General features: G+C 34.8%; 10 protein-coding genes, 1 long non-coding RNA gene and 4 pseudogenes across 15 annotated transcripts; 9 read left to right on the top strand and 6 right to left on the bottom strand.

Annotated features, from left to right (window-relative positions):
- Nucleotides 1-2,688: 2,688 nt before the first annotated feature.
- Nucleotides 2,689-7,034, top strand: LOC143571622 (protein NRT1/ PTR FAMILY 6.4-like). The gene is made up of 4 exons (XM_077057003.1): nt 2,689-3,246; nt 3,341-3,558; nt 4,410-4,951; nt 5,833-7,034. The coding sequence occupies exons 2-4, from the start codon at nt 3,370-3,372 to the stop codon at nt 6,725-6,727; spliced, it is 1,626 nt and encodes a 541-aa protein (XP_076913118.1). The 5' UTR covers nt 2,689-3,246; nt 3,341-3,369; the 3' UTR covers nt 6,728-7,034.
- A 357-nt stretch (nt 7,035-7,391) lies between these two features.
- LOC143571609 (uncharacterized) lies at nt 7,392-9,047 on the bottom strand. 2 transcript variants are annotated; one of them, XR_013142121.1, is made up of 3 exons: nt 8,953-9,047; nt 8,019-8,218; nt 7,392-7,926 (listed from the first exon to the last, which is right to left on the bottom strand). It is a non-coding gene; the product is annotated as an uncharacterized LOC143571609 (long non-coding RNA). The 2 variants fall into 2 exon arrangements; XR_013142120.1 differs by having other exon boundaries at nt 8,019-8,230; nt 8,963-9,042.
- Nucleotides 9,048-10,459: 1,412 nt separating this feature from the next.
- On the bottom strand, nt 10,460-11,137 carry LOC143571630 (uncharacterized). The gene is made up of 2 exons (XM_077057007.1): nt 11,024-11,137; nt 10,460-10,957 (listed from the first exon to the last, which is right to left on the bottom strand). Exons 1-2 carry the CDS (start codon nt 11,135-11,137, stop codon nt 10,460-10,462), a joined length of 612 nt encoding a protein of 203 aa, XP_076913122.1.
- A 3,513-nt stretch (nt 11,138-14,650) lies between these two features.
- Nucleotides 14,651-18,075, bottom strand: LOC143571621 (plant UBX domain-containing protein 4-like; annotated as a pseudogene). The gene is made up of 4 exons (XR_013142126.1): nt 17,484-18,075; nt 16,302-16,595; nt 16,127-16,222; nt 14,651-15,163 (listed from the first exon to the last, which is right to left on the bottom strand). The product of XR_013142126.1 is annotated as a plant UBX domain-containing protein 4-like (transcript).
- A 27,638-nt stretch (nt 18,076-45,713) lies between these two features.
- Nucleotides 45,714-48,021, top strand: LOC143571629 (chromatin remodeling protein EBS-like). The gene is made up of 4 exons (XM_077057006.1): nt 45,714-45,768; nt 46,697-47,024; nt 47,115-47,183; nt 47,913-48,021. Exons 1-4 carry the CDS (start codon nt 45,714-45,716, stop codon nt 48,019-48,021), a joined length of 561 nt encoding a protein of 186 aa, XP_076913121.1.
- A 12,336-nt stretch (nt 48,022-60,357) lies between these two features.
- On the top strand, nt 60,358-63,915 carry LOC143571619 (serine/threonine protein phosphatase 2A 59 kDa regulatory subunit B' gamma isoform-like). Its single transcript, XM_077057001.1, has 2 exons — nt 60,358-61,755; nt 63,432-63,915. Exons 1-2 carry the CDS (start codon nt 60,616-60,618, stop codon nt 63,756-63,758), a joined length of 1,467 nt encoding a protein of 488 aa, XP_076913116.1. The 5' UTR covers nt 60,358-60,615; the 3' UTR covers nt 63,759-63,915.
- Nucleotides 63,916-66,324: 2,409 nt separating this feature from the next.
- On the top strand, nt 66,325-68,668 carry LOC143571620 (ribonuclease 3-like protein 3). The gene is made up of 5 exons (XM_077057002.1): nt 66,325-66,442; nt 66,976-67,325; nt 67,409-67,554; nt 68,043; nt 68,178-68,668. The coding sequence occupies exons 1-5, from the start codon at nt 66,325-66,327 to the stop codon at nt 68,460-68,462; spliced, it is 900 nt and encodes a 299-aa protein (XP_076913117.1). The 3' UTR covers nt 68,463-68,668.
- Nucleotides 68,669-70,034: 1,366 nt separating this feature from the next.
- Nucleotides 70,035-73,395, top strand: LOC143571618 (uncharacterized; annotated as a pseudogene). The gene is made up of 3 exons (XR_013142125.1): nt 70,035-70,246; nt 71,076-72,335; nt 72,998-73,395. The product of XR_013142125.1 is annotated as an uncharacterized LOC143571618 (transcript).
- Nucleotides 73,396-74,502: 1,107 nt separating this feature from the next.
- Nucleotides 74,503-75,214, bottom strand: LOC143571628 (protein SRC2 homolog; annotated as a pseudogene).
- Nucleotides 75,215-79,775: 4,561 nt separating this feature from the next.
- Nucleotides 79,776-88,198, top strand: LOC143571617 (condensin complex subunit 2-like). Its single transcript, XM_077057000.1, has 13 exons — nt 79,776-80,160; nt 80,265-80,366; nt 81,691-81,808; nt 82,612-82,682; nt 82,773-82,833; nt 82,904-83,104; nt 84,220-84,500; nt 85,378-85,522; nt 85,920-86,170; nt 86,247-86,277; nt 86,957-87,108; nt 87,577-87,672; nt 87,766-88,198. The coding sequence occupies exons 1-13, from the start codon at nt 79,900-79,902 to the stop codon at nt 87,958-87,960; spliced, it is 1,965 nt and encodes a 654-aa protein (XP_076913115.1). The 5' UTR covers nt 79,776-79,899; the 3' UTR covers nt 87,961-88,198.
- Nucleotides 88,199-89,189: 991 nt separating this feature from the next.
- Nucleotides 89,190-92,512, top strand: LOC143571608 (fatty acid hydroperoxide lyase, chloroplastic-like; annotated as a pseudogene). Its single transcript, XR_013142119.1, has 2 exons — nt 89,190-89,663; nt 91,374-92,512. The product of XR_013142119.1 is annotated as a fatty acid hydroperoxide lyase, chloroplastic-like (transcript).
- Nucleotides 92,513-92,880: 368 nt separating this feature from the next.
- Nucleotides 92,881-95,031, bottom strand: LOC143571607 (uncharacterized). Its single transcript, XM_077056988.1, has 3 exons — nt 94,728-95,031; nt 93,787-93,810; nt 92,881-93,292 (listed from the first exon to the last, which is right to left on the bottom strand). The coding sequence occupies exons 1-3, from the start codon at nt 94,930-94,932 to the stop codon at nt 92,967-92,969; spliced, it is 555 nt and encodes a 184-aa protein (XP_076913103.1). The 5' UTR covers nt 94,933-95,031; the 3' UTR covers nt 92,881-92,966.
- A 1,089-nt stretch (nt 95,032-96,120) lies between these two features.
- LOC143571627 (uncharacterized) lies at nt 96,121-97,865 on the top strand. Its single transcript, XM_077057005.1, has 3 exons — nt 96,121-96,437; nt 97,124-97,794; nt 97,835-97,865. The coding sequence occupies exons 1-3, from the start codon at nt 96,138-96,140 to the stop codon at nt 97,863-97,865; spliced, it is 1,002 nt and encodes a 333-aa protein (XP_076913120.1). The 5' UTR covers nt 96,121-96,137.
- Nucleotides 97,827-99,219, top strand: LOC143571606 (uncharacterized). The gene is made up of 2 exons (XM_077056987.1): nt 97,827-98,526; nt 99,053-99,219. The coding sequence occupies exons 1-2, from the start codon at nt 97,889-97,891 to the stop codon at nt 99,213-99,215; spliced, it is 801 nt and encodes a 266-aa protein (XP_076913102.1). The 5' UTR covers nt 97,827-97,888; the 3' UTR covers nt 99,216-99,219.
- A 6,398-nt stretch (nt 99,220-105,617) lies between these two features.
- LOC143571626 (uncharacterized) lies at nt 105,618-108,263 on the bottom strand. The gene is made up of 7 exons (XM_077057004.1): nt 108,075-108,263; nt 107,369-107,434; nt 107,192-107,281; nt 106,946-106,988; nt 106,471-106,580; nt 106,255-106,356; nt 105,618-105,812 (listed from the first exon to the last, which is right to left on the bottom strand). The coding sequence occupies exons 1-7, from the start codon at nt 108,261-108,263 to the stop codon at nt 105,618-105,620; spliced, it is 795 nt and encodes a 264-aa protein (XP_076913119.1).
- Between the last annotated feature and the right edge of the window lie 724 nt (nt 108,264-108,987).

Below are 108,987 nucleotides of genomic sequence, written 5' to 3'. Positions count from 1 at the left end.
TTCAGATATGAATAATTAAGTTGGAGATCTGGTAATTGCCACAATAGAATCATAACAGACAATTACAGGTAGAGATATTGTTTTGAATAACTTTTAGCTAACCTTTATCAGCTCAACATTAATATATATAGTACAAATAAAATTTGGAAATACTCGATGGTAAATTACAAAAATCAATCACGTTTTATAAAACATGTAATCGAAGTATAAATAATTTTATAAATAGTCGTGATTTTCTGTAGCGGTTTCTATATCATACCGTATTAAACGATATAATAAAGCACAATGAGTTCATAAAAAAAGTTTACTCAAGTAACTTGCATTTGTTTGATATATAATGCGATAAATGAGTCATTTTCATAAAACTTGCAAATGTAAAACGCGCCTATAAAACGAAAAGCATCACATATCCTCGTTGTTTGTTGCCACACCTCCCTTCACTATCTTTGACTTATGTAAAATTTCTAATTAGTTTAAGACGAGAATAATGTGAAATGGTGTTGGAATTTGGAAAAAGGTATTGCTCTCTTTTTTATTTTATTCACAATTGTTATGAAATGACCATAAAATGTCATTTTGATTTAGGCATCCAAAATCTTTAAGCCGGCCTGATCTCTGCACGGGTTGCTATTTCCACCAGCCACCATAAAAAAAATATAGCATATGAACCAGTTTTGATAAAAAAAAATAATAATAAATTTTTTTTTCCCAAAAATCATCATTTCAAGTTTCAACCCTAGCTCACTTCTTAACCCGAACCAAACTGATACTCTTTAGATTTACCTGTTTTTAACACGACTCAACATGCGTGTAGTGTGTACTAACATGCTTAAATGCACACTGTGCTGTCATATAATACACGCAAAATGAAAATAAGATATCATATCGTGTTTGTTGATCAAGAATATCCTTTAAAGGCAGAAAATGATGGTTGCATATATTCGAATCATTCCCATGATAAGAAAGGAATAAGTTATTAAACCAATTATCTTAAAATTAAAAACAATTTTCATAGAATGGGTTGTTTGCTACTCCCTTAACAGCTTTAAAAGGTACATTTTTCCTATAAAATTTCAAATTAGTATTTTTGTTGATTAATGTATATTATTTAGAAAAAAAAAATTGTCATAAATATTTAATCAACAACTAATTATTTTATTAAAATACATTTGAAGTCACACTTGTCAAACAAATATTCCCACACGTATATATTTGTTTTATTTGAGTCCATCTTATATGCATAATGGGTTAATAATGGCCCAATGTCCAAAAGTACTATAAAGAGGATGCTTTCCATTGAGCATGAAAACGATATGAATAGCTTTTACATTATTAATGACAAAATGCCAAAAGTTGAATTCGAATAATGGAAGCGAATAATACTTTACCAAATACTCTGTGATTGCATCCGAATCCTTCAAAGGCTGTGCTACACTCCCAATTGACTAAGAACTAAAATTATATTTGCATTAAGCATGAAAACGATGGGAATAGCCTTTACAAGTTTATCTATATTATAAATGTTAAAAGTCGAATTCGAATAAGCTTTTTTGATCATCTGAATATGAAGGGGAACAATATTTACCAAATTTGAATACTTTCAAAGTTGTGCAACACGTTTCCATTTGACGGAACAAAAATAGTGGTTGTAAGCTATATTATGCAACGATAATTATCCCATTATATTTTCACTAGATACTCAATTTAAAATGATGTTTATCGCTTATATAATCTAATCATGATCAAAATTGCCAACACCAGTTAAATATAAAGGTTGTGGTTTCATATACTGTTTGAAATGCATTTTTTTTGTCATTTTCTCCAACCTGTATACGGATAAAAAAATCCCTAGTTTAGGACCTCTTGTTTCTGAAAGTCAAATACGCCATATTGAATTTAAATTATTTTTTCATCGTTTAACATAAAAATATAAGATGACGATTAAATTTGTTTGATAAATACTAAAAAAAAAACTAAATGTTGTCAAAGGGTTTATTGTGTGTTGTTGAAATTCTAATGTGAATTACAAAACATATTAGATTTTTAATACTTCTATTTTATTGTATCAATTATCGAAGAATATGAATACACCTTTTTGTCAATGTTACATTTGTTACTTTTGTAATAAACTTAAAAACAGTTCAACTTATGTCCATGATTTACCACTTATGTTGATAATGGAGCCTCTGCTTTATGTACACAAAAGGAATTAGAGAATTGGTTTTGTATTTCTATAACAAACATCTTCGTATCTCACTTTGTATATTATAACGTATATGACTATGAAAAAAATAACTAAAGGAAACGATATCCACAAAGGCATAAGTCATCAAACAATGATTTTCGATTTTACGGTTATCCTGTAACACCTGAACCTAAAATAAAACGTAAATTAAATAACTTTGGAATCAACTTGAATTAATGATAGAAATTAAGCCTTAAACGAGTCAAAATGTTAGATCTGGCACATGATAACAAATTTAAAATTGGCTAAATGTCAAAAATCCGAAGGTACACATGATTTTGGTGACTAGTCAAGCATCAAATATTGGAGGTCCATCAATGCACACCTTTTATTAGGTGTAAACCGGTATCACCATAAGCAAATTTTTATATAATCAACTTACTTTCAATTGTAAAGGAAATAAAGGAAGTAAGGATTAGCATTGGTTTTCAATTATGAACACCTTATTATACGTATACGACTCTTTAAATATAATCAAGGAAAAGATATACACGGAGGCAATAAAGTATATATAAGTAATCGAAAAACGCCTCTATTCCACTAACCATTATCCTGTAACACCTAAACCTAGAGTAACACAATAAAATACAAGTATTAACAAAACTATCTTCAAACAACAAAAATACACAACCTAAACACCTTTCACATCAAACAGGATTCTCCACCTAAGATTTGGGAGATTGATTCTAGTAAAGATCTTTTTATCATTCATCTTACTTTTCCCCTACCCACTTTTAACTTTTGTCCTACAATTTTTCTCTATATTAAAGATATTATTGCACCTTATCATACACAAAAACGCCACACACCCAAAATGGTAATTCTTCTCTTCAACAACTTCATATCATACCAACATTCATTCTATGATTGTGATTCTAAACATTCCTTATAACAGGTTTTGGCAATTTCGAAAACCGACAAAGATGACGCGGTTGATTTTAAAGGAAATCCTGTTGACCACTCGAAAACCGGAGGGTGGCTTGCAGCCGGGCTCATCTTAGGTAGTTATGACTTATGAATGTTTTTTATTTGAGTTTGTGTATAACTTTAAAAGTCTTAACTAATAACTATTAACCAATGTATGTATCTTTGTAGGAACTGAGCTCTCAGAAAGAATATGTGTGATGGGGATATCAATGAATCTAGTAACATATTTGGATAAAGAATTGCATCTTTCATCGTCAAAATCTGCAAACACGGTGACAAACTTCATGGGAGCTCTCAATATTTTAGCTTTGTTTGGGGGATTCTTGGCGGATACTAAACTTGGTCGTTATTTAACCATTGCCATCTTTGCATCTATTTGTGCTGTGGTCAGTAACCAAGTATCATGTTTTTCGTATATATTAGAATTATATACATGCTTGGTCCCTTTGGATTTGACGATTTTGATACATTATTGCTAACAATTAAGGGTGTGCATACGAAACCGAAAAACTAAAAAAAAATCCAAACCAAACTAAAACAAAACAAAAACCGACAGTTTGGTCTTATGCTTTTTAAAAACCAAACTTACGGTTCTGTTTTGGTTTTGCATGTAATAAAAAACAAAAAAACTAAACCGAATTTCTAGATTTTTATTTTTTATTTTAAGTAATCTGAAAGAAGTAAATAAATATATGTAACTTAAATATTTTTGGTCAAATGTATAATAATTATTTGAACCTAAATTCATTATTTTTTGGTCACCTTTTTGTCAGCCTAAAATTTTCAAGATCAAAGACCGAAAAACCGAAACCAAAAGGTTTCAAAAATCCAAAAACTAAAATTTCAATTTTTGGTTTGGTTTTAGCCCAAAACCAGCCGAACCGAACCATGCACACCCATATTAAAAATTACATGTTTAATCAGGTGGTTTTCAAGCGGTAATTTATTCTTTATGTCAAGACGAAATTACATTTTCTATGATTAAATAACAACGTAAACAATGGTAAAAACCTTATAAGCACTTGCTTAAAGATAATCTTAAATGTCTTATAGATCACAGTTAAAACAATAGGCCCCTAAACTAGTATAAACGACACATCCATCAAAACAAAAGAAAATTGATCGGTTAAGCCAATTTGAAGTCTATATGATTTGGTCCATAATTTATGATTTATGGGGTTAACATTAAAAGATATTACAAACTTGAAAGTAACCCAACTTTTTCATCACGAAACAGGGTGTGACACTATTGACATTAGCAACATCAATCCCGAGCATGAAACCGCCACATTGTGACAAAACGAAAACACAACAATGTATAGAAGCTAGCGGAAGTCAACTCGCGTTGCTTTATGTTGCACTTTACACCATAGCATTAGGTGGTGGCGGTATAAAGTCAAACGTTTCAGGATTAGGGTCAGACCAATTTGATGCTTCTAACCCTAAAGAGGAAAAGGCAATGGTCTACTTTTTCAACCGGTTTTACTTTTGTGTTAGCCTTGGGTCTGTTTTTGCGGTTACAGTTTTAGTTTATATACAAGATGATGTGGGTAGAGGATTGGGGTATGGGATTTCAGCCGGGACTATGATTATTGCGGTAATTGTATTGGTTTGTGGGACCCGCATGTATCGGTTCAAGAAACCACAAGGTAGTCCGTTAACGGTTATATGGAGAGTCGTGTTTTTGGCTATAAAGAATAGGAAGCACCCGTACCCTGCGAACCCGGGCTTTTTGAATGGCTACAGTAACTCGAAAGTTCCACATACTGCTAAATTCAGGTATGTAGAAATGCTTTTTCCGAAAGGATTTTGTGGGAAAAATATTTAAAAAAATGTATAAAGAATTATTGAATATCTTCCTCAAGGAACATATTAACATGACTTATAATCAATAAAGATAAAAAAAATGGTGTGTCAGCGGGTCGGGTCGGGTCGGGTAACTGGTTTAACTACATGATGAAACGGGCTGGGTCGGGGCCACAAAAGCATTTCGTGTTTTCTATACTGAATTTTTATCCAGCCTTTTTTTATATATAAAAAATCATTAAACTATTCGCTAAATTCGCACGCAAGTCCCTAAACTTTATTTAAGCATGAACGTAGAGATTTTAAACATGTCAGGTTGGCGAGTGAACTATTCAACCGAATATGATCCGTCTAATTAATTTATCTAAACATGTCAAACAGGTCAACTAGTACTAATCAAGTTGTAAACGTGATACTTGGGCTGATGGGCTGTAAAAAATAATCTAAACGGGTAAGGGTTAGCGGGCAGACCTGTTTAATTAAACAGGTTTAACAAGTCCAACCCAAACACACAACTCGTTTATTAAGCAGGTTTTAGAAAACCTAAAACATGATTCTTTTCTTGCAATGTCGTAAATTGCCACAACTAACTAAAAATGTGCTTTCAGTAAGTTTAAAATCCGATCACGAAAGAAAGATCTATTCATCAAATTTTGAAAATTCAAAAGATTTATGTAAAAAAGAACTTTCATGTTAATAATAAGCACACACATTTATCGCAGAGTTTTGAGCGATTTAACCATGCAAAAATAAAATATAGGGACTTATATGCAAATTCAATAGAAGTCTCTACCATTTTTTACCCAACATTGCCCAATATATAATGTACTAAAATTTTCTTCTATACGTTACAGGCCTCTTGACAAAGCAGCCATCCTACTTGATTATGCAAATTCAGATGAAAACAGAAACAACCCATGGATAGTTTCAACCGTAACAGAAGTCGAAGAAGTCAAAATGGTCATTAGCCTAATCCCAATATGGTCAACCTGCATACCCTTCTGGACAGTCTACTCTCAAATGAACACATTCACTATGGAGCAAGCTGCAATCATGAACCGAAAAGTTGGAACCTTTAGCATACCCGGAGGCTCTTTTTCAATTTTCCTATTCATATCAATTCTCCTATTCACATCTCTTAACGAACGGGTCATTGTCCGTTTAGCCCGAAAGATAACCCATGATCCAAAAGGGCTCAGAAGCTTACAAAGAATTGGAATCGGGCTCGTTCTTTCTGTTATAGGAATGGTTGCTTCTGCTATCGTCGAGAAAAAAAGACGAGAAACGCACATAAATGAATTAAAGAAAATTTCGGCTTTTTGGTTGGTCCCACAGTTTTTCTTGGTGGGTGCGGGTGAAGCTTTTGCCTATGTGGGCCAGCTGGAATTTTTTATTAGAGAAGCACCGGAAAGGATGAAGTCAATGAGTACGGGCCTGTTTTTGAGTAGTTTAGCCATGGGTTATTTTATGAGTAGTGTTTTGGTTTCGTTGACTGACATGGCAACAAACGGGAGCTGGTTAACGAATGATTTAGATATGGGGAAATTGGAGAATTTCTATTGGCTGCTTGCGATTCTAGGAGTTATTAATTTTTTGGGCTTTTTGGTTTTGGCATCTAGACATAGGTATAAAATGCAGAATTATATCAGTAAGAATGAAGGCGTCGAAAACTGGAATAAAACGAGTATAGAAAAGGTTGATGATATTGAGGTGAATAAGGCAGCCGTTGGTGGGAAGGAAGAAGCCTAGGAGATATATTTATTAGATATATATTTGTGGTGTTAAATGTATGATGTTATTTGTTTATGTAAAATATATAAATGATTCTATCTTTTTGTAACTTTCATTTCCCAGTGCAGCATTCACATAAACAAATGCAATGCTCTCAGTTGTTATGCTTCAATAGCATTTACAGAATCTTGTTAGTTTGTTCTTACTTGAATTTTTCTTATGTTTATTTCTGCTTATATTCAGTTAATCTAATTATCAAAGAAAAAAAAATTGTGCATAGACGGATGTGTTTAACATGCATGTATGAGCATCCTTAAAGTTCTTTCAGATTACTCTTTTTCTATATGTAGAATACAAAGCTGCCCTACTTGTGGCGTTGGCTTAGAGGGCTTCGCACGCAACTTATGCATGCAGCTAAGCACCATCTGAGATACCGCTTTTTAAAAAGATTGTAGTTCATAAGTGTTTCTAATGATTAGTTTTTTTAGGTGTCTAAATATTAGTTGGATCAACTTGTTATGTTCTAGAAATTAGTGTATGACGTTTCTAACTTGTGACCATGAATTTGTGTTAATCTTGAACATTTAGTTATCACCCATATTTGCTAAATATATACCTATATATTTGGTCGGTCCGAGACAGCTAATTGCTTCTCAACAAAATAATATATTATACAACACAATGTGAACTGGATAACCTCTTTTAGACTAGGCAAGGTGCTGTTATTGTCAAACTAGCTCATGTTTTTTAAGTTTTCGCGTTCACAAATAAGCCCACAGATTAAAAAAACAAAAGCAGTTTTTCTCCATATTGTGATTTATGCATACCTCAATTGAATTGGATGAGCTGCAAACCATATCAATACAAAATTCAGAAAAACTTGGACTGCCCTTGCCACATCAGCTCTAAATAAACCTTGAATACTCAAAGGAAAACCTGCATTGATTAATAAAACAAAAGTGTAAATCAAAAAATGTAAAACACAAGAGCGAAATAAATCATGCATATTTGAATCAATCAACTTCAACAAATGATGTCATGTAATTATTCTACTTACATAAAAAAATATAACATTAGGCAGCTTGTTGAGACAGAACACATCCAGGAGCGGGAAGATGACTCAAAACCAAAGGTGGGCGGATGGCACGATGTTTTGCTTCCTTTTCTTTACGGGCCTTAAACATTTCTTCGGTCTCAATAACAACCAACCTTTTAACCTATCGTTTGAAGTTAGACGATGAACCTTAATCTACTAAAACCAGATAAATAATTAAATAAATAAATAAATTATGCAGATTTTGAGAACAACCTGTTGAAGCATTCCTCTAACAGTAGGAGTGTTCCATCTCATGACGGTCCGATTGCACTTTCCCAAACGTAGGGCTTCTAAAGTGCGCCTGTGAAGTCTCCTGGTTCCCGGGATTCCTCTAACGAGAGTTATGTATAGATTGGGACTCCATGCTATTGGGACACATGCTTTGTAAGATTTGTAAGCGTTCATATTTATGGCTTTCTGAGCACCTTAAATCACATAAAACAAAGCTTAATAAGAAAATTTTGGTTTCTCAGTCTTTAAACCGATTAAGCCACTGGGCCTAAAAAAAGAGCAACGACAAATTCGCTAAAGTGAGATTTCAAAAAGGGATTTATGTGTATGCAATGCATAAGATCATACGAGTGAAAGTTGTGTGATTATGCATATAATGAAGTAACTAAGAGAACTCAAAGTTGGATATCATGAATAAAAAATTTAATTAGAATTCATGTACTAAAGCAACAACAATGTTTTTCAGCTATTAAGTCTTTAATTATTCCTACTAAACTAATATTCATAAACTTCAAATTATAACGAAACATATAAACCGACGAACAAACACACATTGTCGGTCCACATCACAGTCAATGTAAAAGTCCAGAAATACAAAAAAAAGGGGGGGATTTGAACTATTTGGTTATCGGCTTTTATGAGGCGATAAATAATAAGAATACGTAGTAAAAGGTGAGTGAATGAATAGAAGTGTGTAAAGCTTAGCTCCTAATGTAATACCAAAGTGCTGAAGAAGGTCTGAATTAGCATTATGATATAAATGTCATTTCACAAGATCAATTCAGTCCTAAATGATGAATTAATATGTCAATTCTTTCTTGTTTCTAAATGACCTAAAGAGAGCTGGTATTATATTAGATTGAGTAATAGTAATAGTAATTCGTAATTCAAAAACATGAGAAGAGAACATATAAACCCAAAAGTACCTGAATCACAACACAACACAAGACGACGCTAATCGGACGGAGACAACATGAAGCGGCGAGCGAGCGATGTATTGCTATTATTGTTCAACAAACTAGGGCTCTACTTTTTTCTTTCTTTCTTTTTTTTTATTATTATGACTATTTTTATATTTTAAATGTGAACATTCATTTCTTATTTTTTTTTTTAGAAATCTGCAATTTGTCTTCCTGGTTTATATCCACATTCGATGGGTTTACCTTTGAAAAGATTTTGTGAAGTTTGGGCCCCTGTGTTTCTTCGGCGGGTTCCTCTGATTCCTACCGTCAGTTGACCCGTCGTTAACCCGTTAAAAAAAAGGAAATTACTTTATTACCCCTGTCGTGTTGCTTAGGTCAATTTTAGGGTTGTTTGTTTGTTAATCTGTTAATCGATGATGATGATGATTTGGTAATATGTGAATTGTGAATCGAATTAGGGTTGTTTGTTTGTTGATATATTTAGTCCGTTACAGAAGAGGAGTTGTGGATGGCTAAAATGGCCTGATGATCCCACATGCCCTAGTTGTGAAAAGGTAATTCAAGCAATGGTTAAAATGATGAACAAGAAAGATGATTTTGCAAGAATGAAAACCAAAAAAGTAACAAGCTTGAAGATGTTGCTAGCAATTAGTTGGTTTTTGTTCTTTGTTTATGTTTGGGTTTATTGATTAGTTGTTAACATTGTATTTTTAGTATTGGATAATGTAATCTTTGTTGTTGTTATTGTAGTTTATGTTAGATGTTTAGAGTTTCTTGTTTCATATATTTACTTTAAATTTGTGTTCCACATTATCAGTCATGTTGCAGCCATGATGAAACTGAGAATGTTGAGTTAGGGAAGGTTGATGAGAATGTTGAGTTAGGGAAGGATGATCAGAATGTTCAGTTTGACAAAGACAAAAGTCAAATGGAAGACAAAGAATATCAATTGGGTGAAGATGAGTTGATGACTTATTTAGTGCAAGAAGATGACTTATTTAGAACAAGTGAAGAACATGAAATGGATCCTGGTGGTGATTACTCACCTTTGTGAAAGCAGCTTTCAAGTACACCAGTGAGCCGGAAGAAGATTACTATCATGATCCATATGAAGACGATCCAGTGTGGGACTCTGACTGGTCAAACGATGATTGTCATTGGAAGTAGCATTGTAGTTTGCTTCTAGTATTGTTTGCATTTGAATTGTACTTTAATTTGACATGATTAAATCTATTGTAATGTTTGCATTATTTGCCTATATGCTACTAGTTTTAAAAGCATTAACCAAAATACTGTCAAAATAGCATACAAACCATCATGTCCCAAATCAAACATAGCATACAAACTATCATGTCCCAAATAAAACACACATGCTACAAGTCTTAGATTGTTTCAAACACAAACCATGACATGGTACCAGAAAGTTCAAAACAAAAGTCTTAAATAGTCTCAAACACACACCATTAATCTAACTCAAACACAACTTTATGGTTGACATCATTATTGTTGAATTAGTGCCCTGCAAGTTCTGATGTTGTGTCCATAACCTCCACATCTTCCACAACTTTTTTCATGCCCCAACCTGGTAAGTCTTCCTCCTGCATAAAACACTTCCTGAACCTCTTCAATCTTCCTCTTCCTCTTCTTGCTAGCTGCCAATTTCTTCTTCTCACCTAGTGCCTTCTTCCTGCTCTTCTTCGGTCTGCCAATCTGGGTATGATGTTTTGGAGGAGTTATTATTGTTGGGCAATTTGATGGTGTCCACATATCAGGGCCTGGTATGGGCCTGATTTGGTGATTATACACCTTCTTCCAAGTATCTAACCAGTAAGCTTCATCAACCCACTTCTCCAATGGACCGACATACATGTTGTTTTCTATCATGTTATATAGGGCTGCCACAGCATGTTTGCATGGCATACCTGTCAAGTCCCATCTCCTGCACGTGCAAGTTCTATCCCCCACATTCACCACACATTGGCTTCTCGGACTTTTAACCTATGAACATATTTGCATATTAACAAAAGATTGATTGTAATATCATAGTCATGCAAATTTTCATACCTGGTAAGTCACATCATCAACCATCATAACCGTCAATTTGCTTGCATCTGTTTGGATTTCATCCCATGCTTTTGTGGCTTGCGGTGTTAATGGGCCCCTTGCAGTGGCTTGCATCTTCTTCACAGTCACAATTTCATGGTCATATACTCTCTAATATACTCCAAGCATGTAATGATCGGCTTGTCTCTTGCTCCAACAAGTTGCTTGTTGAAAAATTCACAAAGGTTGTTCAGCAACATATCACTTTTTTCCCTTCCTGAAAAATGTGATCTTGACCATCTTGCTGCCGGGATCTCACTAAGCCAGAGAAACATATCAAGATTTGTTTTCTTAATCTCCTCCATTGCCATGTTGAAGACAGAAGTGGCCGATGCTGCCCTATAAAACAAGCCTTCATACAAATCTCCCCTCCAGGTTTGCCTCAAGTTCTCATGGATGTGTCTACAACAAAATCGATGCTCTGCCCTAGGGAAAACACTCTCAACTGCTTGAATAAGTCCCTACAACAGTCAAATCACCACAATTAGTGTACATGAGTTAGCCTATTACAAATATATCCTATGTGTACATACCTTTTGTCGGTCACTTATGAAAGTAAATTTGGCATCATGAGCCAAGTCAAGATCATCTCCAAGGAGATCTAAGAACCATTTCCATAAGTCTGAGCATTCGACTTTCACTATTGCAAAGGCAATAGGATACAAGCAATTGTTACCGTCCGTCCCGACAGCAGTCAAAATCTGTCCGGGGTATTTCCCTTTCATAAAACAACCATCCAACCTAAGAAGTTCCCTACCAAGCAATTTAAATCCTTTAACCAAAGCAGCATAACACACATATATCCTTCTAAATTGCCTTGTTTTAAGGTTAGGATTAGCACATGGTTCAACATCTAATTTAATGGTACTACCTGGGTTTGCTTTAAGAAGCTCATCAATATAAGATCTGAGGTGGGTGTATTGTTTGGTGTGGTCACCATCCTTCCTTTGCAAGGCTATTTTCTTTGCTCTTCTCATCTTGGATTCAGAAAGTTGTACTTGATGCATCTGCTGAAATTTGGCCTTCAATTCTTTGGCAGATAACTTGGGGGTGGTTTGTAGCTCAACCTCAATCTCTTTGGCAATAGTAGACATTGTGTACAAACCAATTGTTCTACTTCTTAGACATTCGTGTTTTCTGGGAATGGCCTTCACACACCAATTATCCTCAACAGTTTGTCTTGAGATGTGCAGCGTCCAAGGGCAAGTGGGTTTCATTTCCCTTTTTTTTTACCTTCAACTTTTCCTGACTTGACACATTTGACCCCTCACCAGCAACCAAATTAGGATTGGTCCCCAAACAAATCACCCTAAACCTTAAAGGATCATTCTTCTTGATATACAAATCTTTTCTAGCATGAATTGCATAACTCTTAACCATTTCATTAAATGTTTCCTTTAATGGTATTAACTGACCAACATAAAATGGACACTCATCATCATTATTCATTTCCTTACCCTTGAACTTTCTTAGCATACTATTCAAGACACTCAAGCGCTCATCATCAGAGCTCTCATAGGTATCCATGCAAGGATTTAAACCATCATCATCACTAATATGATCAGCTGCTGCATCTACCACATCAAAATCTACAATAGCTTTATACAACCTCATGTCAACTTCTACATCCTCCAAGGGTGTTTGAAAGGCAGCCGTATACTCAGGATCACTTTCATTTGATCGATCACTATCATAACTGTCATCATCTTCCTCACTAGAACTATTTTCAGCACTCTCTTCATCAACACTTTCACCACCCACTTCATGGACATTTTCACCACTCACTTCATGGACACTTTGACCACTCACTTCATGAACACTTTCAAAACCAAAACCAGGTACAAATCCAGAATCATAGACCACAATTTCAGTACCACTAGTCCTGCCATGTTCTACAAAAATCTCAACAATGTGAGTACCTATACCATCACTACCTCTAATCATATCACAAACATCTTGAAAATGATAATCTTCAACCAACGGCTTTAAAACCAAGTCCAAACTAATACGCGGATGTTTGTAATGAAAACAACAAGTTGTACCACAACCATATTGTAACTTACAAAGTATTCCAAGCAACAAACCTTTACAAAATTCAGAAACTTGAACTTCATCAACGTAAGTGATCTTCCCCCCTTCGTATCTTCGCTGCCCTTCGGTAGCGAAAGACCCTCCATGGTAAAGTTTTATGGTGAACGCATTTGAATAATTTTCACCTATAACAACAGAACATTCAATCCGTTAACAACAAACAAGTAAATAAAACGAAAATTTTGAACACACAGTAACACCTTACCATATAGATCGTACGGGTCACAATACTCCTATCCGGCCTAATAGAATACGAGGTCGACATTGCGATGTGTGCAGTTGACGTTTGATTTTAACAGTGATCGGAAAAATTAGGGGTTCAATGTTCGAACGGTTGGTTTGTATTTGGGTGTTTGGGGAAAAAAAACCCTAAATCGGGGGTTTTATTGAATCAGGGGTGTGTAAATAGGGAATATACTATATTACCCTTCAATATTAACGGTCAACGACGGGTCAACTTACGGTAGGAGTCAGAGGAATCCGCCGGAGAAACACAGGGGCCCAACTTCGCAAAATCTTTTTCAGGGGTAAACCATCGAATGTGGATATAAACCAGGGAGACAAATTGCAGAATTCTCTTTTTTTTATTACTATAATTATTATCATTGCAATTTTCAGAAAGTAAAATTCTTTAAAAAATGTGTTAATAAGTTTACAATTTTTTGGTATATTTATTTAGGGTGCTACTATATATTTAATACCTCACATATCATACAATAAGGTAATATAGAACGTATAACTTTTACATAGTATTAAAACCACACATATCGAATTTGTTGGTTAAAATATATTATACGAGTCATATTATATATTTCTCTGCCTAACGAATGAGTAGTTCAACTTAAGTTGAGCATTGTGTTAAACTTCAGTATAGAGCTAGCTGGCAAGAAGTGAGCTTTAAATGTATCAGAGCATTCAGATTAGAATCTTTATATTCATTTATTACAACTTTTTTTTCTATATTAAAAAATATGAATGTATCATGTTCTTCATTTCTATTAAAAACATTTATTTTTATTAATTTTTTACTCTTAAATAATCACAATACTTCATCCATAGTGAATATCTACACACTATGTTTAGAGGATCATTGTTCATAACTCTAAATTTTGAAAATAGAAAGAGATATAGAGAATTACCGAATTGAAGATTGTGATAAAGACGTAAAATAGAGAAAATCTTTGAAAGACAAAGATTTTTTTTAAATGTTCTTCCTTAAAAAAGTGTAATAACTAACCACACAATGATTCGGCTTATGAGTTATGCGTATAACTAAAGAAAAATCAAACCATGGAGACTTTTGATAACATGACATTAAACTATAAAAAAAACCATCTCAATTCAACAAATTTAAGGGTAACAAAAACAAATTTTTTTTATAAAAACTTGGATTCTATGAGAGTTTAGAGAACTAGAAGCAAAAAAAAGTTAAAAAGAGACTTCATTCCCTTTTAACATGTTTAGGAAGTTTAGGGCATGTTAATGTAGAACATAAGAAAATGCGTTGATAACAAACACATAAATATTAAAACCACCCTAATATATAAAAATATAACCATCCAATAACAAGTATCAAGATAACCCTAACGTCCACTATTCAAACAATTCAAAAACCCAGAAGCAAATTTAGTGAAAACATAACTAGAGCTTTTGAATCACAACTGAATTGGCTAGCCCGGCCTCTTCAATCGTCAAGTCCAAATCATTAAGCTGTTTTGGCGGAAACCCCATTGTCAGCAACTGATACGCACCATAGCCACCAGGCCTCGATGTATCAATGAAAGATCGAATGTTTCTTATTGTATGATGGTTATTGAAGCGCGAAAGCATACGGGTCCCATCAGCCAATCTAAGTTGAATAGAAGTGGATGGTAAAGCGTCATCAACAACTAGACCTGCAGACGGGGTTGGGGCTGCAGTTACAGGCTGCAGAGTGACGGCTTCTGTAGTGCCGCTACTGCCTAGGGTTCTACCCACCCCCACAAAGGCCGCCTTGCGGTGTTTCTGAACCTACATTATTCAAAAATATTACTTAAATATGATAAAGGATTAAAGGTATACATGTAAAAAAACTGTACCCTTTTACTTTATTTGTAGAGAAGTCCATAAGTTTTAATTTTGCGAGACTGAAACACTTGATTTTAGAAAATTAACAATCAACGTTTAGTGGGAAGTTCCTTTATGCTCGTTTTACTTAATAAATGAACATGAAAAAAAAATTATTCAATTAAATGAATGAACAAAAGAACACGTCTCATTCTTCATTTACATTCATTTTTGTTCGTTCATTTAGGTCCGTTTATCTTCTTTTCTATAATCGTTTTTATTTATTAGTTATTAGAAACACTAACAAGTCCATCATGAATCAAGTCATCAACTCATCACCCCAATCATAGTTTAAGAACTAAGCCTTGGGTAATACAAGCAAAGGCATCGAACTTTTTAACGAACAAACAAGAACAAAAGAAAATATGTCCACTGTTCGTTCACTTGGTTAAAGTTAAAAGAACGAACATGAACAAAAAAATCATTCGTTTAAGTTATCAAGTTCGTTTAGGAAACGTTAAACGAACATACATGAATGAAAGAATCCGTTCTTCTAAGTTATCAAGCTCGTACATTTGGTGAAAGCTAAACGAACGAGCATGGACAAGCTTTGCTCGTGTTCGGTTCGTTATGTTTACATGCCTAAATTAACAACAAAGCAAAAGAATTTTGTGGTTTCAAATCCTTATTTTTCTTATCATAATATCCCTCAACTTTTTTAAAACAACAAAAAGATCATGACTAAATCCCTATTTTTTATGATTTGACAAACAACATTTTAAAAAAGACTGGATGTTAACTGTACAATAGCTGTTTTGGGTTAACCCTAAACCAAATAAAGACCCATTATCCAACCGCCCGACCCATTGAAAGATATACTGATGAAAGAATTTTTTAAAAGAGAGAATTAAATAAAAAAGGGCTTACAGGGTATTCCTCCAACTTTCTCACAACACTAACTTGACCTGGGGCACTTCCGGGTGGAGGCTTAAGTTCTTCAGGATACTCACCCTTCTTTAAGCTCTGCATCAAAAATGTTATAGGTTAAATAATTATAAGATAATTGGAGGTTAAGAATGTTGATGAAAAATAATATTATTACATCTACGAAAGCAGCATTTTGGGGATCATCCATGCTCCTCAAAGGGCCATCATTAACAGTGAAACCGTTGGTCCAGAATGTGCTGGTAACATTAGGAGGTTGAGGTTGAACTTGCTGAGGTGGAGAGTGATGTGGAGTCTCCAGATAACAGTCTTCCTCTTCCAGAAAAGCTTCTAGAGCTTGAAGATGGTTGAAACTGCTCAGGTGTTCTTTCTTCAGCTCCTGCTTGTCTTAGTTGATTAAGCAGAGCTTCCACATCATTCCTCTTTGTTGGATCTTGAACAAGCATACCACGGCAATCATTCACAAATGCCAAACATAGAGATTTAATGAACATTTTCAACATAACACATGAGCTCAACAATTAATCCCATATAATCGCAATAGCCATCACATGATCCAGTCTGCACTGATTTCCGTATCAACAGGTACAACCACCACCATACCCAGTAAAAATCCCACCTTTAGCAGAGCCATTAGAAGGATCCAGGGCTCAGCTCGTTTTGACTTACAAGAGCAAAAGCCCGAGCTCGACTCGTGAGCTGTTCTTCCAAGATCAGGCCCAGCTCATTTCTTATTATCAAGTATTTTATATACGTTTTAGATTATTATTATATACTTTGAGAAAAAACTTAAACAAGCGTATGCTCGGCTCAAGCTCGTGTAGTACCTTAAACGAGCCAAATCTCAGCTCACCATTAAAAAATTTTGAGCGGAAGGCGAGAAATATTTTGGGCCTTAGGTAAAAGGTTTTTTTTATTGGATTTGAATAATTAGTTTTCTAAATGGCTTTATTGGGTTATGGTTTGGGCTATGCAATTTTTGATATATATATATATATATATAAATTATAAATGAGCTTAAATGAATTAGGCAATAAATATATATAGAAAGAGATTTATTTTAAAGATTTTCTGGCCTTGGAAACTCGAGCTCGGGCTTAATAACTAAACGAAGCTCCGACTTCCGAGGAAAACACCATATAGGAACTTGCAAACTATAGTATAGACACATATTGCTTCTAATATGATCTAAACATCAGCAAACAAACAAATACTAAAAAGTATAGCACTAGTAAACTACTAACAGATAAAAAAAAAGTGAATAGACACTCAAAACCATACAATTATAAGCACTAACATTAATCGTATGCACCCGTAAAACACGAATAACACAATTACCTCTTTTGACCACCAGTATAATACTCCTGAGGCCCATCCGAGTCACTCCCGGAGTCCTCACCGGGTCGATTCAGATCCGCAAAAGTCCGAATGCGTCCACTAGACCGACTACCAGACGGCTTCTTATCCGCACCGGTATTCCGAGATCGTAGATTGTACGGATTATTATCACCGGCCAATTGCTGCGAAGGAGGCGGTGAAGCTGATCGTGAACGAGACGGTGAAGATAACGGAGAATGAGTATCAGCGTTAGGGTTAGGGTTTTGGTCAATTACCGGATCATCGTTAGCTTCGAAGAAGGTGGTGACGGCGGAATCGAGATCGTAGTTGTGGGATTCCAGGAAGAAGGTGGCTTCTTCACGGGAAGCAGAGGTTATGTTGGAGAATGCGGTGATTATGCCGTCGTGTGGGTTGTTGCTGGTGGTGTTAATCGCCGGTGAGTCTTCCATTGTTTTGGTTTTGGTTTGCTTGTGTGAGAGGGTAACGATTTGGTATATCTGTATGTATATATGATGCTACCGGGTCGGTGTATATAATATGGGCCGGGGTTATATTTTGAGTGATCCAATTGCATTGGTTTTAAAATTTGTTCGGATAAAGTTAAACGAAGATAAAATCAGTTTGGGTCAAACCGGATCGGATTATAAGTTTTTAACTAGTTTCAGCTGATATATTATTAGGCTGATTGCAAACTAGCAGATCGGACCATGAAACGAGTTTCACCCAACCGAGTTTTGATCAGTTAGGATTTGAATCGTGAACTGGTTTGTCATGGCTAGATGTGTCAGTTTGTAAGTTTGCATTGGTTGGAGTTACAACAAGTATTTGGTACTGTTACGTGAACATGTGATGCCACAACCCCAGGCACGCAGGTGGTCGTATAAAAGATGAGAAATTGAACTCTCAGTAACACTACATTTATTGTGATTTTTGATAAATAATATACATATCACTGTGTTAAATTCGGGTCACATGGAAAACACGACATGTCTTTGGTCTCGACTGACTATCAAACATGGTGACCTAGATGATCTTTTTATGAGGAAACTCAAAATTGAAAAAACTCTATGACTTAACCCTAAACAAAATGCTTTAAGGGAGACCCATGAGCTCAAATAAGAAATTCATGGGACTGTCGCGAAACTATATGAACTTTGATGTCATAGCTATTTGTCACATAAATCGTAACATATATCTTAATTTATATACTACTCAAATGAACTTTATATAACGCTTAATATCATATGAATTATTTTCCCGATATATGTCACAGGTATCTTTTGCATTTAATTTCTTATCTTTTTTATATTTACTTAAAATGAATTTTATGCAACATTTAACTCCATGTTAATCCATTTCACAACATAAACCCGTTGTAAATCTTCGCATGCCCTTTCTAACTTCACATTTTAATTTTTGATATTAATTTAGCTCCAATCCGCGAACGCTAAACACATATCTTGAAAAGGAAGACGTAGATTCATTTACCATCAACGGTATCGACATAATCATAAGAGATTTGGCATTCATATGTTACATCGTTCGTAACTTCGTTTTATACATGTTATGATTTCTTATACATTTTATAACAGCGTAGTTAACACACAACAATGCATACCCCATAATTCTTGGTGACTTTAATGGAGGTTTTGATTTGTTTTACAGCGGGTGATTTCGTGTGTATGAAGCTTGATAAGTCTAATAAGACTCGCTATGTTGCTCGAGTGGAGAAACTGTACACTAATAAGAATAGTAACATGAAAATTAGGATCCTACGGTATTATCAACCAGAGGATACAAAGTAAGGTCGAAAGCAGTTTCATGGTGACAATGGGTTATTTTTAACCAATCATTACGATGTGCTGAGGCACAAACAATCCAAGCGAAGTGTAATGTTCATTATTTTGAGGACTACATAAACCTAAAATATGTCCAAGTTGACGATTATTTTTGTCGATATGAATATGATGATGCTAAACAAAGATTCTTCAACATTCCTATTGTCGTGTGAGTATTTTAATTCACTTATGAGATTTATAGTAGGAACTAATCGTAATTTTGAACTGGTATGTATATATGTGAAGGTATTGCGAGAGTTAAATTTAGCACACCCGAATGAATTGATGTCAATGGTGCAATGTGATAAATGCAAGGGCCGGTATGTTTTGATAAAATATTATTATAAATTTATTATAGCATTCATCATAACAGACCTCTACAAAAAGTCACATAATATCTACAATGTTGCAAAAGTCGCTAGGCGGCCGACCCCCTTGGAGGGAGTCCTCGGAGTACTCGGAGAGTACTCGGACATGATAAATATAAAGAAAATTAGATTTTGGAATATATATATATATTTCAAATATCATAAGTTTACTAATATGTATAACAAAATAAATGAATATCAATATACATAAGAGAAATACATTTTTAAACACTAAATTATTCTAAAAAATGTTAATCGTTAATTAAAAATAATGATATTCGTTCTTTAATATTATAGAAATATGAATCATGTTGTATTTTTTAAGTCAAAATAGACCCAAGTTAACCGACTAGATGTGATTCAGGCTAATGTTGACCACCATTGACCAATTTTTAGTAACTAGGCGGAGTTAAAGAAACTCCCATCGGCACCATACCTTGTAGCGAGCACTCGGAGAGTACTCGGCCTTGTAGACCTACTTTTACAACATTGATATCTACATGGATTCCAAACTTTTCTAAAAAACATCAATTTTCTTTAACAACACAAACCACCACAAATCTTATTAAAAATGTTTAAAAAAATTGTAATGTAATGTAATATAATATAATATGATATAACTAGCCTTAAAAAAACCCGTGTATTACAAATGATAAATTAATGTATAAACTACAATGAATAATTTAATACAAATAAAAAAAGATAATTAATTCTATTTATATCATGTAAAAAATATATTTGAATTTTAAATCGAGAATGGGTTATATCATCAAATATATTTGAATTTTAAATCGAGAATGGGTATTACAAATATAGTCGTTTTAGATCATCAAATATATTTGAATTTTAAAGGGGTTTTCTCACAGTGGTGAGTTTCCTCCTTGATGGTGTTTTTGAGTGAGTCAGGCCTGGAGCGTCAAAATCAGTATGGACGGTTGACATCCCGTCTCAGGAAGGCTCACTCAGGTATTGGCGGGGGATCCAAACGCTATTCAAAAAAAAAGTATACTCTTTAAACATAAACTCTTTCATGTATACATTTCAATTTTAAAGAAAATATATTAATGACACATAATTATTATATTAATATTTTTTTTATATTAAATATGCTTTGAATATAATTATGTCATTATTAATTCAATCAATGGAGATTGACCAATTAATACGGTATGTTGAATTTATAATCAATACTATATTTAGAACCAATTTTTTTTTCTTTACCATCAATAGAAGATAAGTGATTTGACGGGAATTTGATAGTAAAAATTAACCTCAGAATGTCATGTGTCTAGAATTATTTTTTTATTAGTATAGGTAGATATAATATATTGAGTTTAGGCCCCACATGAGAAGTTGAAGAGGTTTGAATCTACAAACCTATTCACAAATTTCCCTCACATCAATGTTTGTCCCCCCCTCCCCCCCCCCCCCCTCCGCTCTGTCCAACTTAGATAGATTTTGGCATCATTGTAGGTACTATAATCACATGAGTACATACATACATGAGAGTTGTGGGCACGATGTGTCGAGAAACACATACGTTGGTAATCACGTAGCATGTAACATGTTCTTTTTAATTAAAAAAAACAACAATATCATACTCAAATTAAAGAGAATAAAATGTTTGTTTTTATTGTGTAACTTTCTACTAAATAAAGTATTAACGTGTTAAACGGTTATAGTTGTTTAAACTTTGTGGAGGGGAAGTTGATTTAAAAGATTGTATAATGTATTTAAAAGTCGTAACTATTTAAACTCTCAAATTATGTAAAAATACATTTTATTTTGTTCTTCTCACTTGTATAATAATCTTCTATCAAATAAATCTCTTACACCACATGTCCTTTCCTCTCTCTCTCCATCCTTCTTTGTTGTCTCTAAGCCTTTCTAGTCCCAAACTCTTTATAAAAACATCAATTTCCTTTAACAAACAAAAACCTCTACGAACAACATGATTTTATCAAATATCATTAAGAATTTTGTATAGCATTCATCACAGCAAACGTCTATAAACAGTCACGTCATATCCACATGCGATTCCAAACATTTTAAAAAAATATTAATTTTTCTTAACAAACACAAACCTTCACAAATCTTATTCAAAATGTTTAATATGATATGGTATGACATTATATGATAATGATGATATGATATGACATGATAATGGTGATATGATATGAAATGACATGATAATGATGATATGATATGACATGATAATGATAATATAATATGATATGACATGATAATGATGATATGATGTGATATGAAATGACATAATATGACATAACATGATACGATACGATACGATATGATATTATATATGTGTGTGTGTTTAGGGCCCCACATGAAAAGTCTTTGAATATTTGAATATGCAAACCTCAATCCAAACTTTACACATATTAAATGTAATACTCAACCTTATTTATATTTTTTTAATTATAAGGTTATTATCTAATAGATTTAATTTACAAGTTTGGTGCCGCTAAGCCGTCATTGGGCTACTTGGCGGCACCTTACTTGTCCACACAATTTTGTTTTGTTTTTGTTAGTGTGACGAAAACCGACCCAATTCGCATTGACTCAACGTCTTAACATACGGGACCGACAACGCTTGGTTTACCTAGGGCCGACCTAGGGGTGTGGCCGGGTAGTCGACGGCCACAGGCCCGACACCCCGCTAGGCCTGATTTTTTTTTAAATTATATGTATTTTTATGAAAAAAATTATGTATAATTAATGTTTCAACATAATTTCATAACCACTAGCTTGGTCTAGTGGCAAAGAGGTATGACCTCTAACCAAGAGGTTGTGGGTTCTAGTTTTAGTTGAAACATTTTTATGTTTATTTTTATACACAAGTTTTTTATACAACTCAAATCATAAGGTAAGCCCACTTCAAATTAAATTATTTAAACAAAAAAAAATGTTCTTTACTTAAGGCCCGAAAATTTTTCCGTCTTTGGCCCAAAAAAAATATCGTCTTTTCGGAGCCGGCTCTGGGTTTACCAATGCCCGAGTTTACCGACCGATACCACCTCGCTGGTCCACTCAACATTTATATATTTTTTTATCCATTTTTAGCTCTGGTACCGTAACGTACATAGCAGAAACCGACCGAATTCGTGTCCATTTACCGCCTCAATGCCCGGACTGACAACGCTTGGGTTTTACCACCGTCCGAGTTTACTGACCAAACAAACTTCGTTTTAAATAATTTGTTTTTTTATATGTTAATTTGAGGAAAATATATTTTTTGTACGCTAAGGTTTTACCATTGGTTTCTATATCGTAAAGAACGCAAACGATACTAACTGAATTCACATCAACTCACCGATATAACACTCAAGTTTAACCAACACCCAAGCTTCAACGTTGAGGTTTGAGGTTTTTTCTAATTGACCCGGCGCAAAGCGCCGAGTGAAATCTAGTTATTTATATAGTTTAAATTACACGGGTACTTAATTAACTTGTATAAAGGATTCAGATATATATAAAATGGGAGGATGGAAACATATGGCTTTAATTCACGTCTTAACTAACTAGTCACATGATAAGAAACAAAATTCATTCGCTTCATGCGACGTCTTAACTTAACCAACGTAAAATGCCATATAGACTTATTATGGTTAAAGAGAAACCATTTTCACACACTTATTATCTTGTATATGCATGTTATATAATAATAAGTAATACTTTCAACTTCGTATATACATATAGCATGTGAACATGTCGTTTGACCCTAAATTTTGATTCTTTATTATAATGGTGTGTTAGTTCATGCATGTTACTGATGGCTGCTTCATATTTTTGTAGGTTTCATCCATTATGCATGAACATGACAACTACACATGAAAGGCTAATAAAAAAGTTTTCATGTAATGAGTGCTCATATGATGTTCATGCAAATGATGATTCTCCAAAGGCTTTATCAACAAACGTCCTTTTATCATTTTTTTTGTGACGAAACACCAATGGACTTTTAATAATATGCATCTTCTCTATCTTATAGCGTGACTTATAAGTATTTGGTTGTACTTATGGTGATCACAGGCCAACAACATAAGATTTAGCGAACATCGAGCATCATAAACGTTATATGGTCTACTACTATGGTTTGAAAATCTTAATGGTAACTTAGAAAAACCATTTAAAACGATAAGGCGTGTTCAATTAATTTTTTTTAAAAATTATAAAACACAAATTTTTTGTTACATTTTCAAATACTATAGTTGTTTTTATTACATATATGTAAAATTAAATGTATTAGATTTTCTTTTTCTTGTCATAATAATTTAGTGTTTAGTCATTTTTGACCCCCCGACAAAACACACACATAGCGGTGAATTTGTCGGGAAACTATAAAAAAAATGTGAAACCTAGGAACCATGTGTTTTATATAACTTTTTTAGAACATTATGCATATAAACACATTTAGAATTGTGTTTTAAAAAAAAAGCTAAAATAAAAAAACTAGTTCACAAAAGTAATTTTTTTACATAAATGTGTGTGTTTTGTTATAACGCCATTTACATGTATGCAAAAGCTAAAAAAATTGTTAAAAGTTGAATTTTTGTTACATATAGAAATGAGTGTTTTTACTTTAAAACCGATGGTTTTTCAGATCTTCACTTTTTTATAGTTTCTTAATGAACCTCATACACAAACAAAGATTGTTATACACCATTTAATGTCATGCCATTAATACATTTTACGTTATATTCATTGCCGACTATAAAACTCATCATATCCTCACACTTTATTACAAAAATTTTGTTAAAACTCATGTTTTACCTTTTCTTTCTCAATTTCTGAACTTCAACATCTTCACTTAACGATCTTCGTCTTTTAGCCTCGATTTCATAAGATTTCCAGCATTTTCTTGATTTTTAGGTCTAAATTTAGCATCAACAATGTCGCAACAGATTAATCCTTGAGAGGGAGACCTAAATTCGTTCACCATCGAGGGTACCAACATAACTATCAAAGGTATGATATCTCTATTGTGTATCAATGTTCCGATCCTCACCTTTCTCATCCATCAGGGATTGTAAAACTTAATTTCAATTTATTAAAAAGTCGATTTTTGGAAGATTTAATGTGCTTTTAATTACATCAGCCATTGTGTATCAAAGTTTCGATCCTCACTTTTCTCGACATGTTCAGCCCTCACCGATCGAGCAAACTTAATTTATGTTAGTTAAAAAGTTGATTTTTTTGGATGATTTAATGTGCTTTTGGCCATTTTGAAAGATTTAGCATGCTTTTAAGTTATATCTGCAACACCCCGACCAAAGGCGGATTATACATCGGGGCGCCACATATTGCTTCATTACTCGCGACACTATTGGTGTCTATTTATTAATACACATTTTATCGCGCACGCGCAGCGGGGAAAATAAAGAACATAAATCAAACATAAATCAATATATTATAAATTATAACATTCAAACAACATTAACTTGTCTTGATACATTTTAATTCTAGGTCCAAAAGTAAAAACGTCCTACGTGTCCACAAGCTCCAAAACAGCTACTGCAAACCTGATCATGTGTTAAAATAAACGTCAAACACTTGCGTGTTGGTGAGAAATCAAGTTTAATAGATAATCATAGATAATCACAGTAAATCTGCGCGCAACACGTGTATGTCTAGAGTTTAACAAGGGTGTAATCAGATTGTGATCAAGCCTAAGATAGTTCATAGATCATAGTTCAATCCATGCTCCCAATTGAGCATAAAAACGAGAAAACATCTGTGCAAGTGTAAACAAAGAAAACCGTAAACGATAGGTCTCCCGTGTTCAACTAATGGTACCAACGGAACTGCGGAATAGGCCGAACAAAGCGGTTAATGATACACACATACAAATAAACAGCCAAGTAAACGTCCTCAACACATGGGATACTGCGCGACTAAAGCTCATAAACAAGTTTAAGACTCTAAGTTTGTATGAACACATGAACATCCCAAAACATTAAAAGCAAAAAGGGATTAGGTACGAGATTACTCACATGATAAACGATGCGGTGATAGATAAAGCAAGAACCAACTTTAAACAAGCACAAGTTAACCTATAAATAAGATTATTGTTTTAATGATTTGTTTTAAGTCTTGATTATAAGTTAGCATAATTAATAAGTAAACTATTATATATAATATATATTACCGGAAAAGCAGGAAGAACAAGGAGGAAGACGGAGGCAGAGAGGAAGACGGCAGAGAGAGCAAGGAGCAAGAGAACAGGAGAGATTAAGTGTTTTGTGTGTGATGTGTTAGGAAAAATAATACTATTATTTATAGAGAAACCCTAGGGAACACAATCCTAGAAAAGGGGAAAAGATCTCAAAAAGCAAAAGATATCAAAAAGCATAAAAATCCAAAAGCAAAAGATATCAAAAGATATGGCAGCTGCAGGGGGCAAGATAAAGCTGACAGGGAACAGTAACAGGCATGGGCGGTTCAAATAAAGGTACTGGATAAAGCTTGGCAAAAGCAGATCTCAAAAGATAATGTCAGTCACTTTTTCTACCAACCAATGGGGGTTGGTACGCATGCTGCGCCGAAAGTAACTATTCAGACATAAAGCAGATTAGGTCAACAGCTCAAAAGATAAGACAACACAAAAGCAAACGGCTAGATTTAAACAGAAGATACAAGGGTTAAGCGCGGGAAGGCTGAGTGCGCGAGCGCGAAGGCTGGCACAACAATCCTTAGCGCACTGCGGGAAGAATCACAAATCCTTAGCGTGCTGCGTGAAGAACAAGAATTCTAAGCGCATCGCGGGAAGAACATACATTCTTAGCGCATTGCGGGAAGAACATGCATTCTTAGCGCGCTGCGAGAAGAGTTCTCTTCACGCATCGCAGGAACAAGATGTCTTCACGCAGGCTTCCATGTAAGGAGTCTGGCGCGTGGAGCTGCAGACATCCTTAGGCGGGAAGAACCAAAGGACAAGCAAAGAGTTGAGGGAAACAAGGCTTAAGGGCGGGACGGCGACAAGAGGGAAAAGAAGGCGGAATGAGAGAAGGAAGAGGGAGGGGACGGCGGAAAGAAAGAGAGAGAAAAGGCGGGAAGGAAATATATATTATTATTAAAAATAAAATACAAGTATAAATATTAAATAATAAAAGAGAGATCGGGTCAGAGAAACGGGTACCTGGGTCGGGTCGGATCAGGGCAGATGTCACAGTCTCCCCTACTTTAAGAAATTTCGTCCCGAAATTTATCTCGAAGTAGGTTGCGCAGAGAACAGGTGCGGGTACTTGATCTTCATTTGATCTTCCCTTTCCCATGTAAACTCGGCTCCGCGCTTGGACTCCCAGCGAACTTTCACGATAGGGATACGACTGCGCTTGGTTTGCTTAACCTCGCGATCCATAATCTCAACAGGCTTCTCAATGAAATGCATGGATTCATCAACTTGAACTTCATCAAGTGGAATGTGAAGGTTCTCGTCAGCTAAACACTTCTTGAGATTGGAAACATGGAACGTTGGATGCACATTACTGAGCGCGGGCGGCAGGTCAAGTCTGTAGGCAACTTTTCCCACACGCGCGAGAATCTTGAATGGACCAACATAACGAGGAGCAAGCTTACCCTTCTTCCCAAAGCGGACAACACCTTTCCAAGGCGACACTTTGAGGAGAACAAGATCACCAACTTGAAATTCGAGAGGCTTTCGCCTACGATCTGCGTAACTCTTCTGTCGGCTTCTGGCAGTCAGCAAATGATCACGGATCTTGGCGATTTTATCGGTTGTCTCTTGAACAAGTTCGGGTCCTGTGATTTGAGTTTCACCCACTTCGCTCCAACAAATTGGGGAGCGGCATTTACGACCGTAAAGTGCTTCAAATGGGGCCATACCGATACTGGAATGATAGCTGTTGTTATAAGAAAACTCGATCAAAGGCAGGTGTGAATCCCAATTACCTCCAAAATCAAGAACACAAGATCGGAGCATATCCTCAAGAGTTTGAATAGTTCGCTCAGACTGACCGTCAGTCTGAGGATGATATGCCGTACTCATGTCCAAGCGAGTTCCTAGCGCAGATTGGAGAGATTTCCAAAAGCGAGATATAAAACGGCCATCGCGATCGGATATGATGCTCAAAGGAGTACCATGGCGGCAGACGATTTCCTTGACATAAAGCTGCGCGAGATGCTCAACACGGTAGTTTTCACGAATGGGCAGAAAGTGAGCAGATTTAGTCAATCGATCCACTACTACCCAAATGCTATCATGTTTGCTTGCTGTCAAAGGTAACTTGGTAATAAAGTCCATCGCTATACCTTCCCATTTCCACGTAGGAATTTCTGGTTGTTCGAGCAAACCAGATGGGCGCTGGTGTTCAGCTTTAACTTTAGAACAAGTCAGGCACTTAGCTACGAACACAGCAATATCCTTTTTCATACCGGGCCACCAATAAGTTATGCGCAAATCCTTGTACATCTTATCAGCGCCGGGATGAATAGAATACCGAGATTTGTGCGCTTCACTCAGGATATCAGCGCGAAGATTCTCATCACAAGGGATCCAGATGCGATTGAGATAGCAGAGAATTCCACTCAGATTAGGGACAAAGAGTGCTTCCGCGCCACACGCTAACTCGGCGCGAAGGTTACCATTACTGATGGATGCGCGCTGCGCGTCACGAATACGCGATTCAAGGTTGCTTTGAATCGGCGCGAAGTGAAGCTGGGTGCGCGGCAAGATACAGTTAAGTTGGCAGGGTTTTCGGCTGAGCGCATCGGCTACCACATTAGCCTTACCAGGATGATACCGGATCTCACAATCGTAATCGCTGATGAGTTCGTTCCATCGGCGTTGCCTCATGTTAAGTTCCTTTTGATCAAAGATATGCTGAAGGCTTTTATGGTCAGTGTAAAGGATACACTTAGTACCATAAAGGTAGTGTCTCCAGATCTTCAAGGCAAAAACAACTGCACCAAGCTCGAGGTCGTGAGTTGTATAATTCTTTTCATGAACCTTAAGTTGCCTTGATGCGTAAGCGATAACCTTGCCTCGTTGCATAAGAACACAACCGAGACCTTGGTTGGATGCATCGCAATACACGACAAAATCATCATTACCCTCAGGTAGCGCAAGAACAGGAGCTTCACACAACAAACGCTTGAGCGTTAGAAAGGCTTCTTCTTGCTTCGAGCCCCAAATATACGGTTTACCTTTGTGCGTCAGAGCTGTTAAAGGCAAAGCGATCTTTGAGAAGTTCGAAATGAAACGCCGGTAATAACCAGCTAAGCCCAGAAAGGAACGGATCTCAGAAGGAGAGGATGGCGTAATCCAGTTCTTGATTGCTTCAATCTTGGATGGGTCGACATGAATACCCATCTTGTTTACAACATGACCAAGAAACTGTACTTCATCAGACCAAAATTCACACTTGGAAAGCTTAGCATAGAGTTGCTCGGCTCTAAGCTTTTGCAATACCAATCGGAGATGTTGCTCATGCTCGGTCTTGGTCTTAGAATACACCAGAACATCATCGATAAACACGATCACGAATTTATCCAAGAAAGGCCTACACACCCGATTCATAAGATCCATGAAAACGGCGGGTGCGTTGGTTAGACCGAAGGACATGACCAAGAATTCAAAATGGCCATAACGAGTACGAAAAGCAGTCTTCGGAACATCTTCATCGCGGATACGCAACTGATGATAACCAGAACGGAGATCGATCTTCGAGAAACAGGAGGCACCTTGGAGTTGATCAAAGAGGTCGTCAATACGCGGTAAGGGATACCGGTTTTTAATGGTGAGTTTGTTCAACTCGCGGTAATCAATACACATGCGAAACGATCCATCTTTCTTTTTAACGAACAACACCGGAGCACCCCAGGGCGAAGAGCTAGGGCGAATGAATCCTTTAGCAGTCAACTCTTGGAGTTGGCTGGCCAATTCTTGCATCTCAGCGGGTGCAAGACGGTAAGGAGATTTAGCAACGGGGGAAGCACCAGGGACAAGATCAACACGAAACTCGACTTCACGAGCGGGAGGGATACCAGGAAGATCATCAGGAAAAACTTCAGGAAAATCACGCACAACAGGGATATCGCGAAGCTTCTTTCCTTCATCGGGTTTAACCACATGGGCTAGAAATGCAATACACTTCTTCCGCATGAGTCTTTGGGCTTCGGCGCAAGACATAAGTTTAAGACCACTGGAGGGTTTTTCGCCGTAGATATGAAGATCACCATTTTCTCGAGGTATGCGAATCAATTTCTTGGCGCAAATAACTTCGGCGCGATTCTTCGAGAGCCAGTCCATACCAATGATAACATCAAAGCTTCCAAGAGGCATAGGGATGAGGTCGATCAGAAAATCGTTTTCGTTAAGGTTAAGCGTGCAATCTTTAATTACCGAGTTAATTAAAACAGTTTCACCGTTAGCCAATTCAACTGAAAAATCTTCTTTTAAATCGCTGCGCGGTCGCGCAAGCTTCTGCTCGAAGACGCGAGAGATAAAACTTCGATCGGCGCCAGTATCAAAAAGCATAGATGCATAAAATCCGTTAAGCAAAAATGTACCATTAACTACGTCGTTATTCGCTTGCGCTTGGTGCGCGGTTATGTTAAAAGCTCGGCCACGCGTCACTTGGTTCGAAATTTGGTTCACCGGATTCGCTTGAGTAATCTGAACTTGTAGCCTTGGGCACGCGTTCCGGAAATGACTTGGATCACCGCAGTTAAAGCACGATCTGGGTCGTGGGTTTTGGTAAGTTGGCTGTGGGTTCTGCGGGTAAGCTGGTGGTGTTGGCGCAATCGGATTGGAGGGAGGGGTTCTACAGTACTCAACGGAGTGACCTACGCGGCCACATCGGTTACATTGTCGACACGGGACTTGAGGTGGGTGATGAAGTCTACAGGTTGGGCAAAAGGGTTGGTTTCCTGTGTAAGGTTTCTTAGTTGGCGGGGCAGGGAGTGCGGGATTGGTTAAGGCATAGTTGTGGACTACAGGAGGTGCTGGGTAGGTTGACAGTGGGTTAGGCGCGTAAACTGGAGGTTGATAAATGGGTTGTTGGACAATGGGCGGGTTGGTAAGCGCATAGGCTTGTCTGCGCCTACGTTTCTGGTTATGGTTTGAGGGTTCTGGTTTGGTTTCTGTTGGTTCAGGGACAGTCTTGGTGGGTTTGGTCTTCTCAGTTCCCCGCAGGAACAGGGTTCCTGCTCTGACATGGTTGTCGCTGAGCACAGCGGCCAATTCGATGGCGTCAGAGAGGGTAACTGGGTTTCTGGCCCATACAGAATCTTGAATTTCCATGGGGAGACCCCCAAGGAATTTCTCGATGGCTCGGCGGGAAGGGGTAACAAGGTGAGGGACCAGTAAGCTTAGCTCGTGGAAGCGCGTCGCGTACTCGCGCGCTTCACCGCTGTATTGCTTCAAGTTCCAGAATTCTTCCTCCAGGCGCTTAACTTCGTTGGGAGGGCAGAATTCTCGCGTAAGAATTTCCTTGAATTCCTCCCATGTCATGCTAGAAGCAGCCTCTGCGCCACGCGCATGAGCTACTCCATTCCACCATGTAAGCGCTCTGGATTCCAGGACACTGGAAGCATATAGGGTTCGTCTTTCTGAGGGGCATTGGGTATGGAGGAAAGTGTTTTCAATCTTCTCAAGCCATTGGAGCATCACGGTGGCTCCTTCAAGACCTGTGAACTTCGGAGGGTTACCCGCATTAAAGGACTTAATGTTATAACTGGAGGTATTAGCATTGTTTTGGCTCAAAGCTTGGGCTATTGCGGCGGCCATTTTCTGGGAACGTTGCTGTCTACGCATGCGCGAGGCTTCTCTTCTCTGAAATCGGCGAGATAGCGGAGGCATTCTATAAAAATTTTAATTTTAGTTAATATCTTGGTTTTAGCGCAAAGTTTTAATCTTATAAAGCTTGGTTTCACGGAGTTAGATACTATCAAAAGTTAAAGTAAAATAAATGATCCTAAATGCAGACTTAATAAAGGTAACAAATTCGAATCAAGAACCGACAATTCACGTATCACCATGACTTTCCGAATTCCCGATTTAAAATATACGAGCAAACGAGTATTGGAGATTGACGATTCATGTATCACCATGACTTTTCAATCCTCAATATAAAACATACAAGAAAATGAGTATTGGAGGTTGACAATTCATGTATCACCATGACTTTTCAAGTCTCCAACCTCAGAACATAATCGTAAATGGAAATTGAAAATCAACTATTCATGTATCACCATGACTGTTCGGATTTTCAACCCCAACAAACGAATATGTAAGTAAAATCAATAAAAATCGAAATTCAACAAAAGTCGAAATATCGCGGAATAAAATCATATACTGCGCAAGCGCGAGCATATTCATAAATAACGAGTAATTAACAATAAGCGCGCAAACATGAGATTTCTCTCATGCGCGAGAAGGGACTCTTAGGTATTCTAGGCCGTTACGTCTAACCACCTATCCTAAAGTCAACGAGCTCTGATACCAATCTGCAACACCCCGACCAAAGGCGGATTATACATCGGGGCGCCACATATTGCTTCATTACTCGCGACACTATTGGTGTCTATTTATTAATACACATTTTATCGCGCACGCGCAGCGGGGAAAATAAAGAACATAAATCAAACATAAATCAATATATTATAAATTATAACATTCAAACAACATTAACTTGTCTTGATACATTTTAATTCTAGGTCCAAAAGTAAAAACGTCCTACGTGTCCACAAGCTCCAAAACAGCTACTGCAAACCTGATCATGTGTTAAAATAAACGTCAAACACTTGCGTGTTGGTGAGAAATCAAGTTTAATAGATAATCATAGATAATCACAGTAAATCTGCGCGCAACACGTGTATGTCTAGAGTTTAACAAGGGTGTAATCAGATTGTGATCAAGCCTAAGATAGTTCATAGATCATAGTTCAATCCATGCTCCCAATTGAGCATAAAAACGAGAAAACATCTGTGCAAGTGTAAACAAAGAAAACCGTAAACGATAGGTCTCCCGTGTTCAACTAATGGTACCAACGGAACTGCGGAATAGGCCGAACAAAGCGGTTAATGATACACACATACAAATAAACAGCCAAGTAAACGTCCTCAACACATGGGATACTGCGCGACTAAAGCTCATAAACAAGTTTAAGACTCTAAGTTTGTATGAACACATGAACATCCCAAAACATTAAAAGCAAAAAGGGATTAGGTACGAGATTACTCACATGATAAACGATGCGGTGATAGATAAAGCAAGAACCAACTTTAAACAAGCACAAGTTAACCTATAAATAAGATTATTGTTTTAATGATTTGTTTTAAGTCTTGATTATAAGTTAGCATAATTAATAAGTAAACTATTATATATAATATATATTACCGGAAAAGCAGGAAGAACAAGGAGGAAGACGGAGGCAGAGAGGAAGACGGCAGAGAGAGCAAGGAGCAAGAGAACAGGAGAGATTAAGTGTTTTGTGTGTGATGTGTTAGGAAAAATAATACTATTATTTATAGAGAAACCCTAGGGAACACAATCCTAGAAAAGGGGAAAAGATCTCAAAAAGCAAAAGATATCAAAAAGCATAAAAATCCAAAAGCAAAAGATATCAAAAGATATGGCAGCTGCAGGGGGCAAGATAAAGCTGACAGGGAACAGTAACAGGCATGGGCGGTTCAAATAAAGGTACTGGATAAAGCTTGGCAAAAGCAGATCTCAAAAGATAATGTCAGTCACTTTTTCTACCAACCAATGGGGGTTGGTACGCATGCTGCGCCGAAAGTAACTATTCAGACATAAAGCAGATTAGGTCAACAGCTCAAAAGATAAGACAACACAAAAGCAAACGGCTAGATTTAAACAGAAGATACAAGGGTTAAGCGCGGGAAGGCTGAGTGCGCGAGCGCGAAGGCTGGCACAACAATCCTTAGCGCACTGCGGGAAGAATCACAAATCCTTAGCGTGCTGCGTGAAGAACAAGAATTCTAAGCGCATCGCGGGAAGAACATACATTCTTAGCGCATTGCGGGAAGAACATGCATTCTTAGCGCTGCGAGAAGAGTTCTCTTCACGCATCGCAGGAACAAGATGTCTTCACGCAGGCTTCCATGTAAGGAGTCTGGCGCGTGGAGCTGCAGACATCCTTAGGCGGGAAGAACCAAAGGACAAGCAAAGAGTTGAGGGAAACAAGGCTTAAGGGCGGGACGGCGACAAGAGGGAAAAGAAGGCGGAATGAGAGAAGGAAGAGGGAGGGGACGGCGGAAAGAAAGAGAGAGAAAAGGCGGGAAGGAAATATATATTATTATTAAAAATAAAATACAAGTATAAATATTAAATAATAAAAGAGAGATCGGGTCAGAGAAACGGGTACCTGGGTCGGGTCGGATCAGGGCAGATGTCACAATATCGGCCATTGTGTATCAAAGTTCCGATCTCACTTTTCTTGACTTGTTTAGCCCTCACAGATCGGGTAAACTTAATTTATTTTTGTTATAAAGTTGATTTTTTGGAAGATTTAATGTGCTTTTGATTAGATCGGCCATTTTGAAAGTTTTTGCGTGTTTTTAATTACATCGGCCACTATGTATCAAAGTTCCGATCTTCACTTTTCTTGACTAGTTAAACCCTCATAGATCGGATAAACTTAATATTTCTTTTTGTTAAAAGGTCAACTTTCGAAAGATCTAATGTTTTTTTTATTACATCGACCATTTGGGAAGATTTAATGTGTTTTTAATTACATCGTCCAATTGTGTATCAAAGTTCCGATCCTCACATTTTTTGACTTGTTCAGCCCTCACAGATCGGGAAAACTTAATTTCTCTTTGTTAAAGGTCTGACTTTTGGAAAATCTATTGTGCTTTTGATTACATCGACCATTTTGGAAGATTTAATATGCTTTTAATTACATCATCCATTGTGTATTTAAGTTCCAATCCTCATTGTTCTCGACATGTTCAGCCCTCACAGATTGAGAAAACTCAATTTCTTTTTGTTGAAAAGTCAATCTTTGAAAGATTTAACGTGTTTTTGATTTGTTTGTGTGTGTAGCCAACGATTGCGTGTTGTTGAGGCCTAGCAACCATAATGAGAACCCTTATGTAGCTCGTGTGCTTCGAGTAAACGAGGAAAGGGTTAAAATCCGATATTATTATCGGCCAGAGGAGACAAAGGAGAGGAGAAAGAATTTCCATGGCAAGAAGGAGGTCCTCTTGTCTAACCATACCGATACGCAGAGCACACGAACAATCCAAGGGAAGTGTGTTGTTCATTCCTACGAGGACTATATAAAGCTAGAGTGTGCCGGTGTTGACGACTACTTCTGCCGATTTGAAAAAGTAGTTATTAGAAATTATACACAATTAGCTGACTAGATGTGTAACTTTGATATAATTGTAAGAGTGTGCATGGGTCGGTCATGACTTAGATGTTGGTTAACGAATAACCATAACCAATAGGTTAGTGGTATCGGTTAATCGGTTTTAAAGCTTATAGCTGGTTTATTATTGGTTGGTTAACCATGAATTTGGACTTAACTAAAAATCTCAAAACAATATAGTTGGCCATTATTAAGGCCTGAAAATTTGGGCTTTAAAGTTTTTTTTTACTATGAAATGATTTGTTATTATACACTTGTATATATATTAGTATCTTACAATACATTAAAAAATACATATAATCTATGACATTAAAAATACATATAATTAATCAATTAGTTTTGACGGGTATGAAAACCTTGTTAACCATAATCGACCCATTATTGTTGGTTTTTGAAAAGTCATTAAACCGACCAACCGGTTTTTTGTACGACTCGGTTATATCGGTTAATTCGTTGTGGGTCACTTAATTTGGTTTTCTACATTAATCTACACACCTCTAATTGCTACAGTAAGAAATTAATATAACTGCACACTATGTAATTTCGTTTGCATACTTCTGTACATGCTATTGATACAAATCCGCTTATTTTGTAGGTTTCATCCAAGATGCAAGAACATGACAATTAAACGTGCAAAGCAACTAGACAAGTTTTTCTGCTCTATGAAATGCTCTAATGGTGACGCAAATGCTTCTATAAACTAGAGTGCTAGTGCATCTTCATTGTGTTTATGTATTAGCTTGTATCTCAGTTTGTATGGGACAAAAGAGTTAGCGTTTTTATTTTATTTTAATCTTATAAAGACATAACTGAGAGAGGGTATACCTCTTTTATTTTAACTTTTATTTTAGTGTAATCGTTTGAATGGTTAACTTTAATGGCGATGCTTAATTAAAAAAAATCTTGTATTTGCATAATGTTTTAAATTTCCAAATTCCATTATGGATGAGTAAATGGTACCGATTCCATACTGGTACCGTATCAAGTACTGTCGGTACCAACCTTTTGAGGTTTTTGAACCGTTACAGTACGGTTTGGTACAAGTATTTTACCGAATTGTTGCCTTCGGTGTCGGTGTCCATTTTTGATGATTTTCGGTATCGGTATTTTCAATCATGGTGTTGGTACCGAACTCCTCACTAATTTTCACCCTCGATTACTTTGACGAAAAGACATCCCAAATCCTTTTATTCGCGTGAATTGCCGCTATTGTATTGGCCCAAAAATGATAATTCCCGTTTTAAATTTTGACCAACACCTAGCAACAAGTTTATCACATTTTATAGAATAAGAATTATTTGTATTTGATCCAAACACTTTATATATACACACGAGTTTATATAGTATATGACGTCGCAATATGTTTGGACCGACAGTACAACCGGTTCAGATTTTAAACCGGTTTTGAAAAGATAAGCTAAAATACAGTAAAATTATGAGTTTATATAGTATACGATGATGCAAAACAAAGATTCTTCAACATTCCTATTGCCGTGTGAGAATTTGTAATTCACTTATGAGATTTATAGTAGGAACTAATCGTTATTTTGAAATGGTATTTATATATATGTGAAGGTATTGCGAGAGTTAAATGTCATACAACCCGGATGAATTGATGTCGATGGTGCAATGTGATAAATGCAAGGGCCGGTATGTTTTGATAAAATATTATTATAAATTTATTATAACATTCATCACAACGCACCTCTACAAAAAGTATCATATCTACATGGATCTCAAACTTTTCTTAAAAACATCAATTTTCTTTAACAACACAAACCATCACAACTCTTATTAAAAATGTTTAAAAAAACTTTAATATAACATAATATAGGAAAATTGGCTTTTATTGGTCCTAAGTATTTTATTTTTGTCGGCACTGGTCCCAACTATCATTTTGGTTGGCAACGGTCCCTACTTTCACATACGTTGATTCCACCAGTCCGCGACTAACGTAGTGCTAACTCCGTTAGGTAAATGCTGATGTGTCCGTCCTAGTTGTCAAAATCATGTGACATGGCTGCCTACTTGGATTTTAGCTTACACATCTCCTTCATCTAAAACTGTATGTTACTCACACACCACTCCATATTAACACCACCTGGACTCTCTCTATGTCCAGATTCACTCCCCTAATCCCCTTGACCACACCAAAACTAAAACTAAAACACCCGTCTTGGTCAATATTCCACCCCATATTGGCGATATTGCTAAACCCCCAATCACACAACACTTGATGAACCACAGTACCTTCCTCATTGCTTCCAATAATAGTTAATAATCAATCATGTCACGTACTTCCCGATCCAACGTCTTGTTAGGGTTTATATCCCATTCATCTCACCGTAATCAACAACTAGTCTCCGACGACTCAATTAGGGTTTCACATCTCACCGTAATCGTTAGGGTTTCACATCTCCTTCATCGCCGGTTGTAGATGCCGGAGGTTGCACCAGTTCGTCAGAAATAGCTTAGAGTCGACTCGCCCACAACCTTAGTAACCACCATCGATCACTTGACTCCTCTGCATCTCAATAATCAACGCCATCGCCATCGTTATCATGGCGGAAAGCTAAATCACATCGGCTGCTACCGCCTTCTGATATCTCCGTGTACCGCTACCACTGTCCTCTGATTCTGCCCAACCATCTCTGTGTACCCCTACAACCGTCTTTTGATTCTGCCCAACCATCTTCGTGTGCCGCTACCACCGTCAAAATCCACCGTTGCCGCTGCTTCTGGCGTATGGCAGCAACTATCGGCTCCTTATTTCCAAAAAAAATTGTCCACCATTGTAGAAGAATATAGGGTTCTTTAGATGATGATGATGATGAAATCTTACGAGCAGAGTGTTATTAAGGTTTGAGAGTGAAATCGATTCACTGATTCAATTAGGGCTTGAGAGATAATTTGAGGATTTATAAGAGTAATTGAACATTGGTATAGATTAGGGTTTAGGTATAAGTATAATACACATACAGGTCCACGTAAGCAGCCATGTCACATGATTTTGACAACTAGGACGGACACATCAGCATTTACCTAACGGAGTTAGTACTTCGTTAGTCGCGGACTAGTGCAATCAACGTAAGTGAAAGTTGGGACCGTCGTCAGCCAAAATGATAGTTGGGACCAGCGCCGGCAAAAATAAAATACTTGGGACCAATAAAAACCAATTTTCATATAATATAATATAATATTTTAAGTTTAGGCCCCACATGAGAAGTCGATGAAGAGGTTTGAATCTACAAACCTATTCACAAACTTCCCTCACATCAATGTTTGTTCGCCCCTCCTTTATCCGTTTTTTCCAACTTAGGTTTTGGCATCATTATAGGTGCTCTTAATCACATGAGTACATGCATACATACATACATATATACATGAGAGTTGTGGACACGATGTGTCGAGAGACACATACGTTGGTAATCACGTAACATGTTCTTTTTAATTAAAAAAACAACAATATCATACTCAAATTAAAGAGATCAAAATGCTTGTTTTTATTGTATAACTTTCTACTAAAAAAAGTATTAACTTGTTAAACGGTTATAGTTGTTTAAACTTTGTGAAGGAGAAGTTGATTTAAAAGATTGTATAATGTATTTAAAAGTTGTAATTATTTAAACTTTAAATTATGTAAAATTAAAATTTTTTTTTGTTCTTCTCAATTGTATTATAATCTACTGTCAAATAAATTTTGTCACACCCCGACCAAAGGCGGCGGAACATGCCGAGGTGTAACGATTGCCCATAAGCACATGACACTATTTAAAGCGACAGTATTTAACAAACTCATTTCATTCACAACATCGAAAATGGCACATAACCAAATATTCATAAGTCAAATACAACAAAATATAGCAAATCAAATATTGTTCATTTTTGCTAATATCCTAACGGTATTTTTGTCATTTTCTTCACCGAACTCCATAATCAACCTAGATGCAAACCTGTAACATTTCATAAAATAAAGTTGTCAACACAAAGGTTGGTGAGCAATTCATAAGTTTGAACAATAGATATATAGTATGAAAAGCCACAAAACTAGTATACAAAACCATAAATAATAGCTATAAACTTGGATAAATTGACAATCGCTAATAGAATTACGTTAGCGCCACCTAGCTACAAGGGATTGCCAAGTAGTCTAGGATTTAATAGAATATCGTTAATTGCATTACGTTAACGACACCTTGCTACAAGGGGATGCCAAGTAGTCTAGGATTTATAGATTCCACCAACCGAAAGCGATAAACACATAGGCATATAAGCATAGAACACCAAATCGAGCAATTATTCAAGTAAAGTATACAACAACGTTTGTGGTTTAAGACTCAAGTATAAAGCATTTGATTTGAATAAGTACGAAATGTCACCCCAAAACAAAAGATTGAAAACGGGGTATGAAGTTACTCACGTTCAAGTATAAAACTTGATCGCTAAAGGATGAATAACCAGATGGATGAAGTTTAACGAGCAAGGCCTAAATGACAATAAAATCTTGGATTTAGAATGGTTGTCTTGAAGATCTTTAAATAAAATAATTGTTGCAAAAAGTAAACAATTAAAGTTCAAGGTTTAAAATGTAACTATTTCAGAATTTATAATAACAATCCTTTAAAAATGTAAGTTTGCTCGAAACCAGGTTAAAGTATCTAACCTTAATATTTACTTAACCAATGTTAAGTAATAAGGTGGGAAAAATACTAAAATGCAAGTTCCTTTGGGACAAAGATACTAAAACGGGTTTTTAACGAGTGTTCGGGTTGTCGATTCGGGTCTTGACAAATGGTCAAACCCAAAGTCAACTTTCCAACATATTAATTGTTATGAGATAACTCATTAAAATATACTAACACTTAACCAAGTATGTAGATCTATTGTTTAGAACTAAAACGCACGTTAAGCGAGTGTTCGGTTTTGTCGGTCCAAACTATGTGATGAGATCAAGTTGGATCCAACAATTCCAAGTACTTAAGAAAATAATTAAAATCAGTTTGTAAACTATTTTTAAAGAAATATACAAGTCTTGATAGCTAAAAACACACTTGTGTGTCTTAAGCGAGTAAAAGTCGGTATAGTTCGGTTTGGTTCAGTCTCCATCTCACAAATAGTTCATAGATGGTTTCAACATGCCCAAATATCATAGAACTTGTATATTGGTTTATAAATGAAGAAAACTTAAATTTTACAACTAAAAAGTTAACTACAAGTCTTTTAAGCAAAAGTTTCGGTTTAGTTCGGTTTCCATCTCCCAACGAGTTCATAGATGGATTCCATATGCTTAATATCAAAGAACTTGTAAAAATGATTTTTGAAACTCAAATCTAGAAATAAACATGTTTAAACAACTATTTTAACAAAATTAGTAAACAAAAGTTCGGTTTCCGGTTTGGACTAGTTTCGGTTAAACCGAGGTTAGTCTTATACAAACTCACACCATGGAAATTGTAAATAAGATGAACAAACTAAAAGGGTTAGAAGTTAGTTATAAGTGATATGTATAATAAGTTATGTGTGTGTGTGTGTATATATATATATATCAAGAACACGAAGTCCTCCATGAAGCCTTGCCTTATGACATTCGAAACTTAACCAATCGGATTTGGTGAAGTAACAAATAAAGGAAACAAGGGGTGTGTATTATATATATGTTGTACCACCATATTCAAGTGTTAGTAAAATTAGATGAACAAGTTAAAATGAAAGACTATAGTTAGTTGACCTTAAGAAATCAAAATAACAAAATGTTGAAGATGAATACTTGGATTTGAGAGAGATTTTGAGAAGATGAACAACCAAAATGGTGTATGAAGCCTTGCTTTTATAATGGTAAGAGTATGGTTCATAAAAATAAGGTAAAGATGCATGTGATGGTTGAAATGGTCAAACAAGTTTTTGGTAAATGACAATAATAGTCCCCAAAGTTTGGTTTAAGTCATTTTAAGGAGTTTTAAGGACCAAAAAGAATGTTTTCAAGACCCAACAAGTGTAAAACAATATTGTAACATAAAATCCATCATTTTGATTATATCATAAGCTTTGGTTTACAAAATGGGTCGGTTTACATAATAAACGAATACAAACGAGACCCGAAATTGACGAATGTCATAAATCTCTTACACCATATGTCCTTTCTTGGGCTCTCTCCATCCTACTTTGTTGTCTCTAAGTCTTTATATTCCTTAACTCTTCTTAAAAACATCAATTTCCTTTAACAAACACAAACCTCTACGAACAACATGATTTTATCAAATCATTAAGAATTTTGTATAGCATTCATCACAACAAACCTCTAAAAACAGTCACTTCATATCTATATGTGATTCCGACCTTCTAAAAAAATGATTTTTACATATATCCCCTTACTAAGAAGCCTTATTACATATTTATCTGATTCTTAAAACATAATTACATATTTCCCCAATCTCATGTAAATTACCCAATTACCTTTTTTTATTTCCTATCAAATGATTCAAATCAAACAAACCTTTTGTCTAATTCCAAAAATTTATTCTATCTAATATCGTTCACCTACGAGCCCTAACCGGCACCTGTGATTCACTGACGCTTGTTCCACATGCAAATAACGATTAGGGATGGTGGAATCAGACGATGTTGGTTGAGAACAGTGAGAGAATATTAGGGCTACGGTTTCGAGTGTAGTGGTGGCTAGTAAGGATGGTTTCGAGTGTGGTGCGGTGGTAACCGGAGGAGAGGGCGGTGAACGGAGGAGATGATGAATAGTGGGAACTTTTTCTTCATCGACATAATACTATGTTAGTTTGTATTCATATCATAATGATGATGATTTCTCATCCCTTCGTTGAAATCGAATGAATATGGCCTCCTGCACGAGTCACCCACCACCAACATCCTAAATATACTTCCATACTCATCTTACTTTAAACCAAATTTATTGTCAAACTCACCAGTGTTGAAGACATTTTTAAGAAAGCTGCTGGGTGATGAAATTGGATAATATGTAATGGATTCTGTTAGGGGTAAAATAGTAATTAAGAGGAGGTTTTTTAATGAAAAAGATAAATATGTAATATATATGATTTAGAAAGGAAAAATATGTAATCGATATTTAAGGGTTGGGTCTACATATAATAAGGTAACTTAGGAAGGGAACATACGTAAATGCCCCTTTAAAAAATATTAATTTTCTTTAACAAACATAAACATCCACAAATCTTATTCAAAATGTTTAATTTAATATGATATGACATGACATGATAACGATGACATGATATAGCATGATATAAAATGACATGATACGATATGACATGATAATGATGATATTATATGACATGATATCATATGATATGATATGACATGATAATGATGAGTGATATGACATGACATAATAATGATGATATAATATGACAAGATATGAAACGACATAATATGATATGTTACGAAATGACATTATATGATATGATACGATACGATATTATATATGTGTGTTTAGGACCCCACGTGAAAAGTCTTTGAAGAGGTTTGAATATGCAAACCTCAATCCAAACTTGACACGTATTAATGTAATACTCAGCTTTATTTATCATTTTTTTTAATTATAAAATAATTTATAAGGTTATTATCTAATAGATAAAATTTATAAGTTTGGTGTCGCTAAGCCGCCATTGAGCCACTTGGCGGCACCATACTTGTCCACACAATTTTGTTTTGTTTTTGTTAGCGTGACCAAAACCGACCCAATTCGCATTGACTCAACGTCTTAACATCCGGGACCGACAACGCTTGGTTTTACCAACGCGCGAGTTTACCAACTGATACCACCTCGCTAGTCCACTCAATTTTTATATAATTTTTTATCCTTGTTTAGCTCTGGTACTGTAACGTACATAGCCGAAACCGACCGAATTCGTGTCCAGTTACCGCCTCAATGCCCGGACTGACAACGCTTGAGTTTTACCACCGTCCGAGTTTACTGACTAAACAAACTTTGTTTTAAATAATTTGTTTTTTTATATGTTAATATTACGAAAATGTATTTTTTGTACGCTAAGGTTTACCAATGGTGTCTATATCGTAAAGAACGTAAACGATACTAACTGAATTTGCATCAACTCACCGATGTAACGCTCAAGTTTAACTAACACTCAAGCTTCAACGTTGAGGTTTTTTCTAATTGACCCGGCGCAAAGCGCAGGGTGAAAATCTAGTTATTTATATAATTTAAATTACACGGTACCTAACTTGTATAAAGGATTCAGATATAAAATGGGAGGATGGAGACATATAGCTTTGATTCATGGTAAAAAGTTGAAGTGACTTAATTCACGTCTTAACTAACTAGTCACATGATAAGAAACAAAATTCATTCCCTTCACGCGACTTGTTAACTTAACCAACTTAAAATGCCATATAGACGGGGCTGTTTGGTTCATTCCGATATGAATGAGTCAGATCTGAATGAACCTCTGTCTCATTCAGCAACAACAATAAGTCTGAATGAGTCAGACCTAATTTAAATCATTCAGATGTTTTTCTGTTTGAAAATAAACAGTCTGAAGTCTGAATGAATCAGATGTTTTCATCTTAATGGTTCCATTCAGATGTAAACAAACAACCCCTTATTATGGTTAAAGAGAAACCATTTTCACACACTTATTATCTTGTTCAACGTTATAAATGGAATCAACGTTCAACATCTGGAATAATTTGGTAGTTGTATATGCATGTTATATAATAATAAGTAATACTTTCAACTTAATTTGTATATACATATAACTCGTTTGACCCTAAATTTTGATTCTTTATTATCATGGTGTGTTAGTTCATGCATGTTACTGATGGCTGCTTCATATTTTTGTAGGTTTCATCCATTATATATGCATGAACATGACAACTAAACATGAAAGGTTAATATAAAAGTTTTCATGTAACGAGTGCTCATATGATGTTCATGTAAAATGATGATTCTCCCAAGGCTTTATCAACAAACGTCCTTTTCATCATTTTTTTTGTGACGAAACACCAATGGACTTTTAATAATATGCATCTTCTCTATCTTATAGCGTCACTAAGTATTTGGTTGTACTTATGGTGATCACATGTCAACAACATAAGATTTAGCGAACATCGAGCTTCATAAACGTTATATGGTCTACTACTATGGTTTGAAAATCTTAGTGGTAACTTAGAAAAACCATTTAAAACGATAAGGCGTGTTCAATTAAAATCTATAAAAAAATTATAAAACACAAAATTTTTGTTACATTTTCAACTACTATAGTTGTTTTTATTATATATATGTAAAATTAAAAGTATTAGATTTTCTTTTTCTTATCATAATAATCTAGTGTTTAATCATGGTTGACCCCCACAAAACACACACACATAGCGGTGAATTTGTGGGGAACTATAAAAAAGTGCGAACCTAGGAACCATGTGTTTTACATAACTGTTTTAAAACATTTTGCATATAAACACATTTAGGTAGCATTTGGTATGAAGTAATGGTAGATAGAATGGAATGGATCATTCCAAAAGAATAAAATAAAACGTGTTTGGTTGTCTTCATCAATGGAATGAATTATTACTAAGGAATGAAAATCTTTCCATATATAACATTTTTCATTCCTTATTAAGAGGTGTTTTTTTTTTCATTCCTTTAAGGAATGGAATGAAATGATCAACAATTAATATTATTATTATTATCATTATTTTCTTATAGTATAACTATTATTTAATTATAATAATTATTATATTTTTTATTATGATACCGCATTAAGTTATTATCGTTCCATTAACTAACAAAAAAAATATGTGTGTATAGCTTACTATTTAATAATAAAATAATAATAAAATGATTATTCATTTCATTCCTATGTGGTAACCAAACAAGATAATAGAATGGTAATTATTCATTTCATTCCTTTGTCCATTCCATTCCATTCTCTATTCCATTCCTTCGTTCATTCCAGTACGTCATTCTCTATATCGCATTATGTTATTAGAAGTTGTGTTGTTAAAAAAACTAAAATAAAAAAACTAGTTCACAAAATTATTTTTTTTTACATAAATGTGTGGGTTTTATTATAACGCCATTTACATGTATGCAAAAGCTAAAAAAAAATGTTAAAAGTTGTATATAGGATTGAGTTTGAAAAATGCTTATTGGTGTTTTCAAAAAGCCAATAAGTTTAAATGTTTTGGCAATTATAAAAAAAATTCTTATTTTAGCTTTTTGAAAGAGCTAAAAATCAGTTTTCAAAAGAGCAAATCCTGACTTTTCAAAATGGCTTTTTGAAAAGACATAACATTTTTTAAACTCAATCCCAAACATGCCCATAGAAATGAGTTTTTTACTTTTAAACCGGTGGTTTTTCGGTTCTTCACTTTTTATAGTTCCTTAATGAACCTCATACACAAACAAAGATTGCTATACACCATTTAATGTCATGCCATTAATACATTTTACGTTATATTCATTACCGGCTATAAAACTCATATCCTCACACTTTATTACGAAATTTTTGTTAAAACTCAGGTTCTACCTTTTCTTTCTCAATTTCTGAACTTCAACATTTTCACTTAACGATCTTCGTCTTTTTAGCCTCGATTTCATAAGATTTCCAGTATTTCTCGATATTTAGGTCTAAATTTAGCATCAACAATGTCGCAACAGATTAATCATAGAGAGGGAGACCTAAACTCGTTCACCATCAAAGGTACCAAGATAACTATCAGAGATATGACATCTCTATTGTGTATCAATGTTCTGATCCTCACTTTCTCAACTTTCTCATCCATCATGGATTGGGAAAACTTAATTTCAATTTATTAAAAAGTCGATTTTTTGGATGATTTAATGTGCTTTTGGCCATTTTGAAAGATTTAGCGTGTTTTTAAGTTATATCGGCCATTGTGTATCAAAGTTCCGATCTCACTTTTCTTGGCTTGTTCAACCCTCACAGATCGGGCAAACTTAATTATCTTTGTTCTAAAGTTGATTTTTTGGAAGATTTAATGTGATTTTGATTAGATCGGCCATTTTGAAAGTTTTTGCGTGTTTTTAATTACATCGGCCATTGTGTATCAAAGTTCCGATCTTCACTTTTCTCGACTAGTTTAACACTCATATATCAGATAAACTTAATATTTCTTTTTGTTAAAAGGTCAACCAATTGTGTATCAAAGTTCCGATCCTCACATTTTTTGACTTGTTTAGCCCTCACGGATCGGGAAAACTTAATTTCTCTTTGTTAAAGGTCTGACTTTTGGAAAATCTATTGTGCTTTTGATTACATCGAGCATTTTGGAAGATTTAATATTTTTTTTAATTACATCCTCCATTGTGTATTAAAGTTCCAATCCTCACTGTTCTCGACATGTTCAACCTTCACATATCGGTCAAACTTAATTTCTCATTGTTAACAAGTTAATTTTTTTGGAAGTTTTCAAATGCTTTTGATTAGATCAATCATTTTGGAAGATTTAGTGTGTTTTTAATCACATATGCCAATTGTGTATCAAATTTCCGATCCACACTTTTCTCGACTTGTTCAGCCCTCACAGATTGGGAAAACTTAACTTCTTTTTGTAGAGAAGTCAATTTTTGAAATATTTAACGTGTTTTTGATTTGTTTGTGTGTGTAGCCAACGATTGCGTGTTGTTGAGGCCTAGCAACCGTAATGAGAACGTTTATGTTGCTCGCGTGGTTCAAGTAAACGAGAAAATGGTTAATATCCGATGGTATTATCGGCCTGAGGAGACAAAGGAAGGGAGGAAAAATTTTCATGGTAAGAAGGAACTCCTCTTGTCTAATCATACCGATACGCAGAGCACACAAACCATCCAAGGGAAGTGTGTTGTTCATTCCTACGATGACTATATAAAGCTAGAGCGTGCCGGTGTTGACGACTACTTCTGCCGATTTGAATATGATGCTCCTAAAAATCGTGTCGTGGAGGCTAAAGTCCGAGTGTGAGTATCTTGTTTCGGTCAACTAGATGTTATAATCTTATTCACTACTGTTTTAGTATTTGATGATTTTTATATGATATATATATGAAGGTATTGCGAGTGCAATATGCCCTACAATCCGGATGATTTCATGGTGCAATGTGATGGATGCATGTCATGGTATGTCTTCTTCAAATATCACCAAGAATATTACAATCACATGCATAATATTCATGCTACAAAAGAGAAATTATTATTATTATTTTGGATACCAAAAAGTAGTTATTAAAGATGATACACAATTATCTGACTAGGTGTGTAACTTTTAAATAATTGTAAGAGTGTGCATGGGCCGATCATAACTGAGATGTTGGTTAACGAATAATCATAATCAATAGGTTACGGTGGTATCGGTTAATTGGTTTTAAAGCTCATAGCGGGTCCATTATGGGTTGGTTAATCATGAATTTGGGCATAACTAAAAATCTTAAAACAATATATTTGGGCATTATTAAGGCCTGAAAATTTGGGCTTTAAAGTTTTTTTTTACCATGAAATGAATTGTTATTATACACTTTGTATATGTATTAGTATCTTACAATACATTTAAAAAATACATATAATATATGATATTAAAAATACATGTAATTAATCAGTTCGGTTTTGACGGGTATGAAAACCTTCTTAACCATAATCGACCAACTATTGTTGGTTTTCGAAAAGTCATTAAACCGACCTACCGGTTTTCTGTACGACTCGGTTATATCGATTTATTCGTTATGGGTCAGCTAATTTGGTTTTCTACACACCTCTAATTGCTACACTAAGAAATTAATATAACTGCACACTATGTAATTTAGTTTGCATACTTCTGTACATGTTATTGATACAAATCCGCTTATTTTGTAGGTTTCATCCAAGATGCAAGAACATGACAATTAAACGTGCAAAGCAACTAGACAAGTTTTTCTGCTCTATGGAATGCTCTAATGGTGATGCAAATGCTTCTATAAACTAGAGTGCTAGTGCATCTTCATTGTGTTTATGTATTAGCTTGTATCTCAGTTTGTATGGAACAAAAGAGTTAGCGTTTTTATTTTATTTTAATCTTATAAAGACATAATTGAGAGAGGGTGTACCTCTTTCATTTTAACTTTTATTTTAGTGTAATCGTTTGAATGGTTAACATTAATGGAGATGCTTAGTTAAAAAAATCTTGTATTTGCATAATGTTTTAAATTTCCAAATTCCACTATGGATGAGTAAATGGTACCGATTCTATACTGCTACCGAATCAAGTACTCTCGGTACCAACCTTTTGAGGTTTCTGAACCGTTACAGTACGGTTTGGTACCAGTATTTTACCGAATTGTTGCCTTCGGTGTCGGTGTCCATTTTTGATGATTTTCGGTATCGGTATTTTCAGTCATGGTGTTGGTACCGAACTCATCACTAATTTTCACCCTAGATTACTTTGACGAAAAGACATCCCAAATCCTTTTATTCGCGTGAATTGCCACTATTGTATTGGCCCAAAAATGATAATTCTCGTTTTAAATTTTGACCAACACCTAGCAACAAGTTTATCACATTTTATAGAATAAAAAGTATTTGTATTTGATCCAAACACTTTATATATACACAGGAGTTTATATAGTATATGACTTCGCAATATGTTTGGACCGATAGTACAACAGGTTTTGATCTTAAACTGGTTTTGAAAACATAAGCTAAAATACAGTTAAAATAATGAGTTTATATAGTATACGATCAGGGGCGGACCCACATAGGTCCGATCGGGGTCCCGGGACACCGATGTTTTTTAAAAATTACTTAGAGACGGTATATTAAATTTTGTAAGGACCCCATAAAAATTAATACTTGGAACCCATACTATTAACATTGAACTGGTACAGTGGAAAGTCCTTTGTTTTACTTGTGAGAGGTTGTAGGTTCAAGCCCCATCATACTCCTCTTTTTGTTGTTTTTTTAATATCCTAGTCTTAGTTATTCAGTTAGGGTATTTGTGCTTTTTGTTAGTTTCTCTCATATAGTCATTATCACCATGCAACATATATAATGTTAACATGGATTTTGCATATTCTTTTATTATTTACATTGTGTATGTATATTATAATTAATCATTTATTTGTGTTAGAGTTATTTTTTCATGTTTTGGTCAATTATGTAAGACCATATATATAGATTACGTTCATGTTTTTCGGGTATGAATTAAAAGTGTATGTTTCATCTATTTTGTAATTTAGATTCTTTCTACTTACTCGTTTCCAATGACACCATAGTTCCGTGTTTTATTATGTTCCTCGCCTCGACCCGACCCGAATAACGACCGACCCGAAAAATTTTGTAAACCGAAAAAATTGGGACCCCATTGACAAAAAATCCTGGGTCCGCCACTGTATACGATGATGCTAAACAAAGATTCTTCAACATTCCTATTGTCGTGTGAGAATTTGTAATTCACTTATGAGATTTATAGTAGGAACTAATCGTTATTTTGAAATGGTATTTATATATATGTGAAGGTATTGCGAGAGTTAAATGTCGTACAACCCGGATGAATTGATGTCGATGGTGCAATGTGATAAATGCAAGGGCCGGTATGTTTTGATCAAATATTATTATAAATTTATTAAAACATTCATCACAACGCACTTCTACAAAAAGTATCATATCTACATGGATCTCAAACTTTTCTTAAAAACATCAATTTTCTTTAACAACACGAACCACCACAACTCTTATTAAAAATGTTTAGAAAAAAACTGTAATATAATATAATATAATATAATATAATATAATATAATATAATATAATATAATATAATATAATATAATATAATATAATACAATATTTTGAGTTTAGGCCCCACATGAGAAGTCGTTGAAGAGGTTTCCCCACATGAGAAGTCGTTGAAGAGGTTTGAATCTACAAACCTATTCACAAACTTCCCTCACATCAATGTTTGTCCGCCCCTCCTTCATCTGTTTTTTCAACTTAGGTTTTGGCATCATTATAGGTGCTCTTAATCACATGAGTACATGCATACATACATGCATACATACATACATACATAAGAGTTGTGGACACGATGTGCCGAGAGGCACATACGTTGGTTATCACGTACATGTTCTTTTTAATTAAAAAAACAACAATATCATACTCAAATTAAAGAGAATAAAATTCTTGTTTTATGATGTAATTTGTTTAAAAAACTATTAACGTGTGAAAAAGTTGTGGCTCCAAAAAAAGTCGTGGGGGTAGTTAGTTATGAATAAGGGTTGAATTTGTAACTCTTATATAAATTAACAAAAGTTGATATAAGTTCAAGTACCAAACTTATAAATTCAAATGTAAAAGCTTGTAGCTAGTTTTTTCTCAAACGCTACCAATACTAGCGTTTAAATATGGAGCTTTTTCTACCAATCTAAAAGCTTGAAGCTACTTGAACCAAACAAAGCTATTATCTTGTTCAACGTTATGTATGAAATCAACGTTCAAAATCTGGAATAATTTGGTATATGCATGTTATATAAAAATAAGTAATACTTTCAGCTTAATTCGTATATACAATTATACATATAGCATGTTAATATGTCGTTTGACCCTAAATTTTGATTCTTTATTATCATGGTGTGTTAGTTCATGCATGTTACTGATGGCTGCTTCATATTTTTGTAGGTTTCATATCCATTATGCATGAACATGACAACTAAACATGAAAGGCTAATAAAAAAAGTTTTCATGTAATGAGTGCTCATATGATGTTCATGCAGAATGATGATTCTCCGAAGGCTTTTTATCAACAAACGTCCTTTTTATCATTTTTTTTGTGACGAAACACCAATGGACTTTTAATAATATGCATCTTCTCTATCTTATAGCGTGACTTATAAGTATTTGGTTGCACTTATGGTGATCACATGTCAACAACATAGGATTAAGCGAACATCGAGCTTCATAAACGTTATATGGTAAAACAATTGGTCTAAGGCAACCTTTATATCACAAAAAAAGCTGCATTATGTGAAGTTGTATTAGATCTAGTGCAATTTTTTTTTATTAGATAACGCAATTGTTTCTTTTAAAGTGTTGCATTTAAAAGAAACAGTTGCGTTATCTAACAAAAAGGTTGCACTAGATCTAATGCAACTTCACATAATACATCTTTCTTTATAAAATAAAGGTTGACTTAGGCTAATTTTTTTTATATGGTTTGAAAATCTTAGTGGTAACTTAGAAAAACCATTTAAAACGATAAGGCGTGTTCAATTAAAATTTTTTTAAAAATTATAAAACACAAAATTTTTGTTACATTTTCAAATACTATAGTTGTTTTTATTACATATATGTAAAATAAAATGTATTAGATTTTCTTCTTCTTATCATAATAATTTAGTGTTTAGTCATTTTTGACCCCCCGACAAAACACACACACATAGCGGTGAATTTGTCGGGGAACTATAAAAAAAATATGAAACCTAGGAACCATGTGTTTTATATAACTTTTTAAAAACATTTTGCATATAAACACATTTAGTAGTTGTGTTGGTAAAAAAACTAAAATAAAAAAACTAGTTCACAAAAGTAATTTTTTTACATAAATGTGTGTGTTTTATTATAACGCCATTTACATGTATGCAAAAGCTAAAAAAATTGTTAGAAGTTGAATTTTTGTTACATATAGAAATGAGTTTTTTTATCTTTAAACCGACGGTTTTTCGGTTCTTCACTTTTTTGTAGTTCCTTAATGAACCTCATACACAAACAAAGATTGTTATACACCATTTAATGTCATGCCATTAATACATTTTACGTTATATTCATTGCCGACTATAAAACTCATCATATCCTCACACTTTATTACGAAATTTTTGTTAATACTTAGGTTCTACCTTTTCTTTCTCAATTTCTGACTTCAACATTTTCACTTAACGATCTTCGTCTTTTTAGCCTCGATTTCATAAGATTTCCAAAATTTTCTCGATTTTTAGGTCTAAATTTAGCATCAACAATGTCGCAACAGATTAATCCTAGAGAGGGAGACCCACCATCGAGGGTACCAACATAACTATCAAAGGTATGATATCTCTATTGTGTATCAATGTTCCGATCCTCACTTTTCTCAACTTTCTCATCCATCAGGGATTGTAAAACTTAATTTCAATTTATTAAAAAGTCGATTTTTGGAAGATTTAATATGCTTTTAATTACATCAGCCATTGTGTATCAAAGTTTCGATCCTCACTTTTCTCGACATGTTCAGCCCTCACCGATCGAGCAAACTTAATTTATGTTTGTTAAAAAGTTGATTTTTTGGAGGATTTAACGTGCTTTTGGCCATTTTGAAAGATTTAGCATGTTTTTAAGTTATATCGGCCATTGTGTATCAAAGTTCCGATCTCACTTTTCTTGACTTGTTTAGCCCTCACAGATCGGGTAAACTTAATTTATTTTTGTTATAAAGTTGATTTTTTGGAAGATTTAATGTGCTTTTGATTAGATCGGCCAATTTGAAAGTTTTTGCGTGTTTTTAATTACATCGGCCACTATGTATCAAAGTTCCGATCTTCACTTTTCTTGACTAGTTAAACCCTCATAGATCGGATAAACTTAATATTTCTTTTTGTTAAAAGGTCAACTTTCGAAAGATCTAATGTTTTTTTTATTACATCGACCATTTGGGAAGATTTAATGTGTTTTTAATTACATCGTCCAATTGTGTATCAAAGTTCCGATCCTCACATTTTTTGACTTGTTCAGCCCTCACAGATCGGGAAAACTTAATTTCTCTTTGTTAAAGGTCTGACTTTTGGAAAATCTATTGTGCTTTTGATTACATCGACCATTTTGGAAGATTTAATATGTTTTTAATTACATCCTCTGTGTATTTAAGTTCCAATCCTCATTGTTCTCGACATGTTCAGCTCACACAGATCGAGAAAACTCAATTTCTTTTTGTTGAAAAGTCAATTTTTGAAATATTTAACTTGTTTTTGATTTGTTTGTGTGTGTAGCCAACGATTGAATGTTGTTGAGGCCTAGCAACCGTAATGAGAACCCTTATGTAGCTCGTGTGCTTCGAGTAAACGAGGAAAGGGTTAAAATCCGATATTATTATCGGCCAGAGGAGACAAAGGAGAGGAGAAAGAATTTCCAGGGCAAGAAGGAGGTCCTCTTGTCTAACCATACCGATACGTAGAGCACACGAACAATCCAAGGGAAGTGTGTTGTTCATTCCTATGATGACTATATAAAGCTAGAGCGTGCCGGTGTTGACGACTACTTCTGCCGATTTGAATATGACGCTCCTAAAAAACGTGTCGTTGAGGCTAAAGTCCGAGTGTGAGTATCTTGTTTCGGTCAACTAGATGTTATAAACTTATAATCTTATTCACTACTGTTTTAGTATTTGATGATTTTATATGATATATATGAAGGTACTGTGAGTGCAATATGCCCTACAATCCGGATGATTTCATGGTGCAGTGTGACGGATGCATGTCATGGTATGTCTTCTTCAAATATCATCAAGTATATTACTATCACATGCATAATATTCATGCTACAAAAGAGAAATTTTTATTATTATTATTTTGGATACCAAAAAGTAGTTATTAGAAATTATACACAATTAGCTGACTAGATGTGTAACTTTGATATAATTGTAAGAGTGTGCATGGGCCGGTCATGACTGAGATGTTGGTTAACGGATAACCATAACCAGTAGGTTACGGTGGTATCGGTTAATCGGTTTTAAAGCTTATAGCTGGTCCATTATGGGTTGGTTAACCTTTAATTTGGGCTTAACTAAAAATCTCAAAACAATATAGTTGGCCATTATTAAGGCCTGAAACTTTTGGCTTTAAAGTTTTTTTTTACTATGAAATGAATTGTTATTATACACTTGTATATATATTAGTATCTTACAATACATTAAAAATACATATAATCTATTATATTAAAAATACATATAATTAATCAGTTTGGTTTTGACGTGTCTGAAAACCTGGTTAACCATAATTAGGGGTGAGCAAGATAAGGGTCGGACCCTTGAAACCCGGTTACCCGACTCTTAAAACCCTTAATTAGACCCGAATAAATAATATGGGTAAGGTAAAGGGTATTAAAATTTCACCTTAAAGGGTAAAAGGGTTTCAAGGGTCTGACCCTTTTTCAAACCCTTGACCCTTTTACTAGATAGATATACATCAGATTCACGATTAATATAAATTTATGAGAGGTTTGTATTTCATATATGATTCATCAGAAATTTCCAACTACTAAGAAAAATAAAAATAAAGGGTCATACTACTGAATGGAAACATATATATGAAAATCACTTAATTGTTCTCTATAAGTAATTTGTGAATGTGAATATTGCTTGTATGAGTTCAAATGATTGATAAACTTTCGAAGTTAAACTTTACTATATTATTAAATGAAAGTATAATTGTTCTATGATTCATATATTAAAGTCATTTATAAGATATGCAACTTGTAAATGCAGAAAAATGAGATTTGATTACTGTCTTAAAGGGTAAAGGGTTGGACCATTGAAACCCTTATTTATACCCGACCATTTTATTGGTTAGAGGGTAGGGTCTCGGGTCCAGGTTTCTTCCTAAAAGAGTAAAGGGTCAGGGTCGAGTATTAGGTAAAAGGGTCGGGTCTTACCCTTTGAACAGTCCTAACCATAATCGATCCAATATTGCCGGTTTTCGAAAAGTCATTAAACCGACCTACCGGTTTTTAGTACGACTCAATTATATTGGTTAATTCGTTATGGGTCAGTTAATTTGGTTTTCTACAATCTACACACCTCTAATTGCTACAGTAAGAAATTAATATAACTGCACACTATGTAATTTCATTTGCATACTTCTGTACATGTTATTGATACAAATCCGCTTATTTTGTAGGTTTCATCCAAGATGCAAGAACATGACAATTAAACGTGCAAAGCAACTAGACAAGTTTTTCTGCTCTGTGGAATGCTCTAATAACTAGAGTGCTAGTGCATCTTCATTGTGCTTATGAATTAGCTTGTATCTCAGTTTGCATGGGACAAAAGAGTTACCGTTTTTATTTTATTTTAATCTTATAAAGACACAATAGAGAGAGGGTGTACCTCTTTTATTTTAGTGTAATCGTTTTAATGGTTAACCTTAATGACAATGTTTAGTTAAAAAAATCTTGTATTTGCATAATGTTTTGAATTTTCAAATTCCATTATGGATGAGTAAGTGGTACCGGTTCTATACTGGTACCGAATTGGGTACTGTCGGTACCAACCGTTTGAGGTTTCTGAACCGTTACAGTATGGTTTGGTACTGGTATTTTACCAAATTATTGTCTTCGGTGCCGGTGTCCATTTTTTATGGTTTTCGGTATCGGTATTTTCAGTACTGGTACCAAGCTCATCCCTAATTCTCACCCTCGATTTATTACTTTGACGTAAAGACATCCCCATTCCCTTTTATTCGCGTGAATTGCCGCTATTGCCTTGGCCCAAAAATGATAATTCCCGTTTTCAAATTTTGACCAACACCTAGCAACACGTTTATCACATTTTATAGAATAAGAATCATTTATATTTGATTCAAACACTTTATAACACACTAGCTTATACAGTATATAATACGTTTGAACCGATAGTGCAACCGGTTTAGATTTTAAACCGGCTTTGAAAACAGAGGCTAAAATTCAATTAAAATTATGTTACAAAAAGGCAGCCGCCGCTTGGGGGGAGTCCAAATTGGTTCACACAAGCGTCAAAATTTGTGCTGTTGAGAATGTGACTTGTAAACGATAAAGAGGTTTATTCAAATAAAATACATTATTTAATTAGTATAGAAAATAGCATTATACTACTACATTTGAGATTGAAATGTTCAGGTATAAAAAATTAGCTCAAATTAATAAATTTAAGTATGAAGGTCTCTTACCTACTTATTAATGAACTTTTGTTCATAATGATGAATTTGGTTCATAAATCAAATAACAAACATCTAAACAAGCTCAATGCAATTTGGTGCAGATCATTTTTACGGTTTAGTTTCTTAGCGTTTGGTTTTTAAACAAAGTATTACTAAAACTGAACCGTAATTTCTTGTAAGAAAGAAAAAAGTAGTCAAAAATTAAGCTATTTGTCATTGATTAATTTGGTTAAGATTCACCGATATTCCCTATCATCTACATGACTACATCACCCATAACTAAGGCATTATCTTATTTTCTAATAATTGTGATTTCTGAAAGGGTCATGCTAAACATACCTCCCTTCCTTGCTATTCATACACCCCCCCTGAACTTTCATTTCCCTTTAACATTTGTAATTGACATATTAGTCCCCTTATTTTATTTTCAAATTTTCTCAAATTACTAAATAAAAAACTATTAAGTTTTATTTTTGTTTTACAGTTTTTTTATATATTTTTGTTATTGATTTTATTATTTTATTTCTGTAAGATCTTATTAAAATTTTGTTTAACATGTATTAAAAAGTTTTGTATGTTTTCTCTAGCTAGGTTTTTATTTTTTTTATAAAATGTATTCAAAACAATTTGACTTTTTTTTGTTAGGTTTGAATATATGATATTAATGTTACATGAGAAAAAAGTCAATTTTTTTATCAAGTTGTATGTTCTTTTTATTTATAAAAATTAATATGTTTTTTATAAAAGAATGTAATCTATCCATTAATTTAAAAAAACGCTCGCTAAAAAGATTAAAACAAGTATAGGAAAAAAAAACTTTTTTTATAACAAGAAAAACAAAGTTTTTTAGATAAGAAAAAAAAATATTTTTCTAAGTAAGAAAAAATATGTTTTTAGTAAAGGCTTTTAAATATACATAAAAAGATAAATAAAAAAATTTGTTAAATAAAAAAAAAAAAAAAAAAGCTTTTATAAAAATAATAGTGATAATAAAATATAATAAAATGACAAAAGAAACAACAACAAAAAGGTCTAAATTGTATTAATGTAAAATTTGAGAAAGAGTGTATGTTTAATAAAAATGAATGAGAAAGAGATACGTTTAGCAGCACCCCTTTCTGAAAAGATACTAGAAGAGCTCATCTTTCCCTTTATTTAAATAACTAATTTAAGCATTCAGTCTTGGTTAGTCTTTTATGGACATGTTGCCGAGTTTTTTAAAGCAACTACACATAATAATATGCCCGGGACATGCATTAATTTTTTATTTTATTGTTTTTGTCTATTTATTATATTTTTAATAACTCGACTAAAAAAAGTTATTCAATTTCTTTGAATGAAGACTCGTGTTTTATATAGAATTCTTAGGTAACATGTATGTGTCTTACATAGATGTCACTATCTATACTAAAAAAAGTTATTCAATTTCATCTGAAGATGTCACTATCTATACTATATAATACATCAAACAATGGTAAATTAAGACATCCATTTTTAAGTAATTTACAATTTTTATTGCTTAAGGTATATCTTACATAGCATCCAAGACAATGACATACTTGTCAATTGAAAAATATGTCTTAAAATAGTTACAATATTGCCCCCTCAACTTTACTCAACATTTGTAAATTTAAAAAAATAATTACTACTTTAAACATTTATCTTTACCCATATTTCCTTTTAATTTTAAATGTAAATAACTTCCCACCAACGATTTGCCAACGGCCATAAGTTTTTCATACGTTAATATTTTTTATAAAAAATTGCATCATAAAAATGAGTATTTTATTGTCTTTAATTTGGGTATGATATTGCTATAACTTTTCAAATAAAATTTTTTAACATATTACGTATGGATGTTCACAAATCGGTTTTTAACGGTTTTCCAAGTAATATCGTGAGCCAAACCGTTGGTTCAATTTTTTTTGGTATTGAGAACCGAAACTAAACCTTTGAAACTTTAAACTGAATCGTTACTAATGGTTTGATTACACACATTGAGCTTCAATAATAAGTCGACCTTCCGGTCCGGTTTTATATGACCAATTTTTTGTATAAACCGTAAAACAAACGTTTGCTATGGTTTAAACATTCGGAAACCGGCTGACCAAAGGTGATGATTGGTTCAAACGTTGTTCGTTAATTGTTACATGATTACTATGATTTTCGTTACCCGCCTAGTGTCAGATAATAAAAAGCACTTATTTTTCCTTAGAAAGATATATGGATAAAAAGATGGAGTTAGCATATTAGAGGTTAAATGTGTGTTTGTTTCTATAAATGAAAAAAAATTATCTTCATATTCTTTTAAAGATGATTTTAGAAAAGATTTAGGCTGAAGACCTCAAGGTCTCAAATTGAAATCCAATTTCAATCGAGTTTTACCGTAGTGAGTCTCGGGCGACGGATTTTCTCATAACAGGAGATTGTGGGCTTGGGCTATCCAGTACTGTTTGTGATTGCGGGTGTATGAGGCCATCTTTTGTCATTGGGTTACCCTAGAAAGTCGGGCTTTATTCGTTAGTCATTCAAAAAAATATATATATGCCACTCCTCACTACGATATAATGTGATAAAGACCGATGACTTTCAAAGCGTGTAATTTTTGTTGGATTTACACACAGCACAAGTCAGGTGACTTTCAAAACTCACATTACATGACTCTCAAAATACACTCACTACGATGTCAACAATCCTCGTTGGATAGCCTGAAGATGTCATGTCACCGCGCTCCTGAACTCATCCCGAAACATATACTAAAACAGGTTAGCTTACGCTAACGAGTCTATAGTAAACACTCTTTAAATATTAAAACCAAATTTAATCATTTAAAACACGCTTTATTAAAGGCCTCTATTAAATGCCAAATTTAGAAAACCACACCCGCTTCACATCCCACATGTTAACACGCCACGCACACCACACTTAGCTTACTCACACAATCCACCACACTTTACAACTTCACAAATAACTCACACTTACCACTTCACATAGGGTGTTTTGAGATACCTTATTTCAAGGTTATTATAATTTTGACAATAAGTTATATGTTATAAAAATGTAACTTATGACTTTTCTCTATTATAACTTTTTACTTTTATAAACACCTTATAACTTTATAAAAAAAATTAAGTAGAGTAAAATAAGCGATCCCAAACACCAAATCTTAGCTACACACAGATATTGGATTTTGTTGTGCCTAACAAGATATTAACGTAAGACCCACATTATTTTTGCTACCGTCGTGGGCTTCCACTACACAATCATGAACTTCACACACACATAATCAACATGTGTCTCCACTCCATAGTCCCATGCTACAACATCCCAACCTTTAGCTCAACACTTAGTCAAAAGCTTTGACCACCCCACTCATAGTTACTTCTAAGCATACTTACTATTACGCTTAGTTACTACTTAACATAGTTAATAGCGAGCTTAAATGTCTCACTATTACTACTGGTAAGACTTGTTACTGCTAGACCAAGTTATCATTGATCTCATCATCTAAAATGATAATTAGCTCTTACTAAAGTTTATTGCAATGCAACTTTTTATCTATTATGCAAATCCGAAACAACTTTTAATGCACTTAACATCTTCTAACTTGCACCAATGTGAATTCTAATTTCTAATTCTAATTTCATATTAAGTAAATCTAATTATGCTAAAATGAGACTGATGACATAGAATTAGAAACACATACTTAGGGGCTGTTTGTTTACTACTTAATGAGATCATTCATATATCAATATCTGAATCGCTCAGACATACGAGTGTTTGGCTCCTTCAAAAACTGCATCTGAATGAAACTTTGAAGCTCTGAATCGGTCAGTTGAAAATGGAGTCTGAATGAGAAATAAGACCAAAATAATCCCTAAATAATGCAACGTTACTTTCTCATATGGATCTCTCCCAATCAACAGTGATGTTGCTTCTCGACGTTCCTTTCTCATCTGTGATCCCTCCCAATCCTCAACCAGATAATCTTTTTTCTCTAATAGCAATGGATGCGAAACCACATAATGCAAAACCAAATTTAACTAAAGAAGAATTAGAACCACATAATCGTTTATACATTTTGTTTATTTTTTTACCAAGACAATATATACATCTACTCCTCTAGCTCATTCTATTTCTATACATATTATCATACTCTTTAATTTAATCAAACGTCTTTTCTATTATTCTATAAACATATCCACTTTTTATCCTTTTGATATACTAAAAACAAATAGATTCCACAAACAAAGGACCCATAACCCATTCATCAACTCTTAAAAAATAAACATCACCTAACATTCTCATAAACTCCTTTAGTTTTAGCCTTTTATGGTTTCCATTTCATCTACCAAAACAATTATTATTATTATTATTATTATTATTATTATTATTATTATTATTATCCTTAATCTCTTCTCTCTCATCTGTCGGTCACACTCAACTCTTTCTCTCTCTACAAAATTTGATTTGAATATTCGAAATCACTCAGAACCCACTTCCCCTGTTCCTCTAAGCTTCTTCCAATTCAAACCCCAACACCTTCAATTCAAGTCAAACCCCTAATTCTTCAATTCATTTCAACCATTAAAGGTACGATCTTTATTATTACTATTATTATGTTTATATTCTGAAATTGAATTCAGTTTAATATGATTAAGCAAATTCTAAACAAGCTTCCAAGGAAATCATCCTCCAAATCATTACACATCGATGATCGAACCAACGAATTGGATTTATCCGTTAATAATTCCAAACCCAATTCATCATCTGATAAAACCCCCAAATTGAATGAAACCCACAAATCAAATACTGATTCAACACCACCCGCTTCTTACGAACCGTTACCGAGCTTCCGGTCAGTATCGAGTTCAGAAAAACACAATTTGTTCATCAAGAAGCTGAACATGTGTTGTGTGGTGTTTGATTTTAATGATCCCGAGAAGAATGTTAAAGAGAAAGAAGTAAAGAAACAAACTTTACTCGAGCTAGTCGATTATGTGTCGTCGGTCACCTCGAAATTCACCGAGGTTACGATTCAAGAAATTATAAAAATGGTGTCTTGTAATCTGTTTCGGGTGTTGCCGAATTTGAATCAAGAGAATAAATCGTTAGATGCTTATGATCAAGAAGACGACGAGTTTTGTATGGATCCATCGTGGCCGCATCTTCAAGTCGTGTACGAGTTTTTTCTTAGGTTCGTCGCTTCACCCGAAACGAATGCGAAGGTTACTAAACGTTACATTGATCACGTGTTTGTGTTGAAGTTGCTTGACTTGTTTGACTCGGAAGATCAACGCGAACGAGAGTATTTGAAAACGATATTACATAGAATATATGGAAAGTTCATGGTTCACCGTCCGTTTATTAGAAAAACGGTTAATAATATCTTTTATCGTTTCATGTTTGAGACGGAAAAGCATAACGGGGTAGCGCAGTTGCTTGAGGTTTTGGGGAGTATTGTGAACGGGTTTGCTTTGCCTTTGAAGGATGAACATAAGTCGTTTCTTGTTCATGTTTTGATCCCGCTTCATAAACCAAGGTGTTTGAGTATGTATCATCAGCAGCTTGTGTATTGTGTTTGTCAGTTTGTTGAGAAAGATGGTAAATTGGTGGGTACGGTTGTTAACGGGTTGTTGAAGTATTGGCCGATGAGTAATAGTTCGAAAGAGGTTATGTTTCTTGGTGAGTTGGAGGAGGTTTTAGAAGTTACTCAAGCTGTGGAGTTTGAAAAGTTTATGGTCCCGTTGTTTAGACGAGTCGGTCAATGCCTCAACAGTTCACATTTTCAGGTATGTTTCATCATGAATACTGACATTTTTGACCCGTTTAGTTTTTAGCTATTTTTTTAAATTATTTTTGACCCGTTATCAATAAAGTATTAACACGAGTTAACTTTTTCTTTGCCTATTCTTGTAGTTGTGCGACTGTGTGAGTAGTTAATGTAGTAAGTAAAGATGATTACCATATATAGTTAAAAAATTAATTGTTTAAAATAGAGTCAGTCATATAGGATTTTATACGTGTCGGATGAATTTTGATCTTTACTACCCATTTCGTATTTAGCTCACCTTTTTTGACCCAGATTCTTTGTCTATTCTTATAAGATTCTTTGTCTATTCTTATAAATGTTGTTTATTCTTATAAATGTGTAAATAGTTGTTGTATTGAATATGATTGCCAGATAAAGTTAAAGAAATAATTGTTTAAATAAAATAATGTAGGATTTGTACATTTTGTATAAATTTTGATCTTTTTGACTGGATTAATTTTTAGCTAACCTTTTTCTTATTATTTTGACTAGTTATGAATAAAGTACAACTTGAGTTCGCTTTTTCTTTGTCTATTAAATATGATGATTACAATTTAAAATTAAAGGAAAAAATGTTTAAAATAAAATAATTTATGATTTTTTATACATTTTTGAAAGTTTTGGCCTTTTTGACCCGTTTCATTTTTTAGCAAAGTGTTTTATTTTATTGACTCTTTATTAGTAAAGTACAACCTGAATTAACTTTTTCTTTTCTATTCTTATAATGGTGTAAATAGTTGATGCATTGGATATGATCAAGTCCCGTATCGATAATTAACACACGAATATTAAACGAATAACTCTCGTTTATATTAATCAGAAAATCTTACTCAAAAAAACTGATTACAAACCTATCAAACCCTAACTCGGTTTGACTATTGATGAACCCTAACTCGGTTACACCAAACTCACAATCTCTAATGTCTAACCATAACTCGGTTTATATAGGACTAACCTAACTTGCTAGCCAAGACATTACCATATATAATAAAACCTAATTATTGGGTTGGGCCTTACACTTGAGCCAAACAACAATTGACCCAACATATGATTACGATATAAATTTAAAGAAATAATTGTTTATAAATAAAATAATTTAGGACCTTATACATTTTGGATTCTTTTTGGCCCGTTTCATTTTTATCTAAACTTTTTCTTACTTGTGTTGACCCATTTTTAGTAAAGTATAACCTGAGCTCACTTTTTATTTTTCTATTCTTACAACTGCTATATGGTTAATTTATTAAATATGATTACCAAAGTAACCAAATATTATTAAAGAAATAATCGTTTGAAATAAAAGACTTAGGACGCTATACATGTTGGATAAAATATTGACCTTTTTGACCCGTTTCTTCTTTATCTAACCTTCTTTTATGTATTTTGGCCCGTTATCAATAAAGCACTACCTGAGTTCACTTTTCCTTTGTCTGGTCTAGTCTTATAATTGTGTAAATAGTTAACGTATTAAATATGATATAAATATAAAATTGATGAAATGATTGTTCAAAGTTAAATAATTCAGGATGCTTTATATGTTGCATGAATTTAAACCTTTGTGGCTCGTTTCATTTTATCTAACTTTCCATTTTCCTAATTTTAATCCGTTATCAATAAAGTACAACCTGAAGTGACCCATTTCCAAATACATGACAGGTGGCAGAACGCGCATTGTTCTTATGGAACAACGAGCATATAAGGAATCTAACAACTCAAAACCGCAAGGTGATTCTGCCAATTATCTTCTCCCCGTTAGAGAAAAACACACGTGGTCATTGGAACCAAGCTGTTCAAAGCCTAACCTTAAATGTCAGGAAGATATTCTCGGATGCCGATCAGTCAACATTTCAAAAATGTCTGGTCAAGTACCAAGAAGATGAAACCAAAGAAAAAGAAAGCATCACAAAACGACAGTCAACATGGGACCGCGTAGATGCCATGGCAGCCGCCAAAACCACCATCACTGCCGCTACCAAGCAATAATGATTTTTGAAGGTTGGGGGATAGAAACTTAAGGTTTTGGTTTCTGTATCTTATTTTGTTTTGATTTGGATTTATTCGGTTTTGTGTTGTATCATATTGTTTTTTGTGATATAAAATTGAGTTTTTCCCGCTTTTAGGTAACGGGTTAAAACAATTTTTTGTTATGTTATGACCTGGGTAAAGATTTGAAATAAGAACCTATTGCAACTTTAGGTGAGCGCAACCCGTTCTCAGAACATGGGTACACCCCTGATTTTCGAGTAATAGTTACAAATTGATAAGGTGTTATGATTTCACAAGCGGCGTGAGTGGGGGCTCCATGTAAATGTGTAAATGCCGATTATGATATCGATATCCCAAATGTATAAGAATGATACAATATGTGTTGGAAATGAATTGGATGGTATCTGCATACAAAATTGGTCCAATATTATCAAAACCTCATCTACATACTCTATAAAGTTACAGGTAACAAAATATGATTGGAGTCAAATAGTCCGGCTAAGTGTGATATAAATCAAGAGCTATTATTATAGGGAAAATTGGATTTTAATAATCCCAACTTAGTGCAGTTGGCCGATAATAATCCAAACTTTAATAATAGTTGTCATTGGTCCTAACTTTCACACTATTTGTTTTCATTTGACCTCCGTTAAAAAAATTTAACAACGTTAAGTTTTTTTCAAATTTCAGATTGATATTTTAGGGCTTTTGATCAGAATGAGAATATGAATCGACTGATGTAAAACTTAACTTGAGATGGCGCTTTAAACAGTTTGATTTTTGTTAATTAAAAGTTTAAACATCGGAATTGAAGCATCCTTTAGTCGTTTGGACCACCGTTTGATGGTAAGTTTTACATCAATCGACTCGTATCCTCATTCCGATCAAAAGCCCTAAAATATCAGTTTGAAATTTGGAAAAAACTTAACGGCGTTAAGTTTTTTTTAACGGAGGTCCAATGAAAACAAATAGTGTGAAAGTTGGGATCAGTGACAACTATTTTCAAAATTGGGATTATTATCAGCCAACTGCGTTAAGTTGGGATTATTAAAATCCAATTTCCTTATTATAAAGAGGTATATAATTTGATAAAAATAGCATCAAAATTTTACTATAAAGGTTTACAATAATTACAGTTTACAGTGGATGTAGACATCATCGAAAGAAGTTGTCAAACTTTTATTGGGAGGATTTTGAAAGTCAGCAACACAATGTACTTGTTGCTCAACATGAATTTTGAGCTTATATGTAATTATATCAACCAATTAAATCACATTTAGAAGAGGTTGAAACGCTTGACATGAAGAAAGCTCATCCTCTAAGCACGTTAAAGGTTATCCAACATTTGACTCTTACCATTTCCTAGCAAACAATGAAAATTTCTTGGTTCATAAATACCATAATTAAATGTATATGTGCACTAGTATTTCTTGTTAGCTATACATAATTGGTATATATGTTATAAAATTTGCTGGCATAATTTAGCTCGTCAAGCGATGAGATATTGAAATATGCTAAAACACTTTTCGATACCAAGGTAAGATCGAAATGAGATTATTTTACTAATGTGCCCAAACAAATGTTATTAGTCTTGTGGATACAAAGAATGCAACACAACGGGTTCAAGGACATACGAGTGTTTGTTCACCGGAGGAAGCAAAAATAGTTTTACATGAAAGCCATGCGTGATACGACATTCATTAGTCAGCTTAGGGATTTGCATGTCAATGAGTCAAGCGACAAATCATTGCTACATACGTGATTTAAGATGATGTACAAATTTTTTATTTATTTGTTTGGTTGGGGGAAGTGGGGTGGGGGAGGGGGTTTCATTTATTAACTTATTTTTTTAGTAATAATAACGTTGTAACGCGACAACATAATTTATTCATAAGTACTGATACGAGATAGATAATGCGCTATTTTTGTTAGGTTTTTTAACAAGACGACAAGCATAACCAAGTGTATTAGTTAGGGGTGATCACAAAAACGAATTAACCGAATTGAGACCGAATTAACCAAAAAACCGGACCGAAGCATTAACTGACGGTTAATTTTTTGTTTTTTTGAAAATCCGAATTTTCGGCTTTGGATTTCCATTTTTAAAAAACCAAAAAAAAAAAATGAAGTGAACCAATTAATGGTGATGAAGATTATGAAAACTGAGACTAAATTTGAAGATGAGCAAGATGATGATTGGATATTAGATTTAAACTTTTTAGTGTTTTTTGATTAAAAACTTTGTTAAATTTTAAACTCTATTCGTATGGTTTTACATAACATGTGTCTATATTGTTTTTTGTATTCAATCTATTTGTGGTAATCTAATTATCTAATATAGTCTTACGAGCTTAAAATTCTCATCTTCATTTTTTATTTTTTTTTGCAACATCTACACATAACTGAAAAAACCGACTATAACCAAACCGAACTTGAAAATAACCGAAAATAAAAAAAACAAAAACCGAACGCTTTATATATTTAAAAAACCGAACCCGAACCAAACCGAACTTAATTATTTTTTAATTGTAAATCACCAATTAACATTTGATGAGTGTAGAAAATGAGTTATTCAATAGAATTGAACTCAATGGCGTCTTCTTCTTCATGGTGGCAATCACTGTTCTCTCCGGCGAAGAATGCGTTCACCACTCACTGCTTCAAACGCCTCCAAGAATACGGTTAGCTTGATTTCACAATTACATTCCGTATGCAATTCACACTTTCCGATTACAAACTTAGGGTTTATGTTGTCTTCTTCCTATATTAACCCACCATCAGCTTATCATTACACATTTCTGCAATTCGTTGATTGGAATTTTTTATATGTGATTTGTCAAAATTATATATATGCATTTAATTTTGAAAAATTGCATATAAAAGTTCACATATAGTTCAAACATAAGCATAACAAATCAATGAGAAAATATCAAACAGTAAAATTAGATTAGTTTATGGATCGGGTCGGGATCTCGGGTTAACACCACGGTCCGATTTTGGGCGCTTGTGACTGATTACCGATTTGTTGGTTTTATTAGATCAGCAACTATTCATGATAATTTTACAACACTGTGTATATCTTTCATTTATATAACTATATCCATGAAATTAGGGCATTTTGCAGCTAAATAAACTACTTAGTGACTGAAATTTACATCTTGCAATTGTGAATACTTGAGATTTTAAAGGCTTTCTAACTTAGTTTTATTAACAGCCAATCTTAAGATGGTAAAATCATCACAAGAACATAAAGCATTAGCAAGTTTAAATGAAATGGAGAATATTATCGGGTACAAGTTCAAGAACAAGTTGTTATTACAACAAGCGTTTACACATCCAAGTTATCAAGAATCCGAATCATATGAAAGACTCGAGTACGTTGGTGATTCAATTCTCAATTTTTTAATCAGTAAACAACAATTCTTTACGTACCCGAATCTCTCACCAGGCTCATTAACCGCCTTACGAGCTGCAAATGTTGACACTGAGAAATTAGCGCGTGTGGCAGTTAAATATAACTTCCATAACTACCTACAACATGAGAATCCAGTGCTTAGTAAACAAGTATGTTATTCCAAATATTTTTTTCTTATAGCTTTTAAATAGTTCTGTATGTAAATTGTAAACTTATTCTTTATTTTGTGTAGATTCGGGTATTTATTAAAGCTATTGAAAAGTATCCGTTTCATTCGTACGGATTAATCGATGCTCCAAAAACTTTAGCTGATGTTGTTGAATCCACAATCGGGGCCATATATGTTGATAGCAACTCGTCAGTCGATACTACATGGGAGTTTTGACTCATTTATGCCTCCTTTCATTTAATTTATGTTTCTATTCTATAAATGTTGTGGTTGCTAATTTTTAATTATTGATCTTTTTGGTATGGGAATTACATGTATACCCCAAACCTGGAAAATCTTATATATACTCATACAAAACTAAAAATATCATATATGCCCTTACAAAGTATTTAAACTATCAATATCTAATTCATTAAAAACAGTATAATAGATGACCATTTTACCTTTATTTTTCTAAAACTTTGAAATTTCATACATGTCCATCTTTATGCATGGTTCAATTACCTGAAATTTCATATATCTCCATCTTTATACATGCTTATCGTCAATGTCGTTCAAAATCCAAAAAAAAAACAGCGTATAAACAAATGCAATGGAAAGTGGTAGAATGATCATTAAGTAAAAATTCATTAAAGTTGGGTGTATATGATATATTTAGTTTTGGTTGGATATCTATCAAAATTTTCAAGTTTGTAAGGGTATATATGAAACTAATAATTTCAATTTTAATAATAATATTACAATAATACTAATTTTTATGATTTGACCAATTTGACCCGCTAGGGAAAAACATAATCTAAGTCAAGACATGTTTGTTTATTGTGTTATTTAGGTGGCTAAGATTTTATTGGAGCCAATGATTACTCCTGAAATGCTGCAACAGAATCCAGTAAGGAAGCTTAATGAACTCTGTCACAAAAAGAAATTAAAAATAAGATTTAGAGATAAGTGGTCAAAACAAGGGGTTTATGAAATTTTTATTGATAATCAACTTAAGGGAAAAGGTGTATACAAAGCAAAGAAAGAGATTGCATTAAATAGAGCAGCTGAGGAAGCATGTAACAACATTATAAACGACATGAGTACTACAGACAACGTAATCGAAAGTTTAGAATAGGTAAATTTAAGGGGTGTTTGTGATTCTTATTGAAATTATTTATTGGGTTATTGTGATCTGGTAGAACAATGAGGAGTTTTGATTCACCAAATGTAGGTGACCTTGTAATTGCTCATAATTAATAATAAGAGCTGTATGAATTTTGTCTGGAGGTACTGTTTAGCTGAAACACAAACACAAGAGTTTATATCATACTGAGTTAATTATGCAGATGGTACACATCCATATTATGGTTTTAGTCTAAAGATTTAGAAAATACACTTTTAGTCGCAATTGTTCACTCAACGGTAACATTATTTGTCCTTTTCACTTACTAAGTTCTAAAATGTATGTCAGTTTTGAGCGAAAAGATTATTTATCTTTTAGTTAAATAAACGATGTGAAAGGGGAGAGGCAAACAGAGATCGAGGGGGAGTGAAGGCGTGGTGATTGGACTAGTCCTTTGTGAGCCTCGTGCTTGTGTAGAAGAAGGATGCCCAATGACCGAAGTGTGTTGGCCTCGACAAAAAACTTCTTTGTTCTAATGAATTTGCAAATTTTCTAAACCTCTTAAAAATTTTTAAATAAAATAAAATTGCAAAAATTGTTAATTTTTTGTAAAGTTAGTTATGTTTATGTCATAATTTTATAAATTATGCGATATTTAAATTACCTTACGTATAAATGTATGCAATATTTTACTGCTATGAATATCAATGTCTAGGGGGGCTACAAATAGCACAGTGGTAGTGATTCATGTGTCAATCACATATATTCTATAAAACAGGTCACCGTTTGTCTTGCCATGGACCGGGGGGTTTATGTTGTGACTAGTCTTTGACGTGAGAATAAGTATTTGAGAAGGGACTCAAATAATGAACAAATAAAGTTAGTAAAGTGTGGTAGCGTGAAAATGTTTTTCATCATGTTGTATGGCTTTTAGGAGATCTAGGTATACGTGGCGCCTCATGATCTAGTGGTCACAGTCTTAATCCAAGAGATAAATGCATTATCCGATAGTTTGGTCTTTGTTGATGTAGATTTTCTCTCTGGCGATATCATGTTTATTAGATGCTATAGTAGTTTTCTGTTATGTTTACCATTCCCAAACCTTAGCATCGTCCTATTGAAGTATTGATCCCCTCGTGGCCTAATTATCGGCCAGCAAGTTCCCGGTGATCAATTTCTTCTATCTTTTGATTGAAGCTTACATTTTTGTCCTAATTAATTGGGCCTACATCTGACCGTTTGTACTCATATTTTATTATAATGTAATTATTTATGCGATATTAAAAAGCATAAATTGATTATATAAAGTAAATGTAATAAGAGATTAAAAGGTGGGCGCGGGAAGGATTAGAGGTGTGCAATGTGCACAACTAACTTTGCGCTAAATAAGTTTGGATTGGAAACTAGTTTTATAGAAAATAATATGGTTATGTTTGAAACCGGTCTTTGATGGATCAGATCCGATTGGGGCTGGTTTTGATTTCAATATTAGGGTCTGGTTTGGGATCCTGAACCCGCTCAATTTACACCTCTAGGGAGGGTGAGAATTAGATCGTTAGACAAGTAGATTGACCATGGGAAATCATCAAATTCATTCAATCATCTGACACAAGATGGATTTCGAACTGAGAAGAGCGAGAGAGAAATTGGAGAAGGAACAAAAGGATCGAAAAGAGAAAGCCAAATTACGAATTGAACGTGACAGAAAGGCCAAACAGGAAGCTGCTCGTCAACGTGAAGCCGTCGAAGCTGCTCAGAGATCTCGTAGAATTGATGCCATGGAAGCACAACTCAAGGTAATTTCGATTTGTTGTTATTCGATTGGTAATTTCAATCGGATTTGTTGATTATTGAGACTGGTTACTTAATGTGGTGGTATGTGATCCGATTTCTCATGATCTTTAGGTTGCACAATTTGATTCTTAATCAGTATCATTTGGGGACAAAATTAGGGTTTTGTGATTATTAACAACAATAATGACTACTGCTGTATTGTTTGTCATTGCATATCCAAATAGATTGGGATTAATCTCATAAGCTCAAGTAGTAAACATTAAAGTTTAAACAACATATATTTATTTACCAACAATAATCAGATTGAGAACCACTTTCAAACACTATAATTTTAAAATTTATTTATTTTTGTTCTTTTTATATGTTATAAATATTTGTCAACACAAAAAGGGAAAATGAAATATATATGTATAGCTCATGTAAGGGGGTGTTTGGGATTCCTTATTTTGTCTCCTTATAACTTTTCATTAAGTTAATAAGTTACAAAAATGTAACTTATGGAACTTTTCCTCTCACAATATAAGCAATCCCAAACACCTTATTACTTTTCAAAAAGTTTATAAGTTATAAGTTGGTGAAAATAAGCAATACCAAACACCCCCTAAGTACATATAGGTAACTCGTAATCGACATATATATACCTGTTATAAGATACATTTATGTAACTTTAGGAGATAGATATAGTTTTCACGAGTTTTCAAGTTCAAAAAAATTAGTGTTTGATAGGGGTTTTCACGAGTTTTCAAGTTAAAGGTGGTTTCCGTTAGAACACTCTCCTATATGTGCGTGTGTTTAACTATAAAATGTCTCATTTTTTTAATAATTATTTAGGCAGAGCAACAAATGGAAGAAACCATATTTGCAGGGAGAGGAATATCTTTCAATCGTGTTCTAGAAGCTGTCCCATTTGAGGGTTCTGGAGATAAAATTAAACTACCACCTTCATGTTTCACTGAATTATCAGATCAAGGCGCATTTGATAAAGGCCCTCTTCATTTCCAACTATCACTAGCTCATCAAGATCACGGGTCAACCCACGCGGGGGTCTTGGAATTTACCGCAGACGAAGGCTCAGTCAGGATCCCACCTCACATATGGAATAACTTATATTCTAATCAAGATCCAAGCACTCCTTTAGTTGAAATTAAGTATGTTTGGTTACCAAAAGGAACATATGCAAAACTTCAATCACAAGAACTTGGGTTTTCAGATATTCCAAACCACAAAGTGGTTCTTGAAACGACCCTTCGCCAACACGCGACTCTTTCTCAGAACGATGTTTTAACTGTTACACATGGTGTGTTGACTTTTCATTTACGCGTTCTTGAGCTAAAACCGTCATCGAGTGTGTCAGTTCTCGAAACCGATATCGAGGTTGATATTATGGGTCCTGACTCACTCCCCGAGAAAACCAACCAGCACGTGTTGAAACCGTTAGTGTTCGGGAAACCTGAGTCGGGAGTTGTTAAAGAAGGTGAATACGTTTATTACAAGTTTCTAATCGATGATGACACGTGGCAAATAATCAGTTCTGGAGATGTTGAAATTGAAGTCGTTTTGGATTCAGAGGCAAACGGAGACACAGATCTTTGTCTTTCCCGACACCCGTTATTGTTTCCGAACACCCACCAACATGGTTGGTCTAGCCATGATGTTGGGTCAAAGTGTTTGGTTCTCGGGTCAAAGGACCACACGTTAGGTCCAGGTAGTTACAGTGTCGGTGTGTATGGTTTCAAAGGAACAACAAAGTATCATGTTTCGGTAACAGTTAAAGATACTTCAAAACCAAACGTCGGTCAACAACCCATGTCATCTTCAGCATCAACAGCAGATACAGTGGAGTGTGGGAATTGCAAACATTATATACCTGTGAGAACGGTAGCGCTTCATGAGGCGTATTGTAGAAGACATAATGTCGTTTGTCAGCATACGGGGTGTGGTGTTGTTTTGAGGACTGAAGAGGTTAAGAATCATGTGCATTGTGAGAAATGTGGGTTGGCTTCTCATAGCACTGAGTTGGAAAAACATATGAAAATGTTTCATGAGCCGTTACGTTGCCCGTGTGGGGTTGTCCTTGAGAAGACACAAATGGTAAGCAACACTTTTATATAATTGTTTGGCTTAAAGGGAACATGCCTAACGAGTCTACAGTCGTCCAACGTCTATTGTTAATGCACACAACCCTTAAATCCTTTTATTTACAGATTTAGATTAAAAAAACTTACTAATATTGTTTTCATAAACCTAAGGCCACTTAAATATATAAAAATATTTTAATCAATTTGGTTTCGTTTTTCCCACCCAAAACTTGTCATGTGATGGAATTTTCAGAAACTCCAAAAGGCATATACATGTTTTGGATTGAAAAAATATTATTTTTGTTGTCTAAATATTTTAAAGTTGGGGGTATTTTTGTCATTTTATGTTGACTTTTCGAAAGTTTTTGGTTGGAATTGACATAAATGAAATCATATTTGATACTTCTATCTTGAAATGTTGTTTTAAATTTCCTTGTAAACCTTTAGAATTTTTTTGGGTGCATTAGGCATACCTTATCCCCTTTTGTTATTATGATTAAAAACTGTTTCAACCCATATTGAAAATGACCCGTTTTGACATGTTAACCAATGTCTAAATCTAGTCGTCTTTATTGCTTTAGATAATTTAGTTTCATAACTGTAGTCTTCTTTATTGCTTTAGATAATTTTTTTCCGGTTGTTAAAAGAGTATATGTTTTGTCTTGTTTATTACAGGTGCAACACCAGTCTTCAGAGTGTGCCTTACGACTAGTGACATGTCGGTTTTGTGGTGACATGGTCCAAGCGGGTTCGTTGCTGTTGATGCACGAGACCGGTTAAGAGGACTCTCTGAGCATGAGAGTCTCTGTGGGTCCAGGACCGCCCCATGTGACTCGTGTGGTCGGACGGTTATGTTGAAAGAAATGGAAATTCATCAAGTAGCCGTTCATCAGAAGAATTGATGCTGCTGTGTCTATTATGGTTATTGTTATTCATGATGTAATCCACTTATGATTGTTTGTAAATGGATGTGGATATGTAAGGCCTGTGCTCTTGCCTATTTGGGTCTTTCTTAATCAATGCTTTTTCTTAATGTTGTTTTATGAAACTTGTTAAATAATTGATGTTATTGTTGGTTAGATCAGTTTCAATCCGACTCATTTGCTACTTTCGCTGTTTTGGGCTCATAAGCCACCACCGTTGTTTCTCCTTCGTCGCTCACATCATAGCTACACTTCCATCTTTCTCCTTTGCATTCCTCACTTGCCATCTCATCTCTGGATTGATTGATAAAACCCTAAATTAAGCGATCCAACAACTCAACTTTTCCGATTGCCAATGCCATCAAAATAAGGGGATGGGAGTGTCATCGTTCTACTCTTAACAATAACACAACACAACTGTAAGTAATTTCGAATATTCAATATCCCGTTTCTAAATTCGCTCACAACGAGGAATTTCTGGAATTTCTGATTGCCTTAACTATTCTGTAAAATACATGCATTAGCTTTTTTTTTCCATTGATTTAAGAGTGAATGACTTAGATTTGGTACTATCATACAATTTGAAGTATGTCTTGACTTAATTTGAAGTATGTCTTGACTTCCAGTGAACTAATCACATTCCATTGATCAGGTCACTGCACAATAGTAGTAATAATAATATTATTAAAACTAACAATTATTTTTTTATACTATATTTTTGTAGATTTAGCATTACACCCTTAGAAGGTTTGCGTTATTTGAGCGAAACTTGCTCATAGGGGTGACAATTTTGACCCGTTTAGTTATTACTTTGGGTTTTTTTCTAAAACGTGTCAATCATGATGTCTAGCTTTAAGATAAATGTTTGAAATGGGGTGCAAATGGCCCAAAGTTTGACTTTTTGAACATAGTGTTATTTTGTTAGTAAATGTTAATTTTCACAGCTACATGTGCAGACGAATGTTATGTTTTTAGTTTGCTTCACAGCAATTTATGTTCCTTGGTATTTCTTGTTCAATTTGAAGTTTAAACAAGGGTTAATCAAATGAAATCAAACAACGATAACTCGATGAAGGCATAAGGCCACAGCAACCACCAAAACAAAAATAGATTAAAGATCGAGCTAATCATGATCCTAAATTCAAATACAATAGTCAGTGTGTATTCAAAAACACTAAAAAAAGTTTTTATTTCTCATTTCAACCAAAAGTATAGTTACAAAACAGGATATGCAACAAAATCCTAAAATCAAAAAACTCAAAAACCGCCACAACCACCACACCCGCCGCCAGACATCATATCACCTATCAACAACCCGCCAAGTGCTCCTCCCAGCAAACCCGTCCCAAACCCCATTCCAGACCGACGAAGCTGAGGCTGGACAACCGGCGGTGGATAATACCCGTACCCCGGTTGTTGGTTCGGGTAACCATATCCCCCAGGTTGTTGGTTTGGGTAACCATATCCAGGCGGTTGTTGGTTTGTGTAAGCATACGCCACCTCACGTGGAGGATACGCGGTTACCGGTTCAGCCGGTTTCCCAACAAACTTCTCTCCAAACTCATACTTGAAACTCTTTCTGACGACCTTCTCACTTGATAACTAACCGTCTTCCCGTTATCTTTAACACCTTCCAGAAGCTCTTTAACCGGAACATGAACCTCTCCTAAATTCTTCTTCCCACCGAAGATCCCCTCCGCCTTTATCTTAACCACCAGCGTCATACCTGAGACTTCATCGATGACAAACTTCCACGTGGGGTCGGTATCACCGGTTTTGTCCGTACCGGTTCTTTGCTTATGATGTTTGCCGGTTGCGTCCGAGATGAAAGCGACCGCGTAAACATTCGACTTGCCGGTGAATCTTGAGTCCGGTTGCGGAGATGAGAGTGAGGGTTAGATTTCGGTACTCCATTAATTATGTGAATGTGAAAGAAAAGAAACGAAATAGAATATTGTTTGAATGATGATTATGGGATAGAGATGTTTAAATTTATAGTGAAATTAGTTTGGAAAGGAAACCGACTCTTTTTAAGTTTTGGGATATGTTCGACGAAATGACGCGGAAGGTATATACGTGTAACGATATTAACGAATAAATGGTTTGTCGATAACAGATTCATCATCTGAATATTTTTTTAATGGGAAGTAGTATGAAATATTAGCCATTAAAAATGATTTGAAAAGATGAAATATTTTTTTTTGAACGACCAATCAAGTGGATATGTAAATGTAAAAAATCTCGACCTAGCAAGAAGCTAGACTGAGAAACACAACTACAGCGTCAACAACAAAAATACATCAAAAATTAAATACTCTCCACCTCTCCCACGTAATGTCTAAATTCTTAGACCTATTAGAAACCCACAAAAAACTTAACGCTTTAATTTCTCCCAGTATGTTATTGACGTTCGCCTCCTTCCTTTCGAAGACCACCATATTTCTCGTTTTCCATAGGCACCATACCAAAGTTAGACAAACCGCATGGAACGTCTTAGCTTTCCGTTTGGGCAATCGGTAATGTTTATGAAGCTCCAGAATGTCACGAATTGAGAAAGCAAAGAAGGTTGGGACCTTACACCAATTAGCGATACAATGCCAAACCGTTTGAGCAAATCTGCATGAAATCAAAATATGTTCCGCCGTCTCCTCTGCCTCGCCACATACCGGGCACCATGTAGATGCAACCACTACATCTCTACTGGCTAACTCAACTAAAACCGGGATTCGATCCATTTCTGCCCTCCACGCTAGCACCTCGACTTTCTTAGGAACATAATTATTCCATTCTATTGTGTAATCCACGTCTCCTCCCTGCACCGAATCTATCCTTTGCTTAAGACTTCTCACCGAAAAATTATTACCTTGATCCAAACCCCAAGTTAACCGGTCTGCCCCCACCTGTAACCGAACATGTTGGACCACAGATAGAATCCCCATGAGCTCCTCTATTTCTTGCAGGCCCAATGGTTCTCTAATCCAACCCCAAGTTCCACATATCTCATCCATATACATTGTAAGCCTATAAGAAACATGGCACTCCTTATTTGACTCGAGTTGGTACAACCGTGGAAACCTGGTCTGAAAGGCTCGATCTCCACACCACTTATCCATCCAAAAAAGAGTGTTCTCGCCATTCCTCACTTCACATGTAAAGGCATCTTCCAAAACTATACCAACTTCTTCAAGTTTTTTTGAAATCATCACTATTTGTTTCCAAGGTCCCGGAACCGAAACGTTAACAGGAATAAAAGACCATGACCTTTCCAAGTGATGAATAGCCCAAATCACTTTCCTCCACAACCCATTTTTCTCACTCTTGAATCTCCACCACCACTTTGCCAACATTGCTAAATTAGTGTCTCGTAGGGATCCCAACCCAAGACCCCCGTTCCCCTTTGGAGCTATCACCTTATCCCACGCTACCCAGTTTATTTTTACAACCTCTTTCGACCCTCCCCACAAGAAAACTCGTCTAATCCTTTCCAATTTTTCCAGCACCCCTTCCGGAGCTTTATACAACGAAAAGAAGTATGTCGGTAAAGAGTTCAACACTGATTTAATTACCGTAATTCGCCCCCCCCCCCCCCAAAGGAAGGCTTTTTAGCTTTCCAAAGTGAAAGCCTTCTCCTAAACGTCTCCACAACCGGATCCCACGAAGCCACCAGATTCATATTCCCGCCGACTAGCAAACCGAGGTACTTAAATAGAAACGAACCCGCCTTGCTATTCAATAAACTCGCCATCTCTAACCTTTCTGGTTCCTCCACCCTAATACCGTACACCCAACTTTTGTTAACATTAATTGAAGATTTTGAAAATTAAAACACTATAAATTAAAACTTTTTTTCATTTTGTTCGTTCAGCATCTCTATCACGCTAATGGTATTACCCAGTAATTTATGCATATGTCCCATGTCTTATGTGCCATAATCATCCTTACAAGTTCTACTTGCTTTCAACACATATTTCCGTCATATTTACCATCCACTCAAGGTAATGGTTATTCACACACCCTTTTTTGATATTCATACACCCTTTTAACACACATTTTATCTCTATATACACCCTATAAAGGGTGTATGAATAACACATTCCCCACTCAAATTTATGTGTTTTATTGATGTAGTTTACTTTCTATATATGATAGATCCATGATTCATATTAACTTCATCAACGTCTTTTTTATGAATGGCCTTTTCATTGTTTCAAAATATTTTAAAGCATAAAGTAAGGTAGTTCTATAATTATTCTATAGAATAATACTTATAATGACTGAAATTCGATCATTTATACCAAAAGGATAATAATCCCCCCCCCTACCCTAATAAAAATGATAATAACATGGCGCCATTCTATAATTATTCTATAGAATAATACTTATAATGACTGGAATTCGACCATTTATGCCAAAAGGATAATAACACCCCCCCCCCCTAATAAAAAACAATAATAACATGGCGCCATAAAAAGGTGGTTAGGGTGGTAATAATAATATGACGCCATATCAGACTTTTAACATTTCAGATTTTTCATATTTGAATTTGTATTCGTTTACCCGACTCGGGAATATATTTCGAACTTCCTTATTAATAAAAACTTGTATTTATTAGTATTTAATTTGGTTTAACTTTTAAACTTGTCAAACAATGTTTAAAAACCTATAAAATCGCTTAAAACGGCTAAATAACGTGTTTATGGAAGTACAAGGACTAATTTTGTCAAATCTTTTCTAATTTTTGACTAAATTAACGAAACTTAAGCTCCAAGACACGTCAATTAATATTTTAAAACATCCCAATTCGTTTTCTTGTTGTCCAAGCTGAATTTTGTTAGTTATTATACCCGATTTTCTCATTAATAGCTTATTTCGTTCCTAATCGAGTGGATTACTTCATAAATTCTTCAATACACATCTCTAAACCCTAATAACTACCGACTTCCAGCCATTCTCCCCATATCCCATGAAATTTCCATTCCCCTCCATCAAATTCTTCAAGATTTAATCGATTTCATTCAAGACTAGTTGACTTTAGTATTCAAGACCTCATTGACCACAAATTTCTCTTAGTTTCAATCTTCGTTCATTGTCTAAAGAAGATGCTGCATACTTTCTAATTTATAGTTGTTTAGAAAGACATCATCAAGTTAGACCAGCATGTATAATGTGCAAGAATATCGTTTAAATATAAATGAGAAACCAAGGTGGACGACAAAAAGCACTATTCCATATTTCCATTAAAACCAAGCATGGACCTTGTTTTAAACTCTAATCAGTCAATTGTCTCGCATCCTCTTCCCAATTAAAGCCCTAAAACATCATTTTCGAAAATCGCATAAAAATTTAACGTAGTTCAATAGATGTCCAATGAGACAAAATGTTTAAAAGGTGGGACTTAAAGTATAAATATTCTTAGATGAGTATAACGAGATTATTAATGACCAACCACACAAATGTTAGATTGTTAAAATTCAATTTGCTAATTGGGGAATCATATTTTAAATAAACAATTTAACAATATCCTTTTTTTTAAACCACCACAACAAAATTACTTATTATTAATGAAACCTTAATACCATGTAAACCAGCGAAGACCTAACTACATGAAAACCTCGTATAGATACAAAATTTTGATCGCCAACTAAAACACTAAAATAAATACAATAGACACCAACTTAATACACTTATATTTAGGTGAACAAATACTAGTGACTTCCACTATATTAACAAAAGCAGTAACAGATCTGAAGCTGAAACTACTTATCACCTTTAAAAAATCACAAGAATCATAAAATGTATTATTTTCATCCGATCTTTAACATTCAACAACTAAGACAGTTTTATCACATATTATTCGTTTTTATATTAACATAAAAGAAAATAACAACTAATAATATGTAAGTGACATGAATTAAACACACATAATTAGTAGATTATTTAATTTCATTCTCAAATTTAATTGGGAAAAATAGCCCTAAACATGAGCAAAGTTACGTTACACAAATTGAAAAAGAGAGAATAGTCATTCATGTGGCTTGTTTATTTTAGCTATTCTGGTACAATCTTTAAAATCTTAAGAAAACTAGGTCTCTAGCCATTAAAATTTATATTTTTAATGATTTTAGTCAACTTAACAAACAATATCCAACTTCATCGTTTTACTCCCCACCCCCCACGTGTGAGGTATTTTCACCACCCATATTTCAAAAAATCGATGAGGAAGACACAAGGGCTACAGAAAGGACATTTTGACTATGGGCGTACAAAAATACCCCTCACGTGTGACACATGTGAAGGGCTTTAAACAAATAAATTAGACGTCGTTTGACAATTGAACTGAAATCATTAAAAATATGAACTTTTAATGACCAAAATTATTAAGATTTTAAAGATTAAACCAAAATAGTTAAAATCAAAAAACCAAAATTTGAAGTTGAAAACAGTCAATATGGATTTTTATAAAATAAAATATTATTATTATTATTATTATTATTAGAGCGTCACTTTCCCAAATTCAAATTGACGGAAGGGAGGGAAAAGAAAAACCCCCAAATTATCTCAAATCCAAACCACTCCTATTTTCACTAATTTCAACAAACCCTAAAGCTTCAGTTCGTTGTTAATTTCAAAGATCCAGTTACTCTAGTCCAAAAAATGGCTGAGATTCTAAGCCCTAACCGTACACCGGGACACAAGCAGCGAGCGCAGGTGTTGTCGCCTGACCGGCCGTTGTTTCTGGGCTCCAACGATGACAAACTCGAGCGTGCTCAGGCACGTGCCGCACGTGCTGCTGCCACCCGCCGTAAGCCTGTGGCGTTTCAGCAACCAACCGATGCTGCTCCTACCGATCCGTGTTTAGGTCAAGACCAGATTATGGAATTGCTGCAGAATTGCCTCAAATTGGCCACTGAAAATGTATATATGCTTACAGATTTAGTTGATTATTATTATTATTATTATTGTTATTGTTAATTATTATTATTGTTAATTGCTAATATTATTGTATATTTGGAGTGTAGAAAATTAATCAGAAGAATACGTGGGAGCTGAATTTGATCGATCACCTTTGCGATATTATTAAGGTGGAAGAAGAGAATGATGCCGAAACTAATTTTCAGAAGGTACTTCAAGTTAGGCTTTATTGATTTAATTTGTTATTTCTCTAGTAGTAGTATCATGAATTTTTTGACTATGTTTTTATTATTATTATAAATCTTCTTAAATTTGAAAACTTTATTCATGAGTGAGTCTAAATGACATGAATTTTGCTTCAAATGTATCCAACATGTGTGTTCTAAAAGTGTTTTCATCGAATCTTTTGAGTTTATTGGAATTTGCTGATAATCGGATATGTGATAAAGTTTTGAAAATCATTTGGATCCGAAAGGTTCATCCAATAGTTTGTCTATGACACTAATGGTTGGGTCTGGATTCTGGAACTTATACTTTGTAGTTAGTAGTAGCCTTTTTTAAAGCTCGATTCACGTTTTGATCTGACTCCGCAGTTTCAGCATTTTCTAAATAGGGATCTTGTAACACTTTCACCGCAGACATGATCACATATCAGTCAACTTTTGACTTAAACCGTTTTTTCCCATGTTAGTTAATAGATAATCAAGAAGATATCAGCCATTTATTATTCTGTATTAAGTCTATACTTTTTTGTGCTTAGAGTTCCAATGGTTTTTCTTTGTCAAGTGTGAGCTTTATTTGCTGATTTCTATTAAAAGATGCATCTTGGTGATATCCATGTAGTGTCATCAATGATCAATGCATGCGTAATTATCATTATTGATATATTTTATTGGTTTTTTGAGTGCGCAAGTGTAATAATCTCTTATAAACAACTCTTTACTCTGTGTTAAGTGTTTGATCATATGTATTCAGAGCTTTTGTTTCTGGACACTTAACATAACGCATGCCCAATCAGACATGGCAGTTTCGGCCTAATTATTTATGAATTATGTTTAAGCGAATTTTGGTTATGTTTGATCGATAACATGTTCTTTGCGTAAAATCAAAAGATTAGCTTTGCTATAGATAGGAACTAATTAGCTAATCTGAGTTTATCTAGTTTCCTTTCATGGTTATCATGTTACATTTTTGCTAGCATGTTTTTCTTTAAAAATAGAGATCTTAACCTCACAATGAACACATACGAATGTTTAATGATTACCCGTTTAAAGTGAAACAGGTTTAAAGTATCCCAAATTGTGCTTTAAATGTATAAAGTCTAAAACCTCTTAGCTATATTATACAAAAGTTTAGATCATTATTGAAATAACATGATTTAATCTTACTTAAAACACTAAGTATCTGCAAATTTTTTGACAAAAATGTCTTTTGATCAACCCAAACTGACTCCACATGTACAAAACTGACCCGATTGTTAAATCTTGGGACACATATCATTGGTGTAATAATATTATGTTTTTGTGAATGAAGGCAAGTTGTACTCTTGAAGCTGGAGTTAGAATATACTCAATGAGGGTGGATTCAGTACATTCAGAGGCATATAAGGTTCTTGGAGCGATTAGTCGAGTTGCACAGGATGCCGAACCAGGTTAGCTTTGTTGTCGTATGATGGGCCAATTTGGTTATTTTAATCTCAATCAGGTTGAACGGTTCAAATGGTTTGAAAGTAGCTCAAATTGAATTTTCAAATCATGCAATCTTCTAGATCGTTTTATCAAAGATTAAGATAGTTATTGTTATATGATTGTTGTTTTAATGATTATTTTAATGAATCCATTATTTTATTTTTTATAAAAATGGACAAAAAAGTGTATTTTTAATGTGATTACATATTTAAAATAATTAAGAACATGGTATATGCATATAATGTAATTATGGATTGCTTTTATAATGCCAAAATTTGTAAATTTGTTCATTTTTTTATACTTAACATATTTGTATAAATTGGATCAGTTCCATGGTTTTTATAAAATTTGATCATATTTTTATGTTTTATAGTTAAAATTTAATCAGCTTCGTGATATTAACTTTTTAAGAATGTGGTTTTCTTTCTATGATAGCCATGTAACGATGTTTAAAATTTCTATCTTACTGCAAAATGTTTTAAGACAAGTCATGTTTTACGTAATTAATTAATGCCATGAAGACAAGCTTTTATAAGTTTCAGTAATTTCATGAAACTATATTTTATCTAAAATAATCATAATATTATAACAACTTAATGTTATTAATCATAAGTGGTTAATTGAATAGTGATTGTGACAACAAGTTTTTAAAGTAAGAATGATTCTTGACATCGGTTTCTTAATGTGGATAAATTGTATAATGGAACTTTATATGTTATGAATGTTAATCGTTACAAAGTGTTGTGGTGTTGTGCTGTCACAACAGATACGGTACATGATGACAATTCAAACAACATGCAAGTAGAAGGCACTACAAAGAAGGAGAAGGAACACAAGGTTTTTTTTGTTTTAATTCTTTTCAATTTTTATCTCATTTTAGGTGGATATAAACATTTGAACTAATTATAATTTATGATATTATTGTAGTTATCTCCTTTAACAACATTGGAATCATCCTTTGAGGCTCTTAATGTGAAGAAGTTTGATGGTAAGGGTGCCACCTATATGTTTTATTTTTACAATTTAACCATAAACTAAATTACTTTTTATCGTTTTAGTTGCATTTGCTGTTGATCCTCTTTATCATCAAACAACTGCTCAGTTTGATGAAGGTGGATCAAAAGGTCTTTTGCTGAATAATCTTGGAGTTTATGGTGGATGCCGAATGGTTTTTGATTCACTTGAAGTACCTGGAAAATGCATGTCATGTTCAACCGACCATCATAAAGCCAATACTATTGATATTTCTCATGTCAGAGGTTTGTTTCTTTCATGTACAGGTGGCAAAAATGGCTTGGGTAAAAATGGTGCCTTATGATGCGGGTTGAAACGTGTCAAAATGGTATCCTTTGGATACCAGGATTGGCATGAAACAGTTGTGTATTTTTTTGTTTACATGCTTAGAAAAGAAGTTAGTGTCATTTATGATTACAAAATTTATATTATTACGTCAATTATAATCTAATTTTTAAATCAACTGATGTAGGCGATATTATGTTATGAGAATACCTGACTCACGTACTCATTTGACCTTTTTGATAAATAAATTACCCAATATAACCCACTGATAACAAAATGTGATGAAATTGCCGTATGCTGTTTCAGTTATAATCTGATTTTTGAATGAAATGATCTATAAGGTTTCATAAATTAAATAACACCTGGGTGGCTTTTGACCCTTTGACTTATTTACTCATCTGGTCTTCTAGATATGAAGTTTACCCAATTTGACTCATTGATAGGTAAATGGGTTGAAGTTGCTATATATTATTTCAACAGTATAAGTTATTTTTGAATAAAATGATTAAGGGGCTTTTATGTTTTAAAATTACACTTTGAGTGAATATTTGCTTTGTTTACTAATTTTTCATGTTGGATATAAAAATAACACACCTCGACCAATTGATAATTTAGTTACTTGCTCAAAATTGACGTTTATTGTTGTTCTTCATCTAAACTTTTAGTTATAATCTGGTTTATGAATTAAGAGTTACGTTTAAGGTGATGTTTGACCCATTTTATCACTTTACTCATTTTTAGGGTTCTAATTGAACCAATAACACATGGTATATGCTTGTTTTAACTTTAAGCGAACACAGACGAACAAATTTTCTTGTTCATACTCTCGTTCGTTAAGGAAATAAAGCTGCTCGTCTTCGTATATGTTTGTTTGTTATACCTCAAACGAACACCCACATATAATCATATATGCAAACAAACACAAACAAATGAAGGATTTCTGTTTTTGTGTTCATTAATTAAAAGAACAACAAAAGTCATTCATGTTCGATTGTTTGTTCGTTCGTCCGTCAAATACACACCCTACTCGTTTAGCATTTTTATGAACTATAAATTTTCCTTGTTTCCATTGCAGACTGTATTGACCAAATGACATCAAACTTCATAAAGAAACTTGAAATCTCACCAAGTCTTAAGGACATAGTCAGCCTGTTTGATGAAGATAATAAAAGACCTGCAGATACTTTTTCTTCTTCCCAAACATCTGCAGAACCAGAAAATGAAGCTTGGGATGAAAATGAATTTAATGACGGTGGACATGAAGCCTGGGACTACATTAATGACAACCAGACAAATGTTAATGATGACGGCACATATGATGGTGACGATGATGATTTTGCTCCAGTTCATCATGAGGTGAGTCCAGAGGTTTTATTTAAAAGGGCAAATAGCATAAACATCCAACATACTTTTTTTGTTTTTCTCGTAAAAGTCCCTAAACATTTTTTGCGCATAAAAAACCAACACACTTTCTGTTTTTTCATGTAAAAGCTCTTAACAATATTTTGCACACAAATTACCAGCATACTTTCTGTTTTTCATCATAAAAGTCCATTAACATGTTAAATTTGAAAAACATTTTATCTCTTAATAATGACCGGATGGAATCATGAACACATTGTTTGTCAAATTACATTATAATAGTGATAAAAATCATTTGCTTGTAACCTTTCAACGGTTTTAAATTTTCACAAACCATTTTATACGGTTTAGTTTTTTTATTTTATTTTGAGTTACGTTATCGAGGCTCATGTATTTTTATTATATTGGTTATAAAAGTTTATTTTGTTAGTATCAACTTGTTGAGATAAAAATGGAAAAGAAAAGACGAACGTCGAATGGACTTTTCCTTGCCACATGTCTAATTCAAACATTAATTCATCTCAATTCTTTCCTCATGTAGTATTAATAAGTAAAAACATACAATTTTGGGTAACTTTAACATGTGAAGGGGCTTTAATGTGTAAATTTTTTAAGGGACTTTTATGTGTGGAAAACAGAAATTAAGTTGGTTTTTTATATGCAAAAAATTGTTTACTTTTTATGAGAAAATACCGAAAGTATGCTGGTTTTTATGATATTTGCGCCATTTAAAAATATTTTTTTGGCTACTTTTGGCTTTCTTGACACATTAGAGTCATAGAGATGTAAAATAACTCAAGTCAACCCGTTGTTATTTCTTAAGTAGTTTTATGAAAAACAAAGGAACCAACTGGTTAAGGTTTGCTTGCAGGAAAACGGGCCGTATGTTTCTCATGATGGTGATGTGGATGAGAGATCCGCAACAGTTGACGGCTACTTGTTTCTAAGTCTTGGCTTAACCGGAAAACAAAATGCTTGGGCTGGCCCTGATCACTGGAAGTATCGAAAGACTAAAGGTAGGATGCAGGGCACCTAATGGGTCAAACCAGGTTTGGGTCAAATTAGGTCATTTTTAGTGCATGCCTAAATGGGCTTGGCTGGGCTGGCCTGACCGGCCTGTAAATGTTTCTCTTTTAAGTTAATTATGATTTTTAAAAACAATACTGTTAAAATAGTGAACGGATTTTTTGAAAAAAGTATTTTAAGAGGTTACATACGTAATCTAAGATGAAACATAAATAAATAGGCTTGTAAACAAACTCAACTTTTAGTCAACCGTTCATAAATCGTTTGGCAGAAGTTCGGGTTGTTTACAAGCCTGTAAGTAAACGGGTGGCGATTGTCACCTCTATATTGCTTTCATTTTCAGTATTTATTTATGTTTTTATGTATTTATTATTTAATCTTTTGCAGGTTTAGAAGATCCTGCTAAGGAAACCGGATCACCAAAATTGCCTAAAAAAAGCAAAAAACAAGCTGAACCCGATATAGAATTTATTAAATCAGACTTAAATAATGAAATTTGTAGCATCCTAGCTCCACCTAAAAACCCTAAAACTTTATTATTACCTGCAAGTAGGGAGCCATGCAACACAACACTTCCAGAAGATTGCCATTATCAACCCGAAGATCTTGTCAATATATTTCTTCTTCCAAATGTTATGGTAAAGTTACAATATTTAAATTATTATTCAATGTTCTTGATCATAATTCTTTAATCATGTATTTATTGTACGGCAGTGCCTTGGGAAGAAAGGAAGGAGATATTCTGGTACGTTTAATTCATTAAAGCCATTTTTATAGATTGAATGTTGTTTTCTATAAGTAGTTTGAGATTGATCATCTTTGGTGGATTTTGAAATTACAATTATACCCTTTATAGTGAAAGCCCTATTGAAACTTCTTATATTACTTGGTACTTGCATAGCTGTATGCCAATTTTTAGAGTAAATTGCACAACTGGTCTGTGAGGATTGAGTGATTGACCATATTGCAAATTTGGTTCGCAGATTTTAAGACCTGAAAACTTAGTCTAAACATTTGTGAGAGGGTTGCACATTTAGTTTTCATTGTTAATCCTAGTTTGTTTTTAACAGAAAATTAATTGTGATTAACGATGGGGGCTAAATGTGCAACCCTTTCACAAATGTTTGAACCAAGTTTGCAATTTGGTTAAACCAGATGGACTATTTTTTTTAAATTATTTGTCTTGAAAACTTGAATCTAGTTTTTTTATGAGATTGAAAGTTGATTTCAATTAGTTTGATATTGATTATCTTTGTTAGATTTTTAAATTACAAGTTTACCTTTAGAGTAAAGCCATTTTGAAACTTCGTGGATTACTTGCATTGTTGCATGCTAAATTTTATATAAAAAAAGTAAAAAACAGTTGTATGTAACTTGCATAGTTTGACTGGTATATAAGATGGTCAATGCGTTTGACTCTTCAGATGAAAATGGTCAACAAGGCCAATTTGATGATGGAAATAACGAGCCGTTTACATCTTGGGATGATAATGATGATCGTGGCCAATTTGATGATGGAAATACTTATAACAGTGATGATGATGATTCTACCACACTTGTCTCTCAGCCCCGTCAGGTTTGTTTTTAAATTTAGTAGAAAATAAATTAATGTGATTCATAATATATGTGTGGGACCTCGGGGGGGGGGGGGGAGTGAAATTGTACTAACTTTGATGTAATTTTAATTTCGTGAAAATAACGTTAAAAGTGGTGGAAGGTTAATTAGGCATCATGTTGTGGCGTTGATAGCCGAAAGACAAGGGTGCATGCACTTATCGGCTGATGGTTGAGTGTAATGCACCTTATGTCCAAGGCTTGATGCAAAACTATTATCGAGCCGGGGGTATCACCGGAAGCAGCCTCTCTACGGGGTAGAGGTAAAGCTGTCTACATCTTATCCTCCTCAGACCCTACCATAGTCCATAGCTTTGCTATTGGTGGGATTTACTGAGTACAAGAGTACAAAATTGAATGCTTGTGACCTGTTATACATTATTCTAATATAAGTACAATGTTTTTTTTTAACATTTAATATGTAAAACAGGTAAATAAGATTGAAGTTGAGTATGACAAAACATCAAAACAAGTTGATGTTCAAGCACTCAAAGAGACACTTTGGTCATCTATGCAAGAAACACAAGTGAGTTCCTTATTCTATCTATGCACAATTTCATATATATAGTCAACTCACATGTTTGACCAACATTCTTTGGGTACAACTAATGCTATGCAGGAAACTAAGACATTGTCTTTTAAGCATTTGCTAACATCTTTCCCAACTGATAAAAAGAAACCAGCGGCTGCATCTATTGATATAATCTCCCCACATTTGTGTTTCATATGCGTGTTGCATTTGGCTAACGAGCATGGTTTGAGCATTATCGGATGTAGTGACTTGGGTGATCTTACAATAAACTTACCAGCTTAATCGTCAGTCTGGAAGAAAGTGTGAAGACATGAAAAAATTTACACTTTTGGTGTTTTGATTTACCTAGAATTTAAGATTGGATTGGGACTTTGTCATGCTATATTTATCTTATTATAGCGTTTCAACGTGGTTGTAACTTGTAACACTATGATTTTTATATGGACATGTTATTCCTTTTATTTTGTAATCGTGGGAACCCGTTACTAGAAAACTCACGGGACCTTGCTAATAATTTGCTAACCAATGAGATCAAGTAAATTAAAGCATATGCTGGGTAGGCAACCTTTAAGAGGTTTTACCGTTTTAGTATAATACCAATGAAAAGAAAATTCTATTCTGTGTTTACCTTGAATTCATAGTTTTATAACTTTTATTTTAGAGTTTTGTCAAACAATCATTATTACAACTTAAAACAACATAAATGTGTACACTATTTTTTCTTATGATCGCTTGCTAGTAGGGGTGCACAAATTGAATATTTTTAGGATGGTCAACAAAAGTCAAAAACGGGTTGGGAAAAATCGGTTCCGGGTATAGTCGGATATTTGATTGGGTTTTTTTCAAGTTTCGGGCATGGTCGGATTTTTACCGGGTATTCCTGGTTCGTATTCCAGCGGATCCGATTCCATTTCTGGGAAAAATCCTATACCGGGTTGTACCCATTGGTCGAGTACGGGTAGTATTTTGTGCACCTCTATGTGCTCGTATGTTGCAATTACATTTGTTGGTATACTTCCATCTTTAAGAGATCCACCAATCTCGTGACCCTCTCTATTGTTGTTTTAGCTAAACATATCTAGTGGAAACAAATTGTGTTTAAGCTTGTGGCTACTTTAGATTCATGTCACGAAAAATCTTCTTCAATGGAGTTTTTAAAACTTATGTCAACGATTTGATTACCTCTATGTGTAGTCAAAGTCGTATTTTGATGTCTTTGACCCTCCGAAATGCATATCTATACCTAATAAACAACTTACTGGTCGCGCCACATGTCAAAATTCCTACGAGCTCAACATTCTTTTTCGTGTTTCTTTTAGTTTACTTCTAGCATTAAAAAAATTAACTAAATAAAACAATGACTATCAGTCGTATCTTATCTGAAAACATCGTTTTATAACTCCTAAACTTGTATCGCCAAGTCGCTAACTATTTAATATTCCATTCGTTTATTCAACTCGTACGTTTAATACGAATAGTAAGCTAGCTAACTAGCCCCCACCATAAGACGGTACAAACATAACACGCAACTTAATTGCTAGCTTCTTTTTCTACTCTATAACCCAAAACTAATCTCCAAATATTCAACTAAAATGGCGGAAAACAATAACAAACTAACTTCAACTTCCTCCTCTTCACCGCCGGCCCGTGAGATCCTAGGCAGCTACGGGCTACCTTTGTTGGGACCATTAACGGACCGGCTATATTACTCTTGGTTCCAAGGACCCGAGACGTTTTTTAGAAAGAAAATCGAGAAGAACAAGAGCACGGTGTTCCGTACAAACGTGCCTCCATGTTTCCCATTTTTCGTTGCGAACCCGAACGTGATTGCGGTTCTGGATTGCAAGTCGTTTGCGCATATGTTTGATATGGAGTTAGTGGACAAGAAGAATGTTCTTGTAGGCGATTGGATGCCGAGTACGAAGTTTACCGGTGATCGGCGAGTTTGTGCTTACCTTGATGCATTTGAACCTCGACATGAATTGGTACGTTACTGATTTTACTTCTGTTTTGGATTTGATTTATTATGTTTTCCAGTTTGTCCAAACAACGAATATTTGTATGTGACTTATGATAAAAGGATATATTAATATTAATTTTTAGTATTGATCTAGAAATAAAAAATATTGTTTTTGACTTATTATATTGTTCTCAAAACCTAATATACGATTGGTTCTTAAAACACCATTCAAAATTATATAGAAGACAATCATCTAAAATAAAATATTTTTTAATCATTAAAAACACCATGTTTTATATAATTTTAAAAATTATATTTTAGTAAAATTTTTTTTATAAAAACTATGAATTTAATTTAGGCTTTTAAACATTTTTTTACTATTATAAAAAGTAAAAACTTCATTATAGTTTTTTGTTTTTATTATATTTTTCTCATGTTTTTAGTATTTAAAAAAAGTTGGGGGAAGAAAGTACGTAATTATGGTGGCATGAGGTAAAAACTTTTTCTTTTGTTATTCAAATAAGTCGGCGTAACGGTTCAATAATTTGAAGCTGATTTATCCCACGATGTGACAAATTAAGAGGATATGGGATGTATTATCAATTTGTTTAGTCCGAAATAATTTTTGGTGAACCATCTAATAAATTATTTTATATTCGAACAAAATTAAGTTGCTTTAGCATTTGAAAAATCAACTTCATAGATTTTAGGTTTAAACATGTTGTAACCTTTATATTGCCTGTGTTGTTTTAAGATAATTGTCTGGTCCCTACTCATTTTTATCCACACGTGAATAGCATGGTGGTGTCAAAAAATGTGTAATTGAATTCAAGATTGTCCTTTTATAATTTACTAGTTTACAACTACTTGTTTGAATATTAAAACTGGTCCCAATTCTTGACTGTAACCTATCTTATTGCCATCTTATCGTATATTAGGTACTTAAATCACTTTTACCCTTAAAAGGGTTTTTCTCAATTATTAATCATCTGTGATGAAGCTTGGGAAACAGGGGGCGGGGACCCCGACATACACTAAGCTTCGTCCCTGCTTGTAGAAATTTAATTCTAGATGGTTAAATAGTGCTAGTTGAATACTACTACAATATTAAGGGGTCGTTTAGTTAGCGGAAAGACTTAGAAATTGAATTGAAATATTTTTCGAGATATATTATATTTGGTTGGCATTTGCGAATAATGCAATTTGAATGGTTTCCTCTCAATATCTTCATCCGTGGATTTCAACTTTCCATTGGAATGTTACATAATTACCATAAAAACCTCACATCCTTATAAGATGGCATTGGGATTATTTTGGGCATGAGTTTAAGGGCATTATGTCTTTTCCATTTTTTGAACATTCTAATTCAGTTAATAAATTTGCATACTCAACATGATATAAAAATTTTCACCGTTTTGAAGTTACTTTTACATCAGTCGACTCGTATTCTCATTCCGTTCAAACACTCTAAAACATCAGTTTGAAATCTGGAATAAACCTTAACGGAGTTATGTTTTTTTTAACGGGGTCCAATAAAAACAAATAGTATGAAAGGTGAGGTCGACGACAACAAAATTCTGCGGTGAAATTATTGTAAGCCAACCTTAAAAAGGTGAGACTAATAAAATCCAATTTTCCTGTGCTTTTTGCTATCACACACTCTTCAATTGGTTTATACTTTATTAATGTATTCGAGTTTGTAATTGTGGTTTAACTCGCAATTAAAAAATGGCAGATCAAGAACTTCGCAATGGACACACTCAAACGAAGCTCAACCACATGGGTCCCAACCGTAACCACCCTACTAGACACAATGTGGGACCACATCGAGTCCCAACTCGCCTCCGGTCCAGTCAACTATCTCTTACCCATTCAAAAATTCATCTTCGCCTTCGCATCCTTATGCATAGCGGGTGCGGACCCGGCTAACTCACCCAATATAGCCGAAAAGGGCCACATCCGTATGGACCGATGGCTTGGGGTCCAACTCCAACCTATCGTCCCAATCACCACCTTCCAACCCTTGGTCGAAATATTCCTTCATTCATTCCCTTATCCTTACTTCTTAGTGAGCCGCGACTATAACAAACTATACGAGTTTATAGAAACCGAAGAAAAAGAAGTAGTTTCACGAGGCCAAACCGAGTTCAAACTCAGTAAAGAAGAGACAATCCATAATCTACTTTTCATTGTCGGGTTCAACGCGTTTGGCGGGTTTTCAATCCTTTTCCCGAGTTTATTATCCGCATTAGCGTCAGATAAAACCGGGATACAAGAAAAGTTACGCAAAGAAGTAAGAGAGAAAGCGGGGCCCGGATCAGGATTGAGCTTGAAGTCCGTTAAAGAAATGAACCTGGTTCAATCCTTTGTTTACGAGACACTCAGATTAAACCCGCCCGTGCAATTACAATACACGCGGGCCCTCAAGAACTTTGAGCTGAGTTCTCATGACTTGGTTTTCGAAATATAAAAAAGGCGAGTTGCTTTGTGGGTACCAGCCTTTGGCGATGAGAGATCCGAAGGTGTTTGATGACCCGGAAACGTTCGTTCCGGATAGGTTTACCAGGGAGAAAGGTAAAGAGTTGTTGACTTATTTGTACTGGTCAAACGGGCCACAATCTGGGATGCCAAGTGGGTTAAACAAACAGTGTGCTGCAAAAGACTATGTTACCCTTACTACTTCGTTGTTTCTAGCACATTTGTTTTTGAGGTATGATTCGGTTACAATAACAGGTGCTTCATTTTCCGCTGTTGAGAAACCGAAACCGAAGCCATGAGTTTCCTTAGCAGTTTTATGTTTATCAAGTATTTTTAACAATTGTGACATACAGAAGTAACAGAACATCATGTAAGGCATCTGTTTACTGTTTTATTTTATGAATAAAGTGACATGTCTTGAATTTGATTATAGAAATCAATTATATAAGATACTCTTTATTCTAAACTTTAATGTGTTGGTATTAAACAAGTTAAACTGTCGACCCGACCACAACCTATTAACTAAACGGATTAACATATAACCTTGACTATTTTCGTGTCAAGAATTGTTACCACTACATTATTAAAACAGTTAAAAGTGTACACTTTTATAATCATATTTTATAACAGTATTTCATAGTTGAGGAATTAGAACAAAGCATACAAATAATATTTCTCATAATCTTTCACATAAATCAATAAACCATTCTAACATTTCAGTTTTATCATTATAACAACAATCAATTTCAAGTTATAATCTAAGAAAACACTTATATAATAAGACAATTTGATCTTGCAAACATCAAAACTGAAAACTCACTACACATATGTGACGTTGACATACCTAATTTCACGCGGTGTTCACCGCCTTACTGCCACCATCTTTCCACCCTTGTTGTCGGGCCCTTGATTCCCACTTTTCACTTTCGCGTTTTTGTGCAATTAAAGCCGCTTCGGCCTTTTCACGTGCTTCTTCACAAGTTTCCATCCCCGAGTTACACTTGTCAGCTTCTTTCTGGTACTGTGATGTCAGCTTCTTGGCCTCCAAAAGTGCCATGTCAGCACGTTGTTGGCTTTCTAATGCTTCGGCTTCGCGTAGCTTTAGTTCTTCTGATAAAAGCTCTGCAAAGTTCTTCTCGGTTTCCCCGTTTACTTCAGGATCGTGTTTCGTGCAATCTGCTTGGGATATATTCAGCAGTTAGAAATAAAGCGACCAGGTTGCGTTGGGTCGGTCCGGGTCAAAACATGTTTGGGTTGAAACAGTCAATTCGGGCCAGCTTTATTTCAAACGGGTTTTGACCCTTTCTTTATTTGGCACACTTGAGACAAAAACTTGGTGTGAATTGACTCGTTCATGAGTACATGGGTCAAACTTACCACTTCCTACTGGTTCATATAAAACTAATACATTGTGTCTAATTTAGAGGTGGCAAATTCAACCAATTTACTGTCCAAGTGGGCCGAACAAATTAAAAGTCACCCAAAGTGTTGTTCAGATGTTTTCAACCTCTTAGACATTTTATTGTTATCATCGTATTTACCATGTTAGTTTTACAAATTCCACAAAAATCGTTACAAAATGTTTTCCGTTTTGATCAGAGATTCCTATAGTCCAAATATATAATTAAAACAAAACAACAATTTCATGTCACCGTGTCAGGGATACTAACCTGTTAGAGAACCGTTGCTCAACGCTGCAAGAAACATAAAACAAATTATCAGCATTACATGTCTAACTAACAAAACCAGATTGAAAAAACCAATCTGGGGGTGTTTGGGAACGCGTATTAAGGGGGTGTTTGGCCTAGCTTTTATTTTTTAGCTTATGCTTATATTTTAAAGTAGCTTGTAGCTTATTTTCTGTTATTTGATAAGCTCTTTTTAAATGTTTGGATTAGCTTATATATTCTACAAGTTGATTATGCATCTTAATAAGTTGTTAATCCCATCATTCTTTAATTTGTTTTAGTAATAAGTTGTTTTAATATTGTTAATTCATCACATTTGAAGGCAAATGAGTAATTTACCCCCTTAAACAAAGCTTCTTCAAATAAGTTAAAAAACATCTTCAAACAAGCTTCTTCAAATTAGCTTATATAAGCTTATAAGCATAAGCTAAAAAAGCTAAACCAAACACCAAGTTAAGCTTATTTTATAAAAAAAAGCTAAAAAAGCTATAAGCTTTGCTATAAAAGCTAGGCCAAACACCCCCTAAAACCGTTTATTTCACTCAATAGTTAGTTAAATCAGATACACATATTGGAAAACAATCCCAATTCCCAAACACTCCCAAATTGTGTCTTATGCTATCCCAAACAGCATTCAGATATTGTCAGTCAGTGATATAATAATTTAAAAGGTAAGTTAACATAAGTACATAACTTTATGTGTCAATCATCAAAATATTGCTATTTAGATAGATGCATGCAACCTTGTAAAAAAAGTAAAATTTCACATCACATTGAACTATTTAAAGTTAAAAAGTAAGTAACCTACTATTTGATATACAAAACAATTGAATAGGTAAGATCTACTGGCAAAAGGGTATTGAGATCCAAAATTTAATAGATCAAATAAATAATTAATAAAATAAAAATTGGGTAGTAGGTACCTTGAGGAATGGAGAGAAGGGGTTGAGAATCGCAGTCGCAGTTGCAGGCGGGGCAGGAGACGGCGGAGGAGGCGGCTAATCCTTCAAGGAGGTGCCAGTATAGAGGTGGGCCCACCAGATAACCCACCAGACAGACTCCCAGAAATGTAATTCCGATCTTCACGATGGCCGGATTACACGATCCACCCCTATTATTCAATGCCATCTGTCTCTTTATGTATGTTTCAAATACACACACACACTCTTTCGATCTCTGTGTATAGATAGATACAATTATATGAATACTATATGAGTGTGATGTTTGTTTGGTAAAGATGCAGTGGGAAAAGAGGAGAAAATGGATGCATGTGTGTTAGTTCTCTCTCCAATCCATCACCGACACAAGGATATATGTATATACACTTTTTTATGATAAAACATTTTCACTGCATATTTTGGATCTCAATTCACTCTCCTTTTGTTGTAAATTCTTAAAATAAAGTTTACTTGAATTTAATTAGTTTTAACTTTAAAGTCTTGTCTATTTTCGGTAAAAGTCTTAACTGGCAGTCTCGGCTTTTAACATATTTTATCCCAAAAGTCCTATATACTAACAGGTGCTTAATTTCATTAATTTTTTTTTGATAAGGTGACATGCTTACGTGAAAAATTACACCATGGCAGCCACCACCATCACCATCTCAAGCTAGCACCTTGTAACTAGTCAACCCCCAAACTTAATGCTTCAAACCTTCTAACCTACAACTTAAAGCCTTCTAACCCAACCCCCTCGACCCTTTGCTGTCGAACACCCCTAAACTCCGTCTCCATCGTTGCAGATGCTCATTGTCATGTAAATGTATTTGCTAGTCCTCACATGAACTGCTATAAGTCGTGCGTTGATTCTTACAAGATGGAATCGATTCTGATAATGTTTATAGATCATGAGTAAAAACCCGACCAATTTAGTTAAGATGAAAAGACTAAATTAATTTACTCTATAATGAGTTATCAACCGTCCTCTTATTTAAAAACTACACGATCGGTATATAATCAACCCGTTCATTCATCTTGTCTACCATCCATCTTTTGATTTTTGTTTAATTAGAGGTTCATGTGGATAAAAAAAAAAGAAAAGAAAATACATATGTGATACGAAAGTGCCGGCTATGAGCCAGGTCTATATAATCGACCGACACCTCGATAGGCCATATTTTTTTTGTATTCTTAACTTTAAACCCAATTACTCACGACCCAAATTTTTTTCCGTTTTCGATTACTTTTTTTTTCAGGATTACCAAATACGGCCTTTTATATGATAACAAATTAGAAGGTTAACGTCTTAGATAAATTTAATTTGTTCAATTTCTTTCTGGTTAAAATCTAAAATAAGCCGTAATCATACAAACGATCATTGTACAAACGAACGGAATGGAGTTGGACGTGCCGACGGATCTGATCAATGAATCTGAGATGGGATTCCGAGAAGCCGTCGGACTATCATCGTTCAACCGGAACGACACAAACCTACCTTCTATTTGCACCATTGAAGCTTCAATCGCCAGCTTAGACCGGAGATGCGAATATTGTTCAGGTAAGCTCCTGAGAGGGTTAGACTCACTCATTTGCATTTACTGTGGGGAATATCAGACCACCAATCCTGAGCCTATCTCCTTTAATTCAACTCATGGTTACACCTGGTTACTTCAAGCCTTGAACTTCAATGGATTGGTTCGCCTTTTCTCCTCTTTCACTTATTATTATACCTTACTTTCATTTCATTGCAAGTAGGGCCTAGCCGCAAGGCGAAAAAAGAAAAAGCACACTTAAATTAAAATATTTGAATATGTTATGTATTAGAAAAATAATACTATTCTTCCTATAAAATAAACATAAGCTATTATATAACATTTTATATCAACTTATTAGTACCAAAAAGATTCAAGTGAATTATTAAAACTTTAATAAAAAAATGTTCAAAACATGAAAACCAAAAGTTCAAAACTAATAAATAGTAAAGATTCAAATGATCATTGTTATTGATTCGCCATCAATACCAATAGAGGTGGCCATACCCACTTTGGTGCGGTGGTAAGGTGGTTTCGGTGTGAATTTGGTGGTCAAGGGTTCAATCCCAACAGTGTACAATACAATATTTAGCTGTTAAAAAATAAAAAAAATACCAATAGAGGTGTCGTCAACTTCAAGAAGCAAGGCTAGGAACTAGAAGCACATATATTGGGCAACGCCTAAAAAATGGGCCTAGGCGCACAAGAAGCGACGGCTTTTAATAACTATGCTTGTTAGTTTCTGTCAAGCAATATTGATTGTCTTATCCTTGTGTTGATTTGATGATCATTCTTGGTTCTGTGTAATTTCCATTATTTCCCTTAACAAACATGTGTATTTACTTATAGGAAGCAGTTGGTTCTTTGGCTGAAGGACGTGGAATAACCGGAGGTCCAAGTCCTGGAGAAGATGAATTCACGATATCTGATCTTCTAGATTTGAAAATTTCATGGCAGGCTGCCTCTAAAAAGCCCAAAAATAATATCAATATCAAAACCTCTGAACATAACAGCTCTCCAAATCTTGGTACACCCAATGTTGACTTCTTTATAGAGTCAAAGAGAGATGTGGTGGCTGATGTGTCCGAAGAGCAACCACATGCCGATCAAAATAAAACCTTGGAAGATCAAGAAAGTTTTACATCTGATTGGAATGCAGAATTTCAGTTTGCAGATACCAAAATGGAAAATGAGAATCTTGGTGTACCCGTTTTTGACTTTTTTACAGAGTCAAACAGAGATGTAGTGCCTGATGCACCCGAAGAACAACCCGTTTCCAGCCAAGCGGATCAAAATAAAACATATGAAGATCAAGAAATTTTTACATCTGATTGGAATGCTGAGTTTCAATCTGCAGATACCAAAATGGAAAAAGAGAGTCTTGAATCGGTTGGCCCATATGTAGGTGCTGATGCTGACCTGTCAGCCCACTTGGATTTCGTTTTTGGACAGAAAACTGACAAAAGACCGGTTGATGATTCAGTCCCGTTTCAAGATGAAGCGGTTGATGATTCAGTTCCGTTTCAATATGAAGCACACATGGATTTTGTTTTTGGACAGAAAACTGACAAAAGACCGGTTGATGATTTAGTCCCGTTTCAAGATGAAGCACACATGGATTTTGTTTTTGGACAGAAAACTGACAAAAGACCAGTTGATGATTCAGTCCCGTTTCTAGATGAAGCACACATGGATTTCGTTTTTGGACAGAAAACTGACAAAAGACTGGTTGATAATTCAGTCCCGTTTCAAGATGAAGCACAAATGGATTTTATTTTTGGACAGAAAACTGACAAAAGACCGTTTGATGACTCAGACCCATTTCAAGATGATCTTTTTGCTGACATGGATTCAGTTTTTCAAGCTAAGGACGGTTTATCTGATGATTTAAATAACATTAATTTGAAAAATACAGATGTAGACTGGTTTAGTGATGGTAATTGGCAAGCGAGTAGTGTTAACAACATGGATACCGTTAAGGATGATAATTTATTTCAAGATGATGACGGGTTTGATGAATGGAATGATTTCACAAGCTCAACTGGCAATCAAGATTCTTGGAAAGAAAATAGTAACGAGAAAGTTGGCGATTGTGAAAATATTGCAGAATTAAATTTGTTTCTGTCCACTGATGATTCACAGGAAGTAGATTTTGGCAAATTGTTGATGTCAGATATATTTTCGGGTGATAATAATCCGAGTGATACTCACGCAGCATATGATATTTTTTCAGAAATATCTACAACAAGCAGGTAAATCACAGTTTTTATTATCTTTTTAGAAGTATCTACAGTGTTGTTTTAAGTTTGAAAAAAAAGGGAAATTTTTTCAGTTTATGATAGGCTTGTAAACGAACCAAGTGAGCACAAACAGAGCATGTTCGTGCTCGTTCATTTAACTTTAACTGAACAAATAATCGAATACAAACAATTACACAAACTGTTTTTTTTTTTGGTTCGTATTCGTTTATGTTCGTTCATGAATGGTATATAAAGGAACGGTGCTCTGTTGTAAACGAACGAACATAGATGAAAGAACATAACTGAGCTAAAACTAGTTGAAAGTAATGTGATGAACAATGTATTTGGTCTATAAAGTTATTAAAACTATACTAAGTTATATATAAAAGAAATTTGTTTTTGGTTATTGATATTTCAAATCATATTATCATAAGCTCCATCAAATATTACATTATGGCACTTTCATTTCGCTTGCTTATTTTTGTTGATAAACAACAGAATTATACATTATTATCATTTTAACGTACTAAATGTCCAGGAACGCTGAAGGGCCAAAGAATGATGAAATTACCCCTGATGCAACAAGACCCGAAAATGATGTACAGATGTTGATGTCACAGATGCATGACCTGTCATTCATGCTTAATAACGAGCTTTCAATTCCCTCGAAACCGGATGATCTTGATCCATTTCTTATCTAAGGATCAAAGTTAGATTCATGTGTACATTGTGTATAAAGCATTATTGTATTAATCAAGAATCAGGGAAAGATTTTAGGTACCGATTGAAGATGTCCGAGTCGCCGTCTGCTTTACTCACAGTGTGCTTGAGCAGGAGCCTTATTATCTGAGAAAAAGAGTCCTTTAGCAACAATATCATAAAGCATTATTGTATGAAGAATGCATCATCAGGGAAAGATGTACCTATGAAGCATCAACTCCAGTTGACCGTCAACAATGCTCGATCCACCAACGGAGCTATCTACCAATATTAATATTAATCAAGAATCACGAGCATCATCATGGTATAAAGATGTGTACAAGAGCTTGAAAATAAAGAACGACTGATGTAAAATATATGAATTGCTGTTAAAGCAACGTTCCACAAACCTCTCGTCTCTGTGGCTTCTTTCCACAAAGCTTCTCGTGAACCAAACCAAACTATTTAACACCCTCATGCATATTACTCTGTATCTGGATTTTTTCATCACACCCACCAACTGTTCGACTAAATGCCTCAGTGAAACTTCACAAAAAAAAAATCCCTTTTTATTCCAATTAATTGGTGGTTAATACTTGTTGCACGCCAGGTGTTCGACGAAATTATGACTTACGTTCGGATAAGTTAAAGGTTGTTTACTTGCATTTGGGTGCTTAAGGGGGGTATTTTGAGTTGGAGTTCTACTCATTTTGCTTTATTTTGGAGTTATACTTTCCTCATCTTATGCCTTAGCGGTTGTTGTGGGGTGCTAGATGGGGGGTGAGCAACCCGTAGTTGCCCCCTCCTTCGAGTGTGAGCAGTGGCGGACCCAGAATTTTTTGCCAATGGGGTCCCAATTTTTCCGGTTTACAAAATTTTTGGGTCGGTCGTTATTCGGGTCGGGTCGAGACGAGGAACATAATAAAACACGAAAATATGGTGTCATTGGAAACGAGTAAGTAGAAAGAATATAGATTAGAAACTAGATAGAACATACACTTTTAATTCATTTTTATTCATACCCGAAAAACATAAGCGTAAGCTATATATATATGGTCTTACATGAATAACCAAGACATGAAAAACTAACTCTTACACAAATAAATGATTAATTATAATATACATACACAAGATAAATAATTTAAGTATATGTAAAACTCATGTTGTCATTATATATGTTGCATGGTGATAATGGTTATATGGGATAAACTAAAGTGATAATGGTTATATGGGATAAACTAAAGAAAAAACACAAATACCCTAACTAAATAACTAATATTGACTAGAATATTAAAAAAACAACAAAAACTGGGTATGGTGAGGCTTGAACCTGCAACCTCTCAAAGAAAAAACAAGGGACTTTCCACTAGACTAGTTAAGCCTTAATAGTATGGGTTCCAAGTATTAATTTTTATGGGGTCCTTACAAAATTTAATATATCGTATCTAAGTAATTTTTAAAAAACATTGGTGTCCCGGGACCCCGATGGGAACTATGTGGGTCCGCCCCTGAGTGTGAGGGGTTTGGTCTTTGATTCTTGCTCTAACTCATCTCGAGTCGGGGTCTTTAGGGGTCCGGTGTCTTTTGTGATTTTTTTGTTTTCTGTTCTCGTGTGTACATGGTTACCATAAAAAGAATTCGAAACGTAAATACGGGAGGGCTTGGTCCTAGCTCCACTTACGGTTTAAGGCCATGCCCCTTTAAGCATTTCCACGAGTGTAAGGATGGTAGACCTGGGTCCTCGGGGTTTTTCCGCCTACTTGAGCACATGCAAAGTATCCATTTCAAAACTGATACTCGGAAGAACCTTTTAAAAGATGCTATCTCCAAGGATTTGGACCTTTTTATAGATGTTGGGGATGCCCTTCGGGCGGGGGATAAATGGTTATGTGGGAGGTGCATGACGTTGCATGCCCTAAGCAGGGGGTGCAAGCATGCTGATGGTGTCTATTCTTTTTCTGTGGATTCTGGAGATGCTGGAGAATTCATCGTTGGGATCCAGAAACCTAATCGTGTGTCTGTGGATAGGGACCCAGGTCCATCTATAGGAGTGGTTGGGGATGTATCCCTTTTGGAACGGGTTTTCTCCCTTCCCATTCAAACGGTTAAGAGCATCCCCCCAAGTTGTTGTTTGGCGTTTGCTCAGACTTTGGCATGCGCTTTACGCAAGGTAGTGGATTCACCAGGCTCGATTGAGAATTGGGTCAAATTACTATTGTTGTCGCGTTGTACTTTAAGGGTGGTGAAACCTTCCACTAGGCAGGAACGCAGGTCAGGGAATCGAAAGTCTTTGCAATGTAGTAGCATTCAGCAAACACTTGCGGTGTGGAAAGATGGATCTGGTTTTGCTGACTTGGTTCTTTCTCTCTTTGATAACGTGGGGGGGGGGGGGAAGCACTTTTTCTAAAAGAGAGGTGGGAGGGGAGGAGGGTTCTGAAAACAGTCTCAATATTAAACAATGTCTCAGGAAAGTCAGGGATGGTCATTTCACAGCTGCAGTCAAGGTATTATGCTCAAGTGGGGTTGCCCCTCTCGGAGATTCAACCATGAAAGCCCTAATTGATAAACACCCAGTGGTGCCGCCTCCGTCCTTGCCTTCTAGCTCTGTCGCCCTACCTACTCTCTCTGTGGATGGGGACTGTGTGCTTAGATGTATCCGATCATTTCCTAAAGGGACCTCATGCGGGAGAGACGGGATGCGGGCGCAACACTTGTTGGACACTCTTAGTGGTGAGGGATCAGTGACTTCCATGAGTCTGCTCTCAGCCATCACTGAAGTCGTCAACTTATGGCTACAAGGTCTGTGCCCCAAGGTGCTCGCTGAGTTTATTGCTTCGGCCCCCCTTACCCCTTTATTAACCCGGATAATGGAATTCGGCCCATTGCTGTGGGGGCTATCTGGCGTAAGTTGGTTTCTAAAGTGGCTATGAAGATGGTTGGGAAGGAAATGACTCAGTATTTAGGGGACTTTCAGTTTGGGGTGGGGACCCCTAATGGGGCAGAGGCGGTGCTTCACAGCGCGAACCGGTTTCTTAACTCCTTTCACGCGGACGGTTCTTTAGCTATGCTTACCGTGGACTTCTCCAACGCCTTCAATATGGTCGACCGCACAGCCCTTCTCCGGGAGGTTCATCATCATTGCCCATCTATCTATCTATGGGTCCAGTTCCTTTATGCCCAGCCGGCTAGGTTGTACGTTGGTGATGACTGTATAGGGGCTACTACTGGGGTTCAGCAGGGAGACCCCCTTGGGCCCCTTCTCTTTGCCTTAGCATTACACCCTCTTGTTCTCCGGGTACAAAATGACTGTAACCTCCCATTTCATGCTTGGTACTTGGATGATGGGACTATTATTGGTGGTGCCAACGAAGTCGCTAAAGCCCTAGACATTATCAGCTCGGAAGGGCCATCATTGGGGCTGCAACTTAATATTAAGAAAACCGAGGTTTTTTGGCCAGCGTGTAATGGGGTGAAAGTCAAAGATGGACTCTTCCCTAGTGGGATTAGTAGACCAGAGAGGGGTAAAACTCCTTGGAGGGGCTGTTAGTCGAGATCCCTACTTTATTAAGGAGTTGGCGAGGCGGAGAGCATCTCTTGCGGTTGATCTTATGAAACTCTTACCTTGCCTTAGGGATCCCCGGAGCGAACTCCTCCTGCTTAGGTCTTGCATGGGGGTTGCTTAGTTGCTTTTTGGGTTACGAACACGCCACCCCCATATGATGGATGATGCGGTATCCTGTTTTGATAAGGGGCTTCGAGAAGCCATAGAAGACATAGTTGTATGTGGAGGCCTGTTCTTTGGTGATCTTCAGTGGCGACTTGCATCTTTACCGTTGCGCTTAGGGGGTTTAGGCCTTCTTTCGGCTCATGATGTTGGGGTTTACGCTTTTGTAGCGTCGAGGGCTCAGTCTTGGAAGCTACAGAATCACATCTTAAGGAATAGCGGAGTTGTCGACCTGGACTCAGACCACGTGCAGGCCCTGGAACGCCTAAATGGCACTCTCTCAGACTTTGACATTGGCGGTTTCTCTAATATGGACACCGCCCACCAAAGCCTCAAAAAACTTTGGCGAATGCCTTTTTTGGCAAAATCACTCAGAGACTGGGAGAAGTTTTTGGATTGTCCCCCGATAGAAGGCGGTTATTGAATGCTTATAAGGTCCTCATGCCCAAGATTTTCTGATCGTTATCCCGATTGATGGCTTGGGCCAAAGCATGTCTGCGGTCGAGTATAGGGCCATTCTTAAGTACCGTTTGATGGTCCCAATGTACCCAGAAGACGAAACATGTCCGATCTGCCATAAGGCTTGCCTGGATAAATTCGGAGAGCATGCGATTCATTGCAAGGAGATGCATGGGTTCAAATACCGACATGATTGGTGCGGGACGTTCTTTGGGACATCTGAAAGCGAGCTGGGATAACAGCTAAAAAGGAAGCCCCCGTAAACTTCCTTACAGACCCCACGGAAGGGAGATCCACTCTACGACCGGCAGATTTGCTCGTCTTTGGTTGGGCCGGAGGAAAACACGCTTCTGTTGACCTCACAGGGGTATCTCCCTTAGCTGGTTTGAGAGATAATGGGTTTGTAGCTGGGCAAGCAATGAAAAGGGCTGAAACGAAGAAGGTGGAGAAACATGCTAAAGCCTGCGAAGAGAACCAACATGTTTTTGTCCCTTTGGCTTTTGATACCTTTGGCTCCTTGGCACAGGAAGCTATCCGTTTCCTAACCAGGGTCCAACGGGTTGTGCATAAAAATGTGTCGACTCCAAAGGGCCAGGGGTATGTCTTTAGTAGGTTAGGGTTTGCAATTCAGAAAGGGGTGGCGGCGTAGCTTGTTGCCCGCCTACCTGCTATGTTGATGTAATATCTATGTTTCTATATAATGAAAGAAGTAATTTGGAAAAAAAAATAAAAAATTATGTATACGTTTGAGATGTATTACAGAGATAAAAAATTATGATCATTGAAATCCGGTGATTTATTTTGCCTTATTGGTGAGTTGCCATTTTTATCATGACTCTTGTTTGTTTTTGGTCCATTTGGGTTTAGTTTCAAGAGGTTTTGATGGTCTGATTCTTAACCAGGTTTCATGGTTAGGCAAATCTCACTTGCAAGTCTTTTAGTTTTACACCATGTCAAATTATTTCATCATCATCATCATCGCACTCAGTATTCATCATCATTTCAAATTATTTATGTAACAGAATTTTCTATTTATTTCGATTTTTCTGATATTTGTTGCCATAGTAGTAAAAAATGTTTTGGCTTAGTCTTAACCCATGTCAAAAGTTACATGTTTCGAAGACGGGATGCTCATATTTGGAAACTAAATTGGGGTAATGGTTTGATTTTGTTTGTTTTTAGATTACATACATTAAAAACTGTTATGTGAGTCTAAAAACCGTTAAAACCTGATCCTGTACACCCCTAGTTTGCGTTTATTTGAAAGTAGAAAGGATACTCAAAGTTACCCTTTTCGATGTGCCTACTTGTTTCTCGCTCACATAAACATATGATTATAAACAAAGTTGCTAGAAAAACATATCTGATATGATATCAAAATTCTAAGAACGAAAATGAGTATGGAACTACTCAAACTAGAGGTTTTTTGCCTATCGATATAAACACAACACGAAAGTTAAAAACCCAAACTTCTATATTTGAGTTTGTTTTGCCGGACTTAGTTTCAGTAAACAACCCCCAAAACCCGACCTACTCGCTTACAAACGACAGCTCCCTCTCGCCTAATACACTATATCATAAACAATAAAAGCAAAAACCAACACATTATGAGTATAAAGACTAAAGAGCAATCCAAGATGAAAGAAGATAATATCATCTACATATGGCAACTTTCTATAACACAACAAATCTACAAAGTAACACACTCCGTTGTCTCATATGGGGTTCTATTCGCATTTGATGAGCATTTGCAGAGCCAGACTTCCAGTGCCTTCATCCTACAAAACAAAATTGATTCCCGATCAAACACCTTATACTAAAAAATTTCCGTTTCAACCCGAGCTTTTAATCAGATCCTTTTAATGCAGACCTGACCGTTTTGCTAGACTTATATTTTGTCAAGCCTCCTTAATCATGCAAACACTTTTCTACTTTTGTTTAAATAATGTAATAAACATAAAAGATGTTTAAAGTTTAAAAAAACATCACAAATAGATCATTATGGCATCAAGTCACATTAATCAAATCTCAAAACCGATCATATCCGAACACTAATTAAAAGATTGTGTACTTACACAGATTTCGTCAAGGTAAGCAAGATCTTTCAGTTTGGTAGGGTAGCATGCCCTTAACACCTCGCGGCAACTGTGTTATTACCACACGAATGTAAAAATCAAAATAATTTAATATCAGGAATAATAAATAACGTAAGGAATCGAATTTACTTATTGATTTCAGAGAGTCGCAAGTAGCAGATTAATATGTTCCTCAACAATGAAGTAGGAGGTTTTGCTGTGAACTCATCAACCAGTTTTGACAGACCCTTCAATACAACAACAAACCTGTCTAGAAACGACCCGATGTAAACCTTTCCTTCTTCTTGCATTAAGAGTTTACCAATCACAAACGCTGCCACCTGGATATCATCAATATTAATTCGAAATTACTTTTCTAGGGGCGGAACCAATGGGGGTCATGGGGTTTGCTAACCTTGGTCACATGAATTTGTCGGATACATCATACATCGAATTTTTAATAACATCCGAGGTGTTTAAAAAATATGAGTTTGATCCCTTAGTTGTTGTTCTGCCGCTTAAAGTATTATTGTCTTATGTATATATAGAGTTTAATTATTTTAAACAAGACTGCGGTTATAGTTAAATGATAACTTACTTTCATATATTAGTTGTTTTACAATGAAAGCACAATTTGTTCTTTCTATATACGTAACACACGTCGATTTTTTCTTATAAAGTAATGACGTAACATAGCATGACGTACTATTATACAACACAAGTCTATTTATGCGACGGATTACATTTATATGTAATGAACCACCATTAAATGAACTCATGTACCGATTTTGCTGACTCATCACCCACATCCATGCATCGAAGGCACAAAGGAACAGTTTCGATATTCAAAAGATAATGAACAATCTTAGTATTTGGCTCATCGTCCTATATAAGATTAAGAGAAAAAAATGGTAAATAATAGGGTAAACTGAAGAAAAAGAAAACATAAATTTATTATCTTTAATTAAAAGTTAAATAATTATCAGCAATTTCAGATACCTTCAAAAGCTCCTTAATAACAATTAAGCCAGCGAGTCGCAAGTTATCAAACTGCAAGAGTTCTTTCTCGCTAGTTATCAGAAAGGGGTAGAAGTATTGAAGTATTTCGGCTGCAATATAAATACAAACGTTAACGTAGGATTTTGATAATCAATTGTTAAACTTTTTGTTATCTCAGATGTATTGTAGAACTGTTTGGCACGCTATGCTGCACAGTACAACCTTATAATACGACATGCCTCATGTAACGAATGTAAGATATACAAAGCGATAAAACGTATAAGAGGTACACATCAAGATTATTTTGTTGGACAAAGAAGAGACGAGTTTTCCAATGGATTTGATTAATTTTTATAGCTTCGCATGAATATTTTTCGTCGTCTGATCACAGGTATTGTTAGTATAAATGCGAGACAAAAAAAATGTGTACGTTACAGTAGATACGCGGTTAATTTATTATAGAAATAAGAGATACCGTCAATAAGCCCCATTCTTGCTTCTGGATGAGATGCTATACACTGCAAGATCATCAAAGTACATACATAATTAATCTGAGACATATATACTAATTAAGTTTAATTAGATTAGAATTTAATAAGACGAAACCAAATATGTCTAGTAATATGGAATTATGGATTGATCTCCACAGTCACGTACATATAAACATGATCAAAGAAAACATTTTGGTTAGCAATCACAGAAAATAATTCAGTTAACCGACCTGGATCAAGATAAGTGCATTGCAAACTTTAATTGATTCTAGAAAAGTAATCCGTGGAGGCGAAAGCAGCTTGTGTCCCTCAGATATTTCCTGTTAATCCAATTTTTTAAAAATCAGTGTTTATTTTTTATAAACTCTTAAAACAATTCCATAAAAATTCCTAATATTTATACATACCAGCAACAGTGAAAAAGGTGTGCCTGGTGTATTCCAAAGTAGCAACCCTAGCTCAGGTCCTATTTCCTATTAATAAGAAAAAAAATATTATTAGTTCAATTTAATTATAATTTACATAATAATTAATTCATTTATTTTTACAAATTTTACACCTTTTAATTCAGTTTTAATTTCTTGATTTTATGAAATCAATTTCTTCTTCTTCTTCTTCTTTTCTTTCTTCAAATAATAATAATAATAATAATGATAATAATAATAATAATAAAAATAATAATAATAAAAGATTTAAAATTCAAAGATTATACTAATCAACCGATCAAGTTCATGATTTACGTCTTGGTTACAACAGATTCGATCTCTAATTATAAACGAAGTTTTTTTTTTCAAGAATTCCTTTACCATTAAATTAAAAAACAATTACAATAAAGTGGCAGACAAAATGAAGATCTGATCGATCAAAATCAGCATAAGGGGCTGTTTGGGATTCCTTATTTTTGCTCCTTATAGCTTATAACTTATGTGTTATAAGTTATAAGGTGTTTGGGAAAGTTGGGTTTTGTGAGTGTATAAGGTATAAGTTACAACATTGTAACTTATACCTTATGCCTTAAATAAGGTATAAGGAGGTAAAATAAGGAATCCCAAACACCCCCTAAGTGATCGATCGAGTATATAATCGATTATTTATCTATATATATATATACACCTGGTTATTGAGATAGACGTTTTTGAGTTTCATAATCCCTAGAGTTCTGGTGGGAGGGTTATTAAGCAACATGATGAACTGTTGAATTTCGGAGAACCACCGTGCTGCGATGGATGCGTCGATGATGTTCTGAGGATGATCATCAGTGGTGGAATCCACGTACAAGGGTTCAACCAAATTGATGTCCATTGTCTAATTAAATTGATGATCGGTGGATATATATGAAAACCTAAATTCAACTCTCTCTCTCTCTCTCTCTCTCTCTCTCTCGAATAATCTAATCTATGTGCGAAAGGGGGATTTGAGATGAGAGTGGGAGTGTTCATGGCTGATGACGTACAGAAGAGATGATGATCATAGTACTATGTTCACCGACAAAAGTCAACCTAAGTCCATGTGTCGTTCATGCATGGTCTCTAGCTTTCGTCTTCTTAATTCTCAAGGTCAATTTATGTTTCTATGGGATTAGAAAGTACCTTAACCCCTGTCTGATAATAATAATAATAATAATAATAATAATAATAATAATAATAATAATAATAATAATAATAATAATAATAATAAAAATCTTAGGTAATAACTTCTATTTTTTTTTTTGTTAGAGAAACTCGATAACGAATATTTTACCCATGATGAGGCGGGTTCTAAAACCAATAATAATAATAATAATAATAATAATAATAATAATAATAAAAATCTTAGGTAATAACTTCTATTTTTTTTTTGTTAGAGAAACTCGATAACGAATATTTTACCCATGATGAGGCGGGTTCTAAAACCATCATTTATTGAAAGATATCAATAAACCACTTCATTGATGGTGAAAAACATTCAAAATAAATACAAGCAATTAATAATTTTTTAAGTATTACAACAATTTGTTTCGATAGTAAGGTACAGCTAATGTTTATAA

This window comes from Bidens hawaiensis, unplaced genomic scaffold (genome assembly GCF_021521415.1).
Source record: "Bidens hawaiensis isolate Kalapana, Puna unplaced genomic scaffold, B.hawaiensis_p1.1 tig00025445_1, whole genome shotgun sequence".
Lineage (NCBI taxonomy): Eukaryota > Viridiplantae > Streptophyta > Magnoliopsida > Asterales > Asteraceae > Bidens > Bidens hawaiensis.
The sequence above is the reverse complement of the archived record's forward strand: the minus strand, read 5'-3'. Positions and strand labels throughout refer to the sequence as shown.

Coding starts and splice junctions, on each gene's coding strand:
- LOC143571620 (XM_077057002.1), top strand. CDS start 66,325: ATGAGTTATTCAATAGAATTGAACTCAATGGCGTCTTCTTCTTCATGG. Junction 66,443..66,975: donor CAAACGCCTCCAAGAATACG/GTTAGCTTGATT, acceptor TTTTATTAACAG/CCAATCTTAAGATGGTAAAA. Junction 67,326..67,408: donor ATCCAGTGCTTAGTAAACAA/GTATGTTATTCC, acceptor TATTTTGTGTAG/ATTCGGGTATTTATTAAAGC.
- LOC143571619 (XM_077057001.1), top strand. CDS start 60,616: ATGATTAAGCAAATTCTAAACAAGCTTCCAAGGAAATCATCCTCCAAA. Junction 61,756..63,431: donor TCAACAGTTCACATTTTCAG/GTATGTTTCATC, acceptor AATACATGACAG/GTGGCAGAACGCGCATTGTT.
- LOC143571630 (XM_077057007.1), bottom strand. CDS start 11,137: ATGCAAGCCACTGCAAGGGGCCCATTAACACCGCAAGCCACAAAAGCA. Junction 10,958..11,023: donor TTGATGATGTGACTTACCAG/GTATGAAAATTT, acceptor ATATGTTCATAG/GTTAAAAGTCCGAGAAGCCA.
- LOC143571627 (XM_077057005.1), top strand. CDS start 96,138: ATGGAGTTGGACGTGCCGACGGATCTGATCAATGAATCTGAGATGGGA. Junction 96,438..97,123: donor CCTTGAACTTCAATGGATTG/GTTCGCCTTTTC, acceptor ATTTACTTATAG/GAAGCAGTTGGTTCTTTGGC. Junction 97,795..97,834: donor GCGGTTGATGATTCAGTTCC/GTTTCAATATGA, acceptor GTTTTTGGACAG/AAAACTGACAAAAGACCGGT.
- LOC143571629 (XM_077057006.1), top strand. CDS start 45,714: ATGTCGCAACAGATTAATCATAGAGAGGGAGACCTAAACTCGTTCACC. Junction 45,769..46,696: donor AAACTCGTTCACCATCAAAG/GTACCAAGATAA, acceptor TTGTGTGTGTAG/CCAACGATTGCGTGTTGTTG. Junction 47,025..47,114: donor GTGGAGGCTAAAGTCCGAGT/GTGAGTATCTTG, acceptor ATATATATGAAG/GTATTGCGAGTGCAATATGC.
- LOC143571622 (XM_077057003.1), top strand. CDS start 3,370: ATGGGGATATCAATGAATCTAGTAACATATTTGGATAAAGAATTGCAT. Junction 3,559..4,409: donor TTGCATCTATTTGTGCTGTG/GTCAGTAACCAA, acceptor ATCACGAAACAG/GGTGTGACACTATTGACATT. Junction 4,952..5,832: donor CCACATACTGCTAAATTCAG/GTATGTAGAAAT, acceptor TATACGTTACAG/GCCTCTTGACAAAGCAGCCA.
- LOC143571617 (XM_077057000.1), top strand. CDS start 79,900: ATGGCTGAGATTCTAAGCCCTAACCGTACACCGGGACACAAGCAGCGA. Junction 80,161..80,264: donor TCAAATTGGCCACTGAAAAT/GTATATATGCTT, acceptor TTTGGAGTGTAG/AAAATTAATCAGAAGAATAC. Junction 87,109..87,576: donor TTGTCTCTCAGCCCCGTCAG/GTTTGTTTTTAA, acceptor TATGTAAAACAG/GTAAATAAGATTGAAGTTGA.
- LOC143571626 (XM_077057004.1), bottom strand. CDS start 108,263: ATGGACATCAATTTGGTTGAACCCTTGTACGTGGATTCCACCACTGAT. Junction 107,435..108,074: donor ACGTCTATCTCAATAACCAG/GTGTATATATAT, acceptor TCTTATTAATAG/GAAATAGGACCTGAGCTAGG. Junction 106,989..107,191: donor ATGCACTTATCTTGATCCAG/GTCGGTTAACTG, acceptor ATGATCTTGCAG/TGTATAGCATCTCATCCAGA.
- LOC143571606 (XM_077056987.1), top strand. CDS start 97,889: ATGGATTTTGTTTTTGGACAGAAAACTGACAAAAGACCAGTTGATGAT. Junction 98,527..99,052: donor GAAATATCTACAACAAGCAG/GTAAATCACAGT, acceptor CTAAATGTCCAG/GAACGCTGAAGGGCCAAAGA.
- LOC143571607 (XM_077056988.1), bottom strand. CDS start 94,932: ATGGCATTGAATAATAGGGGTGGATCGTGTAATCCGGCCATCGTGAAG. Junction 93,811..94,727: donor CCTTCTCTCCATTCCTCAAG/GTACCTACTACC, acceptor TGTTTCTTGCAG/CGTTGAGCAACGGTTCTCTA. Junction 93,293..93,786: donor GAGCAACGGTTCTCTAACAG/GTTAGTATCCCT, acceptor TATCCCAAGCAG/ATTGCACGAAACACGATCCT.